At 40.7% G+C, this 132329-nt stretch overlaps 4 protein-coding genes across 9 annotated transcripts; 3 read left to right on the top strand and 1 right to left on the bottom strand.

Annotated features, from left to right (window-relative positions):
• Positions 1–14120: 14120 nt before the first annotated feature.
• Positions 14121–38996, top strand: commd2 (COMM domain containing 2). 4 transcript variants are annotated; one of them, XM_022213649.2, is made up of 6 exons: positions 14384–14611; positions 30680–30757; positions 32073–32155; positions 32844–32918; positions 33033–33131; positions 34320–38996. In XM_022213649.2, exons 1-6 carry the CDS (start codon positions 14545–14547, stop codon positions 34527–34529), a joined length of 612 nt encoding a protein of 203 aa, XP_022069341.1. In that variant the 5' UTR covers positions 14384–14544; the 3' UTR covers positions 34530–38996. The 4 variants fall into 4 exon arrangements, with proteins under 4 accessions (XP_051803282.1, XP_051803283.1, XP_051803284.1 ...); XM_051947324.1 differs by lacking the exons at positions 30680–30757; positions 32073–32155; positions 32844–32918; positions 33033–33131; positions 34320–38996 and adding exons at positions 17219–17396; positions 17606–18967 and having other exon boundaries at positions 14124–14611; XM_051947322.1 differs by lacking the exons at positions 30680–30757; positions 32073–32155; positions 32844–32918; positions 33033–33131; positions 34320–38996 and adding an exon at positions 17219–18967 and having other exon boundaries at positions 14121–14611.
• Positions 38997–40528: 1532 nt separating this feature from the next.
• trappc8 (trafficking protein particle complex subunit 8) lies at positions 40529–94066 on the top strand. Its single transcript, XM_022213646.2, is given in 34 exon segments — positions 40529–40858; positions 43088–43297; positions 46685–46774; positions 47214–47388; positions 47699–47852; positions 50864–50960; positions 53562–53824; positions 65256–65371; positions 65509–65536; positions 65538–65660; positions 66506–66606; positions 67162–67267; positions 67385–67397; positions 67400–67461; positions 67463–67516; positions 68569–68610; positions 68612–68692; positions 68694–68795; positions 69522–69627; positions 74817–75011; positions 75526–75707; positions 75812–75886; positions 76578–76683; positions 76922–77079; positions 78646–79079; positions 80444–80600; positions 80720–80816; positions 81707–81775; positions 81874–81932; positions 84436–84642; positions 86840–86941; positions 87962–88101; positions 89214–89303; positions 92844–94066. Coding segments are annotated over 34 exon segments (4419 nt in total). The 5' UTR covers positions 40529–40701; the 3' UTR covers positions 93112–94066.
• A 3612-nt stretch (positions 94067–97678) lies between these two features.
• ctns (cystinosin, lysosomal cystine transporter) lies at positions 97679–125915 on the bottom strand. 3 transcript variants are annotated; one of them, XM_022213642.2, is made up of 11 exons: positions 125375–125902; positions 122932–123027; positions 122671–122749; positions 119525–119615; positions 118884–118987; positions 117186–117323; positions 110630–110729; positions 109971–110090; positions 104432–104602; positions 100624–100741; positions 97679–98080 (listed from the first exon to the last, which is right to left on the bottom strand). In XM_022213642.2, the coding sequence occupies exons 1-11, from the start codon at positions 125436–125438 to the stop codon at positions 97932–97934; spliced, it is 1230 nt and encodes a 409-aa protein (XP_022069334.2). In that variant the 5' UTR covers positions 125439–125902; the 3' UTR covers positions 97679–97931. The 3 variants fall into 3 exon arrangements, with proteins under 3 accessions (XP_022069334.2, XP_051803287.1, XP_051803286.1); XM_051947326.1 differs by having other exon boundaries at positions 97861–98495; positions 125375–125914; XM_051947327.1 differs by lacking the exon at positions 100624–100741 and having other exon boundaries at positions 125375–125915.
• Positions 125916–125967: 52 nt separating this feature from the next.
• mrpl55 (mitochondrial ribosomal protein L55) lies at positions 125968–131031 on the top strand. The gene is made up of 3 exons (XM_022213643.2): positions 125968–126108; positions 126340–126580; positions 130766–131031. The coding sequence occupies exons 1-3, from the start codon at positions 126065–126067 to the stop codon at positions 130913–130915; spliced, it is 435 nt and encodes a 144-aa protein (XP_022069335.2). The 5' UTR covers positions 125968–126064; the 3' UTR covers positions 130916–131031.
• Positions 131032–132329: the final 1298 nt, after the last annotated feature.

Genomic DNA, 132329 nt, shown 5'->3' with positions numbered 1-132329 from the left:
CATTTTATTATACACACACACACACACACACACACACACACACACACATATATATACACACGTGGACAAAATTGTTGGTACCCCTCAGTTAAAGAAGGAAAAACCCACAATTCTCACTGAAATCACTTGAAACTCACAAAAGTAACAATAAATAAAAATTTATTGAAAATTAAATAATCAAAATCAGCCATCACTTTTGAATTGTTGATTAACATAATTATTTAAAAAAACAAACTAATGAAACAGGGCTGGACAAAAATGATGGTACCCATAACTTAATATTTTGTTGCACAACCTTTTGAGGCAATCACTGCAATTAAACGATTTCTGTATTTGTCAATGAGCGTTCTGCAGCTGTCAACAGGTATTTTGGCCCACTCCTCATGAGCAAACAGCTCCAGTTGTCTCAGGTTTGATGGGTGTCTTCTCCAAATGGCATGTTTCAGCTCCTTCCACATATGTTCAATGGGATTCAGATCTGGGCTCATAGAAGGCCACTTTAGAATAGTCCAACGCTTTTCTCTCAGCCATTCTTGGGTGTTTTTGGCTGTGTGTTTTGGATCGTTGTCCTGTTGGAAGACCCATGACCTGCGACTGAGACCAAGCTTTCTGACACTCGGCAGCACATTTCTCTCCAGAATGCCTTGATAGTCTTCAGATTTCATCGTACCTTGCACACTTTCAAGACACCCTGTGCCAGATGCAGCAAAGCAGCCCCAAAACATTACTGAGCCTCCTCCATGTTTCACCGTAGGGACAGTGTTCTTTTCTTCGTATGATTGGTTTTTGAGTCTATGAACATAGAGTTGATGTGCCTTACCAAAAAGCTCCAGTTTGGTCTCATCTGTCCAAAGGACATTCTCCCAGAAGCTTTGTGGCTTGTCAACATGCATTTTTGCAAATTCCAGTCTCGCTTTTTTATGAGTTTTTTTCAGCAGTGGTGTCCTCCTTGATCGTCTCCCATGAAGTCCACTTTGGCTCAAACAATGACGAATGGTGCGATCTGACACTGATGTACCTTGGCCTTGGAGTTCACCTTTAATTTCTTTGGAGGTTGCTCTGGGCTCTTTGGATACAATTCAAACCATCCGTCTCTTCAATTTGTCATCAATTTTCCTCTTGCGGCCACGTCCAGGGAGGTTGGCTACTGTCCCGTGGGTCTTGAACTTCTGAATAATATGAGCCACTGTTGTCACAGGAACTTCAAGCTGTTTAGAGATGGTCTTATAGCCTTTACCTTTAAGATGTTTGTCTATCATTTTTTTTCGGATGTCCTGGGACAATTCTCTCCTTCGCTTTCTGTTGTCCATGTTCAGTGTGGTACACACCTTTTCACCAAAAAACTTCCTTAAAATGATGATATGAGTTTGAAACCTGATCAATATAATATATGTGGTAAAGTTTTCAATTTTATAGGGACACTTTAGCCTGTTTCATTAGATTGTTTTTTAAATAATATGTTAATCAACATCAAGTATTGTTTTGATATTAATTTTCAAAATATTTTATTTACTTTTAGTTCAAGGATTTCAGTGAGAATTGGTTTCCTTCTTAACTGAGGGTACCAACAATTTGTCCACGGTATATATATATATATAATATATAGGGTTTCAAGAATGTTCAATAGATATCTTACTATTTGCAGCATCACATGCAATTTAATTACTTTTTTAACTTTTACCTGGCACTTTAACAGCTGTTGTTTTTGCACTTGGCGTCAGCTCTGTCTGCTCTCTCTTGGGCCTACTGAAGTTGATGTCGCTCAGCTTACTGGGTTCAACTTTCTTACGAGTCATGTCGTTCCACTTGCACAACATACAAAAAATAATGCTGCATCCGTACAAAATAAATGCTCTTTGGGAAAAAAAAAACAAAATTGTAGTCCCCCCCCCCCCCCCCCCTATTTAGACTGCAGTGCAAATAACATAAAATCTAAATAGACCTTTTTCCGAAACGTCATCATCGAACGTCACCGCCGGTCACCGGCCCTAGCAACGCGATTCCGCCATTTTAAGAGGGGTATGCTTTGCCTTGACAACCATTACTTTCCCACGTTTCCCTCCCGATTTGAACGACCAAAAGCAGATATGCCCAAAACCTGCGCTGTTTTTGGCTGGAGTTCTCAGTCATGGAGCAACAAGAACATTTCCTTTTGCAGGATTCCGACTGAAAAGGGACGGAAAAAGGAGTTTATGGCTCACAGCATTGAGGCGGATAAACAATAATGGAACCACATGGAGCCCACAGTCAAAATGGTCCTATGTTTGCAGTCAGCATTTCGTCAATGGTATGTTGTGTTTCATGAAATTATTACTCCTTAACTGATTTTCTGAAATTATTAATTAATAAGCTTAACCAGTTGCGCTTCAGTGTCCCGCCCGCGGTACACTTTGAAATCTGCATAAGCAATTTGCTAAATGTCTGAAACTGCAAACGCGATTATACAAACACTATACGCCGATGGAAAGCTTAGATTCTCATGAATCCGCCGATATAAACCACTTTCAGATGTGATTACCACAGCGGGTAATATAAACACATTTGTCCGACAAACAACGAATATCCATCCATCCGTTCTCTATACCCAGCTTCAACATACACAGCGTGACTCACATTTCCGGATTCATTATTACTCACAGATGAAAATATTCCACAAAAAACGGCCATAATCCAACCTTGGACATCCAGACGAAACAAGCCAGTAACATATTTTGTCCAAAACATAGCTTGAAGTCGGTATATAATCCACGAATAGGTCGTTTTCAAGGAAATGCACCTCGCAATGCGCGTCCAATATTCCCTGTATTTCTCGTCATATTTTTATTTACAAATAGAATATTAGCGATTTTTTTGTACTGAAAGTGGCTGGAATTGACTGCAGCTTATGATGTCTATAATTATCTGAAATGTTGAGGGCTAGCTACTTAGCTTAGGCTAGTGCTAGCTGTGCTTCCCACAAAAAGTCAGGGGTCTTTCTACTCACACTGCTATTTTTAAACCTTCTCTCCTCCCTTTCGTTCTGCTAACTACTATGCTGTAATCAGCAGCATTGTCCTCATTATTGTTAGCACCTCATACCCTTGGGCCTGGGTGGGTAGAGCTCATTTACAGGTATCTGACTCTTAGTTCTGATAATGCACATCTAACTAATATACATACACTACTTCCACTTGAAATTAAAAGGTGTAATGGCTCACCCCGTTAGCTTAACATTAGCTTAGCATAGCGGAGCTGGTGTAGCCATATCTTACAAGGCATTTATCATTCTGACATTGACCTGTATGCACAAAAACATATAAATATAAGCATACCTCAAAGAAAACGTATGAGTCCAGGCTTTTATAAGTCTTTATCTTCTCCATTGTGTGGATGCCTGGGCTGTTGATAAGGTACTCGTAAATGGAGTGCCAATGAAGATCCGGACACGTAGTAGGGTCGTTTTCCCATGATCCCAGTGCAATTTCGTACGGACATGACTGCAAACCAACCAGTTCTATTTTTTCTTTATACCGTAGCTTGGCTTTTGGCTCAAGATTTCCGAAATAATCACCAGACGTTTTTCTCCGGGTCAAAACCGCGTGGTTTCGGCGGTCAAATCACGGTTGCTAATGACTTTGTTGCCCCCTCTTAAAATGGCGGCGTGTGTTGCTAAGGAAGGTATGGTCACGTGTCCCAGACTCTGACGTCACTGCGAAAAGGTCTATAAAAAGTGCTTTGTTGTTGTAATAATCAGGATAACTACATTCTTTAATGAAAAGGAAAACAAATAGCAGTCCTAGGAGCTGCAGTCTAGACCTTTAAATGTCTGAACTGTTAACTAGTTGTACTCGCTGCAGTAGCGGCATATTTTGCACACGGTTTTTGTTTTATCCGCAATCTTCTCACCGTTCTCTCGTCGTCTACATAGGAAGCCAAAATAGGTCCACACAACCGATTTATTTGACGAAGGAGTATCAGCTAAGTCCTCAACCTTCCTCCGTTTTGAAGCGAGTGTTTTGCTACGGTAGGCGAGAAGGGTCAAAAATCATCAGTCTCAGTGGTGCGCGGCACCCTTTCGCGTTTTTTATTTTGTGTTTTTATTTCGTGCGTCTTTGAATTTTATTTCGTCATTTTTTGTTTCGCGAAATTTCGTTACACCCCGACCAGATACATATTAAAACTGTGTTATGTCCTGCAGTGTATATCCTTAAGTGTTTCAAAGCTTCTCTCTTTTAAATATGGTAAAGTCTTGACCTAACTGTGTTAAGTGCACTGATGGGACTTGTGTTATGAGATGGCATATCATCAAAAAAAATTGATAGAGAATACGTTATCTTTTCAGACCTCATTTCATATATTCTTGTCTCCTTCAACTATTGTTGTCACAAAGGAAGATAGAGTCTGAAGGTTAGGTTTGTCAAGGATTTATGTTGTGAATCCTAGACATGCAGCAAGACCTGATCAAGTTTCTCTAACAATTATGGTGCCAGTGACTAAAATGTATTACAAAAGGTTTAACAGATTACCATAACTGTTGGAGCTGTGTATCACAAAATCTGAACATATGAAATATTTTATATGAATACTTTCAAATGTGAGTGCAGAAATGTTTTGATGGCATGAATTCAAATATCTGAATGAATAAAAAAAAATCTGAACAAATATAATTTGAACTAGACAATTCCCGCTTGCGGAAATCACGGGAGGGGCTCGGGATGGGTGCATGTCCGGAGCTGGGCAGGAGAGGGGTATTTTTTGGTCCGTTGCAGGCTTTTATTTTGAAATTGTGCTGTGCTTTTATTTTGAAAGGCAGAGACAGGAAGATCTGACCTGGTCAACATTTGGATTGGAGTTACTGTAAAGGCTGTGTGAAGCTGAGAGGTTTAACTGGCGTTTCCAGTCCGTCACAGGCTTTTATTTTTGAAATTGTGCTGTGCTTTTATTTTGAAAGGGAAAGACAGGAAGATCTCACCTGGTCAACATTTGGATTGGAGTTACTCCAAAGCAGGGGTGTCAAACTCAGTTCCTGGAGGACCACTATCCTCTGTGTTCTAGATGTTTCCTTCTTACAACACACCTGATTCAAATGATCAGCTATCATTAAGCTCAGCAGAAGCCTGATAACGAGCCTGATCATTTGAATCAGGTGTGTTGGAACTGAGTTTGACACCCCTGCTCTAAAGGCTGTGTGAAGCTGAGAGGTTTAAGTGGTGTTTTCAGGACCATCGCAGGCTTTTATTTTGAAATTGTGCTGTGCTTTTATTTTGAAAGGGAAAGACAGGAAGATCTCACCTGGTCAAAATTTGGATTGGAGTTACTCTAAAGGCTGTGTGAAGCTGAGATGTTTAACTGGCATTTCCAGTCTGTCGCAGGCTTTTATTCTGAAATTGTGCTGTGCTTTTATTTTGAAAGGCAGAGACAGGAAGATCTCACCTAGTCAAAATTTGGATTGGAGTTATTGTAAAGGCTGTGTGAAGCTGAGAGGTTTAACTGGTGTTTTCAGGCCCATCGCAGGCTTTTATTTTGAAATTGTGCTGTGCTTTTATTTTGAAAGGCAGAGACAGGAAGATCTCACCTGGTCAAAATTTGGATTGGAGTTACTCTAAAGGCTGTGTGAAGCTGAGAGGTTTAACAGGCGTTTCCAGTACCTTGCAGGCTTTTATTTTGAAATTGTGCTGTGCTTTTAATTTGAAAGGCACAGACAGCAAGATCTCACCTGGTCAAAATTTGGATTGGAGTTACTGTAAAGGCTGTGTGAAGCTGAGAGGTTTAACTGGAGTTTCCAGTCTGTTGCAGGCTTTTATTTTGAAATTGTGCTGTGCTTTTATTTTGAAAGTCAAAGACAGGAAGATCTCACCTGGTCAACATTTGGATTGGAGTTACTCTAAAGCAGGGGTGTCAAACTCAGTTCCTGGAGGCCCACTATCCTCTTTGTTCTAGATGTTTCCATCTTACATCATAAAGCTCAGCAGAAGCCTGATAACGAGCCTGATCATTTGAATCAGGTGTGTTGGAACTGAGTTTGACACCCCTGCTCTAAAGGCTGTGTGAAGCTGAGAGGTTTAACTGATTTTCAGGCTGAAATGCAGCTCCTGTGGAGGTATTGGGTGTGAAGGTGGGTGTGGCACTCCAATGAGTCTGTGTGTGTGCGTGCGACCATGCCTGCGCGTGTGTAAGGGCGGTTGCTATGGGCCCCCATAGCAACGGTGCCTGCCACAGACAGCAGAAAAGTGCTTCTCAGCAGCAGCGCGCAACGTCTCGTTCTGGCGCTAATTGTGGGCGAACCGTTCATGGTAGCTGAAAACTAAAATCACCGTGAGCGAGAGGAAGGCTGTGGCTATTCATACATATGATTATTTTCCAAATATTGTGAGAAATAACCGAGTTACAGCGATTTAAAAAACACTGTCCCTCCATGAGCCTGATGATTCAGTTTACATTGGTTCTAATGGGGAGAACGGTGCGACTTTGGTCTAAACTGCTGCCTGCCATTTCCCTTCAGAAAGAGATAGGTCTTCAAACTTGGATTCATTTGAATCCCAGGAAAATTGTCTACAATCTGACCAAATTTCATTCCCCTAACATTTATCGTTGGCTGGAATGAAAGTGTTTTATTGTTGGGGGTGAATAGTGGCTCGGTGGGGGAAAACCAGGGTGCAGGAGCAGGGAGCGGCTGACGTAGTGGGGGGTTTTGGCCAGGTGGGTCTGGAGGCTCCGGGAGGTTGGGAGGGAAGCAGGTCGGGGGGTCCAGGCAGGAACAGGGGGGTCCAGTGAGGGGGGAAAACCGGTACCCAGTGGTCTGGGGAGAATCGGAGGGGAAGGAGGAGGGTGGGGATCCCGGACAGCTGAATCTGGGCGAGGAACAGGAGAAAGCAAAGTAAGATAAAGGTCGTGATGTTACGCTCGAGCCAGTTTGCTCGACACAGTGCCGAGCTTCTGAAGCCAAAGTGTTCCGAGACGGTGTTTCGATCCCTGCTTCAGCACACCCACAATCACGTAACGATCGAGAACGAGGCCTCGTTACGTCACATCGCGTGTCGCGGTGCTTCGAGCGAACTTTGAAGGGGTCGGACATTTCAATCTGTCCAGGTCTTAAAAGGCATAGGGGTCTGATTCACTCCTCAAATTGTGGGTTTTTGAGAGGAGATTACGCTAGTGCATTTGCCATTTGTCATTTTGAGAGAAGTTAGGGAGAGTATACATTTAGTTAGAATTTAGTTTAGATATATCTAGTTGCATTTCATACATTAAATAACACACAGATACATACGCATAGATTCACTCATACACAACACACATTCATTCATAGAAACACACTACACATATATGCACACAAACATACATATATAACGTTTTAAAACATTTATTGCAAGTACAAAGCAGTGTGAGACAAGCAGTCCTGAGGCTTTTTCATTTTTTCCACTTAGGTGCAGTTCTGACACAGGACCAGCAGATGTCACTCTTCTGATTGTGTCAAATGCTTCGAAGCAATGTGTCATTCTTGAAGCAGATGTGTCAAAGTGGTTCAATGCTTCATGAAGCTTCGATTTCACCATCATTAGAAAAAAGGCAAACTCAAACAGATCTTGACAGGAGGCGAGAGAGCGAACTGACTGTGGGGTCTTTGTTCAGCAATCTGGCAGGGAGTGGAAGGATGAGCCGGTTCTTATTGCTGAGGTGAGTAATCAGGGTGATGTCTGTCAGCTGTCCGGGAGCCGTAGAGGTGGTTGATTGCCTGAGTTGAGTCAGCTGGGAAGCTGAACTCCACTCAGGCGCCGAGCTGCAGAGGAGCGGATGGGAGACAGCGAGACAGACAGGGCAGAGGAGCGGATGGGAGACTGGAGCATGAGAGGGAGAGGAACAGGAGAAGGAGAAAGGAGCAGATGGGAAAGGCGGTATTTGGGGATGTCAGGTGGGAAGGACGGGGGTGAGGAGGGAGCCCTGACAGGTTTATACCGGCGGATTCATGAGAATCTAAGCTTTCCATGGGTGTCTCATGTTTCTATCATTGAGTTTGCAGCTTCGGTCAATTTAGCAAAATGCTTTTGCAGATCTCAAAACGGCCCAAATGCGGGCCGCTGAAGTTTGCATGACTCTACAATAAGGAAGACACTGAGTGAAAATGACATCATGGGAAACTTCCAAGGCGCAAACCACTACTGTCCAAGAAGAACAAAGGTTTGTCAAGCATTTGCAAAAAAAAAAATCTAGATGAGCCCTAAGACTTTTGGAATAACATCCTGTGGACTGATGAGTTAAAGGTAGAACTTTTTGGAGAACATGCGTCTGCAACATTTGGTGTAAAACTAATACTGCATTCCACAAGAAGAACATAATACGAACAGTGAACCATAGTGGTAATGTGATGGCTTGGGGCTGCTTTGCTTCCACAGGACCAGGGCAACTTCTCATAAGTGATGGAACCACGAATTCTGTTCTCCATCAGAAAATCCTCCAGGAGAATATCCACATTAGTTATTTGTCTAAATTTCAACACAAATGCAACATGACAATCACACAAACCAGTCTCCCTCTGAGCTGCTCAGAAAGAACCAAAGTGAGGTTTTGGAGCCGCCAAGCCAAGTGAAAGTCTGGCCTTGAATTCAATGGAGATGCTGTGGCGAGACCTTAAAATGGCAGTTTTAACTGCCATCGAATGTGACTGAATTACAACTATTCTACAGATGTATGGCAATGTAGAAGACTGATCACAACCTGTAACAAAAATTTAACTGCCAAGGAACCCACAAGTTATTAGGTTTCAGGGGCATTTACTTTTTCACGGTTGTGATGCAGTTTTTCTATAATTCATCAATAAATCTTCATTTAAAATCTGCATTTGACTGATTTCCATTGAACTTTGGGTTGTTAGGTTTCTCTGTACAAATTTGTTAGGTCTTCTCTTCACCTTACTACTGTGGTAGAAAAAAGTTTTCAGACACCCTTAAAATTCTACATAATCTCAAATATTACCATGAAATATTTGTAGAAAAATCTTTTTTGTTGTTCATTAGACATCCATCCATCCATTCTCTATACACCGCTTTATCCTCACTAGGGTCGTGGGGGGTGCTGGAGCATATCTCAGCTGACTCGGGTGAAGGCAGGGGACACCCTGGACAGGTCGCCATTCTGTCGCAGGGCTACATATACAGACAGACAATCACACTCGCATCCACACCTACGGGCAATTTAGAGTAACCAATTAACCTCAGCATATTTTTGGACTGTGGGAGGAAGCTGAAGTACCCAGAGAAAACCCACGCATGCACAGGGAGAACATGCAAACTCCATGCAGAAAGATCCCAGGCCCACCCCGGGATTCGAACCGGGATCTTCTTGCTGCAAGGTGAAAGTGCTAACCCCTACACACTGTGCAGCCCTGTTCATTAGACACAAATACAAATTATATATTTTTTGTTTATTGTTTACAAGAAAAACTGACAAAACTAAATTCTTGACAATTTTAATATATCAGTTCTCAACATTGTGTGTCTCAACAGATAACAGAGATTGTGTTCAAAACTGAACAAACAATAAATAAACCATCACATCATCAAATTAATATTTAGCAGTTGTCACGGCCACAGCTTAATGCTGCGAGTAGTGGCAATGCTCTCTCCTCCTACGGTCCTGTGTTTTTCTCTCTCCTCCAGGTGTACGCACTGGTGACAGCTGGGGCTGGTTGCCAATCAGCAGATTGAGTGCAGGTGGGAGCCAGCAGATTACCTACTCCAGCTCCAGTATAAGAACCAATGCCACAGATCATCTGATGCTGGACTGTTAGTGCTACAAGCTGAAACTGTCTGTGCTACTTACCTGGGCTTCTTAGTAACTCTGTTTCGCTGTGTGTTTAGAGGCCGACTCTCACCTGCTTTTGGTCACTGGGTTCTGCTGGTTTCTTCTTCTTCATCGTCGTCGTCAGTCTGGCTCCAGTTCCCCTGAGTATTTTGTTTGGCCAAGGAGATTTGCTTGCCACCAGCCTGTTTCTCCTGGAGGAGAATGCTGATTCTGCTCTTGATTGCATTTCACCTATCCAGACGTAGAACCTCCTACCTCGTGCTGGACACCGTTCACCACCCAGGCTGTTTCTACTAAGGACTTTGTTTGGGTGGAGAAGAATCGGATCTCCTCCCCTGTAATACTGCATTCCGTCTCGCCGGTGAGGTCGAGAGCCCTGGTGTCACCAGATAAACATTTGGTAATGCAACTTGTGTATTTCTGGAGTTTATTTTCTGTAGTAATTGATCTTGGGCTTACTTTAGTTACTGTAGCTTAGGTATCTGGTCACTTGGGATTAGTTTAGTTGTATTACCAGTCTCTGGTTTACTCATTTTATTTAATTTTCTGGTGTTTTTTGACCCAGAGCCTCTAGAGGCAGTCTATTCTGGGTTTTCCCCTTAGCGTAGGTTACTTTTCAGTTCCGGGTTTAGTACATGTTGTGATTTGTAGTTTTGTGACTACTTCGGCGTGTAAACTTGTTAAAATCACACTTGTCTGCTTTTTCATTTCCTGCATCTGAGCCTCCATATCTGCTGTAATGGCAATCCTGCAGTCGGCAGCAGTAGAACTCTAATCCTAGCTGCCAGGTCTCAACATTGGACAACACCAGCTAATGGCCAGCTCATGGCATTTAGTAAATTGCCATAAGCTGGATCCATGGCAGCTTATGGCAATTTACTAACTGCCATGAGCTGGCCATTAGCTGGTGTTGTCCAAACAAAATGGTGAATTATTATTTTTTTGTTCAGAGTGTGGGGTGCTGGGATATGTTTATCAGATCTTTTTCTATTACTGCTGTTGCACAGACACATATTTTTAAATGAAGATTTTTCATTTTTTGACTACTGCATTAAAAATGTGTGTAATACCACTGGGTGCTAAAAGTGGATTTGATCCATTGGCTATGTTTTTACAACAGCAGCAGAGATGTAGATGTTGTAGCTGAGAAAGTTTGGAGGCTGCCACTACTTGCATTCATAGGGGAGTCAGATATCAAGTGGCCCAGAGAAATCTGACTCCAGATTTTATTTCATATCCTATACAATCTGCAGTTAACTCAACTGCATATTTCTGTTAAAGTCCTAGTTTTGAAATGGTCTGTTTGTTCTTAATCTGCCATGCTGTCATCATTTAGCCCCTTATGTTATTATTCTGTTCTTATGGACAGCAATTTACTAGTGTTTATTTTATTTTATTTTTTTTGACTTGTGATTTGGTGTTGTAGCAAATAATTTCCCAGGTGTGGGATAAATAAAGAAATTCTATTATATTGTTAACTGGCCCAATAAAAATAACAAATGACTTTATATGTAAGAACTATATTTATATTAAAGATTTTATACATAAATGCCAACATTTTTTTTTAATGCCATATCTTGCATTCTTAGGGGAGTCTGATTAAGTAAGGAGATATGAAGTTTTCTCAGTGAACAACTATTTCATTGACATGTGTAGAACACTGATGGAATATGAACAATATCTGGTGATTACACCCTGTCCTGATGTCTTCATAGGAGTGAAGCTGAGAGTAGCATAGAATCTCCCCCCGATGCCATTTAGGGTGTGCCCATATGGATGAGGAGAAACATGTTACCTAATCATATTTAACAGGAAAGCATGTCTGCAGGTCGGTACTTAATCTCATTTAACCTGAAAACAACAGTAAAAACCGTAAACGTACAACACAAAACCCATCAAGTGGCCACAGAGTGACACTTAAGTCGCGTGCGTTCACGCGAAGGGGGAGTCAGATTTTTTTTTCCCTGAAGTGTGAAAATTGCACAACACCGGCTCCTACCAGCGGGAATTGGCTGACAGGTATGTGTTTCATATGAAGAACATGAGGTTACATTTGTTGTCTAAATCCTGTTTGGGTCTGATATACAGTTAAATGATGACTTTTAGGTCTGGGATATCACAACCATCCCTAAGTGCAATAATGCCGGCTGTTTTGGATGACATAAACATGACCAGTCAATACATCAGGCTTCCTTACACTGTGGGTGAACAGGCCAACATTAAACGGCAATGTCCGGGAAACCGGACATTGCCGGTATGCATGTAATCGGCGTAACTGACTGCACTCATGTTGCTGTAAGGGCTCCGAGTGAAAATGAATGTCTATGTGAATCGAAAAAATGTACATTCAATCAATGTACAAATTATTTGTACATCGGACATGATTATAACAAATTTAGTGGCAGGGTGGCCTGGGACAACACATGATTCATTCATCCTGACAGCAGTGTAGGGAAAAGACTGCAGGCCGGTACTGCGTAAAATGCCGTGGATCAGCAGCTTATTTATATGCAGATACATTCATGAGTTACTTTGCATTGACCATTCATGGTAAAATGTGGGTGTGTTGTGGGCGGGATGAGAGGCGGATCCACCTGCGCAATCTTACAGCTGGAGTGTGATTTATAAAGGGGAAATTGCGTGCCGCTGTGCGTACGCACAGTTTTATAAATCAGAATATTTTTTGGCGTACGCCTATTTCAGATTTTCGGCGTAGTCAAACTTTTAGTATGGATCCTACGCAATGTTTTATAAATGAGGCCCCAGATCTGTTTTGCGCTCATTGGTGATGCTTGCCCAGACTGTTGCACCTCCTCCGCCAAAGCCAACCCTGGGGACCATGTTGACCTTGGCGTATCACTCACCTTGCCTTCTCCAGCAATGCTGACGACCATCATTTCTGTGCAAGATGACCCGACGCTCATCGGTGAACAGGACGGTAGACCACTGCTGCATTGTCCAGGTCACATGGTCTTGTGCCCATTGCAAATGGTCATGATGGTGTGTCAGTGGAGTCACCTGTAACGGTCATCTGGCATTCAAGCCTAAGCGGTGAAGTCGGTTGCCAATGGATTATCTAGAAACCCTAGTACCCCTCACTTCTCGTAAACAGGCCTGCAGCTGTGTGGCAGTTGCATAGCGGTGTCTGAGTGCAAAGGTCCTTACCTATTGGTCATCATTGCAGTCCATCACTCATGAGGCTCCACTCCTGGGTCTGTCATGAACACTGCCAGTAGTTCTGTGTCTTGCTGCAAGTCTACTGATGACACTTTGAGACACACCAAGTTCACAAGCAACATCTGACTGCCTGCTACCGACCTGAAGGCATGCTATAGCTAGGTGGTACTGCTCGTTCGTTAAGTGGCGTCGTGGGTTCATGTCTGCTTGAATTGTGAGAATGACTTGCTGACAATACCAGCTTTTTATAGCCCCAGAATGTTGAAATTAATGCCCACATTGAAAAGGGTTGTCTTTTTGTATTTTTTGGTATTATCCCCAATATGTAAGATGCACTGTACACAGTGAGACCATTACGTGGAAAACACAAAATGAGGTGTGTTTAACACCCTAATACAATTGCCTCCCTATCCCCAAAATCACTGAAGTGAAACAAACACCTTATGTATGAAATCCACTGAGGACCTCACAACATCTCTACCTTATTGTGAGTAGTGTATTTATTTTCAAATACAATGTTTCATAAAGCAGGCTGTAAATGATGTGTGAACCAACTCCTAGTCAAAAACAGAATAAATGGGGGAAAAAAAAGAAAGTTTGGGGTATGTAAGTCTGACTAAAGGGGCAATTTCTGGATCAGAGTATGAGAAGAAAAAAAACAACTTTCTACAATTCCTGACATTGTTATTGGAAGTTACTATTTAAAGGTAAAAAAAGAGCAATAGATATCCTCGTAAAACATGTTCAGTTTAGAATTATTTGCATTTGTCTTCTGTTGCAGCATGCACAAACATGTAGCATGTTGTTTTGTACATGTTATTAGACAACAGTGTATCATGCTCTATCGTTAATCGGCTAATGTTTTTCTCACTAAATTGCCACGTTGGACTCTGATGAGCAGAATATAACTGTGAGTGAATGATGTCCTTTACATCATTGTACTTTCAGTCACAGAAACAAAAAATGAAAACAAACAAACAAAACTCCTAAAGCCACATAATAATAATAGTTATAATAATTATAGTTAATAATAATAAGAATGACTTTTATTTGTAATGCACTTTTTATTCAAGCAAAATCTCAAAGTGCTCGATTAAAGATATAAAGGGATAAAATCTAAATAATCCGACATGGGCTGTAGAGTGGAGGAGAATGTTGAGCATGTATTAATTTATTGCCCCAAGTTTCAGCAGCAGAGAAGAGTATTCAAGAGGAAAGTCTGTGATAGTAAAATTAAATTCGAGGTCAGGGAAATTTTGAGTAATTTATCTTTGAAACATGTTGCTAGAGCATTGCTTTTATTTATGGAAAGAACAGGTTTAAGAGAGAGGGTTTAAGGACTGCTGGGGCCTTCCTGCCCCACACTCCATTCCAGAAGGTGGCGGTAATGCACCTAAAGTTGCGTGCCAACTGCCATTAAACAAAAAGAAGAAGAAGAAGAATCCGACATGGACTGAACTTTGGATCCAGAGGAGGGCAGTAATGCGGTGAAAACAATGGCTGCAGAGAGACCTCAGAAAAGAAGAACTCCGCTGGTTTTCCGGGTTGACGTCTGTCTGCTCCTAAGAGGGAGTTCTGCTGTTCAGGATGCTGCTGGTTCTGTCTGAAGAACATAAATTACACCTGGCCTTCTTACCGAAGGTAGACACTAAAGGTAAGCACGTAGTCTGAGCCGTACAGTGGAGGATCAGCTGACTTTGCTCTACTGTTAACTGCTGATTGTCAGCTGATCCGTAGCTTCCTTCAGCCGAACTCTTAAGAATCAGACCGTGACCGTATTGCCAAGCCAGATAAGAACACCACGCAGTACTAGTAGTGCAGTAATACTGCTCTGTTCACTTACATTATGTGCATACGTGCATGTTTTAAGCAGAGAAGTATCAGAGGAAATATTTTCTAGTTATACTTGTCTTCCATTCACTAACAACGTTAAGTTCTTTAGAATTTACATTAGTGGAAAAATAAGTACGATATGTTAAACAAGTAAATATAAGTGGCAATACCGTCAAAAACGACCTCAAATTCAGGGTTTTCACGGTGCGTCATCGGACCGTAAGTCGCCATCTTGGCGGTATTCCGCATAGACATGTATACATAGATATATACAAACACCAGATGGCTCATGAGCGCTGTCAGCCTATGGGGAGCGACGTCGCCACATGGCGGCCATCTTGGGACAGGGCTGCTCGATCACTCATAACATTAAAGTCAATGGAGCATGGATTTTAAAATCACTGTAGATTGCTCAATTTTCAACCGATTTTAGAACAGCTTGGTTTGTTATAAACGTCAGAGATGTACTTCTTTTACTGCTTACATAAGAATAATTAAAACCATTGAATTCATATAATAATGAACACAGATATCATCTTTTTTCAGCATAAATTGATGTAAATGTAATTTTATTATTTAGCATTGCACTTCTTTATTACTATCAGCTTTCTAATGCACAGATAAAAACAAAGCTCAACCAAAATCAATGCACAACAAACAGAGATGTTGTCTTTTCTTTTCATGAACCTGGTGCCTACATTACCCACAATGCATTTCGGCTGCAGGCTAACTAATCCAGGCATAGATGTATACAAACAATAAGTCTAAGGTCTCAATCAAAGTCTCTTAACACGCAAATAAATACAACCACAACCACAAAGAATGTAATTTCACCTAAAGATTAGGTTCTCAAAAAACGTTGGTCTCAGGAAAACCTAATAATTGAAAATCAGATCGTGAGTAACACCATCTTCAATGTGAGTAGCCAGGCAGAAAAGACACACAACTATGCTGCATTTTTCAAAACGAAAAGCTGCGCTTCGGAATTGAGCCTGAATCATAGCCACGTTAATAAGGTTTGTAATAAACTAAACCGTTTGTAAATCAATCAAGAATTGAGCGAGTTATGAGTGTTAAAGTGAGGAAATCATCCACCTTACCATTGACTACGGTACAGTGCGCCAGAGCAGTCCCCTGTCCTAAGATGGCCGCCAAGTGACGACGCCGCCGACTCCGTCTTGAGACATCTAGTGTTTGTATATATCTATGCATATATACGTAGACGCCTCATTGACTGCGGCTGCCCACTCGAGCGATGTGCCTGCAGCGCCGCCATCTTGGACCGGGGCCAGCCGAGGCAGCGGTGCATAGACATCTATGGAGGAGAGAGGTACTGCTGAATCTAAAAGTGGAATTATTCACCGAATTTTGAACCGATTGCCAAACTGTTTGATTTTTAGAAACGTCACACGTGTAGCTACTATACAAGGTGCTCGGATATTTTTTTACAATGAAGGTTTTGCCATACTGCTATTATTACTACTGTTAATAATAATAATTATTATTATTACTACTCTTAATATTATATCAATTATTACTATTATTACTGCTATTATTACTATTAGTTTTATCATTATTATTACTGTTATTATTACTATTATATCACGTGTATAAATCACGTTCTTTGGGAAAGCTTAAACGTGAGAAAAGTAGCTAGAGATAAAGAATTGTCTACAACAAAAATAGTTCCATCATAAATCAGGGCTATTAGATCAATCAGATGCTGTATTCTAACCCACCAATTACTGCAGTAAGTTGCTAGGAACGCTAGATTCATAACATCGAATTTTAAACAAAAAAATTGTCTCAGATTAGTTATTTCACCGGTAAGCAGCTGTGTAATACACAGAATGATGCAGAGAGCTGGTTAGATCATGGGTAGTAGAAGCCAGACACGGAGCTGAGGGGTTCTATCCGTCTTCTCGGCGTTTATTTCACTCTAGCTATGACAACCTGGTAACAATATATTATTCCTTACTTACATCTTACATGTGAAAAGTAATCCCACATGCTCTTGTTCCCTTACAGCGCTCATTAGAGCATCCATAGGCTGAACAGAAGTCCGGCATCTAAGTGTTGAGTGGCAAAACCAGCATTGTAAAAAAATATCCGAGCACTTTGTATAGTAGCTACACATGTGACGTTTCTAAAAATCAAACAGTTTGGCAATCGGTTCAAAATTCGGCGAATAATTCCACTTTTAGATTCAGCAGTACCTCTCTCCTCCATAGACTTCTATGCACCGCTGCCTCGGCTGGCCCCGGTCCAAGATGGCGGCGCTGTAAGCACGTCTCTCGACAGCCTATGAGGTGTCTACCTATATATGTCTATGGTATTCCATACCACAACAAAGCAAGTCCTGGGAAGATCCCGATCGTCGTCTAAAGAAATGGTTAATTATTGCCGTTTCTTCGGTTGTACCAACCAGTCAGACCGAGAAAAACATTTGGAATTCTACAGACTTCCAAAAGTTTTAAAAAACCAGAGAGAGGAATGCCAAAAACTACCAGAGGAACGGAGGCGCTTGTGGTTAGCGAAGCTTAACCAAGATCTACGAGGGAAAAATCTGGACAACATCAGGCTTTGTTCGGCACATTTCTTGTCGGGTAAGTGTAACAGAGTGCATCAGTTCCAAACAACTTTTCTTATGTAATGATAATTATATTTTGATTCTAAATACTGTCAGGCACTTTGTCAGGACATTAGCTATTCTGATTGTAGTATATAAATGAAGCTGACGTTGATTCATTATAATTCATTTCAAGCTCATTAATGACTTTAGTTAAAATGTCTTGTATTTCTCATATTATTTCAGGTAAAAAGGCTGACCTTTACCTAAAGGATGACCCAGACTGGGTGCCATCTGTTGGACTGATAGGGCAGCAAGAAGGTTCTCCTGAGTCAACCGGAGAAACCAGGAACTCGCGCTACAAGTGTCGTATGGCTCGTACCCAGCAGAAACAGAAGACTGAAGCTGCTGCTGTTGCTGCTGGTGATGATGATGACGACGCTGATGTTAATGCTGCTACTACTGCTGCTGATGATGTTGATGATCAAACTAATGAAGACGCCTCAAGAAGTTATGGTGTGAGCAGTAATTTGTGCTGCATAGGGACTCAAACTGATTTGACTGGTGATGTCATTGAGGCTATGACTGCTGAACTTCAGAGTCTCAGAACTGAAAACATTAGGTTGAGCTCTGATGTTGCACATTTGTCCTCAACATATGACCGAAGTGCCTTTGTTGATAATGATGAAAAGGTTTTATTTTTCACTGGCCTACCCACCTACCAGATACTGTTGGCAATCTACACATTCCTTGGTCCCCACCTGCCTGTGAAGAAGTCACTTGACAAATTCCAGCAGTTGATTCTGACATTGATGCGCCTTAGACTTAATGTTTCCACCACCTTCCTGTCATATGCATTTAACGTGTCAATAGTTACTGCTTCAAGAGTGGTCAGTGATGTCATTGATGTCATGTTTATTCGCATGAAGCCACTTATTGTATGGCCAGAAAGAGAGCAATTACAAAAGACCATGCCAATGCAATTCAGGAAACATTTTGGAACAAAATGTGTTGTTATTATCGACTGTTTTGAGGTTTTCATAGAACGCCCGTCAAACCTTGTAGCTAGAGCAGAAACCTGGTCATCCTACAAGCACCTTAACACAATTAAATTCTTGATTGGTATTACACCTCAGGGCACAGTTTCCTACATTTCAAATGCATGGGGAGGAAGAGCAAATGACAAATACATTACAGAAAACTATGGCTTTCTGGAAAAAATACTTCCTGGTGATCTAATCCCAGCTGACCGTGGTTTTAATATTCAGACCGCTTTAGCTTGTAGGATGGCTCATGTAAAAATTCCAGCCTTCACGCGTGGAAAGTCACAGTTGGCTCATGTTGACTTAGAAACCACAAGGAAAATTGCCCACGTCAGGATTCATGTTGAACGTGTAATTGGCTGTGTGCGTCAGAAATATACTATTTTGGAGGGAGTATTACCGATTGACTTCTTGATGTGCAAAGACAGTGATGGTTATTGTACCATAGATAAGATTGGACTTGTTTGTGCTCTGGTGAACCTTTGTCCCTCTGTAGTTGACTATGACTAAAGTGTATTTTTATATTAACCTTGTCAATAAAAGCATCCAATAATGTCCATTTCAAGATTGTGTCTATACAAGCCTAAAGTTTCTAACCTAAAATTATCAATACATGATTGTTATTTTTACTGTCATTAAGTCATTGTTTTGGAAAAGAACACACAGAATATCACTGTCATCAGTGCACATATTTATTTAAGGAAAGAAAAGTTATCACACTTTTAAACATTAATGTGTGATAAACTGAAGTCACAGTAAAAATGGAAGAGGTTTACAAAAATCTAACTTTAAATCCAATATCAAAAATAGTACAGAACATGATACATTTACCAAAACAAATGTATAACTATATAATTACAAATAATTTAACATACAATGTTAGTTAGTCTGACGAGCAAAACTTCACAGCAGCTAACCAAAATGTATATATTTTTTCTGTTTTTTACTTTGGGGATTTCTTTGCTTTTTTGTAATAAACTGAGGTAGCTTTCGGCACAGAGGACAAAACCATTTTCCCTTTGGTGCAACCTTTAAATTGATGCAGGAATAGTGAAACCACTTAATGACATTTATCATTGTCACATAGAATCATTCTTCCAAACTCAATTTGGCCACAGAAACATCAAGTTTGATCTTGTGCAGTGGCACTTGCAGCACAATCAAAGTCATGTGAATTATCTGAAACAGATGTTCCAGGTTGTGCAGAGGCGTCGGCACAGGTTGAAGAAAGCCTTGTGTAAAACTTGCCAACCAACTCAGGCAAAATGGCTGTTTCAAAAATGTTCTTGCTCTTCTCACACATCATGCCCCAGAATTCTTCGTCAAAAAAAATTTGCTCAAAATGCAAGTCCTTCTCAGTCCAAACAACAAAATAAGCTGACTCCATTTTGCACACTCCAAGTTGAGTTTGCACTTGGTAGAAATACTGGTGGTTTCTGTTAAGAGTCAGTTTCCCTTCACTGTCCTTATCCAAATATATTAAGTTGTCTAACTTTGAGTCATTTCTCACACAGAATGGACATTTGACTTCTAGTACACTGACACCACAACAATCACAAGAAACAAAGCCATCTGGCGAAACACCCAAGAACGGCACACTTGGATTAATGAAAAAACCTGTGTCATGTACTTTCACATTTTCATGAGATTTCTTATACACATCTATGAACATGTCACGAGCAAATTTTTCATGATTACATCCCCAAGTAGTGGCTTTTGACGTGAACTTGTAGGACTCAGGATAGCACACACTTTTGACTAAGCTCTGTGCTGGTTGTTTTGGATCAGTGCAACATGCAGTTTTCATTTTAGATGCTGTAATTCGACTGGCACGAAATTGAAACCACAGTTTAGAGGAAGCTTGGCGCCTTGTTGCAGCCTCAACTGCCTTTGCTTGCTCCTCTGAGATTGTAATGTCAATGCCTTTGCACATGGCCAGTAGATCTTTATAGTCCATGAGAATTGCCTCATCCTTTCTCAGTTCAGTCAACACAGGAGGAATGTTTTCTCCAGTCACTTTGGGTACAAAACTGTCAGAATAAGGCTCAATCAGGGACAAAATAGCAGGCTTGGATCCACTGTTGTGAAGAGCAATAAAAAGGGATGAGATCTCATCACTTGTTGGCTGTTTTGTTTTCCTAACTGGAACACTTGAATGAACACTACAAGATTCTCCAAGTGACTGTCCATGAGTGGCACAATTCATATAGCCTACTCGTTTAAATGAGTCCTCTTCTTGACAGTGAAGTCAATTTTCTGGCATTCCTTATAGTCCACCTTTGACATTGCAGTAGGCCGCAACCAGTAAGCCTTTTCTTGTGTCACTGTCTTTGAGTCCCTTAACTTTACTGTTTCTTTGATAAGAAACAGTAATGCAGCAACATGCGAGCATGTCTCTCCAAGGCCTGCCATACATGTGCAGTGGGCTCCAAGTACACCTCCAGACTTCTCTGCAATGATCAAGGGTTCCAGTGGTTTCTCTTTGATTGATTGAGAATGGAGTACCTGACAACCTCACAAGGACGTTTATTAGTCAAAAACAACGCGTGTGTGACATGTAGCATAAAAGAATTTTGTTTAGCTTTTCTGCGCATGGGTAAGTGAATTAACTAAATTAAAACACTATGAAACGAACTCAGATGGTGTAGCCTACAGTGCGGATAGCAAACTGGGGGTCTTTAATATATATAAATAAAAAAAAGATTAACAGTCCCTAGACTGTACTTTGAATATCGTAATCATAGCATGTAGTTCAGGCTAGATTGATAACTAACAATGAAATAACGTTAACGTTACTTACCTTTGCTTTCACAACACAATGGTCGTTGATGACCTGGTACTGGGTCTCCCTCACCCATCCACACACCATCCGGTTGTAGGCCTAAAAACCTTTATAAGATTTTAGGTCTTCCGATATGTATGGACTCGGTGAAAAAACTAAGTAGTTGACTATATCGGGATACGTGATTGAAGGAAGAATGGCCGGGTCGTCGTGGGTCCAGGAGGAGGGAGCCAACTCGTGCGGATCTGCGCCACAAATAAACCGCAGCTTCTTGAAATATCAGGGTTTCTTGTGCGATCCAAGTCCTTCCCGATATTCCAATGCATCTTTGATGCGTTTTGCCGAGCTTTTGAGTCTTTTCGACATGGCATTACGCACTAAAAAACGTTTCCCAAAAAATACAAGTCGCCACTGCTTTCAGTGCTATTGTTTACAGTGAGTGGCGCAACGAGGGTCCCGCCCAAGTCGTGACGTCAGTGAAAACCCTCTATAGGCTTACAGCAGAAGATTGCCCAGTGTACTACATGGATCTGTGATATGAATACTCCTTTTTGAAGATCATGTATAAAGTCACTGGTAAAATAATTAAGTGGAGTGAAAAAGTGATTTAAACTTTGTAGAGATGCAGCACCTACTCGCTAAACAAAACAGCTGTATTTATTAGGGGTGAAATAAAAAAATGGCGAAATAAAATTCAAAGACGCACGAAATAAAAACACGAAATAAAAAATGCAAAGGGGCACCGTGCACCACTGAGACTGATGATTTTTGACCCTCCTCACCTACCGTAGCAAAAAACCCGCTTCAAAACACTGGTGTGAAGCAATCCAGCTCCACCGAGAAAGGTGTGAAATGAGAAAGCCTTCGTATTTAGGGGAGCCTGTGTATACTTGACATTACGGTAATATAGAACTGCGGGAAAACTCCTAGTTTCCACAGACTCATTCCACTTCAGTCTTGTACTAGACCACTCCAGGAAGACCCCTACTCAATTTGGGGTTAATCTGATGTGCCATTTCAAAATAAAATGCCTTTAAAATCTTCATACCTACAGTATATTATTGCAAAATTATGATTCATATTACAGGAAATCTGGTAGTTTCCACAGACTCATTCCACTTCAGTCTTGTAGTAGACCACTCCAGGAAGACCCCCACTCAATTTGGGGTCAATCTGATGTGCCATTTCAAAATAAAATGCCTTTAAAATCTTCATATCCAATATATCAAAGCAGTCAACACCACAGTTGAGTATTTCCACCTTGAAGCTGCGATGCACTTAGACTGTATATGAAGATGGATGAACAGCAATCTCAAAGCTCAGTGTGTTGGCACCATAGACTGTGTATAAATAATGCAAATAGCTACTGTGACATCGCTCACTGGTTTGTGGAATACCATTTTGGAGCCTTGAGCCTGGAATTTGGCAGTTGCCAAGTTGATCTTTTGAAAGTGAATGAGTGAGGTAGGATCAGAACAAAATAGTCATTTTTCTCATAGATTTCCATGCAATCTCATTTGACTTTTTTTCTTCAACCAAAGAGGCGCAGACTTCTAGCTGTTAGAAAGAATGCAGGCTTCAGTCATGTCTGCATCAGCTTCTTTTTTCAGACCTGGTCACTGCACCACAAAGCAAGATTTGGGATTAATGAGATTGCTTAAGTTAGACTTTACACTTTCACTGCTACCATGGTGGTTGAGTTCTTACTGGGTACATCACCACAGTAACAGTAGGCTGAACTCCTAACCTGCTGTGCAGTAGGTCGTTATGCAAATAACTGACTCCTCCTAACACGTGGCTAATCCAAGAATGAGCAAAAAGGTGAAGCACAAGTGAAAGCAGACCATGCAAGCGTTTCTCGGCCTTGGACTGTCCTGTGATGGTACCGAACTGTCACTCAAAGCAGCCATGCCCATAACATTTTTCAGTTACAATGTGCTTTATAAGGAACAGTGTAGGCTGGGGCACCGTCAATGACCCTGGGAGGTGGAGGGGGACGGACAGGGAGGGCCAGAGCGCTCTCCGACACAGGTTTCAACTGTGACACATGAAACATGGGATTTACTTTCATGGAAGAAGGTAAGTGCAAACGTACTGAGCTGGGGTTGATAACATGATCTACCTTGAAAGGTCCCATGTACCTCGGGGCCAGCTTCTTTGACTCCATGCGCAGCGAAATGTCCTTGGCCTTGAGCCAAACCTTCTGCCCCAGCTGGTACTTGGGAGCCAGCCTTCTGTGGCGGTTTGCTTGGACTTCCATCCTCCGGGAGGAGCAAAGGAGAGCCAATCGTGCCCACCGGCATGTAGTCCGCATATGATACAGCAACGACTGGACGGGGGGGATGTTGATGTCCAGTTCCTGAGAAGGAAATGGGGGGGCTGATAGCCTAGGGAGCATTGAAAAAGGGAGTGCCCGGAGGAGGCATTAGGTAGTGAGTTATGCGCATATTCAATCCATGGCAACTTGTTGCTCCAGGACATGGGATTCTCTGAGAACCTCCAGGGACTGGTTCGTGCGCTCAGTTTGCGAATTGGACTGTGGATGGAAACCAGATTTTAGACTAACCTTGGCTCCTGATGCATTTCAAAATGATTTCCATACTTCAGGGATGAACTGGGGTCCACGGTCCAACACGATGTCCATTGGAATTCCGTGGAGGCGGAACTCATGTTGGACCATCATCTCTGCAGTTTCCTTGGCTGTGGGAAGCTTAGGCATGGGGACAAAATGAGCGGCTTTTGAGAATCGATCAACGATGGTAAGGATTACTGTGTTACCTTGGGAGACCGGCAACCCGGTAACGAAGTCGACCACAATATGGGACCAAGGACATTTTGGGACCGGTAGAGGCTGGAGCAGACCAGGGTAGAGGTTTTATTCTGTGCACAGACATTGCAGGCCACAACATACTCCTTAACATCCGCTTCCATAGTTGACCACCAAAACTTTTGTCGGATTAGCTCCAGAGTCCGGCTGGTCCCAGGGTGACAGGCTATCCGGTAAGAATGTCCCCACTGCAGCACCTGTGCGTGAACAGAATTAGGAATGAACAGTTTCCCAGGAGGGCCGTTACCTGGGTCTGGTTCCTGTTGTTGGGCCTGGCGTATGTCTTCTACTTGCCAAGTCAGTGTGGCTACAAGGCAGGACTTTGGTAGGATGGTTCCTGGTTCTTCGGTTTCTTCTTTCCCTTTATACCATCGGGAAAGGGCATCAAGCTTGACATTCCTTGATCCTGGGCGATAGGAAAGAGAAAAGTTAAACCTACCGAAAAATAGAGCCCACCGAGCCTGGCGGGGGTTTAACCTTTTGGAAGACTTAACATATTCAAAATTTTTATGATCAGTCCACACAATAAATGGCTGCTCAGTCCCCTCCAGCCAATGCCGCCACTCTTCTAATGCTAACTTAACTGCGAGAAGTTCCCAATTGCCAACATCGTGGTTGCGCTCTGCTGGTGAAAGGCGTCGAGAGAAGAAGGCGCACGGGTGATGTTTTTAGTCTGCAGGGGAGCGCTGAGAGAGAACGGCCCCGACTCCAGTGTCTGAGGCGTCCACCTCTACAATAAACTGGAGAGAAGGGTCGGGTTGTGTGAGGATCGGGGCTGTTGTAAACCGGTGCTTGGTTTGCTTCTGTGGACCACTGAAACGATCTGAGTGAGGAGGTTAGTGCGGTGAGGGGGGCAGCAATCTTGCTGTAATTTCTGATAAACCTCCTGTAAAAGTTAGCAAACCCCAAGAAGCGTTGTAACTAGGGATGGGAATTTCGACTAATTTCCCCACCGACTAGTCTCAAATTTTATTTGCGACTAGTCGACTAGTCTATAAAGCCACATAATGACAGTGAAGAAACATTTTCATTTATATCCCGCTCCATAAGTCTGGATGGGATCTGTAGTGACTTTGCGCATGTGCGATTCATCTGCCGTCTGGCCGCGGAGTGATGTGTCCTCTAATCAGACACTGGGACTGCTGTGGGGTTACTGGACTGACAGCCTGTGCTTTGGGAGGGGGAGACGCTCACAGCAGCACCTGCTGCTCGTTGAGGACAGTAACTGTAGAATGATCCGAGTTTTCCTGTCAGAGTCTCCAAAACGGCAGAAAAAGTCACTAGATTTGTCGCTAGTCGCTTTTGACAAAAAAAAGTCGCTAGGGCGCTTTGGAAAGTCGCGAGATTTAGTGAGAAAGTCGCTAAGTTGGCAACACTGGTTTCTACTTACACAGCTGACAGGCGACCTTGTTGTCATCTGCTTGCCAAACGGTGCTGATTTTCTTACGCGGGAGCGTCACCATCTTCCCACTTTACCTTTCCAAACTTTCTTCCCCAAACTGTGTGGCCCTGCCCCTGCTACGTGTTCGTGTGAGGGGAGGAGGAGCAATTCTCTCCCTGGCTGCTCAGCCTGTTTACAAAGAAGCAGAGGCGCGAAGAACAAGGTGCATGATGCTTAATGCAGTGTTTAACCGACTGGTAAAATACTAAACGTTTAATAAATGAGTAGGCGGTTAAACGATTAAACAACTAGTTGCGCATATCCCTTGTTGTAACTGTTTGCAGTCCGCTGGGACTGGCTACTCCTGAACCGCCTTCAGTTTCCCCGGGTCCATCTGGATTTGACCTGGATATATTACATAGCCCAAAAAGGATATTGTGGTGGTGTGGAAACCACATTTTTCAGCCTTAACGTAAAGCCGGTTTTTCAGCAACCTTTCCAGCACACAGCGTACATGGCCCATGTGTTCCTCTAGAATTGGTGACTAAATCAGAATATCATCAAAGTACACAAAAACAAAAGGGTTAATCATGTCCCGCAAGACATAGTTGATGAGATTCTGAAAGACTGCTGGTGCATTGGTGAGGCCGAAAGGCATCACCAAATACTCGAAGTGCCCCAGAGGTGTGTTGAATGCGGTTTTCCACTCATCGCCAGCCCTTATTCACACCAGATGGTAAGCGTTTCATAGGTCTAGTTTGGTGAAGATCCTTGCCCCCTGCAGGTGAGTAAAAGCTGAGTCCATTAGTGGCAGAGAGTACGAATTCTTCTTAGTGATTTTATTTAGCCCACAAAAGTCAATGCATGGCCTAGGAGAGCCGTCTTTCTTTTCCACAAAGAAAAAACCGTCTCCTACAAGGGAGGATAAGGGTCTGATTATTCCTGAGGCAATAGAGCCTCGAATATAGTTCTCCATAGCTTTTGCTCGGGTTTGGACAGGCTATACAGTCGACTTGTGGGCAGAGTTGTGCCATCCAGAAGTTCTATAGAGCAGTCATATGGTCGATGAGGGGGAAGAGACAGGGCTTTTGTCTTACTAAAGGCAGGAGCAAGATCATGATACGGTGAAGGAACTAAATCTAAGTTAACTGGCTCAGCGGTGGTCGGTGCTGCTGGACATGGTGGGGTGAGTGTATATATTGTCGAAATTTGAGGTCTGTAGGAGTTGCGCCCCAGGAGGAGTTCGTTCTTAAAAATGACAGAAATCACCAAAAATTGTCCAATTAATTAAAAATGGTGGACTTCCTGGTGAGTTTAGGGTATGGATCGAAGAGGATTTTTTGTGCGTCTTGATGTCCTACACATCCCAACCAAATTTTGCGGACGTAGGTTAAATGTGCTGCGAGGGCTATTTGTTAAAAATATTGTAGGTGGTGCTATAGCAGGTACAGTACTGAGATGCTTACAGTGGGCTTCCTTTAGCCAATGGTAATGTGTGTGGTAATTTTGGTGAGCTTTTGAGCATTCCTAATCTGTAAAAAAGTGCTTTGTCACATCAACGATGCATTGCCACATAAACAGCATTGTGTAAAATGTCAAAATATTCACACGGGGGTGAAGACTCAGCTGACCAATTTCAAGAATGATATGACAAAGTTTGTGGCAATGGTACATACAAATGTAATAGATAGATACTTATTTAGTTCTGAAAGAAATTCAAGTGTTCAGCAGCTTACATACAGTAACATAATGCCTAAACTTCCTTCTGCCAATAGGTGGCGTTATGACTATGACTAAATTTTTGTGTGTATGTCTTCAGACTGGGCCTGGTATACAGCACATGAAGTTTGGGAGAGAGTGGATCAGGATTAGCGGAGATAGAAACACTTCACTAGTCATGGTGAGACAACGAAATTTGCCACGCCATAGAGATGCGCATTTTGATGACAAGTCACCATTTTCTATGTAGATTATCATCAACATATTTAGGCTTATGTCACCACATTTGATGCAAATCTGGCAAACAAGCTAAGAATAGTACATCAAAGTGTAAAATATGCCATTTCCTTTTGCCAGCAGGTGGTGCTATGACTGTGAATGGGTTTTGACAGATGGATGTGATCAGGGCAGGACTCTGATCATACATGTAAATTATGAGACAGATTGGAGCATGTTCAAGGCATTTACACAGCACTTGATGCTTCATGGCGAAGCATCAAGTGCCAGAGTTCACCACAGCCACTCCCTTAGACATTTGAGGAACATTTTGATAGCTTTTGATCATTAAGGCCTGCTATATGTACTGGCCGAATTTGAGGTGAATTGGAGTTATGCCCTAGGAGGAGTTCGCTCTAGAAAGTAATGAAAACTGGCCAAAATGTGAAAATCAACACAAAATAGCACACTTTCTGTTGAGATTAGAATATGGCTGTCACTAGGGTTGCAAAATTCCGGGAATTTTCAAAGTTGGAAACTTTCCATGGGAATTAACGGGAATATATGGGAATAAATGGGAATAAATAAGAAATTTACAAAATTGAAGGTTGGCCCTTAACAGGGAACTTAAATATAGTTGGGGGGAATATGTTGTAGCATAGTCTTGGCTAAAACAACCAGATTGAATGCAGATACACTCCTCAATCACATGCACACAGCACACTGCTTACTGCAGGGCTATTGAGGCCACGCCCCCTACATGCACTGTGCATTCCTCCATCACATGCACAGGTGATTTCTTGAAGCCTGGAGGCCACACTTTTGAGCTCAAAGCACAAGACTATTGAAGCCCCACATTTGAGCCCGTGGACTATATAAAGTCAAGTAAGTTTTGATAATATCATGGGGTAACTAGAGAAGCACTCGGAGAGCGCAGACCTCCGCCATGCCGTCTGTCTGTCTGTCTGTCTGTCTGTCTGTCTGTCTGTCTGTCTGTTTGTCTGTTAACAGCATAACCCAAAAAGTCATGGACGACCATCTCTCAATTGTCCTTCGACCTTCAAAAAAATCCTGGATCCAGACGGTGATCCTGATCACCTCCAAAATCTAATCGATTGTTGCTTTTGCTCTTCCGGACATCCTGTAAAAAATTTGGTGAAAATCCGTCCATGACTTTTTGAGTTATGCTGTTAACAGACAAACAGACACACACACACAGACAGACAGACAGGCAGACAAACAAACTCCGGTGATCACATAACCTCCTGGCGGAGGTAAATAGATTTACCCAAGCCCTGTTAAAGCTGCTGTCCGGAGTTTGAATCGCAGTGTCTCCCAAAACACTGTTGGTCCCACCCTCCCTCCCTCTGATTTCGCCCCTTTATTTGTGCACGCGCGCAGTACATGAGAGAAGTGCCCGGAGTGCTGCAGCATCTCGCCTGTTTTGCTGTTTTCCCCTCTTCTACATTTAGTACATTTAGTAAATAATAAAGGAATTACGTTAGAATGCTGTATTGAGTCTAACTTGTCCTAATACCAAAATAACATGAATCTGCTAGGACGAACTAGTAAAGTTTCAATATGTGATTACACTCGTGTATCCCTCTCGATGACGTTGTTTATCAAACTTAGTGCATTTACGCATGTATATGTGTTACATTGTTTATTTATTTCTATCTAGAGTTCAGAATTGCATGACTCCTCTGACGAAGAGTATGTCCCAGACGCCCCAACATCTTCCTCCAGAGGTCGGGCATCTAAACGAAGCCGTCAGCCGGGCTATGGAGGCCGTGGTCAGGGAGCGACGCGAGCACCCCGACCACGGCATCTAAACGAAGCCGTCAGCCGGGCTATGGAGGCCGTGGTCGGGGAGCGACGCGAGCACCCCGAGCCAAAAAACGTCCTGCAGTCTCTTGGCCTGACAAGCCGTGGGATTGGTAACTTTTCTGGAAGTTGCTGAGCCCTGATGCTCTCTCCTCCACAAGCAAAACAAATGTGCACACGGTTGCGTAGTGCGTAGCTCGCCCACCTCTGCATGGGCTTGCTTGCTGTGCGCGTAACCATTGATTGACAGCATGACAAAGCTGAAGCTCGAACTTGATTGGTCGGCAGCCACCGGCGCTTTTTGGAATAACATGGGGGTCTATGAGAGGAAGGCGGAGCTCAGGAATAAATTTTCATATCGCGTTATACTAACTTTATATTATAGTATCGAACTAGACTAACACATTTAAGCTTTGTTAAAAAATGATACATAAATTGAAAACAAACGGAAACTCCGGACAGCAGCTTTAACTTGCAAATATTAAATAAAAATGTATTAATACAGTAGCTAACTAGCTGGTAAGTTAGGTGCTAAATGAAAGCTATTTTTCATTTCATTGACCATTTAAGAGGCTAGCTAATTATGGTGGTAGCTACCTCAAATTTGATCATTTTACTTTTTGATTGGGTGGGGGAGGGGGTGAGTATTTACTCAACATTCATGTTTTGGTTGTTCATTAAAATAATTGTTCATACAAGAATAAAAACTAAAGTTCTACTGAAATAAATCTGTTGAAATGTTTTTGTATTATTTTGCATGGATATCTTCTTATGACAAAAAAATATTTACATTTATGTTTGGATATGATACAGTTTGTTTAAATACCCCCAATTTCCAGTTAATTCCCATAAATTCCCAATAATTCCCATAAATTCCCATAATTCCCATGGAAAGTTTCTAATATGGAATATTTCCAAAATTCCCCAGCTTAACTTCCCATGGAAAGTTTCTGGAAATTTACTGGAAATTTATCGGAAATTTTCCGCCCCTTTGCAACCCTAGCTGTCACTGACTTTTTTTGTTCAGTCTAACGTGCTGCACATGTGTACCACATTGTGTAGCTGTAGGTTAAACTTGTTGCCCATGGGAAAGTGTAGGGGGCGCTATGGAGTCATTTTGCCTTACACCTCCACAATTCCTACAAAATTTCAAATTTTTCGCCAGTTCAGGTGCATCTGGAAATTTTCACGCGAATTAGAGCATGTTTAGGCCCTCAAAAATGCACTTATTCCGTCAGACAAATAATAATAAACCTTTGCATTCCAATAGGGTCTTTGCACTGTTCAGTGCTCGGACCCTCACTATATCATTCCTTGTTAATAAAGACAGCTAACCATCTGTTGGTTTCATTGGGGAGAGAGAAAAGATGTTTGTGCTTCATGAAAATATTTAATTGTAAACATGTGAGAATAGTTCAGGAACATAGTGACATTAGTTTTGCCTGTATGTTACTGATCAGCTAAACACATAAAATTTGTTTGATGGCACTGATGTACTGTATATATATTGTCTTTTTTTGGTCCTTAGTGGTTGGAGAATTTGGTCGTATCACAATGGAGTTCCTACGGAGAGGAACTAGCCCTAAGATATATGAGGGAGCAGCCAGTAAGACTCTATCTGTCTATCTGTCTCTGTCTGTGTGTCTTGTATGTTTATACAGCATTTTGAAAGCTTGTAGTGCTGTAGCATTTTCACAGTTTCTGTTTTTTCAGGAATATATATTTAGTTAAAACAACCAACAATATGGCTCTGTATAGCCTCCGAAATTACCACAAAGTTGAATTACAACCCATCTAAAAGGAGATGAATAAAAATTACACATTAAAGCCAGGATGTATTGTTGAGCTGCTGTAAGCTGTATTATTTTTAGCAGCAGCATCAAAAGTGCTTCACTGAACCACTGTCATCCAATGTTTTGTTTTACATAATTATGTCAAGCACAAAAAGTTGCATTTAGATGTATTTTTTGTTGCTATTTTGTAAGTCTGGTGAACTATATAATATGTGTAACTGATCAGTACTATAATAGCTTTAATTTTAGATATTATTATTATTACACTGCTCACAAAAAGTTAGGGATATTTGGCTTTTGGATGAAATTTATGGAAAATGTAAAAAGTTCATGCTACAGTGGTATATCATAAAAGTAGCAACATGCAATGGGGCTTTCCTCATCCCAAATAATTTGTTAAAACAACAGCCAACAACAGTGGTGGTTTTACCACAACAAAAATGTCAATGTCTCAGTAACTTGTCATGTGCCTTTCAGCATCAATTACAGCTTGACAACGATGTCCCGTGCTGTTTACAAGTCGGCTTATTGTCTGCTGAGGCATGGCATCCCACTCTTCTTGAAGAGCGGTGCTCAGGTCATTGAGGTTCTTTAAATACCACTTCTAATTGAACCAGGACATTTATTGGTCGATTCATGGATCAAACAATTGTGAATTTTGCCATTAAACTCCTTGTTAACAAACAGCAAGTTGTGCAGAAAGTACTGAAACATTGAACTCTTAGACATGGGCATTCACAAGTTTAGAGAAAGTCACATTAAATTCACCTGTTAAGGTTATAGTGCATTTTAGCTTCATCCTAAAATTTCAAGCAAAAGTCGAATATCCCTAACTTTTTGTGAGTAGTGTAGTTATAGTAGTAGTAATAGTAGTAGCTTGAGATAAGTGTCAGACTCGGTGCAGCTCATTAGTACGTCATTAGTATCCACAAAAGAAAAAGCATAATGATTTTGAAATGGTTTGCCCCTGCTCTGTAGGTGAAACGGTTTCATTCATGTGTGTTCCATTATGTTAAGGACGGTTTAATTGCAATATTGCTATTGTTATGTAGAACTGGGCATATCATTTTTGTTATGTACCACCTGTGAGAACTTCGAAGTTAGTTCATAAAGCATTACTGCTTGCAGGAAAACTGTGTGTTCCAGTCGAAATAGTACAGCATGGAGTGGAAGGCCTGATGTTTCTGATGTTAGAGAGCTCCAAACACATGGTGAGTATCACAGTATCCGATACTTCTCTCTGCAAAATGACTGAGGTTCTAAGTTCCATTACTGAATTTGTACCGTTTTCATTGTGTACATGAAATACTTTATTTATTTACATATATTGTAAAATATGTAGCAAGAAGAAGGCTTATAAGTCAGCATTGATAAAGTTGAATGTGTGAATTACTGTGTCCTTGATTTCAAAACAGATGTACACTGGGGTTGTTTCTTCAGTATTTACCTGGACAGCTGACTTTGTGCCCTGGCATTACGAGAGAGCAGATGGAACAACATTAATATCTGATTTGTTGTGTTTAGTCCCTGTACATCTGATCATTGAACCTAAATGAACATTTTACCTGGAACCAGAATGCAATAAATATAATCATTACATCTGTCTGTTACATTTTGTGTACCTTTTTTTTTCCTGTGTTCCTTGTTGTGTCATCATGAATACTAAAACACCAAAAACAGGTGAGCCAGATATTCCACCTGTTTTTGGTGTTTTAGTATTCATGAGTGTCAAAATCAGAAAATGAAGGTGTGTGTGTGTGTGTGTGTGTGTGTGTGTGTGTGTGTGTGTGTGTGTGTGTGTGTGTGTGTGTGTGTGTGTGTGTGTGTGTGTGTGTGTGTGTGTGTGTGTGTGTGTGTGTGTGTGTGTGTGTGTGTGTGTGTGCGTGTGCACGTGCATAGCTCACTGAAGTGGATTTCTTGGACTCAGTCTTGGTGTTGGGGTTTGATGAAGAGCTTAACCAGATCCTCTTACAGGTGACTTATTCATTTATGTATTACAATGTTTTATTTATGTGAGGAAATAATCTGAGCAGTGAGTACTTTGTATTTATCAGTATGGTGGCGATTTCCTGCATTCTTTTGTCACAGCTCTACCTGAAGCACCGCAGTCAGATCCGCAGTATCCTGAGTCATCTGCCTTCCAGTCTGCCTTCCTATCACAACCTGGAATGGAGACTAGATGTACAGGTGTGTGGGTTTATGCATTTATGCTCAATGATTATTTTATTATCTAACTGCTGCTGTTGTGTTTGTTACTCTACCAAGGAATGCGGTAGAGTTGTGTGATGATTAGCGTATGTTTGTCTGTGAATCTGTCTGTCCGTGTGCAACATTACTCAAAAACGGACTAACGGATTTGGATGAAATTTTCAGTGAAGGTCAGAATTGACACAAGGACCGCCTCATTAAATTTTGGCAGTGATGCAGCTTATAGTCTGGATCCACGGATGTGCTAAGGATTTCCCATTGCAAGATATAGCGGTTGGCACGGCATAACCATAACAACAAGTGAATGCTGTGTCAGTTAACTGCATCAATTCACTCGACCCTCTACATATTTTGGTCACGCAATTCAGTATCTGTACATTACATGCGCATGCATAAAACATGCCTGTGCTTACGCAAGGTAATTTTTAATTTATTTACTTCATTTGTGGGTCAATCTATATTAAATGCCCAGATTCTATGTTGCCAGGATTTGTGAATACACAAATTGAGGAATGAACAGTCTTGGCGGAGCATTGCACTCTCTTGGTGCTTTTCTTGTTGTATTTTGCTACATGTAGAATATAAAATTGTTAACTGAGTAGTTGTTAAAGGTTCCCTTGAGTCATGCAAGTAGACACCCTGACCGAACCCTACTTGTAGAGCAGCTTGTCAACCAAGTATGAAGATAGTGCTGCTAACATCTTGGTGCTTGAAACCACAGTATGCCTTCAGAGGGCTGTGGAGTCCACACCTCAGTGAGTCACAGCTGTTTTGGTGGTGTAAAGGGGGACCTACACAATATTAGGGAGGCGATTTTTAACATTGTTGGTGATCAGTGTATAAGTAAAACACAGTTTTGAGTAGAATGGGATTCAGTGTTGATCAGTTACAAGTTCATAGCATCAGTCATTGAATTTATCTTCATCATCAGACTGCAATCATAAATGGAATCACCTAATATGACCCCAAAATGTAGCAGGTAGAGAATATGTAAAGGAGAAAGACATTCCACTCCCAAGACATTCCATTACAAATACAACAAAAAATGTGGCGTCCTTGGGACATGAAGCTTTAAAACTTTAATTTGTCATTATTCAGATTGTAACTTGATTGTCCCTTTTGTTTCTTTTCTTATTGTGTTTCCTTCTTCCTTCTCCTTTCTGCCAGTTGGCGAGTCGTTCGTGCTGTCAGCAGGTGATTCCTATGCTGACAATGCGTCTGCTCCTGACAAGAGGTTATGACAGCCACAGTGATTACAGCAGCAGAGTCCTTCAAACTGATCCCAGCACCCTCCTGTATCTCATCTCCACACTGGAAGAAGCTTTGGCTGCCATTAAAACAAGCCATGCTCGCCGCATATTGCGCAACATTAAATAATCCTCCCAGATTGTAATTTCCATGTGACATGTTCCTCCTGCCATCTGCAAAACCACACATTGCTGCCTTTATACATGGAAAGCACTTTTCTGTGTTTTTCAGTGTGGTGTGCAGTGCAGATTTTTTTTGTTTGTTTTTTTTCATTCTGTTCTGAATGTTAACATTTCTTATTATCTCGAGTCAGATTGTTTGCCAAATTGTATTGACTATTATATGCAGTGTTTCTGCAGTGATTTTGATATTGCATTAAAGTGTAACACTATAATAATTCCAATGCCATTTTTATGGTTTGTCAAAGCCATGCGAAGGCACAGATTCATGGGTTTGTAGATGACACCTGAAGTTTAGAACCTGCACTAACTATGGATGTGGAGCACAGGACTGCACTGTGGAAGGACCACTTCATTTTCTGATGCAGATGGGCTGGACTGTCTTTCACAGCATGCTAACACGATTTTTATCTGGGTTTTAAATATGTCACTATTGTCCTCCACCCCTAAATACATCCCAGCTTCCCCTATCAGATATCAGATACCGGTTTATACACCCCCCTGTCAAAAGTTGTAGGACACTTTCTCATTCAAATAAATTAGAACCTGTCCTAAAACTTTTGACAGGGGGTGTAAATAGAGAGGATGATTGTTCAGTGAACATAGTGGAAAGCATTCTTCGAACAACCACATTATTATAGTTTCTCTCCACCAGGGTGAAAATCCCATTTCATTTTTGGGAGGGACAATAAACAGTAAAATTTCAGAGAGTAATTCCTGGGGAGGACATGAAAAAATTGCTCTCTCTCTCTCCTGCTCCTTTGGAACTTGCCTTGCAGGGTTGAGCTCTCGGCATGTTATTAAAAGTAATAATAGCAGTTACAGCATTGTTCTGTTTTAGTGCATATTCTACCTGCATACGGGTTTTTCTATGTTCAACCAGCAAAATCAACAATGTTATTAGATGGAAGGTGGAAATGATACACTTTTATGACCACACTAAACTCAAATAAAGCTAATATGCATAATTATCCAAGATTTATTTCCCCAAAGAAGCTGAAAAAGTTTTGTGACAAGTTTTTTTAACAATCAAAACTGAACAATCTTTGACTTTAAAAGAAATCAGATATCTGTCAAACTGAACATCTAGTGATAAGTCATGGTGATAACTACTGGACTAACTACTAGCCTACAAAAAATAATAAAAATCTTCAAAATCTGAATATCTCTATAGAAACAAATCTAATGTCAGTAAAATATAAATTGGGCTTATATCTGACATTAATATCCTGACAGATGTTTTTGAAAATCCTCTTGTCTGTATTTTCTCCCCTCTTTTCGCTCATCTATTTTCCTAAATTTTGCTCCTTTGTCTTGTTTTTGCATTCTGAAGCTCTACTTTCAATATGGTTATAGTCCACCAGCGTGAAATGCGAATACTTGTAGTCTTTCCCCTGGTCTTAAGATTTTGTTCTGGAGTGTATTTGGTTAAATATCTCCTGCCCATTCTCGACTCAACTATGCAGTTTACGCGGCCGACCACAAGCTTCTTGTTGTATCTGTGACTATTCCTCTCGACAAAGTTGGTGACATAGACTTGTTTCTCCATTACGGTCCACATATTCTTATTGTAAGGACTTTGGGAAGGCTAGTCTAAAACCTTATTTCTAGCCTGATTAAGCCATTTCTTTACCACCTTGAATCATAGACATAGTTGGATCCGATGGCGGGGAAGACTGCCGGACAGACCTGGTAAACCCAAACGTGTAGTGCGGGTGAACTGGGAACAACTGGCGGAGGACCCTGTCCGTAGGGTTTTCAACTCCCATCTCCGGAAGAGTTTCTCCTGCATCCCGGGGGAGGTTGGGGACATGGATTCTGAGTGGTCCATGTTCAAAGCCTCCATTGCAGAAGCAGCTGTTAGGAGCTGTGGTCTGAAGGTCACTGGTGCCTGTCGCGGCAGCAATCCAAGGACCCGCTGGTGGACACCAGTGGTGAGGGAGGCCGTCAGGCTGAAAAAGGAGACTTTTCGAGCCTGGTTGGCTCGGGGGTCTCTTGAAGCAGCTGACAGGTACCGGCTGGCCAAAAGGGCGGCAGCTGCGGCAGTTGTGGAAGCTAAAACTCGGGTGTGGGAGGAGTTCGGGGAGGCCATGGAGAAGGACTTTCGGTCGACCTCGGAGGAAGTTCTGGCAAACCATTCGACGCCTCAGGAAGGGGAGGCAGGGCTTCGCTCAGGCTGTGTATGGTCGGGGTGGAGAACTGCTGACCCGTACTAGGGATATCGTCGGGCGGTGGAAAGAGCACTTCGAGGAACTCCTGAACCCGGTAAACATGTCCTCTATGGAGGAGGCAGAGCCTGAAGACTCGGGGGTATCTGCGTCCATATCCGTGGCAGAGGTCGCCGAGGTAGTTAAAAAGCTCCTCGGTGGCAAGGCGCCAGGTGTGGACGAGATTCGCCCTGAGATGCTGAAGGCTCTGGACATTGTTGGACTGTCTTGGTTGACACGTCTATACAATGTCGCGTGGGCATCGGGTACAGTACCTGGGGAGTGGCAGACCGGGGTGGTGGTCCCTATTTTTTAAAAAGGGGGATCGGAGAGTGTGTGCCAACTACCGTGGTATCACACTTCTCAGCCTCCCCGGGAAAGTTTACTCCAGGGTGCTGGAAGGGAGGATTCGGCCGATAGTCGAACTTCGGATTCAGGAGGAGCAATGCGGATTCCGTCCCGGTCGTGGAACAGCGGACCAGCTCTTTACCCTTGCGGAGCTGCTGAGGGGGTCATGGGAGTATGACCTGCCAGTCTACATGTGTTTCGTAGATCTGGAGAAGGCGTACGACCGTGTCCCCCGAGGGGCTTTGTGGGGGGCACTGCGGGAGTATGGGGTCCGAGGCTCGTTGTTACGGGCCGTTCGGTCCCTATACAACCAAAGTGAGAGCTGTGTCCACATACTCGGCATTAAGTCAGACACGTTTCCGGTGGGTGTTGGACTCCGCCAGGGCTGCCCCTTGTCTCTAATCCTGTTTGTGGTTTTCATGGACAGGATTTCAAGACGCAGTCGTGGTGGGGAGGGTTTTCGGTTTGGGAGCCTCAGGATCGCTTCTCTGCTTTTTGCGGATGATGTGGTTTTGTTGGCATCCTCAGACCGTGACCTCTGGCACGCACTGGAGCGGTTTGCAGCCGAGTGTGAAGCGGCAGGGATGCGGATCAGCACCTCCAAGTCCGAGGCCATGGTTCTCTGCTGGAAACCGGTGGAGTGCTTCCTCCGGGTTGGGGGGGAGTTGCTTCCCCAAGCGAAGGAGTTTAAGTATCTCGGGATCTTGTTCACGAGTGATGGGAAAATGGAGCGTGAGATGGACAGGCGGATTGGTGCGGCGTCAGCAGTAATGCGGGCGTTGTACCGAACCGTCGTGGTGAAGAGGGAGCTGAGCCGTAAGGCGAAGCTCTCGATTTACCAGTCCATCTATGTTCCAACCCTCACCTATGGTCATGAGCTTTGGGTAGTGACCGAAAGAACAAGATCGCGGATACAAGCGGCCGAAATGAGCTTCCTCCGTAGGGTGGCTGGGCTCAGCCTTAGAGATAGGGTGAGGAGCTCAGACATCCGGAGGGAGCTCGGAGTAGAGCCGCTGCTCCTTCGCATCGAAAGGAGCCAGTTGAGGTGGTTTGGCCACCTGATTCGGATGCCTCCAGGGAGACTTCCTCTGGAGGTTTTCCGAGCACGTCCGTCTGGGAGGAGACCCCGGGGCAGACCCAGAACTCGCTGGAGAGATTATATATCTCGTCTGGCCTGGGAACGCCTCGGGATCCCCCAGGAAGAGCTGGAAAGCGTCGCCGGGGGGAGGGACGTCTGGAACGACCTGCTTCGCCTGCTGCCCCCGCGACCTGGCCCCGGATAAGCGGAGGAAAATGGATGGATGGATGGATCATAGACATATTCAGTCTATGCTTTGAATGTGTATTCAGGGTTGTTGTCTTCTTTACATACCCAGCAGCATTCAAGACCAAACTGGATGATGATTTTAGGTTTTCCTGAAGGTTATGGAGACAATCCTCCTTCTTTATCATTCCATTTACTTTCTGTGAAACACCAGTTCCAGTGGCACCAGAATGTCCCTCAGCAGCAGGTGGTAGCTTGTGTCTTCTTCCTAAACATGGTTGTGACACACAGTACCGTGCACTTTATATTTACAAACAGTTGTTTTCACAGATGATTTAGGGATCTGTAGCTACTTTGAAATGGTTCCAAGTTACTTTTTCCGACTTGTTCCAGTCTGTGATTTGCTTTTTCGTATCTGTTTTGAGCTCCTCAGAGTCAGACTTTCTCATTGTAGTGCTCATAGGAAATCCAAAAGCAACTTTGAATTGTTGGGTTCTCTGGTATTTGTAATTGTTAAGGTCTGTACCCTACTATGTTGTGCTGTGAGATGACGTATGTTGTGAATCTGCGCTATGTAAATAAATCTGAATTGAAAGAGTGTTTGCAGCTGAATCTGATGAGTGTATTAAATGGGCCCTATTTAAATTAGGTCAGAGTAGTTAGCTGCTGTCCATTGTTTTCACTCATGAGAAGGTAAGAGGTCATGCTATTAATACATTTTCAGATGCCTATAAACCAGAGGATGAATGTTATAATGTGATAAATCTTATTTTTGTTCAGTCAGCTTGTATTTTGGACAAGCAGCATTGGAATTTTAGTTTTTAACACAACCTGGTGCCAACTGTAATATGTTAATTTGTTATTAAAAATAAGAAGTGTAGAATGAAAAGATATTCACAAAATATCACAATTTTAAACTTAGATTTGGCTAATTTTCCTGACAGAGCCAAAAGCCACACGATTGAGGAACTGTCAAAAGGTTAAAAATCCAACAACTATTCCGTCTTTATTAGTTTCTGAGTCTGATTACTGGTGTAATTGTGGCATTTTAAAAGCAAACAAAAAAACATGCATTTCAAACCTGCCTGTGGGTCTTGACCTTTGTAACTATATTACAACTTGATGTAATATAGTTACAAACCGAACTATATTACAACAAGTAATATAGGTAATTTTAGCCAATGTTGTGGGAAAATTTCGGTGGAAGCGTTGGCCAATCAGAGACCTCTGAGTATCTTTTTTAAAAAATTTTATTTGCACAATGCTGTATTCAAAATGGTTCAATAGTAGTCAGCAACAAACCACAACAGGTGAAGCACCACACTCGAGGCAAGGCAGGAAGAACATAAATAAATGAAAAATTTAAAGAATAAATAAAAAAAACCCACAAACCTATAGTTTAAATACATTACATAAGGCTTTAGTTTTCACAGCTTTAACATTTGTGTAAAATTCAAGAGTGTTCAAGTACGATTTTAAGTAGGTTTTAAAGACCACAAAGTTGGATTTCTCAGTGGCAAATTTGCTAGCATGAATATGAAATTTTGCCAATAATGAAATAAGATTAACAATAAACAATTTCTTAACAGGCAACTCATTAATAAAGAAACAGATAAAATATATTACATTTTAAAGTTCAGAGTAATATCCAATTTCTATTTAAAAAAGACTGATATCACACCAAAAATTTTGACTGAATGCACATTCCCAAAACAGATGAGTTAATGTTTCATCAGCATTGTGACAAAATGAACAAAAAGGATCAACACTGATCTTGTACTTAACCAGAGCTGAATTAACTAGATAACACCTGTGTAACAATTTCAGGGATACCTCTTGCACTTTATTCGAGATGAAAAACTTCCTAGGTAATAACCATACTTTATCCCAGTCCACATCAGAATATAATTTATTCCATAAAAAGGTAGAAGCCGGCTTACAAATGCCCTTTGAATCATTTCTCTAATGTATTAATTATTGTTTTTTTGTTTGTTTGTTTGTTTTTACTTAAAAAGGGATCTAAATTTCCTATGTATAATTCAGCAGCCTCTCTCTCTCTCTCTCAATGACGCTGCTGAAAGGAAGTGACGGACTGTCAGTCTATTGGTCCGTCCAGCCTTCGTGTCAGCTCAGCATCAGCTGAGCGCCTCCGTCTACACACAGGAAGAGGGTTAGCCAATCCAACATGGCTGCTGTCTGCTAATGTAGGCGGAATTGTCTTATGATATGTAATAGTCAGACTTTGTTAATTGTTGATAATTGACTTAGTTCAGTGTGTTAGCTGGTTTTGATGCTGCTCCGACATGGCCCAATGTGTTCAGTCGGTGCAAGAGTTTGTTCAGGACTCATTTGTCCCGATGGTGGCCGTCTTATGCAGTGAAGAAGCAGACAGAATAACTCGTAAGAACAACCTGAATTTTGCTGAGCTGCTGAGGCCTTTCTGCAGATTAACGTCCGAAGGTAGGAGAAACCATTTAGCATCCACCATCAGCCCCGACTGTCACTTTCAGAGCTGTCATGAGCTCCGAGCTTCAGTGAGGTAGCTAGCATCGTTAGCTTAAGATGGAATTGAGTTGACATTAGCTGTGTGCTAGCAGACTATTTGTGCTAGATTGGATCAGCTCTGGTACCTGATAGCCGTAGCGACCAATCCACAACCTGCTGTAACCTGACCCACCAATCACAGCAGAGCGGCCCTCCCACTGCGTCCCTCCACTTGATACAATCTAGCGTTGGCCCTAGCAGACTGGATTGTGACTAAGCAGCTGCACCTTGGTAAAGTCCAGACTTTACATCTGAGAGGCCAAAGTGACATCTGTTCATAACATTGCGAAAATTTGTCTCCAGGATAAATGTTCAGACAGTTAACAGTTATGTTGGTGTTGGATTATCAGACCGAACAAGCAATAGTTAAAGTAGTACCAAGCTAAGTCGCTAATAGGTTTTTGTGTAGTCCACGCATTAACTTAATTAATTTATGTGTATGCTGCAAGTAAAACCTTGCCAGCTGAGAGATGCAAGGCATACCACCTTGCAAGAAGATGTATTGCAGATGTCCATAATTTAATTCTTTCTAGTCAACATGAGTATTTCAGATAACCACAGTGACAGTCTGACTATACACAATTGTCCATACAATACACTGGTTGAGACGAGCTACTAGTATGACTTTAAATACAACCACACTCTTGTAATTATATGTGAGATGTACATATTTGCATTTATCATTGTCAAAATTGTATTCTTGCAGTTAGAAGGATAACTAAACATATGCACAATAACATTCTTAGTGTATGGCCAAGAAATGTAGAATTTTAATTGTACTTGTGAAAACTAAAGGTTTTATATCTACAAATCCATAAGAATTTTCAGTGGCCTTTCACCATTTCATAGAAAAGAAGAAGATGTATTGCAGATGTGCATAATTTAATTCTTTCTAGTCAACATGAGCATTTCAGATAACCACAGTGACAGTCTGACTATCTGCAATTGTTATTTCAGTGAGATCCCCAGTGTTATTCTTAAGGGAAACATTGGACCATTTGCCATTTTCATGTGTAGTGGGGTTTCTGTTTTAGGTTTCAACAACTGCATTTTTGATGATGAGAATTTTCCATATATCTGTGATGAAATGTTGATCATGAAAAAAGTTGAGTTATCCAACATAAGAATACATTCTAGAATCTGTAATACTAGTACAAAAGTTTAGCCAACTGTTTTATGTACTGTTTTAATAAACAAAAAACTCCCCGCTTGCCCCTGCAGGCAGTCTCCTTCAAGCTCAGGTCCTCCACCTGCATATGTGTGGATGCCCAGTATATACATGCATAATCTGACTTTGTACCTGTGCACATTCCAGGGTTGATGGTCAGATCATACATTGTGCAGCCTTATTGTGAGTCCAGTTTGTATCGGAAAATAGTGCACCATGCTGTTGTCATCTCCTCTGCAAAAGTCCACAGCACAAAAGCTGAGATGCTGTTTTGCCTAATTCTATTGTTACTTCCTTACCTTCCTTAACTTAATAGTTTTCCCGTGCACCCAGTCACAATCTCTAAAAGGCGCTTTGTTGTAATATATATGTTTTCTGACTTTGTTATGTGTGGTTTGTTAGTGTGACACATCATAATATCTTTTTTGGTGACCACACTAACCACACAGAAGTTTATGTGTGGGTACTGACTCAACAACTTTTGTGTTGTGAAAAATATTCCAGTCAGTGCACATGAAGCATCTTTTCACCGCCTCTATGCTGTCTTTTGACCACACACAATCTTATTCTTAATCTGTGATAAGAATATATGGTGATAGTGGGGAAAATACATCTATCCATTTTCTATACATTGCAGCAAAAGTCTTTTCAAATCAAGGCAGTCTCGTCATGTTCTTGAGAACGAGTAGCCTCTAACACTTCTTAATAGGAGAAACACAGATAAACATGGGATGGGTGAAGATACAGTAGCATTTCATGATGGATGATGAAAAGAAAGTAAAGAAGTGAATGTAAGCAGACCAGCAGCAGTGAAAACCATATCACAGTGGTTCAAAACCACACTGAGACATGATACTGACAATATTCAATATAATGATATTTTGTGACTGTTTTCTGATACTGTGTGAGTGCAATGCAGTGACTTACTGCCCCAGGTAATGGACTTAACAAAGTGTTCTTTTATTCTATTTTTCCAGGTCATATCAGGGATCCCAACAATCAGGTGCAGGTTGTGAAAAATCTTCGTATCTGTGTCAACAAAGTGGTGACAAGCGAAGGCACAACATCAGCTGCCCTCAACCCCGCCCAGCGCCTTCTGCTCAATGAGGTGGTGTTATCCTGCCAGCCACAAGAGGGTGCTGTGACCAATGCGATGACAACAGGTGACTACGAACTCAACTTCAGTGGTAAGAACTCGAGCTCACACCTCCAGAATAGTCCCATTTTGGCCCCAGTTGCCAAAGTCTGAACTGCTTTAATTCATTATAACCTTGTTAACAAAGACTTAGTCACACAGAACCATTGTGTTGGGAAAGTTGGTAGCAATAGTAGATGGTGTAATAACGTCAGCATTAATTCCATGTTTTAAAGTAGTTGCTGCCCAATTATTTGTGGAAAATTTACTACTGCTTTATCCAATGTAGACACTCATGTTGTGAACCATATGAATGGATTTTCCTGGATATTCCAAAAGATGCTGATGCTTTTAAGTTTTTGTGTATATTTTGCAAATACGTGTCATTAGGCAAAATGACTTTAGCAGAGGAAGTTCTAAGAACATGTTCAGTTGGTGAAAACTCAGTTGTAATTAATCTTGGCATAACCTGGATTACACCAAAAAAATTGAAATGGTGAAAACCAACTGTTTACATAAAAGACACGCATTGAGTATTGTTTATTATATATGTATGGTGTAAATTGTGAGCCATGGTTTCATTCATGGTGTCAATCATTGTATCAAGGACATTTTCTCTTGATATTATAAGCATAAAATACATTTAATTATACATGGATGTGATTGCTTGTGATACCACATTTCATAAAGTGGTACCATAAGCTGACACCTGATACCAAAATGACATCTAGCTGGCCAAGAAACATCAGGGTGGTCCTTGATGTCTCCTGAGTAAGGTTAGGTTTGCTGAGGTCCCATACAAACATTAAGAATAGTAAAGTAGAAACAAGTCTCCATTTAACTAACTTAGAAGGTTTGATTTAGAATTTATCTTTCGGACAATAGAACACAAGGTTACGCTGAGTTGTGAGCCAAGCGTAGACCAAAACTCGTCATCTGTAGCACACCTTGCATTTGCCCTAAAGCTGACTAATACTAGGTAATTCCTCTCTTCCTCTAATTGGTCGCCAGATGGCTGACAGTATTTAGTTTTCCATTACTTTGTCAAAATGTATTATTTGGATTCAGTGAATGTGTCACAGCAACTTTTGAGTTTGGTTTTAGTTTAATTATTGTTTTGACCAAATGATATGTGTGCTACCTAATATAAATTTACAAGGGGTAAGTCAAACTTTATTGGGCTAGTTACCAAACAGTACAAGTCATTTCAAACTGGATGTACTTATAAAAGCTGCTGAAAATTCAATAACATTTTATATATATAGCCCCATTTCACAGCATATGTCATCGCATAGCACTTCACATAGCACATACAAATCCAAATTTTAAACAGAGTAACCCGACAATTCCAAAATTTTGTTTGGATGGCCTATCAACAGCATTTGACCACAATGGAAAGGAACAAAAAGGACAAAAAGAGAGACTGAGAGAAATAGTGAGACAGTTTTTGTAGTGTATTGTTGAGTTTTCTTGCGTGCAAATTTCTAGCCAACATATTAGAGATGAGATGCACCATAAAGACTACAGTTGCAATCCAGATTCCCACTCTGTGGTTTGTACAAGGCTAGCAAATTGTTGACAATACTCTTATTACTGCCAAAGCCAATATCAGAAGTATCCTTTGAAGGCAAGAGAAAAAATATAGGAAGAAGATTAAATATTACCATATCTACAAACTATGCAGCTTTCTATTCTTGATCAAAATATACCAAGAAGTTGATTTGAACACTCATAGAAAAAAAATGCATCAGTCAATGAAATCTGTTTCGCAGTACAACAGAGGTAGAACCTCAGTGCCAGAAATGCAAGGCGTACTGTATATTTAACAAGAAGAACACCATCTCAACAATCAGATGTGGTGGTGGGTCTGTCCTGAGGTTGAAGTGTTTTGCTGCTGTTAGAATGGGAAAATTTTACTGCGTTATTGGTATCGTGGATTCTAGATCTGCACCTTCTGCCTGGAATATGTTGCAGAAGAACTGGAAATTTACGGAGTTAATTTCATTGAGTGCCTTTAAATCTAAACTGCAAGTTCTTGAGGCTTCCACAACATGCGCTTGTTTTTTTAATAACTTTCTTATAAGTATATTTATTGATAGATTTTTTTTAAATATTTTATTATTATGTATATTATGTTCGCATTTTAACTGTTTAATTTTATAACTGTGCTTTGTACTTGCTGCTGCCAATCTTGGCCAGGACTCCCTTGAAAAAGAGATTGTTAATCTCAGTGGGATCTCTCTTGGTTAAATAAAGATTAAATAAAAATAAATAGATCCCATTTTTTTGAAGAATGTGATTTCCCTCATTGCAAAAATTGACGCTAAAATGTCTTCCTAGTTATGGGGTTGGATAATTTGATTTTCAACTGTGTGCACTAAGTGAGTTGTTCATGTCAATTTTGATAATGCATATATCCAGTCCTGACAGATACGTACCACTGAATTGGCAACAGAAAGAAGCGAACTGTGATGAATACCAATTTAATCTTGAATCACTGTTCTCGTACTGAAACTGAAAATGACGAAGTTAGCATTTTCATTAGTTATACTTTAATTAATGTTCCTGTCAAATTTGATTGTAAGAGAACTAATTGCCCGCTGCCTGTGAAATCAGAAATATTTTTTTCCTTCATCTCTAAATTATTTTTTTTGGAGGGAAATGGGATGTTGCTAACACAAGCCCTTGCTTTCTGCTTCTACCTATCAGATGACTCTCTTAAAGCTAACCTCCCTTGGTACAGTGTCTGGAGAGATACACTGTTAGAAATCAACACATCCGAGTACTACACAGGTATCAGTGACTCCTAGCTTATGTATAGATAGCTGTAGACATTTAAGCGCTGTCACACTTACCCTGCTTCTTACACCCAATCCCCAGTGTCTTCATGGTGTCTTTCTGGTGGGTACTTTTTGGGCATACTGAAAATGACAGAAGTATGAAATATGAGTTATTTTGAGTTTGATGCCGGATGTATAAACACTGAATAAACCAAAAACCATACATGCATCATTTTCTACACAGAAACCGGTATTTGTGAAGGAAGAATGTGTGCTGAGAATTTGTACACTGCACATATATTCAGGCCATGTTTGTATAGCTGTGAGTAAACATATATTCATCAAGTTAATTTTATTAATTTAATGTAAATGCTTAGGAGAAAGGACTGTTATGATTATTTTTCATTTACATTTGGATTATCATATCCCTGGGAAAATGTTTTCAAACCAGTTTCAGCTTTGAAGCTGTTTGTAAAGTAGCCCTGATCACCTTTTTGATGTTTACTCGTTATGGTTGAGGTTTGCAACTATTGTACATGTGATAAATGATTAGTATGGGCACTACAAATCTCCACAGTAATGTGTATGGTAATGCTGTTGTGGTGCTCACTGATTGTTGTTTGTTGGATGAAACTCTGTATCTTATTTTGTCTTTGTAGCTACCACTCCCTGGTTTGAAACCTACAGGGAAAACTTCTTGCAGTCAATGCCTGCTGCTGACCATGAGTTCCTCAATCACTACCTTGCCTGTATCCTTTTGAAAGCTTACAAATCTGACTACAGGTCTACACAAAGTCAGCATGCTGTGGTCAGATTAAGCAATTTCCTAGTTCAGTAGTGTGATATGGCTAACGTGTCAGATACTGTTAAAAAGCAACAATTAATGTGTCCTATTTAATAACTTAGGCACAAACTGTACTTTTTTTTAAGTTTTAGCAAGATCTGAAAACCCCACAGTAGGGGAAGATAATGTGAAATTTAAAGAGGTTTTAAGACAGTGAAATTGTGAATGTGGGCACCTCCTGCACCTTCTTATACTTTGCCTTTTCTGCTTCTATTTCATCTTTCTTTTCTGTTTCTTGTTTTTATTTATAGCATTAGCAGGTTTTTCATTCTCGTAAGTACCACAATTTGTTTGATAGGCCCACACAGTTTATAATTCCATCCTTGACGTTCTGGTTCCGACAGGCCTGCTGGTGGTGTCCTCCACTGAGGCGGTACCTGTGGAGCAATTCCTCAAGCTTTCCCAGGAACAGCACAGAATTCAGCACAGTGGAGAATACACTAACCCCAAGTGGTTTATCCCAAACACACTCAAGTACTATGTTTTACTACATGACACAAGCGAAGGAGATGAACAGAGGTACTGAAAAAAGCTTGACTGTGTCCAGTTGCTCGTGAAATCATTAACCCCATTAATCTGCAAGACCTTCTCATTATGTGAATAAGATTTATTGAAAACGTACAATGAAAGCCTTGTAAACAGCAAAAAAAACTGTAATAATGCATGTGTGTCTGATTTCTCTGAGACTTTCTAATCAATTTTTGCCCACTTCGGAGGCAATAATGTCAAATATTGACAAACAGAACTATAGAACATGCTGTGTTATTAGTGAGGTTCTAGTAAGATTCAGCAGTTTTGTGTTTCTTCAGTGTCCCTTCTTTGTCTCCAGGGCAGATGCAGTTTATGAGGATATGAAACAGAGGTATGGTCCGCAGGGCTGCTATCTGTTGAAAATGAACTCACGTACCTTCTCAGCTGAAAAAGATGAACAGATTCCCGATCCTTGGAGTCAATACCTGCACAAGAATATTCTGCGTAACCAGGTAAGCAAAGTAACTTTATCCAAATGCACCAGAATACCACTGTCCAGTGATGTCAGCTATAGCAGCAACTTTTCAACAAAGTTTCAATTTTGATTGAAGAACAGGCAGCACCAGTGATGAGCCAGAAAGTCAACTTGGCCTGATAATGTGCTTCTTGTTTGCTGAATGCTGTTATTTTTGTGTCCTGCACAATTTTGTGTTGGACATCCATCCATTATCTATTGTTGAAGAAATTTCACTCTTAGTCATTCCAAGTTTGCTGTAGTAGGGTGTTTATTGGTATTCCAGTGTATGGTGGGCAGAGCATTATCAGAGTCCACAATTTATAAGGATGGTCAGAGGGTAGGGAGGAAGCCATATGTAAATACAAGGGCGAATAGTGGTTCATTTATCTATTGGTGCTAACAGTACCAGAGGATAAGACAACAAGGAACAGAAGGTACCTGAATCAAGAGATCTGGCAGACAATTGCAAATAGCAAAATGTGACAAAAAAAGGTAAGGTGGGGTGGGGGGTCCTGACACACTGTAACAAATAACAAAAGATAAAAGAATTGTGGATAACTGTGGGAAATAGAATGAAGAAGTGACACGTGGCACTAGAAGGTATCTATAGCAAAAGATGTGCTATTGTCTTCATCACTATACACCCCTTAATCCTCTGTAGGGTTGCAATATCCCAGCTGACTTGGGGCAAAAGCATGGGACTTCCTGGACAGGACAGATGCCAGTCTATCATAGGGCAACACAGAGAGGCAGTCAAACAAATACAATCACATTCACATCTATGAATTATTTGGTATCACCAATTAACCTCAGCATGCTTTTGAACTGGGCTACACAGTGGAGTGGTGGTTAGGACTATCGCCTTGCAGCTAGAACATCCCTGGTTTGCATCCCGACCTTCCTGGAATCTTTCTGCATTAAGTTTGCATGTTGTCTCTGTGCATGCGTGGGTTTTCTCCAGGTACTCTGGCTTCCTCCTACAGTCCAAAAACATGCTGAGGTTAATTGGTAACACTAAATTGTCTGTAGCTATGAATGCAAGTGTGAGTCTTCGTCTCTATATTTAGCCCTGTGATAAACTAGTGACCTGTTTAAGTTGTCCCTCGCCCTAAGTGAACTGGGATAGACTAGATAGACTGCAACTCTAATGAGGAGTAAGTGGTGGATGGATGGATGTTTGAATGTTTTTGAACTGTGGGAGGAAGCTGGAGTACCCACTGAGAAACCCACAGCAGGAGTAAGAGCATGCAAGTGCCATGCAGAAAGACCCCAAGCCGGGATGCAAGTCCAAGACCTTCTACCTGTGAGATGACAGTGCTAAGCACTGTAGCACCATGTCACCCTGTGTTTAAGAAGTTTTGTGTAATTATAATTGTTGGCAAGAGATACATCTTCTAGTACTACACAGAGCCCAAAGTCGATAGCTAGACTCTTCTCCTCTATGGTTCCTGGGTGGTGGAACAAGTTGCCAAACTGTTTTCAATCTGCAGTATCCCTCTCAGTTTTAAAGGAAAGACTAAAGAACCAGCTCTTTATTCAACACCTTTGCACTTGACAGACTGCAGAAAGCCAAAAAAAAAGTAAAAATAAATCCTGTTACCTCCCTTACCTATTAGTCAGTTCAATTCATTTTTATTTATAAAATACCAATTGCGCATGTACGTGTTTGTGTGTGTGTGTGTATGGGTGGGGGCTATAGGTGTATTATGTTGTCTGTGCTGTTTTTAATGGTGTTGTTGGCCCTCTGACTACTTTTACTGAAATGCCCAACCAGGGATGGGAGTTGAAAATTAGCTCGATGCTGTACACTCTATATGTAAAACATCAGATGTGTTCTATGGTAATCGCATGGTCCCTGATCAAATAAATAAATAAATAAATACAGTTCAGATTGTCTCAAGACACTTTACGGAACCCAAAACAGTGGCCAAAAAAACCTCCCTTTTAACAGAAAGAAACCTTGAGTAGAACCCAGCTCATATGGGGAGGACCCATCTGCCTGTTGGCCGGTGGGTTGAGAGGTACAAAGTCAGAAGAGGTGGAGGGTAACGGACAGGAGAAGAGGGGGAGTGGGGGACGAGGAAACACATAACACACATTGGCATACATGCAGGATAAATGTTACATAGATGATACATACAAAGTGATGCATATTGAAGACGTGCTGAGTGAATTACACAACACTGAAACTGAGTCATAGTTTTACTATCATGGTGTAAGGCTCTGGCATTAATTATACTACATATATAGTTGGTAAGTAAAATTCAAACAGTATGTACTGTAGATGAGCGTGTCAAGTACAGTAAGGACGATGTAGAGTAGAAAGGTGGAAATGAGCAGCTGGAAGCAGTGGACTGGAGGAAGGTCAGCAGCAGCATCCCCCAGTGGACATGGTGGAGACTAAGTCAGTTGGTGGGACAGCAATCACAGATCTGAAGCATCAGCTCTGGGACCAGGGACACTTGGAGAAAAGACACAGGAGGACACAAAGTGAATGCAATGCGATAATGGTGTATATATATATATATATATATATATATAGTAAATACATAGGTAATTAGAGAAGGGCTCAGTGCATCGAGAGAGGTCTCCCAGCAGGCCTATAGCAGCATAACTTAGGGGCATAGCTAAGGGACATCGAAGAACAAGCCTTTTGTGTCCCATACATGTGGACTCCAACTCGCCTCCTCCGGTCACACTTAAACTTGTTTTATGTTTCTTATCCAGGTAGTTTTCCCCTGACTAGATCCTCATTTGTGTTGTATCTACTCTCAAATGTATGTCACTTTGTGTCAAAGCATCTGCTAAATGAAACCGCAGAATTGTAGAACATGAACAAAGCAGAACATTATTCTTTTTCCCCAAAGTCTTGACATACAATTGTGTTTTCAGCTGTGAGCAAAAGTACACTCAGCTTAGCCTGGTCACAGAAGAACACATTCTTCAGTCTGATGATTATCAATGCCGTAATTGTGCCTTCTGTTAACACAGTCACTTTTATTGCAGGATACGTTTGATGATCAAGCTCCTACTGTGAATAGTGCTCCTGTTGAGAACAATGTCAGTGCGGCTGATGTGGACTGTGATTACTCCACAGAGAAAGGTCAGTCAGTTCAAATGGTCCAACCTTTATAAACCCTTGTTGTTTTTAGTCCTCTCAGCTGCTCATTGCTGGAGGGTTTGTTACTCAACTGTTAACTTTACAACACTTTAAATTTTTGTGTTTGCTGCTATGGATGGGTATTATAATGGTTTAATGGTACTACTACTATTACTGATACTGCAGACTACATATTATTATATGGTAGTCTTGTCGGTGCTATTTGTGATTTTTGAGATCGTCATTAACTACTCCCCTAAAGAGTTCATGATGTTGTGCATAGTAACAGAATAATCCTTTGTCATTGAAAGATATAAACAGGCATCACTTATGTGTTTTCATTTTTGGTTCAGGAGATACGACACAAAATGCATAATTTGGTTATGGTGTTAAGTTTAATGGCCACAATGGCTGCTGCAATGCGTTTGATGACTCCATTCTTGAAAATATTTAACGCCCTAAACAGTACAACTGTTTGGAGTGTCATGTCATGTTGAGCTTGACCCCTTTTTGAGAAACTGTGCATGCTGTAGTTGTTGGTGTTGTTTTTGATGTACAGTGCCTTGCGAAAGTATTTGGCCCCCTTGAACTTTTCAACCTTTCGCCACATTTCAGGCTTCAAACATAAAGATATAAAATTTTAATTTTTTGTCAAGAATCAACAACAATTCGGACACAATCGTGAAGTGGAATGAAATTTATTGGATATTTTATACTTTTTTAACAAATAAAAAACTGAAAAGTGGGGCGTGCAATATTATTCGGCTCCTTTCAGTGCAGCAAACTCACTCCAGAAGTTCAGTGAGGATCTCTGAATGATCCAATGTTGTCCTAAATGACTGATGATGATAAATAGAATCCACCTGTGTGTAATCAAGTCTCTGTATAAATGCACCTGTCTGTGATAGTCTCAGGGTTCTGTTTAAAGTGCAGAGAGCATCATGAAGACCAAGGAACACACCAGGCAGGTCTGAGATACTGTTGTCGAGAAGTTTAAAGCCGGATTTGGATACAAAAAGATTTCCCAAGCTTTAAACATCGCAAGGAGCACTGTGCAAGCAATCATATTGAAATGGAAGGAGTATCAGACCACTGCAAATCTACCAAGACCCGGCCGTCCCTCTAAACTTTCACCTCGAACAAGGAGAAGACTGATCAGAGATGCAGCCAAGAGGCCCATGATCACTCTGGATGAACTGCAGAGATCTACAGCTGAGGTGGGAGAGTCTGTCCATAGGACAACAATCAGTCGTACGCTGCACAAATCTGGCCTTTATGGAAGAGTGGCAAGAAGAAAGCCATTTCTCAAAGATATCCATAAAAAGTCTGGTTTGAAGTTTGCCACAAGCCACCTGGGAGACACACCAAACATGTGGAAGAAGGTGCTCTGGTCAGATGAAACCAAAATCGAACTTTTTGGCCACAATGCAAAACGATATGTTTGGCGTAAAAGCAACACAGCTCATCACCCTGAACACACCATCCCCACTGTCAAACATGGTGGTGGCAGCCTCATGGTTTGGGCCTGCTTTTCTTCAGCAGGGACAGGGAAGATGGTTAAAATTGATGGGAAGATGAATAGAGCCAAATACAGGAGCATTCTGGAAGAAAACCTGTTGGAGTCTGCAAAAGACCTGAGACTGGGACGGAGATTTATCTTCCAACAGGACAATGATCCAAAACATAAAGCCAAATCAACAATGGAATTGTTCACAAATAAACGTATCCAGGTGTTAGAATGGCCAAGTCAAAGTCCAGACCTGAATCCAATCGAGAATCTGTGGGCAGAGCTGAAGACTGCTGTTCACAAACGCTGTCCATCCAACCTCACTGAGCTCGAGCTGTTTTTTGCAAGGAAGAATGGGCAAGAATTTCAGTCTCTCGATGTGCAAAACTGATGCATACCCCAAGCGACTTGCAGCTGTAATTGCAGCAAAAGGTGGCGCTACAAAGTATTAATGCAAGGGGGCCGAATAATATTGCACGCCCCACTTTTCAGGTTTTTATTTGTTAAAAAAGTTTAAAATATCCAATAAATTTCGTTCCACTTCACGATTGTATCCCACTTGTTGTTGATTGTTGACAAAAAATTAGAATTTTTTATCTTTGTTTGAAGCCTGAAATGTGGCGAAAGGTTGAAAAGTTCAAGGGGGCCGAATACTTTCACAAGGCACTGTACCTCCCAATTTCACAATTTGTTTTTGTTACTCGTTAATGCAATTCCTTACTATATGGAGCCATGCTACATTAGATACAGCCCACATTGAAACTAAGAAAGCTGTGGTGTTTGCTGCTTCCTATGTAACCCTGTGCATGCAAGTATCCCTAATTTTCAGTTACATCCTTTATTCACTTTAATTGCTGTGGTCACAGATATACTTACTGTTTTTTCATTCATATTGTACTTTGAGCCCAGTATCAAAAACCTTACACTTGAACTCAAAAGTAATACAATTACAGTAAGATGATACAATTTTGAATTATTTAGCATATTTGTAATATTGCATAGTGGTATACTCAGTTTTGTTGTACACTGTATATAGTATACAGTATGCTGTATTTTGTGCTGTTTTTGAGCTTAGATTTTGCACTATTTCCTATCAGATGGAGTGTCTGGTAGCCTGGAAAATCACGCCCTCCTGCTGGACACAGCCAACAGCTCAGGGAGCTTGCACACCCTCAGTGCTGTGAACACTGACCTGAAGAAAGGCGCTAGAGATCCAGATGTCTTGGTGGTGGGAGCAGGGAGCCACGGGGCATGTCTCACCCTGAACGACCATGATCACATCAGACAGTTTGTCCAAGAATTCACCTTCAGAGGACTGCTGCCACACTTGGAGAAAAACATCAGACAGCTGAATGACCAGGTACAACCCCAAATCTTGACCTCCAACATATTTTAGCCATTTCTAATTCTGACAGATGAGATAAGGAATCAGTGATCAAATACTTAGTGTGGGTGACCCACAGACATAGACAACAGATAAAATAAATGAAAACAATACCTACAGAAAAAATTAATAGGTATGAATCTTGCTTCAATAAACTGAAAATCCTGTCTGAATATTCAGAGATGAGGCATTGATTCAACAGTGTAGTCACTGTTTGTGGTGCATTGTACAGAGAAGTGTTTCTTGTATTCTCTAGCCAGTCTCTTCTCCTCTGTTGTTCCCAAATGGTGGAACAAACTACCAAACTCTGTGCGTTCTGCTGAGTCCCTCTGCTGAGACAATTGAAGACTCAGTTGCTCAGAGAACACCTAGGCACTTAATCTGACTCTACCTTAGGGGTAGAATAAGTCAGATGGTCCAAAACCCAGCACTTATTTAACGCTGACAAAGTTGAACTCCCCCCCCCCCCCCCAAAAAAAAAGGGGGGGGGATTCTTATGCAACTTGATGGCAATACCTTTGACCAATCAAACTTGAAGCACTTTTACACTTACTACAGGTTTTTCCTTACGTCTGGATTCTTGCTTGTGTTGTACGTCGCTTTTGACAAAAGCGTCTGCTAAATGAAATTGTAGAATTGTATTCAGCCCACTGCTATATATGTAACTGAGTGAACAAAACAATATAAATATCTCTCAATATAATGCAGTACAGTGGTCCCTTGCCATATCGCGGTTCAGTTCTCGCAGTCTCACTATATTGGGGATTTTTAAACTACTTGTGGTATCGTGTATGTTTCACTATATCACAGAATTTTGCAGTGCAGATGTTTTTTCTCTATTTATTATTGTGGTGAGCTGCACTGAAAGGTGGCGCTGGAGAGCAGATATCTGCTTTTTATGCACTATGTAACTGCCAGACGCTTTTATTTTGACACAAAATCTCTGTAAAAAAAGTGGGAGGAAGTCATCAAACATACTACACTTCACACTCACTTCTTGACAACGTAGCACTTAAACTGATTAGGCTGACTAAACCACAAAAATACAAAAAAAACCCACAAACACTAATAGCACTAGAACACTAAAATAAACCACAGTAATGACATTTAAACCCACAACCCCCCGAACTCCCATGGCGCTTTGCGGCACCACAGCGACCAGCTCTGCTAGCATTTCCTAGCCTAAAAAAATAGAAAACAATGTAAAAAAAATAATTCATATGGTGTAGTGGCATTCAGCATCTGGCCTTGTCCATTTCACACAGATGTCTGATCACTGCATAGTGTTGCTCTGCGGAGATGTGCAGTATGTGGGGAGGGTTTATAAATAGACCCTCCAGAAAAAACGCGAACAAAAATCTTTGACTATGCGGGCTAAAATCCTTGATTATGCGAATAAATATGCGGGCTTTTTATGCCATTTTATGTGGGGAAATTGCGGAAAGTTGCAAAGTATGTGAATAGTTGTGAAATATGCAAAAATATGCGCGATTCACCTGCCGTCTGGCTGCGGAGGGATGTGTCCTCTAATCAGACACTGGGACTGTTGCGGGGTTACTGGACTGACAGCCTGTGCTTTGGGAGGGGGAGAAGCTCACAGCAGCACCTGCTGCTTGTTGAGGACAGTAGCTGCAGAATGATCCGAGTTTTCCTGTCAGTCTCCAAAACGGCATAAAAAGTCGTTAGATTTGTGGCTAGTCGCTTTAGACAAAAAAAGTCGCTAGGATGCTTTGGAAAGTCGCTAGATTTAGCGAGAAAGTCGCTAAGTTGGCAACACTGGCACCACCCTCCGCATCAGCTCGTGCTTCTAGTGTGTGTGTGAATGCGCAAACTGATGACGTCAGGCCGGGCGTCACATAAAAACTCGCTCACAACTCCATTTATATTGGTTATAGTTTTCTCATTTTATGCGGAAATTGTGAAATCAAGCAGGACCCGCATATTTCTCTTTTTTTCGTGGAAATGTGAGATTCTTGCGGGAATTATGCGCTGTTTTGCGGGATTATGCGGCCTTTTGGGAAACAATTGACCCCCGCATAATCAGCGGCATTTTGGTGATTAATGCGGGAATTCATGCGATCGCATAATCGCGTTTTTCTGGAGGGTCTATTTAAAGCCTTAAAATGTGTATCAATAGGAAAAGCACTCACAGAGTGCAGCACTCCGAGAAATGGTAAATGGTTGTATTTATATAGCGCTTTTATCCAGAGCGCTTTACATGATACATCACATTCATCCATTCACACACACATTCACACACTGATGGCTGGAGCTGCCATGCAAGGCGCTAACCACGACCCCCCAGGAGCAATTAGGGGTTAGGTGTCTTGCTCAGGGACACCTCAACATGAGCACAACGGACCGGGGGATCGAACCGCAACCCTCCGGTTGTGAGACAGCCACTCTACCCACTGTTCATTCTCTGACCTGGCGCTGAACACAGGCATGTGTTCAGGGCTCCAGACTAACTTTTTTTCCTAGGAGCGCAGTGGCCCCTAACTTAAAATTTTGGAAGCGCAACCAGAAAATTTAGGGGTGCACACCCAAATCGACTTGCAAAGTAAATATTCACATTCCCTTTCATTTTCACTGTATTACTGATAAATACTTGTACAATAAATACAGAAACTATGTTTTCAATTCACATTTTATTGTGCAGCAGTTGACACAACATACCAAGAAAAGCATTCTAGGGCTGCAACTAACGATGATTTTAATAATCGATTAATCGACCGATTATTTTTTCGATTAATCGATGAATCGGATAAAAAAAAAACATTTTTAATTTCCGCCTCTTTATTCAGAAATAGAAGATTTGGAATGACAGAAAAAATAAGATCATTATAGTGATGCCTTCATCTTCAACCATCAGAGGCCTCACGTCAGTGACGTTCATGTTGAGGATGCTCTCAGTGAGACAGCTGCTTGCTGTGGTGTATATGATGTCTTTCTCATCATAAAGCCTATCAATGCAATTCATCCTGCCTCACTCCAACACAGACCAGTGTCTTCACTCAGATGTCAGAAAATTAAAACTTGACTCTTAATCTTGAAATTATTACCACTATAGTGTGCAAGTTACGTTTATTTGTAATGCATATTCAAACCCTGCTTTAGCTGATGAAAGTGAAATAAAACGTATCTCTCACACACGCCCTATCTCTGTCATTAATCAGTTAATAAGCAAACCCTAGCATCAGACAAGCTACCAGTGAGACTGATATCACGTTTCCTCACTTTAAAATGAAACAAACTAGCATAATACAGTGACTTACGGTGCGTGTCCACTAGATGCGACACATCGCATGTGGCATGCTAGTCCGGTTGGTGCGTTTCCAGCTGCAATCCGGTGTGTTTAACTGCAGCTCATTTGCATAAAGTAGACTCGACTTCTACTGTCCTTAAACATCTAAACTAGCCGTCGGTGAACTAAAACCAGGACAGGTTCCGCTGCTGCACAGATTATTTCTTGCCTCAAATGCTTTAGAAATACTTTTGCCTGAAGTGTTGAAAGTAGATGAAACATTTACTCACACTCGCTCAAATTTTGGTCGCAAAATGCGACCATTTAGTCGCAGTGTGGAGCCCTGATGTTGTGTTGTGTGTGTGTGTATGTGTGAGAATCGCCTGACCTAAATATGTAGCGACGAGAGCTGGGTATCGCCACTGACCTTCCAATACGATTCCGATACACTAGGTCCCAAGACGATACAATTTCCGATACAATTCGATATCGATATTTTAGTTATAGCACCAATTTTGCTTTGGTATTTGAAGAGATTCTCAAAGAACTAATGCTGTAAATTCAATTGTAAAGGTAACCCCCTAACCTGGTGCATATTTAAATATTAATATTTACATTAAGAGAGAACTGACCACTGAACAAATAGTTATACAACATCTTGTACTTTTTATTGAAATAGCTATTCAATGTTAACAATAATAATAAATGTCAACAACAGACCACAAAAATACTGTAGTGTCCCTTATGAAAACATTCTGTGCATTTTGAAGAGAAATTGCAAAAACCCACCTCTGAACTAAAGTGCATTTTAAAAGAAACTCGATTGTCTAAAAATTCTGGACAATCTAAACCCAGTTGTAAAGTACATGACACTAAGGCCCATTCTTCATGACTGCTTAATCACTACTTGCTGGGTACTGTAAGATTTCTCTGCAGGAACAGCAGCTGATCAACATGTTTTGGAGTGAGGCAGCTCCTTTTTGCTGTAATAATGTCACCAACAGTTGAAAATACCCTCTTGAAGGGACACTGGTTCCAGGCATACAAAGATAACGCTTCGCTTGGCGAGCTAAAAAGAGGGGAGCTCTCCTCATGCTTCATCCACCAGCTCAGTGGATTTGCAGAGAGTGGGAGAGGCTCTACTTCTCTGTATCCTTTTACTTCATCCTTTGTCTTCTCAGCTGCACTTCTCACTGGTACAGCTGGTTCTTTTGGCTTGTAGGCTGGACCCAGGAGAGACATGAGCGCAGAAGAAGGCTCCTTGGACCTCTTTGTTGGGGGAGGATCAGCAGCAAGGGAGTTGTCTTCCCGCTGTGCAGAAACAGCAGCTCCATCAGCTTGTGGCTATGTAAAGATAAATATTCATGATCAGGATAATAAATTAATTGTGCATACGTGCCTGTGTGTGTGTGTGTGTGTGTGTGTGTGTGTGTATACAAATACTGTAGTAACGTACATTACAACTCATTAACTTACACCAGATGCCTCCACTTGCTCCAGATGGGCAGCTTCCGTCAAGATTGTAGTCAGCCTGGCGAAGGTGTCATCACAGGCCTCTTGAGATAAGAAGGGCAGAGTCTTGAAGCGAGGATCAAGAGCTGATGCTTCATAAAGTGTCTCTTTTCGTGCCTCGTATCTTAAAGAGATTTCATAATAACGTATAGCATCTTTGAGTCATTTCATTGGCTTTGCATACATACAGGTAAGCAGTGTGTATACAGTGCACTTACATGCACAGACACACCCCAGTGTATTTTAACTAAGCATACCTTGAACTCAAGTTGACGTGCACAGCAGTCTTGAGCTCCTTAATCACGGGTGAGTCGTCGGGGACACTGGTCATCTGATCCAATAGCCGAGCGTGCATGGGTGCAATGACGGAGAGTGTTGGAGTCATCTCTTCGGACATGACCAGTGTGACTGTCTTCAGTAATATTAAAATGATAATACATTATATTTGTGTGTAGCACTATCTGAAACAGATCTCAAGTGCTGCAGTAAAGTATGAGCTAAGACAAGACAAATGACAAAAGAAACAAAAATGAGAATATACACAACATTAATAAAACGAGTGATACCTTCAGTGGTTGGAGAGCTTTCACAATATCTTCTGCTACTGTCACGTCAGCCTCTGTTAGGGTGCAGAGGTCTCGTTCATTCCTGCGCACTTCAGGTGAGAGCAGCGTTGCTGTGATAAGATAAGAAAAACTTTATTGTCCAATTAGTATACATTAAATTGAAATTCATCTTTGCCACAGGCACATAGTCTTTGTCTGTCTGTCTTTCTGAGCGGACATGAGGCCGACACCCTGCGGTCACACACACCGCCCACCTAGGGTCAGCACAGAATGAACTGTATGAATTAAGTTTGTTTATATAGCTCCTTTCTAGTCATAATGCTTCACAGTGATCAAAATACAACTTGAGAACAAACAAGTTTTTAAAACAGACAAAGACAAAGATTGGTCATGGTATATTCACCTGTGATTGCTGGTCGTTGCTCCAAAAAGCGCTCCAGCATGTCCAGGGAGCTGTTCCAGCGGGTCACCACGTCGATCACCAACTTGTGTTGACACAGGTTCAGAAGCTTTTGCTTTTCTTTAAGCATGTGACTCGCCGTTGTGCTGTGATGGAAGAAGGCTGCAATTCGCCTCACTCGGCCCATCAGTCGGGCAACAGAGGGTATTTTGAGTGCTGCTTGGGAGGCTAAGTTGAGCGTGTAGGCGAAACAGCCCACATGCAACAGCCCCATTGAGGCCACTGCCCGGACTATGTTGGCCACGTTGTCGGTAACGGCAGCCGGGACTTGTCCGTGAGCTCTCACTCTCGAAGCGCCTCGGTCAGCAGCTCAGCAAGATGAGTCGCAGTGTGGCTGGCTTCAATCGCCCGTGTTTGTAAGACATGGGACACAAGGTACCAGTTACCGTCGATGTAGTGACAAGTGATGGTTAGATAAGAATCCGTAGCTCTGCTTGTCCAGCTGTCGCAAGTGACAGCAACTCTCTCTGCTGATTTCAGTGCAGTTGCGATGTTGTTTTTAACATCAGTATACATCTTCGGGATTGTGACTTGACTCAGTTGTTTATGTGTCGGTATCACATAACGGGGTTCCAGGGTATGGACAAAATGTCTGAAGCCTATAATTTCCACCACGCTATATGGTCTGAGATCCTTGCAGATAAAACTTGCCAGAGCCGACGTGATTTTCTCTGCACGCAGAGATGTGGATGGAAACTTCGTCCCAAATGCTTTCTCCAGCGTTGGTTGCGTCAATGCCAGTGACCTGTTGGCGTAACCTGGTTGTTGTGCATGCTCCGGATGGTGCCTGATTAAATGCCTCCGGAGATTAGTTGTGTTGCCACTGTACTTCACCTCCACTTTGCATATTTTGCACACAGTGTTGTTCTTGTCCAGTTCCTTGCTACCTTCTCTTTTCTTGAACCCAAAATGCCGCCAGACATCGGCTTTTAAATATTCAGGTGTCACAAGTTCTTCTTCCTTCTCTGCCATTGTTGTTCTCTCTGACGCGGATGGCCTGGATCTCACGAGATCTGACTGCGTTAATGGTGCGGGAAGCACGAAACCACACGAGACTAAAGGGGTTAGCCAAACAAAAACACCTAACGGGTAAAATCTATTGCATTTTAAAATATCGATAGTGGGATTTATGTATCGATTATGATTTCTACACGTGTATCGATGCAATATCGAAATATCGATATTTTTAACCCACCCCTAGTTGCGGCCGACGGGAATTGATGGGACTCAGAAGCACCCCCACAATTAAATCAGTCAATCAATTGTTCCTTGTATCATTTCCGACAGGCAACAGTGGATTTGTAGAAGGATCCATAGACTGTTTATGGTAGGATCACATGATAGTCAGGAGGGAACTGACACAGTGTTCACTTGTTGTCATGGTTACAGTGATCCCGTGCCAGCAGCTATATCTTGCAATGGGAAATCCATGGCTCCAGACTATAAACTACATCACTGCCAAAATCTAATAACTTGGTCCTTGTGTCATTTCTGACCTTCCCTGAAAATTTCATCCAAATCCGTTGGTCCGTTTTTGAGTAATGTTGCACAGGACAGACCGATTCACAGAGAAAAATACGCTGATCTTCACATAACTCCTCTGTGTTCCTTGGCGGAGTAGTAACAAAATAAATATTGTAGCATCAGATTTGTGTATGATTGTGTTCATTTGCATTTACTTTACCTTGTTGTGCCTTGGATCTTGTTTCATTGATTATTTGGTCAGATATTTTATTGTTTTGTGTTTGCTTATTACCTTGCTCAGTGTCCCAGATGTTGGTTCCGCATTCTTACTGTTTTTGATGCAGCTGATTTAATTGTGGTACAGCGGGAGAACCCGTAAGAGCTCAGTCCTTGTTTCTGCTGCTGACCGGTGAATAAAACCTGCAGAAAAGTGTCCTGTCCTGCTGGAGATGTGGAATAGATATGGATAAAAACGCAAAATAATTGTAACCCACCTGACCCACAGCCCTGGAGCAATTGAGTCGACCAATATTTAAGGGTTACAATATGGTCGCTACTTCGCAGATTTTCATCCATCGCGGGAGGGTCTGGAACGTAACTCCAACAATATATGAGGAACCACTGTACAGCAATATGCAGTCAACTGCAGCTTCAGTTGAACACAGTAACAATTCTAACCTACATGGTTGTTTGATTTGTAGCAGGACTTTTGTATGGGTCTACATTAGTTTTAGCTAGGCGTACCTTATACATTGGCAGCCATTATAACTGTTGAACAGTTTTAGTAAATCTTGAAATGGTATATTACCTTTTTTAACCCTTCTGTTCCTTTTGTTTCTTTCTTGAAAGGATAGCATGAATGTGAAGCCTAAATCCGTGTATGGTTCACTCATTCGTTTTTCCATTTCAAAATAAAATCTAAAAAAACCCCAATAAAAACGCGTTGTTTTTTTTCAGGTTTTCAGTTCTTTAGACCTAAACGTAGAACTGTATTATTTAACTAATGAAAAAAACACAGTGTTGAATTTTTGCACTAGCTTTTTAAAACCGAAATACAAAATGGGGCTGTTGTTTTATTTTGTTGCAACATTGGAAGTGCCAGAATTCGCCAAGGATGAACAATTTTGCTTGCTTGCTTGTGTTGTACGTCGCTTTGGACAAAAGCGTCTGCTAAATGAAATTGTAGAATTGTAGAATTTGAGCTGGTCTGGACCATGAACACATCTTGAACTGTACTACTTTACTCAAGCCCTTTTCCAATTGAATTCTCTTCGAGAGTGGCAAAACCCACGCAGAAATCGTCAGTTCCATGTTGTTCTATATTATAGAGTTTATGATTATATTATATAGTCTGTAATGAGTGTCAGGAGATTCTGCATGGAGAACAATTTAAGAAGACGCAATCATTTGTCCGATGCTGATTTGGAGAGAGCTGTAATTTGCTCTGTTAACCACACGTTATTTTCAGTGCCATACTTTAACTGTAGAATGTTATGTTGACTTTTGTGTTTACAGTCAGGTCCGACATAAGGACCAAAGTTTATAATGGTATACTGGTCAGGTATTGGTGCCACTGTTCCAGTTTAAGTAATGATCAGGTTAACTGACGATAGTTTATATCTCCACGTTTCGTCGCAGATTCGACCAGACCTGGCTGTGTGTGAAATAGAGATACTAGATAAAGAAGTCCTGCCAAAAAACATCCACATAAAATCTATATCCATGTAAATATCACTTAGACAGTAAAAAGAAATGTGCTGGCCAAAATAAAAATCACATATTTTTATGAACGGCGAGAGGAAACGATGGAATCCAGAGATAAAATTAGAGACCACAGTCTGACTCAGCATGCCACCGATCAGTAGGCACTGTTGTCAACTCCTCAGTAAGGAAAGTCACTGTTGGCTGTCCAAAAAGTCGCTAGAAGTCGCTAAATGACGTCATCGCCTAATTTGCATATTCCCTGTTTGCATGTAATTGTAGTCAACATTGTAGGAGAGAGGAATAATGTGGAAGAGACCAAAAAGTGAGTATAAAACACCCAAAATGTTTTTTTACTAGAGGCTAAATGCTGTAGTTTATTTTAGCATGACCGTGAAGAAACATTTCATTTATATCCTGCTCCGTAAGTCTGGATGGGATCTGTAGTGGCTGCGCATGCGCGATTCATCTGCCGTCTGGCCGCAGAGTGATGTGTCCTCTAATCAGACACTGGGACTGCTGCGGGGTTACTGGACTGACAGCCTGTGCTTTGAGGAGCTCACAGCAGTACCTGCTGCTCATTGAAAACAGTAACTCCAGAATGATCCGAGTTTTCCTTTCAGAGTCTACAAAATGGCAGAAAAAGTTGCTAGATTTGTCGCTAGTCGCTTTTGACCCAAAAAAGTCGCTAGAGCTTTGAAAAGTCGCTAGATTTAGTGAGAAAGTCGCTAAGTTGGCAACACTGTCAGTAGGGCTGGCCCGAATAGTGGTTTCTGGTCTCCGGATATTCGGGCCCTATTAAAGACGAATATCCGAATATTTGTTCCGCCCCATAACGTCTGATTGGGGGGGGGCGCGGCGGCGGCGGGGGGGGGGGGGGGGCGGAGACGGCCCGAATATTCGGATCCATTCGTCTGGTCTCCCGGACGCACATTTTGCACACTGCCTTCGTTTTGTCTTCAGTTAAACTGAAGAATTCCCAAACAGCGGAGGTCTTCGGCATCTTGTCTTGTGTTTATGCAATGAAGTGAAGCGTGACGTCAGAGTCGGCAGCCACCCGGCCATTCGAGTGGTGGTAACAAACATGAACGGATGAGCCGAACATGGCGGGATGAAGCCGAAGTGGGCCGAAGGCGAAGGGAAGAGACGAGCTCCGAATATTCCTATTTTTGTCTGGGGGGAGGAGGGGGTGATCACATAGACATATGTGTATATGTTTATAGGATCGCGCGACGGGATGAGCCGATGTGGGCCGAAGGCGGAGGGAAGACAGTAACGCGGAATATTCGTTCCGCCCGATAACATCTGACCAGGGGGGACCCGAATATTCGGATACCAAATTAATATCCGGATACCGCGGTAGCGAACGAATATTCGGATATTCGGGATATTCGGGTCCAGCCCTACCGATCAGTCCGATAACATCTTCACAAGGATATAATAAAAGGATTACAAAGATATAACACAAACTACCTGTGTAGTATAATCACTCAGACTGTACAGTACTGGAAGTATTCTAGTCTTCCTCTGCGACATCTTTGAAAGTGTGATTTGCCATTTCTCAACCAGCCAGGGTTTTTGGGAAGACACACTCACACAAATATACTGTTTGTTTTTGACCAGATTGTATCGTTTAGTTCCATTTTTATTTAATATTGTCAGCAGTTAAGATGACGGTTAGGACAGAGGACTGAACGTGTTCTCATTGTTTTCTGAGTGACTAGTTTGCACAACGTAGTCTCAATTTGTTCTGATGTATTTTATCAGATCCAGCTAAATGTTCTGCTGCCTGTTGTTCTGATAGGAGGCTGCTGAGGTCTGAGTGTTTCTGAGAACAAACCCGAGTAAAACCTGAAGTTCTGCTCTGGACTATGCGTGGACTCCCTCTAAATATGCCAACATGTCTTTGCTGTTCAAAGTACTTGGTACGGAGTTTGGGACAGAGAAGTCAAGTCAAGTCACTGCGAGTTCTCACTTTAATTTCCAGTTCTGCCTATAGATTCCAAATGGAAAAATGCTTTTTTTTTTTTTTTGTTTAAACTTAAAATTGGTAAAAAACGCAGCATTTTTTCTTTCCTCTATTTTTTGATTTTCAACTTTTAATTTTTAAAACGAAAACAAGACGATTATTTGTTTTGTTCTCATTTTATTTTGAAACGGAAAAACAAATGAGCGAACCGTACACGGATTGGCCAGGCATCAAGAAATGCATGATTCTTTTTTTTTGTTTGTGTTTGTGACTTAGAACCAGTGGTACCATCATGTGGCATTTTACTAAACTTCAAATTTTGCCCCAGAAAACTGAACCCAAAGATGATGTCAAGAAGACAGTTATCGTCAGTGACTTATGAGAGGAATTCTTTCTGTTGGAGTCAACAGTTCTGAACTGGTGTTATTTTGCTTGACACCCCTTATCATCTTCCAAGCACTTAGACACATGTTGTAACTCTCTGTCCACAGCTGGTGTCCAGAAAAGGTCTGAGCCGATCTCTGTTCACTGCTACCAAAAAGTGGTTTGGTGGTGGAAAAGTTCCCGAGAAGAACATTAGTGAACCGAAGAGTACATGTGGCCTTTTGTAAGCTCCCCTGCACCACGCATCTATCACACTACATATGAAGCTTCAGCAAGGTTCCCATACATAAACCCCATGCATCACCATAAATGCACACACCCACACAGTGCTGATCTGACCTTTCCTTTCTGTGATGTCAGGTATCCCCCAGAAGCCCCTGAGCTGCAGAATCAGGAAGATGGCTGACCTGTGCTTCCTGGTTCAACACTATGAGCTAGCCTACAGCTGCTACCACACTGCCAAGAAAGACTTTCTGTCAGACCAGGCCATGCTGTATGCTGCAGGGGCGCTGGTGAGAACGCATACCCTCTCAGACACCATTTTATATGTTCAGATAAAGATCATGAGATTAATAGCTTTAATCCACACCCGGATCACTGTATCTAGCAAAGGAGGTCTGCTCTAGGTCTTTTTAACGGGAAGTCCAAATTCAGATGCAATTTGTGACCATGCTCTGTTAGAGTTCAAAATTCATCAACAAACACTGAAGCAGCATGGTCTGCAGTCAGCTGTCAGACAGAAGTGAAAGGTACATTTCTTAAATAGATTATTAGCTTACAGCATGTTTAGTACAGTCGTTACCATTTCACCAAGCTTTAGCACCACTTATTTCCAAGATGCAGAAAAGAGTTTGGATGAGCCTCTTTCAGGTTTGAATATTAACTTCTGTATCTCCTTGTCATCACCTGTAGCATAACAGAAACAGCTGCCAGTGTCCAATGTCTACAAGAGATTCACATTATGTAAAATTAGAGATGTTTTGCATGTTTCACTTGGGATACACCCTTACAGGTTGTGGCCATAAGTGTAACATTGCAACAATAAGGAAGAGTCATTTTAATTGATACGCAGACTCAGTCCATGTCAAGTTTACATTGAAAAGGGCTGTTGAGCATAGTAGATCAAGTAGGGCTGAAGGCTGTGACAGTAAAAACCTTTGTCTGGATTGAAAATGTGTGTGCTTGTTTATCAATTTAACTTTTCAGTTGTGATTGCAAATAATATATTCTTTCTTGTTTCAAAAGTCACATAATGTAACTTCTCCATATTAGTGACAATGTCTTTTCCTCATCACTGTTGTCTCCCATTCCTTTTTCCATTACATTTCCTGTCCCATTCATTTATACTCTTCTGTAGGAAATGGCCGCAGTGTCAGCTTTTCTACAATGTGGAGCCCCCAGACCTTATCCAGCACACTACATGGACACAGCAATACAGACTTACAAAGATGTGTGCAAGTATGACAAAGGCCTAAAATAATTATATCATCTCGTTCTGTCAGCTGTTTAAATTTTGGATCCGTTTTTGCAGAGCAATTATTGTGCATTTGCAGGCTCTTGGGAACAATCAAATCCCCTATTGTCATCTTACTACTTGCTAATGTAAATAGTTCTTGTTTTGATTCACAGGATGGTTTGGTTTTATCTAGGGTTGTCTTCAGTGCTGTTTACTGTTGCTACTAGGCAAGGCATTCTCAACGTTAGTTGTTAACTACAGTCATTCTTGCACATACTGTATACTGACCTCTCACCTGACACAAAGTTTCCTTAAGTGGGACCTTCAGAGTTTAGCTTGACACTAAATTACTCTAAGTTATCATGCACCATACAAACTGATGAATGTTTTTTGTTTATTGGGAGTGCATTACGTAATACACGAGTTGGCTCCAAACTCATTTTTGACAAACATGTAGGCTGCCAGGATAGCGAGTTAAAATTTAAATGTTCTTATCTAGTTTTAGTTGTTGTAGTGTGAGGACAATTTTCTTCTGACACATTCTCTGTCCTTTACAGGAACATGGTCCTAGCTGAACGGTGTGCTTTACTTAGCGCTGAGATACTCAAGAGTCAGGGAAAATACTCAGATGCTGCAACACTTCTCATTAAGATGACCAGCGAGGTAAGGAAACCTGTATCGTTTTCAGTCTTGCGCATGTCTGGTCCCAGGTGGACTGCATACTTAACACTTATTCAGTGGATTCATTCTGACTATACTTTTCTTTCATTTTTTGTCCAGGACTCTGACTTGCGAGTGCTCTGCTACTGGAACAAGCCGCACATTGCTTTATTAATATGCGTAACCCTATGGTGCGTAAAATTTGCATTCCATATGATCCTAGCTGGTCACCGTTTCAGCAAAGCAGGACAGGTGAGCCTTCCAGTCATGACTGATTTTTGCAGTTTAACATAACACTGGTGCTCCTGTTAGAGCTGCAGTGACAGCTTGATTATTTGCCATTCTATTTATGTTCATGACCTTACTATATAAGTCAATTTTTTAACTGTGATAAACCAGCTATTTTTAGCAATGGGCTAATGTTTTAAAGGGGGGGAAAAAAGCCTTTTTTTGATTCTATCCACTTAAATTTGAGTATCTTTCTGGTTTCCTTATTGATTTAATTTCCTGACACCTCTGTGTCCAGTTAACTGAATATCTTTGAATTGTGGACAAAGCAACATGTTTTAGAGTGTTTTATTGACTTTGGGAAATTTTTCTGATCAAATAGACCAAACAATAGTTGATTAAGTGAGAAAATACTCAACAGATTAATTGACAATGAAATATATCATTGCTTATGAAGGGGAATAAACGTGCGGTCCATGTAAACCTTAATTCGGTATTAATATTTCATGTAAACGCAAAAGCACAGCACTTTAATTCCGAATTAATAATTCCGATTTAAAAAACTTCATGTAACCGTGGCCATTGTGGTGTGTGGTCTTTAAAGTGAAGAGAAAAAGGTTTTCAGCGAAGTGCCAGCTTTAATGAGAATTGGAGGATAACAAATCTGACTCGTTAAAAAATTAGAACATATGGGCTTTTTTGCTTAGACTGCAACCTCTGTGACCGGATTCAAACAAGTGGCAGTCAATGATTAGATAATAATAATGAGATGTTTTGGGTGGATTATTCTGGTCAGATTACTTTTATATGAGTTAACTTTTCATCTTTTTGGTGATACCTCTGCAGTCTGTCTTCTGTCAGCACCTAAGTCACTTTGGTCAAGATTAACCCACTCTGTTGAACTTATTTGTAGTGTCAGAGAAAATAACATAATGTGAGAGGAATGCTAGAGTTTTGAAGCACAACATAATGAACACTTAGCTCAGGACACCACTTTTTAGCTTTAAGCTTGTCATTATGCTCATAACCTGTTCTTCCTTTCTGTTTCTCACCCTCTGTATTCTTTCTTGTTGTAGAGGAGGCACGCACTGCGATGTTACTGCCAAGCCATGCAAGTTGTACAAGGAGAGGGGCTGGTCTTTGGCAGAGGATCATATCAACTTTACAATTGGCCGTCAGTCCTTCACACTTCGCCAAACCAGAGAACGCTGTCATAGCCTTTAGACAGATCCTGATCAATGACAGCAGGCAGACAGCCACACAGCAGGGCGCATTTCTCAGAGAGTACCTCTATGTTTACAAGGTAACATCAATAGCTTTACCTCTATTTTCATTTTGCTCTTTTTATACCTCATTTATTTATCGATTTGGCCAGAACTAATTCTTCATGACAAGTAATGAAAATAAAATATCTTCCGTCATGCATACATGCAGGTATGCATGACAAAAGATATTTTACTTTTATTTTGCTTTTGCTAATAAATCGAAAGGAGTTGTGAAAAGAGAGCTAAATTCTTGGGTTCTTTACACAGATCTTTATAAAATGGCCTTTATAAAATTATTGAAGAAGTGGTGATAGATACTTGGATTGTTGGGATATTTCAAGCAGAATTTGTCTTGTTTTAAAGTGTCTTTCCATCTTATAATCTGCCATTCAGCAATTGGATGGAATGTAACACTCAATCCTGTTTTTTTTAAACTAATGCGCTACACTAAATATGGACAAGAAAAAAACAAAAGAGAAGAAGGTTGTCATGGTCAGAGTAAAGAATACATGACAATCTTTCAAGCAGACTAATGTTCTGTTCGCATAGTTTGTGAATATTTATTAGAATGTTCAAGGTCCATTTTTTATGACAGATACCAAGTCATTAAGTAAGGATGACATAATAAAAAACTTGGAAGAACCAATAGCAACTTATACATTGATCATTGTACAAGGAATAGACACATTTGAAATTGATTTAAATCCCAATAAAAACTATGTTGGCACTCATCTGAGGTAAAATTTTGTTTTGTGTTTTTATAGAGTGTGATTGGGGCAAATGACATCAGCCTCCCCCAGCTACCCCTGCCCTGTATCAATAGCTCAGCCACAAGAGTTTACTTTGGACATGAACGCCGCCTTGCAGAAGGTAACACGCTAATTAGTGAAATGGCATCTCCTCTGAACTTTACTACATCTAAACAAAAGAGTTATAGTCTGACTTTGTCACCTCTGAACACTTGCTTTTGGTACACACCAGGGTTTTCATGTAGCGCACGCACGCACGCACGCACGCACGCACGCACGCACGCATAGTTAAGACAGTACAAGTTAAGAGTCACAGTCACGAAGCTTTAGCATGTTGCTCTTATGTCTGAATAAGCATCTTGGTCACTTTTACATTAAAAAAGCACAGTACAAGTTTAACCTGAATGCCATTAGATTGGCATAAAGGCTACAGCAGCACAAGATGGAACGTGTTGAGAAAAGACTTTGTAAATGCATGTCTTGTAGTGTTGCCACCTTCTAAGATCTCTGTGACATTCACTGTCTCAAGAATCATCTGTTTTGTAAGAAAAAAAACATTTAAATAAATGAGAGAGCACTGTTAAGGAGCCAGTTTTGTAATGTTAATGAAATGTTTCACATATTTAATTCTGTGAAATCTGTTCTTGTTCTGTGGTTTAAGGACTGTTGAATACATGTATTTATATATATATATATATATATATATATATATATATATGTGATGTCTTCTATTTTTCTATCTTCTATCTTAAATGTAATCATTAAGCAGCAGCAGCAGCAGCATCATCATATTTACAGTGCTGAACAAATTTATTAGACCTCCACCGCCTAAATTAATAATATTGCTGATTACCAAAATATATTTTATGTTTCTGTTATGGTTAATCCACCAATATGTGCAAGTTCTTTAATCAAAGTGATACATTTAATGCCAAAATATAATAATTGTTGTTATCCATGAATTTTCGAATTAACTGTTTTACAAAAGAGCAGAAAAATTAGTAAAGCACATTATTTTTTGATTGAGATGCAAATTACAGTACAGTGCATTTCTGAACAGAAACATTTGTTTTAGTGGTTGTATGCTATTCTTGATTCATTTCTGACTCAGAGAATTCCAGTGTGCTTCCTCAAGTTTAGGCATTAAAACATTCAGTCTGAAATTCCTCACTCCTGTTCAAAATGGTGAAGCGTAGGAACTCACTGAGAAAGACAGAGTCTGAATTAAAGCACTTCATCATGCCTGGATCATCTTTGAGACAAATGGGACAAAACATAGAGTGTTTCTCACAGTGTGGTCAATTATGCCTTATACTCGATTGCAGACTGGTACTTACAAAATGCGCAAAGGAAGAGGCCAAAAACAAAGCACATGTCAGGCAACTCAACATTTGAAGTACTCGAGATGGAAGGAAGACCACTGCTGATCATTCTGGCAAAGATTAATGCTTCTAGATCAGAATCTAAGAAAGTCTCCAGAATGACCTTAAGCAGACAACTGAAGGAACAAGGCTTAAAGGGAATAGCTGCCGCTAAGAAGCCATTATCGAGGTTTGCAAACATCCAAAAATGCATAAAATTTGCCAGGGAGCACAAATGCTGCAATGTAGATGACTGGAAGACAGCACTCTATATGAACGTGTCCAAGTTTGAAATCTTTGGTCAACATTGTCATGTTTGCAGAAAACCTGGAGATGCTAGATGCATTGCACCCACAGTGAAATACGATGAAGATTCCATTAAGGTATAGGTTTCCATTTGTGGTAGCGGTGCGGGCAAATTAGTTAAAATCCATGGTATCTTGAAGAAGAAGGTCGACCACAACATGTCAAGTCCAGACTTGAATCCTATTGAACAGATCTGGGATTTACTGAATTCAGAAATAGATGGCACAAAAGTTTCATTCAAAGCAAGTTTCTGACAACAGCTAGAAACTATTTGGAACTCAGTAACTAAAGAGACTGTGGAAAAATGCATAAAAACAATGGCAGCAAGAATGCAAGCTGTTGTCAGGGTCAAAGGAGGGCATAAAAAATATTAAGATGCAGTGCCTTGTGAAAGTATTCTGCCCCCTTGAACTTTTCAACCTTTCGCCACATTTCAGGCTTCAAACATAAAGATATAAAATTTTAATTTTTTGTCAAGAATCAACAAGTGGGACACAATCGTGAAGTGGAACGAAATTTATTGGATATTTTAAACTTTTTTAACAAATAAAAACCTGAAAAGTGGGGTGTGCAATATTATTCGGCCCCCTTGCATTAATACTTTGTAGCGCCACCTTTTGCTGCAATTACAGCTGCAAGTCGCTTGGGGTATGTCTCTATCAGTTTTGCACATCGAGAGACTGAAATTCTTGCCCATTCTTCCTTGCAAAACAGCTGGAGCTCAGTGAGGTTGGATGGACAGCGTTTGTGAACAGCAGTCTTCAGCTCTGCCCACAGATTCTCGATTGGATTCAGGTCTGGACTTTGACTTGGCCATTCTAACACCTGGATACGTTTATTTGTGAGCCATTCCATTGTAGATTTGGCTTTATGTTTTGGATCATTGTCCTGTTGGAAGATAAATCTCCGTCCCAGTCTCAGGTCTTTGCAGACTCCAACAGGTTTCTTCCAGAATGGTCCTGTATTTGACTCTATTCATCTTCCCATCAATTTTAACCATCTTCCCTGTCCCTGCTGAAGAAAAGCAGGCCCAAACCATGAGACTGCCACCACCATGTTTGACAGTGGGGATGGTGTGTTCAGGGTGATGAGCTGTGTTGCTTTTATGCCAAACATATCGTTTGCATTGTGGCCAAAAAGTTCGATTTTGGTTTCATCTGACCAGAGCACCTTCTTCCACATGTTTGGTGTGTCTCCCAGGTGGCTTGTGGCAAACTTCAAACAAGACTTTTTATGGATATCTTTGAGAAATGGCTTTCTTCTTGCCACTCTTCCATAAAGGCCAGATTTGTGCAGTGTACGACTGATTGTTGTCCTATGGACAGACTCTCCCACCTCAGCTGTAGATCTCTGCAGTTCATCCAGAGTGATCATGGGCCTCTTGGCTGCATCTCTGATCAGTCTTCTCCTTGTTCGAGGTGAAAGTTTAGAGGGACGGCCGGTTCTTGGTAGATTTGCAGTGGTCTGATACTCCTTCCATTTCAATATGATTGCTTGCACAGTGCTCCTTGAGATGTTTAAAGCTTGGGAAATCTTTTGTATCCAAATCCGGCTTTAAACTTCTCCACAACAGTATCTCGGACCTGCCTGGTGTGTTCCTTGGTCTTCATGATGCTCTCTGCACTTTAAACAGAACCCTGAGACTATGACAGAGCAAGTGCATTTATACAGAGACTTGATTACATACAGGGGAATTCTATTTATCATCATCAGTCATTTAGGACAACATTGGATCATTCAGAGATCCTCACTGAACTTCTGGAGTGAGTTTGCTGCACTGAAAGTAAAGGGGCCGAATAATATTGCACACCCCACTTTTCAGTTTTTTATTTGTTAAAAAAGTATAAAATATCCAATAAATTTCATTCCACTTCACGATTGTGTCCCAATTGTTGTTGATTCTTGACAAAATTTAAAATTTTATATCTTTATGTTTGAAGCCTGAAATGTGGCGAAAGGTTGAAAAGGTTAAGGGGGCCGAATATTTTCGCAAGGCACTGTATGTGGTTAATATATGTGAATAAGAACTGTTATTTTTCTTAGTAGTGTGTTTTTTCCTTATGTATTCAGGGATGGGAATTTTCCGCGGAGTTCCGCGGATTTCATGTCAAGGATCCGCGGATTTCATTTCAAGTTTGAACACTTTATTGTCGCCGATACTCCCGCAAGATGGTAATGACGTTAACGATAGCTTGTTAATGATGTTAACAAGCTGTAAACGGCCGATTGGAAGTCGCGGCCCGCACCCCCCCCCCCCCCCCCCCCGTCAACAACTTTCCGCTAGAATCAGAACTTGCTGTTCCCATCCCTGTGTATTGCAGTGCAGCTGCTTTTTGCCTTTGTCCAAGACAAATTTCTCCCATGGGACACAATAAATGTGAACTTGATCTTGATTTGCCTAATAACAGTACAATACAAAACAATAACAATGCAATTTTCAGTTTGAAACAAGTTTGACACATTTCTAAAATATTTATGTTTTCTTATTTTATGACAGGTGGTCTAATAGATTTGTTCAACACTGTATATGTATTTAATATTAGAAAGAGATAACCCACAAAACACAAAATGCAATTTTTAAATAATTTATTGAAGAATCATTGAAAACCTATATCACCACTGTGAAAAAGTAACTGCCCCCTGGACCTAATAACTGGTTGGTCTCTTTTGACTTGGTCACTCCAAAACCTCAATCTTGTTGTTTTTGAGCCTCTCAGAGGGGGACAGGCTTGTGTGCTTTGGGTCATTGTCATACTGCACAACCCATTTGTTTTGATCTTTGTCATGAATCAATGGGTGGATATTTTCCTGGAGGATTTTCTGAGAGAGAGCAGAATTCAAGACAATTATGACAAGTTGTCCAGGTCCTCAGGCCATCACACTGCCACCATCATGTTTGACTGTTGGTATCATGTTCTTCTTGTGGAATGCAGTAATAGCTTTACACCAGATGTAACAGACCCATATCTTCCAAAAATTTCCACCTTGTTATTCCAAAATTCTTAGGGCTCATCTCGATATTTTTTTGCAAATGATTGACGAATATTCGCGTTCTTTTTGGACAGTAGTGATTTGCACCTTGCAACTCTCCTATAAAGCCATTTATACACAGTGTCTTCCTTATTGTGGAGTCATACAGACGGACCTTAACTGTGGCCAGTGAGGTCTGCAGATCTTTTGATGTTCGTCTGGGTTCTTTTGTGATCTCTTTGATTAGATGTCAGTCCACTCTTGGAGAAATGTTGGTCGTTGGTACACTCCTGGGAAGGTTCACCACTGTTCCATGTTTTCTCCATTTGTGGATAATGTCTCTCACTGTGGTTCTCTGGAGTCCGAGCGTTTTAGCAATGACCTTGTAACCCTGTACACTGATAAATATCAATTACTTTATTTTGCATCTGTTCTTGAGCCTCTTTAGAATGTTGCATGATCTGCTGCTTTTTGAGACCTTTTAGCTACTTCACAATGCTACACAAATTCTTCTTCTTACTTTTTCACAGTACTGTAGTCTAAGCCATTTTAAGGCAGGATAAATTTAACCACATGAAAACCTTTTTAAACAGGTATTTTGAATACACAGATATGAGTTTTATAAGGGTTTAGTCACTGATTAGAAGGCACTTTATTTATCTAATATGTGTAGGGGAAAAGCAGGCAGCCACTCATGTGTCCTTGGACCAAGAGTATGACCAGGATTCGTCAGCCATGTGGTGCCATCTTGAGGAGCAGCTTGTAGCTTCTGTTAACCGGGGAATTGTTCCAGCAAACTTCCAGCCCACCCAGTGCTGCCTGAACAACCAAACAGACAACCTCTGTCACCCATTGGCTGTGGTCGAAGGTAACATTTCCTCAGCAGACACAGTGGAACTGCATTTAACTTGTTGTTTAGACTACTACATTACCAGTCAAAAGTTTGGACACGCCTTCTCGTTTAATGTTGTTTTCTTTTTTTCATGACTATTTACATGCTTTCAGTAGATGCTCACTGAAGGCATCAAAACTATGAATGAACACATATGGAATTATGTTGAAAACAAAAAAGTGCAAATAAGTCAAAGCATGTTTCATATTTTAGATTCTTTAAAATAGTCATGAAAATAAAGAAAAAACATTAAATGACATAGTGTGTCCAAACTTTTGACTGGTAGTGTACGTGGTACTCGGCTGCACTGAAGAATGATTTAAATTTGCTGAAATACAATTTTAATGGGTGCTTCTCAGCCAATGAGAAATTGTTACTTTGTATTGCCATAGTACAAAGAAATTTTAAATAAGCCATTCCATCACTAATTAATCAGTAATGAATTGGGCCAGATAAATATAAACTCTTTTCTATGTTGCTGTCTCCACAGAGCCAATCATAGTGGAGATAACTTTCAAGAACCCTTTGAAGGTTTCACTGGCTCTGTCCAACCTCTCACTCCTCTGGAAGTTTAGCTCTGATGGTACATCTTCATCAAAGGAGACAAAGACTGAAGACTTAACTGAAGAGACCATTACCAATGAGGAGACCACAGCTGTAGGGCTGGGCAATGTGGGCAAAATTCTTTTACTTATTGAGAGTTTATTGGAGTTTGATGTCAAAATGAAATACCTGAGATTTTTTATTGACCGTTCAATATCTGCTTCTGCTTGCAGATGAGACAGATAGATGACTGTGTCACCACTGAGATCATACAGGAGTTTCATATGGGTCCAGAGGAGACTAAAATGGTAAGTTGCTCTCTGAAGGCACATTGTTGAGCATTTGACCACAGGTGATGTTGATGTTGTGATCTACCAGCAGACTCCAAAGACAGCAATGCATGTGTGTGATAGAATGAAGAGTGTTTAGTTTATGTGCCTGACTTCCAGATTTGTTAGTACTGGTGGAGTAGGGCTCATCATCTTTATGAAGTCTCTAACTTCTAGAAAAACATGCTTGAAGCTTCTTATCAGTTGCTAACTAACCCTTCAGTTTGGATAACCTCTTATGCTGTTCCATAAAACTGGGCATGTCTAAAAATCTTTGACTTTACAGAGTAAAGATATGCCAGATTTCCCCATGCACACAGGAAAGTAGGTTACTCAGTCCAATCATCATTTATGGGAAATTGCACATTTCTGCTGCATTTGCATGCAGCAGAAATGAATAAATGATGGCAGTAATCATAGCTGAGCTTCCTTATTTTGCTTGTTTTGCTTGTAGTGGAACAATGTCATGCCTGTGAAGCCCTGCTGTGTTGTCACAACACTGGCTTGGATAAATAAGTCCCCTGTTTGCAATGGCAATAAAAATGTACGAAGAGCAGTAACATTGTTGAAAATGTTCAAAAGTATTTAAATCTCCACCAAAAAGTAATAGCTACTTTGACTCATGAAATACTTCAGGATGTGCTGTTAATAGTCAATCCTTTCATCTTAGGCACGACTCAGGCTGCTGCCACACAGAACTGGTCAGCTGAACATTGTGGGTGTTGTGTACAACCTGGCTGCAGCCTCCATTGGTGATACGGCTCTTAGCACTGAAGGTAATTCGATACAGATATTTTTAGCTCGTATTTGCTTCCATTACTGTTGTCTGCTCTCGTGTCAGGTTCACATACAGATTTACGTGCTGTTGACTTTTATTTTTCACTGAATTGTAGTGCATTGTCTGCATCTTTTAGGAATAACAATTATAAAGCAAAATATACATATACCAGTAACATTAAAGATATTTTATGTTGTACTGCCTGAGACACGGTGTGGATTTCTTTCTATCTATAGGTCATCAGACATTGGATTTGATGGTGGTTCGCGGCAGACAAAATCTGAAGATCTTGGGCCCACGACTTAACCTGACCAAAGAAGACAAGATGTTGATTCGGCATGGTCCAGATCGACGTCTGGATCCCATCATAACACCACCTATGCCCCTGATGGAGGTAGCACTGACTCTACAGAAACCTGTCCTATGTCCACTACTAACACAGTATGGCAAAGCTAAATCTAATACAGTTTAATGATGAATTAATAAGTAAATAAATGAAATACAGTCCCTCCAGGATTTCGCGGGCGTTTTTTGTGATTGTTGCGGCTGAAAATGCCTGAATTCGCGGCAGCTTTTCTAAAAAATTGCGATAAAAGTTGCAATGTTGTAAGCTTATTTGTTGTGATAAAATTGCGGGAGACAGTGACAATTGCTAAAAAGCTGCATTTTTTCCCAGCTTGTAGAACATGTTTCAATGCTGTAATTGACAATATTTATTCTGAAATTAATTATTTAACGTTCCAACCCATTTCCACAAAAGCTGGCGCACCATGGTGGGAAATTAGCAGCAGCCAGATACTGGTTTAATATGACGTGACCTAACTATGCAGGAGGCGGCAGGAATTGATGGGACTCAGAAACACCCCCACAATTTAATCAGTTGTTCCTTGTGTCATTTTCGATACGTCCACAGTGGTAGATTTGTTGGCGGATCACAATCACGTCAGCAGGCCGCTAAGGTAGCGTTCACTTGTTGCCATGGTTACCGTGCCGCTATCAGACACTGTGCCGCTACCTCAATGGGAAATCCTTAACAAATCCGTTGATCCAAACTTTAAGCTGTACCACAGCCGAAGTCTAATCATTTGGTCCTTGTGGCATTTCTGACTGACCCTGAAAACTTCATTTAAATCCCTGAGTCTGTTTTTGAGTGATGTTGGTAACAGAGGAAGGATTCACACACACTGATCGTCACATGACTCCGCCGTGTTCTTTGGTGGAATAATTAATCTAATTTACCTTCATTCTTTCAGTGCTCTAACGGATCTGGATGCAACAGCTTCCATCATGGTGATTTGTCTGGTCTGTTGTCCGCTCATTTCAGCCATTCTAATATGTTTCATGTTCATAAAAAGTGTGTATCCATCGATTTTTTTTTTTTTTTGTATTCCACCACAATATTGCACGGTTATAAAACAGTTTAGCTCCGCTTTGGTGAAGAACATCAATGAATTAATTGTTTATCACGGTCTTCAGCAGTAGTTTTTGTTGTTGAATGAGAGACATTAGTATCACACACGTCTGCATCTTCAAACCATAAATAAGGAAGTGAATTCGGTGACGTACGAGCATTACGTTTGCGCTGGGAGCTGCTATGATTGGTTGAACTCACGGGAGGCGGGCCAAAATTGCGGGAAAGTTGCGGTGATTGGATAAAATTGCAAGGCCGCGCAAAATTCGCGGCGATTGGTTGATTTCGCCCGATCGCAACATTGCGAATTCCTGGAGGGACTGGAAATAAACACTACACTAAGGCAAGTCTAAATGAGTCTCTATTGAGCTTGTTTTATAAGGTGTCAACAGTGACCACAAGTCCAGTGAGAGAGTTCAGTTTAGGAGCAAATACTTCAAAGTATTTGCAAGTGTCTGCATAATGCACAGCTCATGTTTATGCTACCTGTCTGTCTGTCTGTCTGTCTGTCTGTCTGTCTCTCTCTCTCTTTCTCTCTGTCTGATTCAGGTCTTCTTCCTGCAGTTTCCCACTGCTCTGCTGTGTGGTGAGATCAGAAAGGCCTATGTTGAATTCTGCAATGTCAGTGGCGTTGCTTTGTGTGGGCTGCGAGTGGCATCAACACACCCAGATTTCTTCACCTTTGGCAGCCAGGCCACAACACCCCTCACACCCATCAGCCCGAACTCTGCTGAAAACTGCTCTGCCTATAAAACCTTAGCCACAGCCCTCCAGCCAGGCTCAGTAGCATCTGAGGTGTTGGTTTCAGCAGATGATTTCAGCCAGCCATCCGGTGTAATAGAAATCCCAATTGACGGCAGTACACTGCAATCAGGGGAGTCCACTCAGTTGCCCCTTTGGCTCAGAGGACCAGATCAAGAGGGAGTCCATGAAATTAACTTCCTGTTCTACTATGAGAGTACAGAGAAGGGACTCAAAATCAGGTAAACGTTTAAAGTATACTGAAGGTAGGTGAACTGATCTGAAGGCATGCATCACGTAATTGCAAGTGTAAACTAGAAAAGCACTCCGAGATTGCAGACCTCCGCCAAGGATAGAGAGGAAAACAGGAAACCCATGCAGTAAAGGATCATGAGCTGGAATCGAACCTGCGTCTCTGACACAGTTCTGTTTACGGATCACCTTCTTAACCAGCTGAGCTATCAGGACACCTTGCTCCAACTTGTTGGACGACATACTAACCTATGATGTTTTTGTCATATTTTAGTCCACATACTACGACAGGGGTCGGCAGTTAGATGTGGCTTCGGGCCAAAATTTGTGTAAACAATCGAACAGCGGGCCAACCTGGGGGGGTGTGGGTGGGGGGGTGTTTCCGCGAGCCGCGCAGCTTCTACAGCTGATCGCTGCTGCTTGGGACACACGTCTCAATTCTGATCACAGATGTATTAAAAATGACTCCCGAGACACACACATGTTTTGCACACACTGTTGCTCAGTGAAATCTGGCTGGTACAACCGTGTCCGACCAGTAGCGCGAACGTGGAAATGCCCGACAGCAGCCGACCATGAGAGTTTCGTGTTGCGGTGACGGACTGGCTTGGCTCCGTGCCAGTGGAAACGCAAACTGGTTTTTAGCTCCTGGAGCCAGCGGGTGGAAACACGATATATGGGTACCATCGATTCTTCATTTTTAATAATCTCAAACATTGAAAAAAAATAAATAAAATTTTCAAAATCATCTGGCGGGCCAGATATTATTCCTGACGGGTCAGTTTTGGCCTGCGGGCCGCAAATTGCCAACCACTGTACTACAACATACTAAAAAATTCAAAGTAATCCAGGATCCTTTCCAGATTGCCACCAAAATTAAATCAGCTCTTCCTCTTACCATAGTCTACATCCCCTCAAAATTTCATGTGACTCTGCCTAGGCGTTTTTGAGTTATCTTGCTAACAGACGGACAGACGGACGGACACACAAACGCCAGGTGTCACATAACCTCCTTGGCGGAGGTAATAAGTGATCTAAGCATTAACATGATGAGAAATGCTTATCCAAACAGCTTCACTGCCCTGAGTCCCCAGCTATTCAAATGCAGTTTCTCAGTGAGTTTCCAGGAAAACAAGCTGTTAGCATTTGACATCCAGTAAGATTTCAATTGACAGCTGAAGTATTATATATAGTTATACAGTATAAATATACAGTATAATATTTACTTTATTAATATGGATTGGTTGCAAGCTGAGCTATGTTTAATGACTTGAGTGAGTGTAACTGCTGGTGCTTATAATACGTAGACCTTCTCCATGACCTCATATACTCTTTCTTCTCTCTTTATGCAAAGTCACAGGGTCTTGCGTCACACAGTGTTTATATGTGCCAGTCGGTCTTTGAGTGTGCAGGCATCGACCTGCCGCAGCAGTGTTCCTCCACATCACTGTCAGGATGACAAAGGAAGTGGTGGAACACTTGTGTTTGTTGATGTGGAGAATATCAATACGGTGAGATACACGGTTTTGCACATTTCTCTAACCCATGCTTAGAGAATGCAGCGTTTAACTTTAACTTTCATGTTATCGCTGCTCAAACTTTATTTGAATTCCCTCCTCTTGGCTCTTAGAGTGAAGGTGGCGTGCGTGAGTTCCACATTGTTCAAGTTTCCAGCAGCAGTCAACATTGGCGCCTTCATAAGTACATCAACCCGGACAAGGACAAAGGTGTGTCTGGCATAATGGGTCATCTACGCTTCATTTCTTTCATGGTTTATTTCAATTTCCAAATATTCTCTATTGTGTACAGCAGCTCTATGTACCATCTTGAGTTATGAACACAGTTGTTGTCTTTATTTTAACAAAACCTATCAAAATACGGAGTGACTTTTCTATCTTTAATCAAGAGATTGCTGTCCAGAGAGAGAGAGAGAGAGAGAGAGACAGAGAATTATGTTCCTAAATGGAAAGATCACACTACAGATTAAAGATAGGAAGGTAACTCCATATTGCATTTCCCAAGGAATATCAGAAGCAAACAGGTGTTTCCAGTATCCTGATGTCTGTGCACAACATACAAAAAAAGATACAAGGAGCCAGTAATAAAAGCATAGAATGCCTAGTTGTCAAAACTCCCGTAGCATGTTTTTAAAAAAATAATGGTACATAGTAATGTGTCTGCTTTAGCTTTTGAAAACTGAATAAAAATTTTGACAAGAATGTAATGCCAAAATAGTCGGAATGTATGTAAGCTTTACCCAACAAGCAAGATGGGGAAGTGGATTGTTCACTAGTTGGTTTAATCCCCATCCTTTCATGACTTTCCTGCGAAAGGACCACAATGAATTTCATAATGCATTTGTATTATTTCAACCCCACTGATAATTAAACACGAGCTATCTGTTAACTTTGAGGCACACCTCTTGGTCTTTGTCAGTGGAACTGGCTCTCATGTTGTTATTCAACTTTGGTGATGTGGTAAAAAGTGGAAACATTTGATCTTTCTAACGCACTGAAAAACATATCTAAACAGATTCTACACGTGATTGTGGACAACACACACCTGTTTGATGTTTTTATCAACCAAAACTTGTCTCTGTCTTCCCTTTCGCTTCCAGACTGTAAACTCGGCAGCAGAGAGAGAGCCAAGCTGTGTTTTAGAGCCACACGATGCAAACCTCACCAAGGTACTTAATACAGAAAAAACTAAACATATCACTTGGCTTTGATTAGGTTTACAATTGTGAACGAGCACTGATTTGACCGTTTCATCTGTTGTTTTTAGCTACCTTGGATGCTGTCGAGAAATACACCTTTGCAGACCTAAATCTTGGAAATGAACGGGTATTTAAAAAGCACACATTAGTATTTGAATAAGAAGAGTTGCAAGCAGTGCGCAGGATATCTACATTTTCATTTTACTGCCTTGTGATTTTTGAAATTTGTCTTCAGATCCTTTGGAGCACAGTCATAAGATGTACCCTGGATTTCACTCTATGTTGATAATTACACACGTGGACAAAATTGTTGGTACCCCTCAGTTAAAGAAGGAAAAACCCACAATTCTCACTGAAATCACTTGAAACTCACAAAAGTAACAATAAATAAAAATTTATTGAAAATTAAATAATCAAAATCAGCCATCACTTTTGAATTGTTGATTAACATAATTATTTAAAAAAACAAACTAATGAAATAGGGCTGGACAAAAATGATGGTACCCATAACTTAATATTTTGTTGCACAACCTTTTGAGGCAATCACTGCAATTGAACGATTTCTGTATTTGTCAATGAGCGTTCTGCAGCTGTCAACAGGTATTTTGGCCCACTCCTCATGAGCAAACAGCTCCAGTTGTCTCAGGTTTGATGGGTGTCTTCTCCAAATGGCATGTTTCAGCTCCTTCCACATATGTTCAATGGGATTGAGATCTGGGCTCATAGAAGGCCACTTTAGAATAGTCCAACGCTTTTCTCTCAGCCATTCTTGGGTGTTTTTGGCTGTGTGTTTTGGATGGTTGTCCTGTTGGAAGACCCATGACCTGCGACTGAGACCAAGCTTTCTGACACTAGGCAGCACATTTCTCTCCAGAATGCCTTGATAGTCTTCAGATTTCATCGTACCTTGCACACTTTCAAGACACCCTGTGCCAGATGCAGCAAAGCAGCCCCAAAACATTACTGAGCCTCCTCCATGTTTCACCGTAGGGACAGTGTTCTTTTCTTCGTATGCTTGGTTTTTGAGTCTATGAACATAGAGTTGATGTGCCTTACCAAAAAGCTCCAGTTTGGTCTCATCTGTCCAAAGGACATTCTCCCAGAAGCTTTGTGGCTTGTCAACATGCATTTTTGCAAATTCCAGTCTGGCTTTTTTATGAGTTTTTTTCAGCAGTGGTGTCCTCCTTGGTCGTCTCCCATGAAGTCCGCTTTGGCTCAAACAACGACGAATGGTGCGATCTGACACTGATGTACCTTGGCCTTGGAGTTCACCTTTAATTTCTTTGGAGGTTGCTCTGGGCTCTTTGGATACAATTCCAACGATCCGTCTCTTCAATTTGTCATCAATTTTCCTCTTGCGGCCACGTCCAGGGAGGTTGGCTACTGTCCCGTGGGTCTTGAACTTCTGAATAATATGAGCCACTGTTGTCACAGGAACTTCAAGCTGTTTAGAGATGGTCTTATAGCCTTTACCTTTAAGATGTTTGTCTATAATTTTTTTTCGGATGTCCTGGGACAATTCTCTCCTTCGCTTTCTGTTGTCCATGTTCAGTGTGGTACACACCTTTTCACCAAACAGCAGGGTGACTACTTGTCTCCCTTTAAATAGGCAGACTGACTGATTATGAGTTTGGAAACACCTGTGATGTCAATTAAATGACACACCTGAGTTAATCATGTCACTCTGGTCAAGTAGTTTTCAATCTTTTATAGAGGTACCATCATTTTTGTCCAGGCCTGTTTCATTAGTTTGTTTTTTTAAATAATTATGTTAATCAACAATTCAAAAGTAATGGCTGTTTTTGATTATTTAATTTTCAATAAATTTTTATTTATTATTACTTTTGTGAGTTTCAAGTGATTTCAGTGAGAATTGTGGGTTTTTCCTTCTTTAACTGAGGGGTACCAACAATTTTGTCCACGTGTGTATAAGCTTGAAGACCCAAAGAACAGTTGACTGTAAACACATTAACCAGATATTGAATAGCATTAGCATTCGTTCTGTCCTCATGTCAACCCAGTGACTCTATGCCTTATATTGACAGTCTTTTTGAAGAAGAATAGTATAGGTCTTTATTGTCACTGTTACAGAAAGCAATGAAAATCAGTTTAGCCCTCTCCATATCACAGCATTACAATATGAACACACACTAAAAATATATACCACCAAAATATAAGAGCAAAGTATACAGTGTGGAAACGATTTATGGTTCGAGACCTGCTCTTCATCTAATTATTGCACATGGTATGAATCACACTTAAACATGAATAATGCACTTGTAGACATGTGATATTGTCATTCAAGGGGGAAGGAGCAGACATTTAACAGCTTGGGGATAAAAACTGTTTTTGCATCTGTTGGTTGTGGCTCAGACTGCCTCTTTTACTTCTGTGTTTTCCAAATTCTAAGGAGTTTGCTTTTTAGCTGTTAAAAATGTTTACCAGATACTCTCAATACCAGATACAGACCACCACAGGAATGTGGGTGTCGGGGGTCTGGATCCTTCAGCATGTGTCAAATGACTCTCCCTCCCTCTATGGCACTCCACTTGACCAGGGGGAGAGAAATGGCGTATTTATGGGAACATGGACTTTTGCCTTCCACTGACCTTGCTGCCGTTTCTGTTTAGATTATCAGTTCGTCTACACCCTGTGGGGATTTCTTCTTCCGCTGCTGTCAGATCTCTAACTCTCAGCAAGCGGATGGAGCATCATCTAGGACGTCATCCATTGGCAAGAGTCAGGCCTCTTTACCCACTGAGGATAGAGGCTCTGACATTACCAATATTGTCAAGAAGTGTAATGACCTGGACCTGAACATAATCATCATCTGGAAGGTACACATAACACACTCATGCTTTGGAAGGCAGAAAAGTCAGAAAGAGCTTGACTTTGACTCAGATCTTGACATAGAGACAGTGGTGTGAACCAAAGACAAGACACAGTTGTTAAATATAGCTAATGACCAAATAAAAAATAATCGAAGTTCAACAGAGGAGTGCAAAGTACAGCGTAGTTCTCAGTGATTCATGATGCTTTCGTTCAAACTGAAAAAAACAAATTTTTGTTCTGACTTAAGTTATTCACCAGCTCTAGTATATATTACGGTGAATATTTTTCTGCCCTTATGAGCTTATGGCAGTCCCTGTCCTCATATTCTGCTTGGTTATGGAACAGCATCACCTAATTGATGCCAAGACATTTGTAATAATTTTCAGTTGATCATAAGCATACACATGCTTATGATCTGTGAGAAATACACTGCTCAAAAAAATTAAAGGAACACCTTTTAATCTAAGTATTGCATCAAATCAGTGAAACATTGGGATACTGATCTGGTCAAGTAAGTAACTGAGGGGCTTTTTAGTCAGTTTCAGCTGCTTTGGTGTTCATAAAATTAACAACAGATGCACTAGAGGGGTAACAATGAGACAACCACCAAAACAAGAATGAGTTTACAGGTGAAGGCCACTGACATTTTTTTCCTTCCTAATGTTTTCTGACTGTTTTTCACTAGTTTTGCATTTGACTAGGGTCAGAGTCACTTCTGGTAGCATGAGGCGATACCTGGACCCTACAGAGGTTGCACAGAGAGTCCAACTCCTCCAGGATGGCACATCAGTGTGTGCCATTGCCAGAAGGTTTGCTGTGTCTCCCAGCACATTCTCAACAACATGGAGGAGATTCCAGGAGACAGGCAGTTGGTCTAATAGAGCTGGACAGGACCGTAGAAGGTCCTCAACCCATCAGCAGGACAGGTATCTGCTCCTTTGGGCAAGGAGGAACAGGATGAGCACTGCAATAGCTCTACAAAATGACCTCCAGCAGACCACTGGTGTGAATGTCTCTGATCAAACAATCAGAAAGAGATGTAATGAGAGTGGTCTGAGGGCCCAGCGTCCTCTAGTGGGCCCTGTGCTCGCTGATCTGCACCGTGGAGCTCGGTTGACTTTTGCCATAGAACACAGGAATTGGCAGGTCCACCACTGGTGCCCTGTGCTTTTCACAGATCAGAGCAGGTTCACCCTGAGCACATGTGACAGACATGAAAGGGTCTGGAGAAGCCGTGGAGAACGTTATGCTGCCTGTAACATTGTTCAGCATGACTGGTTTGGTGGTGGGTCAGTGATGGTGTGGGGAGGCATATCCATAGAGGGACGCACAGACCTCTACAGGCTGGACAATGGCACTCTGACTGCCATTAGATATCAGGATGAAGTCCTTTGACCCATTGTCAGACTCTACATTGGTACAGTGGTTCTGGATTCCTTCTGGTGCACGACAATGCCCGGCCTTATGTGGTAGGAGAACTCATGCAGTTCCTGGAGGATGAAGGAACTGATACCATTAGCTGGCCCCCACGGCCGCCTGACCTGAATCCAATAGAACACCTTTGGAACACTATGTTTTGTTCCATCCGACACCATCAGGTTGCTCCTCAGACTGTCCAGGAGCTCAGCGATGCCCTGGTCCAGTTCTGGGAGGAGATACCCCAGGACACCATCTGTCATCTCACACGGAGCTTGTCCCGGCATCGTCAGTCATGCATACAAGCACATGGAGGCCATACAAACTACTGAATACCATTTTGAGTTGCTGCCAAGGAATTTCAGCAAGATGGACTAGCCTGCCACATCAGTTTTTCACTTTGATTTTGGGGTGTCTTGAATTTAGCCATCCTGGGGGGTTGATAATTTTCATTTCCATCAAACAATGTGGGACTTTTCATTCCTAACACATTATCCCGTCCATATCAATGAAAATATCCAGTTTTTTCCCCACATTGAAATGTGATGTGTTTTCAAAGTCTTCCTTTAATTTTTTGAGCAGTGTATATTAAAATCTTGCATTAATTTGAGAAAAAAGGCTTCCTTGAAAGTCCATCCACTCAATGTGTGGCTTTGTCCCCTGCGACTTACTTTTTCTCACATCGGTTAGATATGCAGTATTCCATTCACAGCTAAAAGTGTCATAACTTTAATTAAACTCTACAGTCAGTGCTTAAGTTTCCAGTTTGAATATGTGTCTGTACAGGCTTATGTGGTGGAGGACAACAAACAGCTGATCCTAGAGGGCCAGCTCCATGTTGCACTGCAGACCATTGGAAAAGAGGCCAGTTCTCTGACTCCCAAAGAGGTACAGCAAGCACACACACACTCACCGTCCTCTGTCAGTCAAAGAACATGCTGTAATGCTGAGATACCATGGTTTTATTAAATTGAAATCCAAAATGTAGACCAACATATGCATGCATTTCCCCAAAAACATAAGTAGAAAAATTTAAAGTAGTTCATCTTAAAAGATTCTGCTTCATGTGAAGAAAATGTCTTTCACTGCAGTCTATGATCAATTATCAAGTCATACTTTCAGCATTTACATAATCAGTTATATATTGACTGCAAATGAAGAGCACAAGAAATGGATTTGCTTTCATGTGCTTCTCTATGCCAAATTCTAAACTGATTATTTTCAAACACTTCAGTAAGCCTCTGCAACAGCAACAGCCACGGCCTTAGACATTATATTTTATGGTTGTCTGTATGTGTGTAAGTGTGAATGAATAGATTTTAGTGACCAGTGCGTGCTGTGACCTCACCAAACACATTTTGGGCATTAATTTGTGAACATGACACATTGTGGCAGTTTCTTGATTTTAGCAGAAATGTTATCCAGAATCAAGCATGAACTGATTAGAATTACATGGTTGTAGGTAATTAAAATGTCACAAGACACATTTTTAGTTATAAATCAACAATTCATTTGCAAATAGTGACAAAATGTAACATATATATTTATGATAAAATGATTAAGTGCTGCATTTTTCTATACAAGGGAGTAAAGAAACTGTTGGTTACTCTACCTTTTACTGGTAAACACATGAACTGACAGATTATTTGTTGCTGGCACAAACACTTTAGCACAACCCAAACTACAAAAGACATTAATCTTGTCATAACTAAAATTCCAAGACTCCATTCCTTCAAAGCATTACAATTATGGAATTAGAAGCTTATATGCAAAAACTGATGTAATGCTTCATATCTAAGTAAGATTTTAATTTTTTATTGTATTTGTTTAATATGTGAAGCCATAAAAAAGAAGGTGATGTGAAAGCAAGCGTTCTGTAACTTTATGTGTACATTTGTGTGTTTTCAGGAAGCTCAGGAGATGGTGCTGCTCAAGTTTAAATCAGAGCTGCCTCCACCAGTTGTTCTTCCCTGTGCAGAGCTTTCCCAACTCATTAAAACTAATCTTCACTACCCTGAAACCTACACACATCCATTTGTCCAGGACAGGTGAGACACCTGTCACAGATTTACTGGTTCTGGCCTCTCTGCAACAGTGTTTCACTGCACAGTAAATGTCTTGTTCACACTGCACATTGCTGGCAGCTTTATCGAAATGGATTTCGTATATGTTTATCTAAAAAGAGGTTTGCGTGTATCAAATTTTGTGCACCTCTTTCACACACAAACATCCTGTGGGTTACTCTGAAAGCACGAGCACAGTGGAAGAGGTGAAGATATGATAGCAAGACTTATGCACTAGAGGATGATGATTCTGTCTTTTGACTATTGTGCACTCTAGTTTTCAGTGATGCATCAGTTCCCACTGTTGTATGTGACCCGGGAGGATGTGTATGAACTGTAGGGTCTGTATGAGCTGCTGGGTGTCAAAGATAGACACAAGTTGATGCATCAGTCTCAGGTGTAATTAGAGTAGCAGGTAAATCTGGAACCATCTATTTTTTTCTCAGTTTTCTACAACATAGAATAGGGATGGGCACTGAGGGCCCTGACTATATGAGCCCAGGGGCGAAATGATTAAAACCAGAGGATCAATAAGCTCCAATGTTAACGGTTTTGCTATCAGTACTTTGGGAAGTAAGAACAACGTTGTAGTCCTCATTCTATGTCATCATTGGAGGACGTGTCTGATGTGTATGTGTCTATGATGCACTTTTGCTTTCCAAATCAAAAATGGTGTTTGTGTTCTGTCTGTTGGAGCTACAGGCTCTACTGGTGTGTGTACTGGCAGAGCAGCTGTGTGCAGCATACACATGATGAACATCTAAAAGTATGATTAAACTTCACTCCAGTTGATGCAGAAATTGAGGTGTTTGTTGCCACAAGAGTTGTTTGCATGTCAGAGCAGAAACGCATGCAATCTGTCGAAACGTTTAGTAACAGTTTCTGCTGAAAAACCAGCAAAGGAACTTTTTTCTGAAGAGTGCTCCAACGTAAATTATCTGTATGTGGCAGATATTGATGCCACATACAGATAATATTTCAAATATTTTCAGTGTCAGTGCTAAGTGGATCTTAGCAAACCGCTGTCAGTGTTTTTGGTTAAATGAAGTAAAGATAACCTCAGTAGTTGGTGAAGCTGATTTTCTTTCTGTCCTCAGTCTCTGTTTGGTGCCAGTTACTCTGACTCTGTCCAACTGCTCCTTGGCTCAAGTGGATGTCATCATTGACTTAAAACACAAAAGCAGCAGGTAAGTTATTGAATAGATGATGTGAATCCTTTCTAGTATGAAGCACTGTAAGAGACTGGGTCAAAAGCCTTTGGATACCAAAATTAATATCCGGATACCGCCTTAGCAAACGAATATTCGGATATTCGGGTCCAGCCCTCTGTGCTCAGTCGTCCATTTTGAGACATTCTTCCAAATCAAAAAAATTTAAGTCTCATTTACGAAAGTATTCAGACCTTCTTTTGCAGGTCAAACTGTGGTCAGATGCATTATGCTTTAATAATTCTTGAGATGTAACTTGACAGGGTGATTTGAATTTACCTGAGGCAAACTGAATGAGTTGGACTGTTTAGAAAGGCACACGCCTGTGCATACAAGATCCCACAGTCCTCACTGCATGTCAGGATAACCACCAAGCCACGATGTCTCCACTGAAATTGAAATTAAGCATAGATCATCACAAAGAGTGTAAGACCAGTGTCTGTGTGCAGACCTCTACTAATGCCAATTCCCCTAGGTCCACAAATATGGCGGCAATTGATGTTGAACTGTGCTTGAGCCTAGTAATCTAATAGTAGTTGATTTGGGAAAATCGGACTCATGGTTACAAGGCATGTGCTTAAATGCACCTCTGACTTCGCCTTCACTATAATTGTTATGCTAACTTACATACTGTTTGAATTTTACTGCTAGCTATATATGGAGTATGTTTAATGTCAGAGCCATACATCATAAGAGTAAACTATGAGTCAGTTTTCAATGTTAGTTTATACTTTGAGTCAGTGGTGTAGTGGTCCCTGGAGAAGTGGGTATACTCTTAATTTTCACCTTTTTTTTAATTAGTCCAGAAAAACGCCGTTTTAGAAACAGTGACATAGAAGACTACTCTATTCAATTTATTCAGTCATTTCTACTTGCCTACTGTTATAAAATTATCATGACTTGATTAGGAGCAGTTTGTAGTTATTACTGGTCACACAAGCAAACTGGATTAATGTAACATGTATTTATCATGAGGCAAACATGGTGTTTCAGTTACTTTTGAACATTTATTTAAATAAAATACTTCAAATATGAAGTTGACAGTGCATCCTTGTTCATATTTCATCATGAATAAAACCTCAATATTGTTTTAGGTCGAATCTTAAACTACCTGTCCCCATTCTTGTGTTCTTACTTACTTTAAAATCAACTACCAGCCTAGAGGTTTTCCCACATTATCCCAATCTAGCTAGCTTCAGACTTACGTTAGAATAACGTTAGCCTTTCAAAACGTTAGTCAGACTCGGCCCGACACTCAGTTTAACCCGTTGCGCTTCAGTTGCGCTTCAGTGTCCCGCCCGCGGTACACTTTGAGATCTGCATAAGCAATTTGCTAAATGTCTGAAACTGCAAACGCGATTATACAAACACTATACGCCGATGGAAAGCTTAGATTCTCAGGAATCCGCCGGTATAAACCACTTTCAGATGTGATTACCACAGCGGGTAATATAAACACATTTGTCCGACAAACAACGAATATCCATCCATCCGTTCTCTATACACGGCTTCAACGTACACAGCGCGACTCGCATTTCCGGGTTCATTATTACACACAGATGAAAATATTCCACAAAAAATGGCCATAATCCAACCTTGGACATCCAGACAACACAAGCCAGTAAACTATTTTGTCCAAAACATGTCTTGAAGATGGAACATGATCCACGAATAGGTCGTTTTCGAGGAAATGCACCTCGCGATGCGCGTCCAATATTCCCTGTATTTCTCGTCATATTTTTATTTACAAATAGAATATTAGCGATTTTTTTTGTACTGAAAATGGCTGGAATTGACTGCAGCTTTAACCACTGGCGACAAAATATCCTCTCCTTGAAATGTGCACTCATGTTGCCAGTAGTTTAAAACAATGATTCATTTGGAAACCACCTTAAAACTTACCTGAGAATGATATCGTCCATGAAAGTAGGTTCGCTCGATACGTGTCACTCACTTGAAAGGTGTTTATTCTGACTTTCTCGCATTTCCGCGCATCTTTCAAGCAGACCTGTCAATCAACTGGAGTGCCACAGAGGTGTTAGCAAAATTTTCCTCTGTATGACCCGCCCTACTCTGCCTCTGATTGGCTCATCCCTAAAGTTGACCAATCGAATCAGTGAAGGTAGCATGTACCAGCCAATTACAGGCAGAGGAGGGTTGTTCATGGCTTCATCAACCTTAAGGAAAAGAGGGCTACCTGGCACACAGATATTACTGAATGATGCGCACCAGGGAGCATTAGAAGTGGGTATACGCAATGCTAACTGAAAAATAAGTGGGTATACGCCGTATACCGCAGTATACCCTGGACTACACCACTGGTTTGAGTCACATATCCTGTCATGCATGTATCCAAGTGTGTGTTGTGTTTTCCTTGCTTTCCCACCCCTCCCTCTTCTCCCATCCCTCCCCCTTGCCCTCCTCTGTCCCTCTCAACCCGCCCGGCCAGCAGGCAGATGGGTCCCCCCTATATAGAGCCGGGTTCTGCTTGAGGTTTCTTCCCTGTTAAAAGGGTGTTTTCCTTGCCACTGTCGCCTTTGGGCTTGCTCTGGGGGTCAGGCATATGGGTACTGTAAAGCGTCTTGAGACAATTTGACTGTAATTGACGCTATATAAATAAAATTGAATTGAATTGAATTGAACTTTGACCCCTTGGAGGCTCGACAGTGCTTGAGGTGCAGACACCAAAACTTAACGGGTTCCTACTTTGCCCATGTTCCACCTTTCCACCAACTTGAAAATCACTATGAAAATCATCCCATAGTTATGGCGCAATCCTGTTAAAAAAATTTAACTGAAAACATGAAGTCCTTGATGGAGATACAGATTTTATTGCCTAATGAGTCAAAAACTGAACTATTTGGCCAGAGGGGTGTATGAAGACTCAAGTTTGACATAACCAGGCTCTTGTGTTTGCCAACTCAACAAATAATGCTATCACAACGGTGGCTGTCAATGTTCAGGTGCACAGGTTGTTATAATAAAGAGCTATAAGGACTGGAGAAATTAATTAGGGTAGAAAAGAGCTCCTACTGCAAATGATGCAAGATTGGAATGCTGGTAAAAAAAAAAAAAAAAAGATTAATTGTGTGTTATTTCATTGATTTTACTGATCAATGCACCTGCTTATTTCTAACACAACAGCTGCACAGCAGAGATGTTACACTTGAAATTTTGTACATTTAAACACAATATTTTTTTAAGAAAATTTAGGTCTGACATTGTCCTGTAACCAGTATCACTTCAATTTGTGGAAATCAAAGTGAAATTAATGTGATTAATTAAACATTCACTGTGCTAAATAAATGATAAATGGTTTGCATTTATATAGCACCTAACACTAACCTTAGTGGTTCTCAAAGCACTTGTACAGTACACTGTGTTTCTCATTCACCCACCAATGGTGACAGAGCCGCCTGCCATAATTTTGAACACTTGTGCAAGACAGTTGTGTTTTCAGTAATTTTCACTGCAGTGAACATACTGTCTAAGCTCTCTTTCCATTCATATGTTTTCTAGTCCAGAGTCCCTCGAGGTCCACAGCTCATTCGCTTGGGTGGGCCAGACCCAGTACAACCTGCAGCTGAAGCCTCAGGAGGTGCTGGGCCTATCTCTTCAAGCCTGTTTTCTTCGGGCAGGAGTCTACAACCTGAACACGCCGCAGGTGTTTGCTAAACCATCTGAGCAGAGTGCCATGCGTGAGACAAGTCAGCAGACAGCTAGTCCTGCTCTCATTATCATTAACAACACCTGCAAAGCATGTTGGCCTGCAGACAGGAGGACCTAGACACAGAACCACTTAGCAGAGTCCACCAGCTACTGTATATCCCTCTAATTAATACTGGAGAGCAAGAAAACACATATTTTTTGTAACAATAAGTAAAATAGAGAAAGTTTATTGAAGCCTTTTACTCAAAATAGGCATTGTTGAGCCGATCATAGAAAATGAGTGGTCAGACAGTTTGTGGACTTTCATTTCATCAGCCAAGCATTAAACAGTTTAGCTTTTTTCTGTACTAAGCCATCTCAGAGTTTCCCTTCTTCCATCCAGCTCTCTGTACCCCTATCTCCACCCGCCCTGTTTTGCCTATCTCACCTGTGTCTCAATAACTACCAGGGTTTGGTATGGCTTTTTATTATATTAAATTCCTGTGTCAGAGACATGCTGGCGTTGGACAAGATTGCTAACTCTGATCAAAACCAGAAAGCAGTCAGAGATAAACTGCTGTACTCATTTTAACCACATTCACGTCATTACTATCCATGATGCTATACTATACTACATTCACACATGTCCAGTGCAGCTGGACTGGCATTTATTACTTCCACACTCTGTGAACTGATGCCACCTGCTGGCTGTTTTGACAATTTTAGCCTGCAAACTGGGCAGTGGTTTTGTCAGTTTTTGTGGCATTGTAACAAAAGCTGTTTCTGAATATTGTACACTGCACTGTCTGCTGTCTTTTTGCTTGGTCTGCAGCTTTTTTGCAGGCAGAATGGATGCTTGATGAGTGAAGTTTGCTGATCATGTTCTCTGAATTTAAATTTGGTGGTACAAAGACATATTCTTGTGCACACATTTTCTCTCAAGACCAGTCAATCAGTGTGTGCTTTACTTCACCAAATTGTAAGTTAGCTCTTGTATGCACTTGACTTGATGTTTTTTTTTTTTCTGAAAATTGTGTATTATATTTATATATAACAAACTGGATGTAAATACAAATAAAAATGTAACTAATGAAGCTGGGGAAAGACTGACTGTTCTGATGTAATTGAATTTGTTGTAGTCGTGTTCTGTATTTTCTCAGCAAATTTTAGAGATTTGAATATTAACGTACAAGGAGAATCTGTTTGACAGCCTCTTTTCTAAATTCTGAATATTGAATAACCCTGTAAATACTCCCCACAAAACTCAGCAATTCTTGTCAAGTTACACGCAAGAAAACTTTAAAGTTATACAAGTAGAAGAAAAAGGGAAATGAAATTTGCAGAAAATGTTACTATATTTGTATTTTACTATAAAACTCATTGCATAACAGATAGGAACCCTTAGCATTCTTTAGATCAATAAAAATACTAATTTAAACTTAATAAATCTCATAAAATCTAGTATCTGCCATTTTGCAATTACAAAAAATTATTTTAAGGCTGGCAGTTCTTGCATAGTGTATCTTGAATAATGGGAGCTTTCAAAAACATTTCTTTTCAGTGTACACACAATACCCACATGCCCCTGTTCCTCAGAATGAGGCACGTATATTTCACCTGATACTTTTAATGAGTTAGCCTTTTACAATCTCTTGTTTAGGTTGATCTCTACAATTATTAACACTGTATGGTCTCAGCTTTATTATGCATTGTTATCAGGTAAAATAACGTTATATTTAAAAAAATGTAGGGTTTAAATTATTACTGTGTAAATTACTAGGGTAATTTTGCATCATAAATACACCTGTAGAGTTGTAACTCAAATACTTACACCCATGAGGTTAATTTGTAATGCTAATCTTATTCATGTGGTAAGCTTTGCATGTGACGGGTGAGGAGATGATAAGTCAACTAAGAAACGGTTCCACTCAACCACTCTGAAAGGGCACCACTTACATATTCCAATAATGCTAACTCCTAAACCAAGCTTTGATTGGATGTCTCATTGAACTGTGACTGACTATTGAAGTGCCTGGATATACTTCCAGCTGGACTAAATTTATCTGACGACTTTACCTTAAGATCTAGATATGACACAAAATAATTTACCATGCTGTTAAAATACAAGAGATGTCATGTCAGAGTGAGCAAACCAGGAGTTCTACTTGAAATTACATTTAGCTGGTAATACTTTAGTATATTTACATTAGGATTTTTAGAATATGGATTTTTCATGCAAGATTTTAACCTGTGGTTGGCATGGTGAGGCAGCGGTTAGTACTGTCACCTCACAGCTCAAAGGTCCTGAGTTTGATTCCTGGCCTGGGGTCTTGAGTCTGCATGTTCACCCTGTGCTTGTGTGAGTTTTCCAGCTTCTTCTCACAGTCCAAAAGCATGCTGAGGATAATTAGTGATTCTAAATTGTAAGTGTGAGTGTGATTGTTTGTCTCTATATATAGCTCTGCGATATATTGGTGACCTGTCCAGGGTGTCCCCTACCTTCACCCTAAGCCAGCTGGGATAGACTCCAGCCTTCCTGCAGCATTAATGAGGATTAAGCGGTGTATAGATGAAGCGAGAACTTTTTTTTGGAATAGAATATTTTTCCATTCCACAGAAGCATGGTGTAATAAAGAGTGTAGCCTGTGTCTGTTATCACAGAGGCTGGGGTTATTGGCTTGTACTGCCATTGCTACTGGGACATACACAGTGCCGTTAAAAAATATTTGCCCCCCTCCTGTTGCATTCTCTTTTTGCGTATTTCTTACACTGAAATGTTCCAGATAATCAAACTAATATTTGCATTTATAATAATATTGACAATTATAACCCACAATATGCTAGGCAGGTTTTGAGGTCATCTATGGTCTATTACACACGTGGACAAAATTGTTGGTACCCCTCAGTTAAAGAAGGAAAAACCCACAATTCTCACTGAAATCACTTGAAACTCACAAAAGTAACAATAAATAAAAATTTATTGAAAATTAAATAATCAAAAACAGCCATTACTTTTGAATTGTTGATTAACATAATTATTTAAAAAAACAAACTAATGAAACAGGCCTGGACAAAAATGGTGGTACCTCTATAAAAGATTGAAAACTATTTGACCAGAGTGACATGATTAACTCAGGTGTGTCATTTAATTGACATCACAGGTGTTTCCAAACTCATAATCAGTCAGTCTGCCTATTTAAAGGGAGACAAGTAGTCACCCTGCTGTTTGGTGAAAAGGTGTGTACCACACTGAACATGGACAACAGAAAGCGAAGGAGAGAATTGTCCCAGGACATCCGAAAAAAAATTATAGACAAACATCTTAAAGGTAAAGGCTATAAGACCATCTCTAAACAGCTTGAAGTTCCTGTGACAACAGTGGCTCATATTATTCAGAAGTTCAAGACCCACGGGACAGTAGCCAACCTCCCTGGACGTGGCCGCAAGAGGAAAATTGATGACAAATTGAAGAGACGGATCGTTGGAATTGTATCCAAAGAGCCCAGAGCAACCTCCAAAGAAATTAAAGGTGAACTCCAAGGCCAAGGTACATCAGTGTCAGATCGCACCATTCGTCGTTGTTTGAGCCAAAGCGGACTTCATGGGAGACGACCAAGGAGGACACCACTGCTGAAAAAAACTCATAAAAAAGCCAGACTGGAATTTGCAAAAATGCATGTTGACAAGCCACAAAGCTTCTGGGAGAATGTCCTTTGGACAGATGAGACCAAACTGGAGCTTTTTGGTAAGGCACATCAACTCTATGTTCATAGACTCAAAAACCAAGCATACGAAGAAAAGAACACTGTCCCTACGGTGAAACATGGAGGAGGCTCAGTAATGTTTTGGGGCTGCTTTGCTGCATCTGGCACAGGGTGTCTTGAAAGTGTGCAAGGTACGATGAAATCTGAAGACTATCAAGGCATTCTGGAGAGAAATGTGCTGCCTAGTGTCAGAAAGCTTGGTCTCAGTCGCAGGTCATGGGTCTTCCAACAGGACAACCATCCAAAACACACAGCCAAAAACACCCAAGAATGGCTGAGAGAAAAGCGTTGGACTATTCTAAAGTGGCCTTCTATGAGCCCAGATCTGAATCCCATTGAACATATGTGGAAGGAGCTGAAACATGCCATTTGGAGAAGACACCCATCAAACCTGAGACAACTGGAGCTGTTTGCTCATGAGGAGTGGGCCAAAATACCTGTTGACAGCTGCAGAACGCTCATTGACAAATACAGAAATCGTTTAATTGCAGTGATTGCCTCAAAAGGTTGTGCAACAAAATATTAAGTTATGGGTACCATCATTTTTGTCCAGCCCTATTTCATTAGTTTGTTTTTTTAAATAATTATGTTAATCAACAATTCAAAAGTGATGGCTGATTTTGATTATTTAATTTTCAATAAATTTTTATTTATTGTTACTTTTGTGAGTTTCAAGTGATTTCAGTGAGAATTGTGGGTTTTTCCTTCTTTAACTGAGGGGTACCAACAATTTTGTCCACGTGTGTAAATGGCGTCCATCTTATTGCATCCCTCCTTCAGAACAGAGCCAGTACAGAACACTGCAGCATGAGCCTGCATGGTCTTCTGCATATTGAGCCTTATCTCAGAGGTTCTAAGACTTCAGTTGGCAAACCTCGGCTATTCCAGGTTGGCCACAGACTCCTCTCCTCAAAAGGGCATGCTAGCTACATTACTTTGCAGTCTTTTTTTAAATCAAGTTTTATTATTTTTTTTTACAAGCACTCAGTTTTTCTTGCCCAATACCAAACAAAGTATTCATACAATTACTCAAAAAAGACAGGTGCTGATTCTGAGATAATTTACAAAAAGGATAATTAGCTGCTGCATCAAAATCAGACACGGAAATCCTGCTCTGGACAACCTTTCTTCAGTAGCTTCAGTCCTTTTATTATTTGAGAAGACGTGTTCCCTTGTATCAGACAATGAGTCAGCATCAGTCTTCTTGTTGCTCTGCAACAGCCTCATACTGAGAGGGGCACCTATACAGACAATAGTGCTGAATCATGAAGAGGATGTCAAATGCCACAGAGAAGAGACCCAGACCAAACTTTGTAGGATCACCAAACACCAGCCTCCACTCATCTGAGGAACAACACACATCACAGTTAGTACAAAGATCATGCTCCAGCAAAAATAATTTTGTGGTAAATATTAGTGCATTACCACTTACTTTTTTCCTCATTTTCCACATGTACACACATTTGTTCATTTTAGCCACGCAAGTCAGTACATAACACACAATTTACATAATTTAACAAACAGATCAGTCAAATGATAAAATTACATGTCTCACACCTTCAAATACATCAAATTAGAATCAGGGGTTTCAGATTAGGTGTGAATGATTATAGCCTACTTACGGAGTCACACATGGAACCTGGTTTATTTAAAGTTCTGACATCTAGGTTTGTTGTTCTCTTTGCCCGTGAAGTATGAGGAGACATCATGGCAAGATGTAAAGGGCTCTGTAAGGCCTTCAAAAAAAGCTTCTGTATGCCTGAGTTTAGTAGAGGGTTATAAAAGATCTTCAAATGACAGGAAATCATTACTGCAGTGTGAGGAAGCTCATGTACAAAAGATCAAGCAAAGAGCAGGTCCTTTGGAATAATGTGTTCTGGATATGTATCTATATCTATATATATATATATATATATATATATATATACATACATACAGTGGGTACGGAAATTATTCAGACCCCTTGAAATTTTTCACTCTGTGTCATTGCAGTCATTTGCCAAAATCAAAAAAAAGTTCATTTTATTTCTCATTAATGTACACTCAGCACCCCATCTTGACAGAAAAAAACAGAAATATAGAAATTTTTGCAAATTTATTAAAAAAAGAAATGCATACACACACACACATATATATATATATATATATACACATATACATATACATACAGTGCCTTGCGAAAGTATTCGGCCCCCTTGAACTTTTCAACCTTTCGCCACATTTCAGGCTTCAAACATAAAGATATAAAATTTTAAATTTTTGTCAAGAATCAACAACAATTGGGACACAATCGTGAAGTGGAATGAAATTTATTGGATATTTTATACTTTTTTAACAAATAAAAAACTGAAAAGTGGGGTGTGCAATATTATTCGGCCCCTTTACTTTCAGTGCAGCAAACTCACTCCAGAAGTTCAGTGAGGATCTCTGAATGATCCAATGTTGTCCTAAATGACTGATGATGATAAATAGAATCCACCTGTGTGTAATCAAGTCTCCGTATAAATGCACTTGCTCTGTCATAGTCTCAGGGTTCTGTTTAAAGTGCAGAGAGCATCATGAAGACCAAGGAACACACCAGGCAGGTCCGAGATACTGTTGTGGAGAAGTTTAAAGCCGGATTTGGATACAAAAAGATTTCCCAAGCTTTAAACATCTCAAGGAGCACTGTGCAAGCAATCATATTGAAATGGAAGGAGTATCAGACCACTGCAAATCTACCAAGAACCGGCCGTCCCTCTAAACTTTCACCTCGAACAAGGAGAAGACTGATCAGAGATGCAGCCAAGAGGCCCATGATCACTCTGGATGAACTGCAGAGATCTACAGCTGAGGTGGGAGAGTCTGTCCATAGGACAACAATCAGTCGTACACTGCACAAATCTGGCCTTTATGGAAGAGTGGCAAGAAGAAAGCCATTTCTCAAAGATATCCATAAAAAGTCTTGTTTGAAGTTTGCCACAAGCCACCTGGGAGACACACCAAACATGTGGAAGAAGGTGCTCTGGTCAGATGAAACCAAAATCGAACTTTTTGGCCACAATGCAAAACGATATGTTTGGCATAAAAGCAACACAGCTCATCACCCTGAACACACCATCCCCACTGTCAAACATGGTGGTGGCAGTCTCATGGTTTGGGCCTGCTTTTCTTCAGCAGGGACAGGGAAGATGGTTAAAATTGATGGGAAGATGAATGGAGCCAAATACAGGACCATTCTGGAAGAAAACCTGTTGGAGTCTGCAAAAGACCTGAGACTGGGACGGAGATTTATCTTCCAACAGGACAATGATCCAAAACATAAAGCCAAATCTACAATGGAATGGTTCACAAATAAACGTATCCAGGTGTTAGAATGGCCAAGTCAAAGTCCAGACCTGAATCCAATCGAGAATCTGTGGGCAGAGCTGAAGACTGCTGTTCACAAACGCTGTCCATCCAACCTCACTGAGCTCCAGCTGTTTTGCAAGGAAGAATGGGCAAGAATTTCAGTCTCTCGATGTGCAAAACTGATAGAGACATACCCCAAGCGACTTGCAGCTGTAATTGCAGCAAAAGGTGGCGCTACAAAGTATCAATCCAAGGGGGCCGAATAATATTGCACGCCCCACTTTTCAGGTTTTTATTTGTTAAAAAAGTTTAAAATATCCAATAAATTTCGTTCCACTTCACGATTCTGTCCCACTTGTTGTTGATTCTTGACAAAAAATTAAAATTTTATATCTTTATGTTTGAAGCCTGAAATGTGGCGAAAGGTTGAAAAGTTCAAGGGGGCCGAATACTTTCACAAGGCACTGTGTGTGTGTGTGTGTGTGTGTGTGTGTGTGTGTGTGTGTGTGTGTGTGTGTGTGTGTGTGTGTGTGTGTGTTTATGACTACAGTAATTACCATTGTTGTAAGACTGTAAGATCATCTGTAGAATACTGAGGGTTCCACCAGTGAAGTCCAGCAACACATTACCAATACTCCATCCCTTGGTACTCTGTCTACGGTAGTTCATGTATGCCTAGAAACACAGCCAGAAAACCACCAGCTGTCAATGACAATGTATCCGATTGGCAATGGAAAACAAACACTAGATGATACTTCACAAAATTTTGTAGAATAGCATTCAACAGACTATCATACACACGTGGACAAAATTGTTGGTACCCCTCAGTTAAAGAAGGAAAAACCCACAATTCTCACTGAAATCACTTGAAACTCACAAAAGTAACAATAAATAAAAATTTATTGAAAATGAAATAATCAAAAACAGCCATTACTTTTGAATTGTTGATTAACATAATTATTTAAAAAAACAAACTAATGAAACAGGCCTGGACAAAAATGATGGTACCTCTATAAAAGATTGAAAACTATTTGACCAGAGTGACATGATTAACTCAGGTGTGTCATTTAATTGACATCACAGGTGTTTCCAAACTCATAATCAGTCAGTCTGCCTATTTAAAGGGAGACAAGTAGTCACCCTGCTGTTTGGTGAAAAGGTGTGTACCACACTGAACATGGACAACAGAAAGCGAAGGAGAGAATTGTCCCAGGACATCCGAAAAAAATTATAGACAAACATCTTAAAGGTAAAGGCTATAAGACCATCTCTAAACAGCTTGAAGTTCCTGTGACAACAGTGGCTCATATTATTCAGAAGTTCAAGACCCACGGGACAGTAGCCAACCTCCCTGGACGTGGCCGCAAGAGGAAAATTGATGACAAATTGAAGAGACGGATCGTTGGAATTGTATCCAAAGAGCCCAGAGCAACCTCCAAAGAAATTAAAGGTGAACTCCAAGGCCAAGGTACATCAGTGTCAGATCGCACCATTCGTCGTTGTTTGAGCCAAAGTGGACTTCATGGGAGACGACCAAGGAGGACACCACTGCTGAAAAAAACTCATAAAAAAGCCAGACTGGAATTTGCAAAAATGCATGTTGACAAGCCACAAAGCTTCTGGGAGAATGTCCTTTGGACAGATGAGACCAAACTGGAGCTTTTTGGTAAGGCACATCAACTCTATGTTCATAGACTCAAAAACCAAGCATACGAAGAAAAGAACACTGTCACTACGGTGAAACATGGAGGAGGCTCAGTAATGTTTTGGGGCTGCTTTGCTGCATCTGGCACAGGGTGTCTTGAAAGTGTGCAAGGTACGATGAAATCTGAAGACTATCAAGGCATTCTGGAGAGAAATGTGCTGCCTAGTGTCAGAAAGCTTGGTCTCAGTCGCAGGTCATGGGTCTTCCAACAGGACAACCATCCAAAACACACAGCCAAAAACACCCAAGAATGGCTGAGAGAAAAGCGTTGGACTATTCTAAAGTGGCCTTCTATGAGCCCAGATCTCAATCCCATTGAACATATGTGGAAGGAGCTGAAACATGCCATTTGGAGAAGACACCCATCAAACCTGAGACAACTGGAGCTGTTTGCTCATGAGGAGTGGGCCAAAATACCTGTTGACAGCTGCAGAACGCTCATTGACAAATACAGAAATCGTTTAATTGCAGTGATTGCCTCAAAAGGTTGTGCAACAAAATATTAAGTTATGGGTACCATCATTTTTGTCCAGGCCTGTTTCATTAGTTTGTTTTTTTAAATAATTATGTTAATCAACAATTCAAAAGTGATGGCTGATTTTGATTATTTAATTTTCAATAAATTTTTATTTATTGTTACTTTTGTGAGTTTCAAGTGATTTCAGTGACAATTGTGGGTTTTTCCTTCTTTAACTGAGGGGTACCAACAATTTTGTCCACGTGTGTATATGCTGTATTGATGAAGTTTGCAGCAAACATAGAATGAGTGAAAATATATTGCATGCTTTTCTATCAGTGAGAGGAGTAAAACACAAATGTGTACAGAATCAAATTACGTACTGCTGTTTGTTGAAAACATAAAATAGAGGTAATCCTACCAGTTTTTGTGTAACATACAGTGCCTTGTGAAAGTATTCGGCCCCCTTGAACTTTTCAACCTTTCGCCACATTTCAGGCTTCAAACATAAAGATATAAAATTTTAAATTTTTGTCAAGAATCAACAACAATTGGGACACAATCGTGAAGTGGAATGAAATTTATTGAATATTTTATACTTTTTTAACAAATAAAAAACTGAAAAGTGGGGTGTGCAATATTATTCGGCCCCTTTACTTTCAGTGCAGCAAACTCACTCCAGAAGTTCAGTGAGGATTTCTGAATGATCCAATGTTGTCCTAAATGACTGATGATGATAAATAGAATCCACCTGTGTGTAATCAAGTCTCCGTATAAATGCACCTGCTCTGTGATAGTCTCAGGGTTCTGTTTAAAGTGCAGAGAGCATAATGAAGACCAAGGAACACACCAGGCAGGTCCGAGATACTGTTGTGGAGAAGTTTAAAGCCGGATTTGGATACAAAAAGATTTCCCAAGCTTTAAACATCTCAAGGAGCTCTGTGCAAGCAATCATATTGAAATGGAAGGAGTATCAGACCACTGCAAATCTACCAAGACCCGGCCATCCCTCTAAACTTTCACCTCGAACAAGGAGAAGACTGATCAGAGATGCAGCCAAGAGGCCCATGATCACTCTGGATGAACTGCAGAGATCTACAGCTGAGGTGGGAGAGTCTGTCCATAGGACAACAATCAGTCGTACACTGCACAAATCTGGCCTTTATGGAAGAGTGGCAAGAAGAAAGCCATTTCTCAAAGATATCCATAAAAAGTCTCGTTTGAAGCTTGCCACAAGCCACCTGGGAGACACACCAAACATGTGCAAGAAGGTGCTCTGGTCAGATGAAACCAAAATGGAACTTTTTGGCCACAATGCAAAACGATATGTTTGGCGTAAAAGCAACACAGCTCATCACCCTGAACACACCATCCCCACTGTCAAACATGGTGGTGGCAGCCTCATGGTTTGGGCCTGCTTTTCTTCAGCAGGGACAGGGAAGATGGTTAAAATTGATGGGAAGATGAATGGAGCCAAATACAGGACCATTCTGGAAGAAAACCTGTTGGAGTCTGCAAAAGACCTGAGACTGGAATGGAGATTTATCTTCCAACAGGACAATGATCCAAAACATAAAGCCAAATCTACAATGGAATGGTTCACAAATAAACGCATCCAGGTGTTAGAATGGCCAAGTCAAAGTCCACACCTGAATCCAATCGAGAATCTGTGGGCAGAGCTGAAGACTGCTGTTCACAAACGCTCTCCATCCAACCTCACTGAGCTCGAGCTGTTTTGCAAGGAAGAATGGGCAAGAATTTCAGTCTCTCGATGTGCAAAACTGATAGAGACATACCCCAAGCAACTTGCAGCTGTAATTGCAGCAAAAGGTGGCGCTACAAAGTATTAATGCAAGGGGGCCGAATAATATTGCATGCCCCACTTTTCAGGTTTTTATTTGTTAAAAAAGTTTAAAATATCCAATAAATTTCGTTCCACTTCATGATTGTGTCCCACTTGTTGATTCTTGACAAAAAATTAGAATTTTATATCTTTACGTTTGAAGCCTGAAATGTGGCGAAAGGTTGAAAAGTTCAAGGGGGCCGAATACCTTCACAAGGCACTGTATTTTCATCTCAAGCACACAAAATAAAGTGAACATATAACAAAGATAGTTCTGACTACTTTTCTAATGTAATTCTGCTATTATTCAACTGAACATTTTTGGTCTTTCAGTGTAGACATGTCACTACATTAGCTTACCTGTGGCACATATTTGATCAGAGTGACTGCTAGTTTAATATAGGAGAAATAGTACAGGTAGTCCAACCAGGTGATTTGTTTGGCTACAGCAAGAAATAGGCTGATCAAAGCAAATGTCCAGCCAATCAGCAACAAAAACAAGGCCATCCATGAGACTCTCTGATTCCCCCTCTGTAATAAAGAAGACACAGAGAATTTAACTCCAAACAGTACAGGATATGCTGTCAGACGAACTGCCAGGACAGAATGAAAGAACCTAACAGTTTAAGAAGTTCTGAAAATGTTTCTAAAAACTGAAAAACAACTTTTCTGCACCATGATTACCCCAATGGTAAAGTTATTAGTAAAATAGAGTCATGCCATCCTCACTACCATAAATACTAAACTGTCTTCCATTGACTGATTAATTCAAATAGTTTCTACTACTTTGTTGGTAAGGGCTGTTCAATGACTGAAGATTTTTCTCTGTTCTTGTGCCCAAATCAACATGCTCCTCCAGGACAGTAAATTGTCAAAAAAAATGGACTGATACAGCAGTGGATCAGTGGAGTACACTGTCATTAAACTCTCTGTAATGCTTGTTTCACTGTCTACTCCGATAAAAATTGTCAAGCCAGACTACATCGCACAAAGTTGAGAAGTCAGTGAAACTGTTGTCAGCTTCTCAAATACTGTTAACGTGTTTGTAACCATGAGTGACAACACTTTGCTAATAAGAGAACAGGCTTAGTTTGGCACATAGCTGCATTATCTACAAAGGAACTTCTCTATGGCTCCTCCTTTGAGGGGTTTAAATGCCCATTGGAAGAAGTCCTGCCCTTCAGACACAGATCGTATACCTTGCTGTCGTGTAACTTTTTGTATTTTACAGCAGCTCATTTGGACATTTTAGCTCATCATACACACAACAGAAATCTCCTGAATTAGGAGAAGTGGCAACAAAAACTAGTTACAAAAGTTTTATACTTTTTTACAAAAACAAAAAACGGTTTAGTTTTGCATTTGTCGCAGCCATATCCAGCAGTGAGTGAGAACAGACACAAAAGTGCCAAAAAGTACAAAGCATCATTAGTCAGTTAAGAAAGAACCACCACCCACAGTCTATTCAGTTATAAGCCGTGATCTGAACATTCTGTTCCTGGAACTTGAGCTATGTTGAAGCTTTCAAAATTATTTTAAAAGCTAATTCATGATTGTCTATTGCAAATGTCATAACTGAAAAAAAATCATGTAGCCAGAATCCTGAAAAGTTGCAGGCTTACAAATATGTCCATATGTATGTCTTTAATGGCACAACCTTGCTTTAATAGAATAATACAAAGCAATTACATGACGGTGTAAATGCGGTCCAAAAATTTCCATGTTTTTTTGTACTTCGATAAAACCACTATTTGTCACCACAAGAGACTGATTTTTTTTATCCTGTGATTAACACCAATAGGAACTTTAAAATGTAGACTATGGTGCCAGTCAGAGGCATACTTGATGAGAAAAAATAAATTAAAATTAAAGATGCAACCATCGTTGAATGGGTTCTCGCACGCCCACGCATGTCTGGATGTGGCGCACATCAAGGTGTTGTTCATGTTGGTCTGTGACAGAAATGTCAAGGCGTTGAGACTAAGTGGACCCATTTCAAGGAATATATCAAGTTTGTAGCAATGGTACAGGCAAATATAGAGCAGTTTTCAGAGTTACAATGCTTTATAGTGCTTTATAAGGATGTAAAAAGAAACAAGTCTTAGACAAAGACAAAAAAAAATAATTACATTGGTGTTTACAAAGAGGATAAAATACATTGAGTCTAGTACAAAGAGGCTGAACCATACTGGGAGTCAGTTTAAAGACAATAAAACACCGTAGGAACCAATATAAAGAGAACAAAACATACAAAAAGCCAATATAAAGAGAATAAAATATACAAAGAGCCAATATAAAGAGACTAAAACTAAATGGGAACCAATTTAAGAGACTGAAAAATACTTGGAGCCAGTGTAAAGAGGTTGAAACAGACAAGGAACCACTGTGATGAGGCTGAAACCTACTGCGAGTCAATTAAAAGAGGCTAATATATACTGGGAGCCAATATAAAGAGGATGAAAGAATAATTAAAGCTGCAAGCAGTGTTTGCATGGGTCCTCGCGCACACACACATGCCGGGATGTGACACACGTCAAGGTTTGCCGTACATTGGGTGTGACACAAAAGTGAAGGTGGCGAGATGTAGCTGACCAATTTCATGGATAATATCACAAACTTTGTAGAAACGGCACACGCAAACATAGAGCATTTTGCAGAGCAACAATGGGCTTCATTAGAAGGCAAAATAACACAGACAAGTCTCAGAGAAATGCTTCAAAGTTCAAATTGGTGTTTAAAAAAAGAGGATAAAATATATTGAAGCCAGTGTAAAAAGCTTGAAACATACATACTGCTTGCCAGTATAGAGAGGATAAAACATACCAGGAACCAGTTTGACCAAGTTGAAACACACTGGGAGTCAATATAAAGAGACAGAAATAACTGGAGGCCAGTGGAAAGAGGATGAAAGAAAAATGGACATGAATATGGGCAACCGGCTAACAATGATACATCAAAGTGTAAAAAACGTCATTTCCACTCAAGCAGGTGGCACGATGACTGAATGGATATTGGCAAATGAATGTCATCAGGGCAGGACTGTGATAAACTTGAATATACTGTCCAAATATCGTGGAGTTACCCCTTGTGAGGAGTTAACCACTGAAAACGACCAAAAACACCAAAAATTTCAACTTGATGTTCTCCACTCTCTCCACTGTGCAGCCACTGGAAGTCGATAATCATCTCCTTCATTTTGTCCACATTGAGCAGCTGGTTGTTCTCTCGGCACCAGCTCTCTTGGTATTTCACTTCATTCCTTTACATTGATTCCTCATTCCCACGAATGAGTCCCATCACCGTGGTGTCAATGGCAAACTTTATGATCTGGATCCGCTCTTGTGTGGCTGCACAGTTGTGTGTTTGCAGTGTAAACAACAGTGGACTGAACACACAGTCTTGAGGAGACCCAGTGCTCAGCTTGATGGATCAGACCCGGACAGACTGGGGTCCGGGACTTTCTGACCACGAATACATCTGCCAGCTTGCCAGCGCAGAATCTGAGCACACGTCCTGGGATGTTGTCCGGACCTGCTGCTTTCGTGGGTGAACCCTGGTTAGGGTCCTCCGTGTGTTTGCTGCATTGATGGTGAAAGCTGGACCGACAGATAGAGGAGAAGGACCAACCCTCTCTGGTTGTCAGGTTTGATGTTTCAAAGCATGCAAAGAAGTTGTTGAGCCTGTCTAGAAGAGAAGCGTCGCAGTTGACCCCTTGCCTGCTCTTGTAGTTCGTCAGCATTTAGACTCCCTGCCACATCTGTCCGGTGTTTCCTGTGTTGCTGGATTTTCTCTGCGTATGTGCGTTTTGCAGCCTTGATCCCTTTAGAGAGTGCAGACCTGGCTGAGCTAAGAGCAGTCCTATCTCCTACCCTGAAGGCTGAATCTCAGACTGTCAGCAGCAGGTGCACCTCTGTAGTCATCCAACGTTTTGGGTTGCCACATGTGAAGGTCTTAATTACAGTGTAATCTTCTGTACACTTTGCGATGTAACTGCCTCAGCATACTCCTCAACATCAATCTGATAACCCTGGGAGGCTGCTGTCTTGAAAACCTCCCAATCAGTGTTCATAAAACAGTCTTGAAGAGCTGAGGATGCATCCACTCTCTGTGGGTTTCTCCCAGCAAACATAGCTTGTCCAGCTTGTCATCGAGGGAGTGGACACTGGAGAGTAGGAGAGACGGTACTGCTGGTTTGGAGGAGTTAGCCTTTAGCCTAGCATGGATCCTGGCTCTCTTTCCCCTCTTTTGTTTACGTTCAAATCGCTTTGCTTCCTCCTATGTCGGTTAGCTGCTGGCATAGTCTTCGATAGTACTCCGTGCTAACCAAGACTCTCAACTTTAGCAATATTAACTGCTCTGATGTTCAGTCAAGTCTAGGATAGGCAAGACACTCAAAACTTTCACTCTCGCCGTCTCCTAGAATGGCCGCTTCATCCATGCGCACCACCGTCTTGTTTTTACTGCCCGGCAAAACAGTATTTTCTGGAAGGTATTGTTTTCAACTGCATGGTCTTGCTTGCTTGTTTGTCTGTAACAATTTGGTTTCCGCGATAACTCGATAAAATATTGATGTAGCCTCACCATATTTGGTACACAGGTGTACCATAATAAGACACAGGTTAAGTTCGCATTTGGTGACCTTGACCTCATTTTCAAGGTCACAGGGGTCATCTTTGTCGCCGGGCGGTCCAAGTTTGGTAAAACGTCTTGGTTTTTTTTGTTTGTTTTTTTTCTTATGTCACCACATTTGAGCTAAATGTGGGCAATGGACTAGGAATAATAAATGTATGTGTCAAGCATGCCATTTCCTGTTGCCAGCAGGTGGTGCTATGAGTGTGAATGGATATTGGCATATGGATGTGATCAAGGCAGGACTCTGATCAAACATGTAAAGTTTGAGGCAGATTGGAACATGTAAAGGATAGTTGGACAGCACTTGATGTTTCATGGCAAAGCATCAAAATTGCAGAGACCACCACGGCCACACCCTTAGACTTTTGTGGAAGATTTTGATAACTTTTAGTCATTATGGTCTGTTGTGCGTCATGGCAAAATTTGAGTGTTTTTGGAGTTACCTACTAGGAGGAAAATCAGCAAAAATGCCCAAAAATCATCAAATTTCCCACAGTTAATGAAAATTAGCAGACTTCCTGTTGGGTTTAGAATATGGGCACCATTGACTTTTTTGTTCAGCCTGACGTGCTGTATATGCTAGCAAATTTGGTAAATGTAGGTGAGACGTCCTGCCCGTGAGACATGTCACAAATTTTGCAGGGGGTGCTATGGAGCCATTTTCACACATCCACAATTTCCATAAAATATTATTTTTTTTGCTGCCAAATTTTCTGGAATTTTTGAGCATGTTTTGGCCCTCAAAAACACATTTAAAATGTTGGAAAAATAATAAAAACTCTTTGCTTCCAATAGGACCCTAATAAATATGAATGTGGACGGTGAAAAGGACCCAAAAAAAACTAATAATAAACTAGAAGTTTTGCCAAACTTGGACCACCCGGCAAGCAAGATGACCCCTGTGACCTTGAAAATGAGGCCGCGGTCGCCAAATGCGAACTTGACCTGTGTCTTATTATGGTACACCTGTGTACCAAATATGGTGAGGCTACATCAATATTTTATGGAGTTATCGCGCGGAAACCAAAGTGTTACAGACAAACACGCAAGCAAGCAAGCAAGACCATGCAGGTGAAAACAATACCTTCCGGCAAACGCAGTTTTGCCGGGCGGTAAAAATTAAAATAGGGAGGGGGAAAAAAAAAACCTCAGACAGAAGTACAGGAAAGGTGGCCATCTGTCTCAACTGGCTGGGGTGACCGTGGGCATGAGGGGGGTGGGGATAGCAGGAGAGCTTCACAATATTCTTTGAATTACAGGCACTTACCTCATAAATAACAGCTTGGCTTATGTAAACCAAACACAGCAGGACAGCATGGAGACTGAAGAAAACATCATTAGCATTGACAGGGTTGATTCCATTTGGGTTCCTCTTCAGAAACTCTTCCTGTAGGGTAGGCACACTGCAGATTAGTAGAAAATAGATACTACATACTGGACATGCACTCAAAACCTACTGCAGCTCCAAAGAAGTGAGACGTGTAACAGTTAAGCAATTGTATGTTCCACTCTAGGCATAAAACATACTATATTTACACATGAACAAGAAATACCCCAAATTGTCTTTTGTTACATTGTGTTGCATTAATTAATCTATAGACGAGCTGTTTCTAAAACTTTGTCTGGTATTAACATACTTTACTGTGAATCGACTAGGAGAAAACTTAAGTAGACAGCAATTTCTAGAAACTTCAGTAGACAGCAACTTATTTTTTAGGTTCTTGAAGACATATTACCTCTCATCCTATAAGCTGTAAGGCTCATGGAAGACTCATGCTCTAGCTGTCCACTGAAGTATAATTGATTGCAGTCCTGTGATTGGGCATTACAATTCTAAAAATTGTTTCCAGGCTAAATGGCACGAACTGCCAGCCTGACTTGCATGTGTATGAACAGTGGAGGTGCTCTTTTATGGGATGAAGTTACCTTTATATAAGGTACCCAGAACAGCCCTATGTTAAAGACACTGTAAGCAATGAATCCTGTCAGGTTGAGAGCGAGGAAGTCAAAGTTGAGACCTACAACACTGAAGACAAACACATTTGTACATTTCTGAAGACCAAATTTCAAATCTTAAATCCAGTCTACCTAAACATATCAGAAAGACAACTTGATGGAAAGACGTCATGTTATTGAAGTCTACCCCTTGCGGAGAAATTTCACCAGCCATTTCTAAACAATTAAGCAGCTGAATAAAAATTTTAAGAACTCCTTGTTGCTGGGATCATTAACTTGCTATGGGATGAAGGGCTGACCACTGAGATTGGAAGCATGTTGGCGAACCTGATCAGGGATGTTTCTTGATTCAAGATGTTTCTAAACATCCAGTGTTTCGTCTAAATTCATTTAGGAGTGACATTCATTCCTGATAGAATGTGTTCTATATTGCATATCAGCACTATAATGCCATGCATTGCAATGTTTGGATGCTTATAAGTATTGACTTGCTGCATTATCTTTGGATTCATTTTTGATCACTTTTCATTCTGTTTGTTGTTCTTGTTACTTTAAGCCATGTTCTGGCTGAGTTAAAGATGTTTTAAAGGCTTTTCAGTAAAGAATGAGGGTCCATCATGGGTAAGATCAGTAAATTTCACCAGTTTTCAGATTTTACCACAGGAGTGACAAAAATCAATGTGCATAGCAATGTAAAAAATATTTGTTTGAGCATGAACATTTTTGACTGTATCAATTTTTTTTGGTTAATTATATTTATATTTCAGCTTCTGTTCTGCATCCAAATTTGAATTTATTGTTCACTAGTTAAGTGCTAACAACACGTAATCTTCTATTTACACATGGATCAATAATATGCTTCCATGTTAATGTTTTTCTTTAATATCTTTTCAGATACCAATGGAGTTGCGTAGGCTATTCTGCTGATAGAGCAAAATTTCAGGAGACTTGTTCTTTTAATTAAACAACCATCAAAATTGGTACACACACTCCTTGGAGGTTGCTCTTTTGACAAAACCCAATATCCACCTAAAAATTCAAGATGGCGGCCATTTTTCAAAATGGCCACCATTGAATTTACAGAAATATTGCTTTTCACAATAAAATCGCAGAGACTTGTTCTATTTGAATGATCTTGGTGCCAAATCATACATTCTTGACCATGCAGAATCTTAACTTGGAACCATGTACCTACTCACTGACTTCCTGGTACCATAACGTCAGTCCTGGAATCCTAATTTGGGCAAAAAGTGTGCATATCATAGGTATCACCAATCCTTTATGTTATTGGATGCACATGTAGGGGCAATAGGCTTTTACTCTCTGTCATTTGTTGTATTGCTGCCTGGATGAGTATACTACAATGCTTCTAAACCTCGCATCTGCAACTGCAGTGTCGTGCAGGTCAGACCAAAGCAGTAGCATTTACATTGACTGCAGCACTCAGAGTTGAATCCACACTTGGTCAGCTGCTGGCAACTTTCTGCAATGGGTGGGAGCTCTGTCCAAGCGATCTGCCATAGATCTCCTTTCATGGCAGGAGTGAGCGTTTCTGGTTGACGTACTGTTCACTGACTCCAGATGCAGCCTGTCTGGTAGGCAGCATGCTTCACATGCTGCTTCAGCGCTGCTGAGGTTGGAGGAATGGCTTGGTATGATATTATATTGTTTGATCTAGTTTCAGCTTTTAGACTTGATGGGCAGTAGCTATCAAACACAGTGTCTGCTGTGCTGTACTTGCTAGAGTATGCTTGTATTGTAGGAAGGACATCCAGCATTGCATACTCTTCGATCGTCTTTGAACTCCGCTGGGGCAGACTGTTCACCAACGTTGCACCATCAATGATGATGGTGTCGGCATCTGGCTCTGCCTCAGGGGTTGCAACTTGGCTCTCAAGAATGGTAATGAGGGGTAATTTCTGACAGGTGCGGAGCTTTCCACCATCACTGAGGGCAGCAGGATGTGACTGGTTCTCATGACGGAAGAACTCCATGTCCCATTCTCTGTTCTGGCACGATATGAACAGCTTGGAGAACAGTTGACAGTCTTCCTTCAGCACTTCTTGCTTTGAAAAGTCAACAGATGCTGGTAACTGTTGGAAAAAGTCAACCCTGTTCTTCTTGACAGGTTTGTAGATGGTGGATTCTTCTTCCCCTGCCAGTCCTTCATGAACTTCTGGAAACAGACCTTGCCTTTCTCAAGGTATATGCCAGTCAGCTTGGTGGCATTGTGTGAGCGATATCCTTTGTATCAAGTGAAAGCAGATCCTGACTCTTCTCCTGGAAAGGATTGTCCATATCTTTCATGGCTTCTGATAGCTTTTCTAATTACTCAAGGACCACTCTTTGTGCTCGTTCTGTCTCCTCATAGTGGCTCAGTACCCTCTTTGGTCCCACATGCTGCCTCATACTGTGCAACCAAATGGCTGACTTCAGGACCAGTTATTATCCATCTTCTCAGTGCTGATGGGTCTTCTGTCACGTCAATGGATGGATGGATGGATGGATGGATGGATGTATTAAACCTTTATTGATCCCGCAGCGGGGAAATTTACGGTGTTACAGCAACAGAAACAGTAAAAAAAAAAAAGTGCAACCCACAATGCACACAGTGCACAGACATAAATAAGTACTTTCTCATCATAGAAGAAATATGATTGTTTCCAGAAAAAAAACTGTGAAATTGTCCTTAATAACATTTATTGCAGTTAGTTAGTGGGTGAACTGAACTACTGGGAGCAGTCTTGATTGTTCAGTCTCACTGCAGCAGGAAGGAAGGACCTGCAGTATCTCTCCTTTAGACACCGTGGGTGAAGCAGTCTGTCACTGAAGGACCTCCCACTGATGTTACAGTTTCCTGCAGGGGGTGGGAGGTATCCTCTATGATAGACAACAGCTTTGTCATCATCCTCCTGTCTCCCACAACCTCCACAAGATCAAGGGGCAGACCAGGACAGAACTTGATTTCATCACCAATTTGTTTAGTCTCTTCCTATCTGCAGCTGTGATACTGCTGCTGGAGCAGCAGCATCACAACTTCATACAGGATGGCTGATGTCACCACAGAATCATTAAAGGTCATCTGAAGTGCTCCCTGCACCCCAAAAGACCTCAGTTTCCTGAGCAGGTGGATTCTACTCCGACCTTTCTTGAAGAGTGCATTGGTGTTATCAGTCCAGTCCAGTTTATTGTTTAAGTGAACAACTAGGTACCTGTAGGAGTCCACAATCTCAATGTCTGTTCCCTAGATGTTGACTGGTGTAGCAGAAGTGTGTCTGTGTCTGCCCCTGCTGAAATCCACCACCAGTTCCTTGGTTTTCACCTTGCTGATCTGGAGACAGTTCAGCAGGCACCAGTCCAAAAAGTCCCGGTTGAAGTCTCTGTACTCCTCATGTACGGCTGCACCCCTGTCTACCTTGATGACAGCATTGGGCTGCTCGTGAGCTTGGTCAATAGCCATTGCTAAGAACTGTCAGCTCCATTTGTGTATAACAAAGTTTCCACTCTGAAACTCCTGAGCCACCTGAGGATGATTCTGTTCAAGGGTCACCATGTCTCTGTTGTGGATCAGAACCCACCATGCATAGTTTACACTGCTGTTGGAAAAGAAGTACGGTATCAGCTCAGCCAGTGACTGACAGTACAGGAAGAAGTTGGCTTCCATGAATGACTGGATCAACAAGAGGATTACCAGTTCTATTACAGCCCCTTATACCAGAAATGAAACTGGGGACATTGCAGTTTACGATGCTCACACCAGGCTTTGGAGCTAGGAACCTCTTCGAGTTGTTCACCTGTCTCTTTCAAGTAGTCCATGTGATCTGCCTTGAGAAGCTTGTACAGGTTGCATGCAGTTGCATTGTAGATCTGGTGCATCTGCTGTGTCCTAGTGATGCTCAGAACTGTCAGAAATAAATCTGCTGTCCCAGGAGATGCAATTCCTGCTTCCACAAGGGCTCCTGTCCAGCTACTCTCCGGCTGACACTGAACCCCATGCTGAGTTTCACAGCAGTGGTGCCACCAGCATGCTCTGTTCACTGAGATCCGCTCTGTTGAGCCACCACTCTACACACGTCTCTCAACATCTCCCACCATATCGTGTCATGTCCAGTTTGAAAACCTTGTACAGGAAGATGCTCCACATACTAAACCTCTGACACTATTATATACACTACCACGCGTTTTAGCAGAGTCATACATGAACATGAACCTTTAATTTAGCAGAATATTAGGATTCTGAGACTGAGAGGGTGGTACCAGGAAACCAGTGAGCAGGTGCATGGTTTCAAATTCGGACTCATAGTCAAGAATGCATGATTTGACACCAGGATCATTCAAATAGGACAAGTCTCTGCAAATTTATTGTGAAAAGCAATATTTTTATATATTTAATGGTGGCCATCTTGAAAAATGGCCACCCTCTTGAATTTTTAGGGGGCTAATAGGTTTTGTCAAAAGAGCAACCCCCAAGTCGTATGTGTGTCAATTTTGGTGGTTGTTTAATTGAAAGAATGAGTCTCCTGAAATTTGCAGTTATGTGCTCTACTATCAGCAGAATAGCCTATGCAACTCCATTGGTATCTGAAAGGATATTAAAGAAAAACATTAACACAGAAGCATATTATTGTTCCATGTGTAAATACCAGATTACGTGTTGTTAGTACTTAACTAATGAACAATAAATTCAAATTTGAATATACAACAGAAGCTGAAATGTAAATATAATATAATTAACCAAAAATTTTGATACGGTCAAAAAATGCTCAAACAAATATTTTTTATGTTGCTATATACATTGTTTTTGCCACTCCTGGGGTAAAATCTGAAAACTGGTGAAATTTACCCATCTTACCCATAATGGGCCCTCATCCTTTACTGAAAAGCCTTTAAAACATCTTTAACTCAGCCAGAACATGGCTTAAAGAAGAACAACAACAACAAACGGAATGAAGTGATCAAAAATGAATCCAAAGATAACGCAGCAAGTCAATACTTATAAGCATCCAAATATTGCAATGCATGGCATTATAGTGCAGATATGCAATATAGAACACATTCTATCAGGAATATACTATATATATATATATATATATATATATATATATATATATGAGTTGCTAATATTAAACATTTCTGTGAAAAAGTGAACTCTGACACATGCTGTAATTGTATCATATATCATGATATATATGTGATTATATTTGTAAACTACAGATTCCAGGCTTTTATATGATATATAACATGATGTGATTGTCACGGGTGAAATGGCAACAATAGCTATGTTAATTTTCAGTAAAAACGAGAAATTAACGGTGCACGGTAGACTATCTGGGACTATTATTTATTTTTTTTATTATTTATTGTCGCAAATACACCACCACCGCATGTATTTAACTTTCACAGCAGAGTCCTACACTGTGTTGGGTACTCGCGAGTACCAAGATAAACTACAGATAACTGTCTTGCTCAGTGTCTACTCTGGCACATCGGGTTAATACGATGTCAATTACTCGCAAGAGTGCGGCCTTCAAAGTGACATCACGTCAAGCGCCCAGGCACCAAGGCAGAGAATCAGAGGAGTGTCATCTTGGAAAATAGGGCACTGACTTACCGGACAAAAGTTATTAGCTTAAGATTACTCACAATAGATTTTATAAGTTGAGTAGACTTTCGCAAAATATTGATGGCCAGCTACATATCGGTAGCTTAAGTTAATTGGGCCCGGTGTCAACTCAGTATCGGTAACGCGAGTAAATGAATTGATAGCATGAAGCTAATATCTACACGCCATGATGTAAATGCTGACTGCATTTTGAGATGAGCTTGTTAAAAGTTTTTTTATTTTTACATTCTGCCTTTAAAAAGCTATTTTCAACTGGCCATTCAATAAATGGGTTGCACAAGTAAAATCTGCAGTCTAGTGTCATTTGTTTACCCCTCCAAGGCTCTCCAGAAAGCCTGCCACTGCTGCTGAAAAAAATCCTTGAGGAAACACAGTAAACACCTCAGCATTTATTCACCTGTTGATATCACTTGTATCATCCCAGCTATCCTCTCATGGTTCATTCTCTTCTCTTCACATCCCAGAGATACACTATATTGCCAAAAGTATTAGCTCACTCTAAATTGCCCGTAGGTTTGAATGCGAGTGTGATTGTCTGTCTGTATATGTAGCCCTGCGACACAGTGGCGACCTGTCCAGGGTGTCCCCTGCCTTTGCCCGAGTCAGCAGTGACCCCCCCCCTAATGAGGGTAAAGCGGTGTATAGAGAATGGATGGATCGATGGATGGATGATTCCTGTGGACAGCTTGAAAGAGATGTTTCACAAGCCCAATTCCAACTATCTAGATTTTTCTTTACCTCATCTGTTTGAGGAGTGTATTTGAGTGCTTGCATGTTCAGATAGTATTTCATGAAAGATAATGACAAGATTACTTGATAATATTAAACAGTTCAAAACTTCACAAAGAAAGTGTTACAAAGAACCTAAAGTTAAAGAAAGCAGGAGGACAGATAGAAAACCACCTTTTTCTTCTCCAGTTTTCCCAAGCTTGTGGATAGAAAGACACCGACCAGGCCAGAAAATAAATCCACCCAATCACTTGACTGAATATAGACAGAATGTTGCTGTGGACGACTATGAAGCGGATCCTGACAGGCAAACTACAAGAGAGACAATCAGGCTTACAAACACAAAGAAACTGTACAGTGGATCAGTACACAAAATTAGATTTTCACACACTGTATACACTAAGTTTTCACAAAGAGAGAAAAGGACACAGAAGTCAAAAACTGTTGCAGCAGTAATCAGTAAGTACAAATTATCCATAGCACCACTACTCAAGCCTGTACTAGCTGTCCTCTTGATGTAGCAGACAGTGAGTTGCTTGCACAATCTAATCTTGACTTGACACAAGAGTTATCACTGAAAATTACATTTCAATATCATTTCTGTCAGTGTGAAAGACAGTTCTCAACATCAATCTCTATGGACAGTGTCCAAGAAGAAAAATCTTGCTGTTTCTTCAGCACAAGCCTGCAAGATGAAGCTCTGCTAAAGACGAGAAAAAGAAGCCTGATGGATGTTTGGAGCACATTCTTTGGTCATGTGAGACCAAGATAAATGTTTTCAGGTCAGATAAGATCTAGTATATTTATTAAATAATAAAAGTAGACATAAGTACTGACAATAAAAGACATGAATCGAATGCAAGTTGTGTTGATTTTAGCATTTGAATTTCTACTGTGGGACCTGTGTTTTATTGTAGTTTTAGTATAGTGCGTTTAAAATGTTTCGTTTTGAATATGAGCAAATACCTTACTGTTCAACTCAGTAACTAGAAAAACACTTAGAGAGCGCAGTACTCCACCAAGTCTAATCATCCCCCCATATGGCATTGTCAGAAATGCAGCATTTTTTATTTTATTTATTTATTTTTTTACAAATGCAGCATTTGCTTATTTAGTTAATAATGATCAGAAATCACGGCAACATAGAATGTGGCCATTTAATATAGATGTACCCACAAACAAAATAACCTTGTGCTGAGCACAGGTGTGTGTTATGCATGTGTATGGGTTATCAATCAATCAATCTTTATTTATAAAGCCCTTTTCATGCCAGGGAGCAGCTCAAAGTGCTCAAAGTGGTTATGTACAGATACCGAATCGTGTCACCTAAATATGTAGCAGGCGGTGGGGAATGATGAGACTAGGAAACACCCCCACAATTTAATCCACTGTTCCTTGTATGATTTCCGATGGATATGTCCTGATAAGTTCGCAGCAGTTGATTTGTAGTGGGATCATAATCACGTGATCATCAGTAGGCAGCTGACGTAGTGTTCACTTGTCATAGTTACAGTGAGGTCATGTCGCTATCTGGCAATGATATATAAATCTTTAACAAATCTGTGGATGCAGATTATAAGCCACTGCCAAAATCTAATTACTTGGTCCTTGTGTCATTTCTGAGCTTCCCTGAAAATTTCATATAAATCTGTTCATCTGTTTGTGAGTAATGTTGCTAACAGAGAGACAGACAAACCAACGCCAATTGTCACATAACCGCTATAAGGAACGTGGTGGAGTAATAATGGAATTACTGTAAGGTGATGAAATTTTGAATCAACGGGCATTTTACTGATACTAAAAACAGATACAGCCACTTCTGTTGTGTACAAAAATGTTGTCAGTGCATGCTACGTCAGCACAGATACTCACCTGTTGAGTTCTGTGTTGTTGGTAAGTAGGTATGTGGTCACCTGACCGACAACATGAGCTGTCACATTGAAACTGACTGAGGTAGTCTCTGCTGGCAGCAACACCTAGACCAAAACAATACAAAACAGATTGTACCTTGTCTGATAAGTAATATTTATTTCCTGCTTTCTGCTCACATTTCAGTTTCATATAGTTCAAGCCTAGAGTCAATGCCTCATTATTGTTTCGTACAACAATGGATCTCTTCATGAGAGAGGAATAAGCAAGAACAGGCCTTGGCTACAAAGACTGTCTTTCTCTGCAGAATAAAATCATGGTTGATTCTTTTCCTTGAAGGTATAAATTCTGAAAAATTCTGTATTTACAGTACATTACAATGCATATTTTTAGTGCCATTTAGTTTCATATTATGATGAAGCCAGGTGGGTAAAGTGGGGTACTGAAAACACTAGGACTGATCCGCACAGTTACTGCTTGGACTGAAGTGCAGAACCAAGTCTGCATTGTAATCCTTTCAAGTAGCGCAAAGTTTAGTGACAAATAAATACAAGCTTATAGCCAGACTTGCACAAAAGCCTAGCTTGAAATTATGTTCCCCTGCTTGCATGCATCCTGATTCACAAAAAAATTCCATGTATTACCTGCTCAGGCACTGTGATTATAGATGAGTAGTTCTGCTTGGAGCTGTAGGTTACATTTATTGCAATCACAGCTGACTGGTTGACAGCTGAACTAGAGAAAAATATAAAAAACAAAAAAACACAGTCAATCTCCATCTTGACAGCTGCTTCTACAAATTGCAGTACTATTAACAACCACCAGAATATAGAATGTAAATTTAACTTGTTAAGTATTTTCATTCTCTATGTTTTTCCCCAACTCTGTATTCACACTATTGTTGCTGCAGTACATACGCAGCTTTAGTACAGTTTGGACTAGACTGAGTCTGATGATGTAACCAAGATCTGATTCAGAAAAAAGAAATGTAAACCCACTGATGAATTGACTCATTTTGTTTCGCCAACATCAGTCCTGATCAATACCACCAAATATACATCTACTATTTTAGATGAAAAAAAAAGAAAAAAATAGCTATTTTCTATACAGTAAGTGCTAAAGGGAAAACATTGTTTTGATTATTACAGGCTGGCATGTGTCATTGATTAGCACTAACATTGATTCTGATGCGTTACACACGTGGACAAAATTGTTGGTACCCCTCAGTTAAAGAAGGAAAAACCCACAATTGTCACTGAAATCACTTGAAACTCACAAAAGTAACAATAAATAAAAATTTATTGAAAATTAAATAATCAAAATCAGCCATCACTTTTGAATTGTTGATTAACATAATTATTTAAAAAAACAAACTAATGAAATAGGGCTGGACAAAAATGATGGTACCCATAACTTAATATTTTGTTGCACAACCTTTTGAGGCAATCACTGCAATTAAACGATTTCTGTATTTGTCAATGAGCGTTCTGCAGCTGTCAACAGGTATTTTGGCCCACTCCTCATGAGCAAACAGCTCCAGTTGTCTCAGGTTTGATGGGTGTCTTCTCCAAATGGCATGTTTCAGCTCCTTCCACATATGTTCAATGGGATTCAGATCTGGGCTCATAGAAGGCCACTTTAGAATAGTCCAACGCTTTTCCCTCAGCCATTCTTGGGTGTTTTTGGCTGTGTGTTTTGGATGGTTGTCCTGTTGGAAGACCCATGACCTGCGACTGAGACCAAGCTTTCTGACACTAGGCAGCACATTTCTCTCCAGAATGCCTTGATAGTCTTCAGATTTCATCGTACCTTGCACACTTTCAAGACACCCTGTGCCAGATGCAGCAAAGCAGCCCCAAAACATTACTGAGCCTCCTCCATGTTTCACCGTAGGGACAGTGTTCTTTTCTTCGTATGCTTGGTTTTTGAGTCTATGAACATAGAGTTGATGTGCCTTACCAAAAAGCTCCAGTTTGGTCTCATCTGTCCAAAGGACATTCTCCCAGAAGCTTTGTGGCTTGTCAACATGCATTTTTGCAAATTCCAGTCTCGCTTTTTTATGAGTTTTTTTCAGCAAGGGTGTCCTCCTTGGTCTTCTCCCATGAAGTCCACTTTGGCTCAAACAACGACGAATGGGGCGATCTGACACTGATGTACCTTGGCCTTGGAGTTCACCTTTAATTTCTTTGGAGGTTGCTCTGGGCTCTTTGGATACAATTCAAACGATCCGTCTCTTCAATTTGTCATCAATTTTCCTCTTGCGGCCACGTCCAGGGAGGTTGGCTACTGTCCCGTGGGTCTTGAACTTCTGAATAATATGAGCCACTGTTGTCACAGGAACTTCAAGCTGTTTAGAGATGGTCTTATAGCCTTTACCTTTAAGATGTTTGTCTATAATTTTTTTTCGGATGTCCTGGGACAATTCTCTCCTTCGCTTTCTGTTGTCCATGTTCAGCGTGGTACACACCTTTTCACCAAACAGCAGGGTGACTACTTGTCTCCCTTTAAATAGGCAGACTGATTGATTATGAGTTTGGAAACACCTGTGATGTCAATTAAATGACACACCTGAGTTAATCATGTCACTCTGGTCAAATAGTTTTCAATCTTTTATAGAGGTATCATCATTTTTGTCCAGGCCTGTTTCATTAGTTTGTTTTTTTTAAATAATTATGTTAATCAACAATTCAAAAGTGATGGCTGCTTTTGATGATTTAATTTTCAATAAATTTTTATTTATTGTTACTTTTGTGAGTTTCAAGTGATTTCAGTGAGAATTGTGGGTTTTTCCTTCTTTAACTGAGGGGTACCAACAATTTTGTCCACGTGTGTATTTTTATGCAATGTCAGAAAATAAAAAACAGCTAACAAACTCACATTTAGGACCCAAAAAAAAAATGATGTCCTTATCAAAAAAATGTGCCATAAAAATGTTGTACATTAACATTATTTTTCACTTTCGTTTATTTTAATCAGGATCATTTCTGGTCAAAACAACCCTATATTAACAAGGTTTGGCGATTTTAACACTTTAAATGCCAATTTATGTACATGAGGCCATGGCTGTTTTATGAAAAACAACACAAAAGTTTTACTATTTTCTATATAATAAGTGCTAAATAGAAAACACATTTTTAAACTAGTTATTGCTGTTATTTTGCTTGCATAAATGCATGCTCCGTCTTTGGAGACGCCCAAATGGAACCTGCTGCTGTCTTAAATTGCCCCCACAAGACTAGTAAAGTTTTTTGTATTGTATGATGCATTAGGTATTTAATGTACTCATAGGAAAAATGCCACAAACAGTTATTCTCACATTACAGTCTGTCTTCATCACAATAAAGTTTTGTTTTTATGAACATTTTCATTTAGTGAATGATGTGACATTGCTGAGCAAAATAAATGACAAATTAAAACATGACAAAATGACATAAAAACTTTATCTTTTGCTGTCTGCGAGGTTTTGGAACCATGATTAGTACAAAAATGCTGAGACCTTTCCCAGATTGGTTCACACAACTCAAAATTCTGTTGCCTGTCCACTACCATCTAATAATGCAACAGCAAGTTTTGCAGAAAATTGAGCTGGGTGCTCATTCAGACTCAGATTTTGTTCATTAACAGAAAAGAGTGCTTGTCCAAAGGGGCTTGATGTTTCCCATAGTGTTCCCTTCTAAAACAAAGAATAAGTATTCAAACAAAGCACTACATTAAGTGCAAGAACCTTTTTCAGCTACATTGTGAATAAGACTTTCGGAAAATCTGATGTAGACTCTATTTGCATGGTTACCTGGAAGTAATAGTGATGTTGGCTTCAGAGTTTTTCTTCAGTGTGACAACATCAGGAGCAAACAAGCAGACTCTTGACTCTGGAGGACAGAAGAAAAAATGAAAATATTTGTTTTAATCCATTTTTAAATTAAACAGGTTCAATGTCAAAATACAGGTAGGTTTGACTCCGTGTTGAGCTTGTAGCTTCACTGAAACACATTTTTCAGAGTGGACCTGGGGACATCACTTTAAATAGCCAAGAGTCATAACAGTCAGTCACCAGAGATGTTGGTCATAATCCACAGGACCAACAGTTGAGCAGGTAGCCATCTCTTTGCTGTGCTTAGACCAGCCATCTCTGCCAAATGAGCTAACCCTAAAAGACACAAGGCACACAAAGCATGTTGGTCAACAAAGTAATCCAGTTCACAATTATATTGCAAAACTATGGGATTCAACTGCCACTTCAGATGAAATGCAGTGTACATGAAACTACTACCAAGTGCATAAGGTAGGCTGCAATTCTAAAGTACTTTTCATAGATGGAGTGCAAATGTCATTTACAGTCAATTAAACAATTTAAATTTCTATAAATAACCTGTCTAGGGTGTCCCCTGCCTTCACCCTAGTCAGCTGAGATAGGCTCCAGCACCCCCGCGATCCTAGTGAGGATAAAGCGGTGTATAGAGAATGGATGGATGGATGGGAATTTCTATAAATTCGGGCTGCTGCAGCTCACATGGTAGACAGGGTCTTCTACTGATTGTAAAGTTGACAGCTGAAGTGTCCTTAGGTAAGACACTAAACTCCAAATTGTTCCCGATGACAGGCAGGCACCTTGCATGGCAGCTCTAACGCCATTGGCGTGTGAATGGGAGACACTGTAAAGCACTCTGAGTACCACTAAGGTAGAAAGGCACGAGATAAGTGCAGACCATTCACAATATATAATAGAATGGAAAACGGTCCACACTTAGATACTGAGTAAGGTTGAGCAAAATTTAACAGCAAAACCAAATAAAATTTTAAAATAAAAGAAAGATGACCTGAGAAAACATGAACTACATACGCTTCAAATGATTATTGTATATACTTAGACATTCAGAAATGACTGGAATGGATTTACGTGGAAGAAAACTGCAACTATAAAATGAAGACATCAAGTCAAAAGCATTTATATATTGTGGAAACTTGCTAATGGTAAATTATTCATTGTGTTGCTGGCAGACTACCTAATTTAGGAAATATGTCATGTGTCAAAGGATCTTGAGTTGCATAGAAAAGTCATATATGTTAATCATTTCAGAGTTTCTGACTAAGCACAAGTTTTGTTTTCCCTACAAAACAAATATTTTCTTAACAGACTTAGAGAAAAGAAAATCTGCGTCGTCAGTTCAGAATCTATCAGCCTGCAAACATCTTCAGCTTTGCTTACTAAAATTTTATTTTATTAAGTCAATTTTTTCTGGATCAACATGTTCAGTTTTGTCTGAGGTATTTGATGATAGACTCCTAGTCCTTCTCAGTTATTTAATATAAAGTAGTGTGTAAGTCAAGTGTGGATTGATGACATGTCAACAGATGTACTACAATATCTTTACATATAACTTTCAATTTCAATTTTACTCAATTGTATATATAATATTTAGAAGAATCTTTCTCTAAAAATGCCATGTGGTGTTTGGTTATAGGCAGTCATGTTGATTAAAGGCCTGAAAACAGCAAAACTGTCAACTCTGATACCTGTTAACTATGATGCAATTATATATCGACCCATATACTTGTATGCATGTATACTGTTTATTGTAAAACTCTCTAAAACAGAAGTAATCTCTGTTTAATATTAACACATTTTAATAATGCTTTGTATCTCAATAAGTTGAGTTTTATTCACCTCTTTTCATAAGCGTCCTTCTTGATTTCACTAAATTCAGGTTTTTACATTGTCATATATCATTAGTGTTTCTCCCACCATGACAAGTCCAACTACCTGCTTTGCAAAGGTCTACTCCTCCTCAGAAAGCTTTTGATTAGTGTTGTCTGCTAAATGTGCATTTGCTCATATACAAATGCATCTCAAAAAGTTAGTAAAAGAAGTGGACTGTTGTCCATTGGTCTAAAATCCTCTTTTCAAGTTAAAGTAAATTTTGCATTTCATTTGGAAATCAAGTTCCTTGAGTCTGGAGGAAGAGTGGAAAGCACAGAATCCAGGCTGTTTCAGGTTCAGTGTGAAGTTTCCAAAGTCGGTAAGGATTTCGGGTGTCACGTCCTCTGCTGCTCCTAGTCCATGTTTTAATCAAGTCCAAAGTCAACAAGGGCAATAACAGGAGAGCACTTGATGATGAGATGCGAAACACCGACCCAAAAGTACAGATGAGCTGGAGGCAACTATCAAAGCCACCTGGGCTTCAGGAACACCTCGACAGTGCTACAGATTGATCACCTCCATGCAAATCTGTATTAATGCAGTAGTATGTGGAAATACAAACTATGATCACCAAAAGATTTCCTCTGTACATTTTCCGTCCAGAAAGCCAAATTCAATTTAAGTTTCCAAATCCTCAGCCTAACGTTTGAGCAGAAGACCTGAGCCCATCAAGTTTACAGAACTACATCAACACAGTAATTCGCTCACAAAACAGCGTCAGCCTGCAAATAGCTCGATTTTAGAAAGCATTTGCTTAATCTGAACCAGTGACAAAGATAATGAAATACAACCTCACCTGAGTTGTGCTGTTTCGACAACTGACGTAACAGATCACGGGACGATTTATTCGTCTTCTTCATTGAATGAGGCAGACAGACGCATCATCGGCGTATTGCTGCCAACTACTGGATGTTACTCATAGTCCATAGAGATGCCTGGAAATTTTCTTATACAGTTCTGTGGTTATGAGAAAGTTCAGAAGTTTCTTCGTATTTGTCCATGTCAAGTAGAGAGCAAAGATTAAAAACAGTTAGTCCGCTCCTAGGTCTCTGTACAGTCTCCTTCGTCGGTATGAGTAGAACTCGCACTTAAGAAGAACATGACTCACAGTTTCTAATTCGACGAGTTTTTCTTCTTCATTTTAAGGTTTATTTGCGTTTGGCAACCATCGTATTGGTGTATTATCGCCGCCGACTGGTGTAGCTGTCACGTATTGCATTCGTTAAGAAATCCTCATATCCACACTTATAACACATTTTAGTTGAGTTCTCTTGCAGAATATCGAAGATATGCAATCGTAATTTTACATTTTTTCCCAATTCATTTACTTTTAGGCCAATGTATGCAACGAAATTTGTCGGAACGAATCTGAGTTTCACACTGTTTCAGTAGAGCCTTTACTGATGACACACTTGTGTTCGACCTTTCAGTTGTGCTTCCGGTCAGGGCGTAGCAGCATTCGGCTGGAGCGCCATTATCTAACGACATGTTTTTATTGGCACACTGCGCGCCTTCTGGTTTGTTATTACGGTAAGACCCGTAAAGTAATGTTTGAAAATGCTCCCTAAGAATATTTAGGTCTTCAAATTAATTGAGGAGAAAGTTCAGTGACTGAATCGAGTTAAATACTAAGTTCCATGATGACAAAAAATGTGCTCCTCTAGCATGAATGAAACTAGAGCCCCTGAAACTGATTTGGCAGTGGTACATTAGACACTTAAATTATGTTTTGTTTGTGTGTGTGTGTGTGTGTACGGGCAGGTCTGTTTGCCCTGTGTTTACCTGCACAGGTTCCCAGTTAGTGTTGGCACTCGGTGCACATTCTGCACGACTCGGCCAGACTTCGCTGCTCCACACTCAGACTGCTCAGCTGAACTCCAACAGGACGTCGGTGGTTCGCTGTGGTCGACTCCGATATGAGAGGCTGTACCCCGTGACTCTGGTTCGTCCTGATGGAGCTACAATCAACATCAGATACAAAGAGCCCAGACGCATAGTCATGGTAAGTACATCAGCTCTGTTAATAAAATAAACATTAATTTGTGAGAAAATAGACATGAATTACAAATGGCTCAAGCTCTGATTCTGCCTTGGCTTCTAAGTTGCAGGAATTTTTTTAGGTTTTCTTTCTTTTGCAGCAACTATTTGTCTATGGATTAGGCGGTATCTGGATCATGGTTGACCATGAAGGAGGAAATAAGCCAAACCGAAATTTTGTAGGCTTGTAGTACCATGATGGAAGATATTTTATACAAATTTATAGATCTCTACCTCCTGTGCCACATTGCCTTTTGGCCTCACCAAAATTGGTCACTTTTTGTGGGGTCCATACTTCAGCAGCTCATATCTATATCATACCCCCAGAAGTCTCCAACTTTGCAAGTTATCATACAATTTTGTTTAGAATAGGACCGAGTGGTCCTTGGGTCAACATTTATAACATTTCTAGTAATTTTAGACCTCTAAAACCTACTCACGAGTGTGTTTTTCTTAATTTTTAGCATTTTTAGAAGGCTCTTGTGGTCTGTAGACAGTAGCTAGAAGGCTGTGAGGCTACCTATGATGTCAGATGGTTGCTGTGAGCTTGTCTGCCAAATTTCAGCCATCAATTATGTCTAGAAGCTGAGAAATAAGCAGTTAAATAGTACAAAATCCTAGGCGAGGATTTAGGGGGTGGGTTTAAGCCCAAATTCTAAACCATTCTAAACAACATGAAATGACCCTTTTGAATGAGTAATTTCCCTTAAATAAAGTAAAACTACTATTTATACTGTTTAATATAATTATGTTTTGACACACTGTATGCGATTGTATTTGAAATGGAAACAAAGGTATGCATACTATAGTCTAATACTGTTGAGTTGCAGTCATAAAATCATTCTTTCTAGCTGCAGAGCATAAGCTTGGATGTGGCTGCTCCTCAAGGTGTAGTCTTAATGAGTTTCAGTCTGTGTCATACACGCTTCAATGTCAAACAGCAGAAACAGAAAATGTGATACATAAGAGCACGTTTATTTGTTAAAATACAGCACGTGAGCACAGAGAAGAGTAGAGATGCAAACAGATGTTAGTTTTCTCTTCACGTGCTTGTTGTGCTGCTGTGCTTTCAGTCCAAACTCTGCAGTGTACAAACCACCTTTTTGTTCTGTAATAATTGGAAATACTCCCAGACTGTGGAAGCCTTCAGTCTTTGGCAAATTTCACACTGAACCAAGTCAAGCTTTGCTGATTTCTCCATTTTCTAAAACTGTAGTGCAGCTGAAACAATGACTGGAGATAAAAACAAGTGACATTGTGGTTGGGAATGGGTACTGAGATCCAGTACAAAACAAGCTGAGGTGAAACTAGAGAAACATTTTTGAAGTACTGCAGGACAAGCTCCAACTTAAACGGTTCTGTTAACAGTATTTTAGAAAGTAAGAAGGTCATTGTGTTGCACATTTTATGTCATCACCATCAATCAATTAATCAAAATTTATTTAACAGTCCAAAGGCTGACCAAAGTGCGTCACAGTGAACAACAAGAAAATAACTTAAAAACAATACAGTAACTGAAAACAGGGCTAACAATCACACTCGCACTCACGCCTATGGGCAAATTTAGAATAATCAATTAACCTCAGCATATTTTTGGACTGTGGGAGGAAACCGGAGTACCCAGAGGAAACCCACGCATGCACAGGGAGAACATGCAAACTCCATGCAGAAAGATCCCAGGAAGGCTGGGGGATGTGAACCAGGGATCTTCTAGCTGCAAGGCGAGAAGTGCTAACCACCATGCCACTGTGCATCCTGTACAATATACAATATAACAGTAAAATAAACAGCAATAAAACTGGAAGGTTTTTGAGTTGCAATTTAAAAAGACCCATGTCTGTGATAGTGCACATGTCTGGTAGGGCTGGACCCGAATATCCCGAATATTCGTTTGCTACGGTGGTATCTGGATATTAATTTTGGTATCCGAATATTTGCCCCTCCCGGTCGGACGTTACCGGGCGGAACGAATATTCGGCGTTACTGTCTTCCCTCCGCCTTTGGCCCACATTGGCTCATATCGACTCATCCCGTCGTGTGATCACATAGACATATACAAATATGTCTATGTGATCACCCCCTCCTCCCCCCAGACGAAAATAGGAATATTCGGAGCTCGTCTCTTCCCTTCGCCTTCGGCCCACTTTGGCTCATCCATTCGTGTTTGTTACTACCAGCTGAATGGCCGGGTGGCTGCCGACTCTGACGTCACGCTTCACTTCATTGCATAAACACAAGACAAGATGCCGAAGACCTCTGCTGTTTGGGAATTCTTCAGTTTAACTGAAGACAAAACAAAGGCAGCGTGCAAAATTTGCGTCCAGGAGACCAGATGAATGGATCTGAATATTCGGGCCGTCTCCGCCACATCCCCCCCTCCGTCGGACGTTACGGGGCGGAACGAATATTCTGATATTCGTCTTTAATAGGGCCTGAATATCCGGAGACTAGTAGAAACCACTATTCGGGCCAGCCCTAATGTCTGTGGGGAGCTTGTTCCAGAGCCTGGTTGCAGCTACAGAGAACGCCCGGTCACCCCAGTCACTGATTGGATGACCTCAAAGTCCTGTAAAGTTAAATGGTCTGATAAATAAAGGGGAGCATGACCGGCAAGAGCTTTAAAAAAAAACAGTAAAAGTTTAAAAAGAATTCTTGACCAGACTGGAAGCCAGTGGAGAGCATAAAGGACTGACCATAAGACGCGTGTCTGATGTGTATGTGTCTATGACATACTTCTACTTTCCAAATCCAGTGTCAGGAGTTCTGTCTGTCGGAGTCTGTAGCTTCAACAGACAGAACACCAGATGGGTGAGGAGTGTAGCAGCTCTATCACTCACCTGCAGCTCTGTGTTGCAAGAACAGGTGTCAAACGTTTAGTACTATGATTAAACTTCACTACAGCTGATGCAGAAAATGTGTATTGTGTAACAAGTTGTTTGCGTGTCAGAGCAGAAACACAATCAGTCTGTCGAAAGATTCAGTAAAACTTCATTACATACAGACTAACGCACAGTTAGACTGCCGAGTTCACAGTTCATCCTTCACTAACCAGGCATGATATGTTTGCAGGTAGCCCAAATACAGAGTTAATTAAATTACACGAACATCGGCTAATGATTAAAATTATGCATTTGCCAGTCATTTGTTTAACTGTGGCTGAGTTCATAAGTATGGTGTGAAATCCTGAGTATCATCTGAACTGTCATTAAGAATGTTAGTTTCACTTTGAGAGCACTGGTAGCAGGATTTAGTGATTTTGAGACTGCAGATAAACTGTCTTCATTAAACAAACAACAAACAAAGTCACACAATAAACATACTGTAAACATCCTGCATTTGTTTTATACTCAGAAGTGAAGAGTGAAGCAGGTTTATATCAGCACAATGTACTGACGCTTACTTAATATCTATTCAAGGTTGAGCTTTAACTTCGGATATAACAATGGAGAGTTTAATGGCAACAATGTATATTTTATTCCGAGCAAGACCTGTGACACTGTCCACAGTGCTCTGATCATTCCTTAAACACAACGCTGGTGTCTGTATAAATTATAATAGGGTGTCACAGAGCAAAGATTAGCAATGTTGCTGAAGCATGCTTTAGTTAAAAAAAAAATTGACATAACTTTGTCATTTATGCAGAATATTCACAACAGCCATGTTGTGTTGTTGGTCACTAAAAATTCAGAGAAATTTTTAGGTTGTTTTGTAGCCACAGCATGTTGAGTAATAAACAGTGAGAAACATATTCAGTGATATTTATGTCAGGGAAATGTGTGGACCATTTCAAGCACATCACCTGAATGTGTTTGTTGAATGTGTGGTAGAAGCCAAAGCTGAGAAAATATTGATGATGATATCAGCTTCTTTGTCAGACCTGACAAACCTTGTCTGATAGAGGACATAAAACACCCCATGATGAACACACTTGCATATATTTATGTTTTAAAACATAAGCCGTTCTACAACAATCTTTTTTACAACCATGACCAAACCCACTTAATGATGACAAAACACAGATGTGGCATCCCTATCATCAGATAGCCTTGATCTGATAAAGTACACATCTTTTGAATATAAGTCAATGAGTGCCTCAATTTTGTTTTTCATATTTGCAAATTAATTTATGTTTCTTCATGTGTTTTGAAAGATGCCAGTCAATATGTCCACTCTATCTGAAGAGGAACGTCGAGCTCGACAGAAAAAGAGAGAAGTGAAGATGTCCAAAAAGCAGACAGCGGTCCACTATGAAGATGACTTCAAAGCAGACAAATACAGACACTTATGGAAGAAGAAATAACTTCTTTATACACAAATGTTTGTTAGGTAATTATGTTGTAGCTCTGTGTTCGAGAAATAACTCCCTTGCCACAGATTTGTTGCTGTGTCCTGATTAAAATAAATTGAATTGAGACATTTTGTTGCAAGTTCTCGAGATTCTGCTGTTGGCTATTTAGTCAGCTACACATGATCTGCTTACAAAAAGATGGTGGCAGTTTGCCACTGATGAACTACTACACCTTGTAGATCACAGTAAGTGACCCTTCCATTCAAAAACATTCTTTTTTTGTTTAGGGTGGAATCTAATTCTGGAATTATTCCTTGATACTGTTGATACCTAAGCGTAGTCATCATATTTAATAAATGGCATGTATCATAGTTACATCCGTCTTGCTCCCCCAGCCCGACCCACTGTCTTCTATACCAGCTCAGTCGTTTACAGGACACTCTGGAATAGTGTTACATCTGGTGACTTAAGCCACTTTATTTTGTGTACACTAAAAAGTTTGAAAAACATTGGTTACAAATGTGCTATAGGTACAACAGTAAAATTTAGAAAATACGAAAAGTATGTTGGTTACAGAAGTGGAGAACCATCCATTCAAAGTGGAAAAATGCATTTACACCACGGACTGTATATAAAGATACACTATATTGCCAAAAGCATTTGCTCACCTGCCTTGACTTGCATGTGAACGTAAGTAACATCCCATTCCTAATCCACAGTGGCGTCATTAGGCCCATTTTAGGGGGGCTTCAGCACTTTTTTTTTTTTACAAAAAAGTGCCCAAAAATTCAACATAATGTGGCCAGAATATGAGTTTAAATAAATAATCACATAACATGTCATTATTAACTTAAATATGATCATAAATCTTAGTTTCCCTTCACTTCATGGTGGAAGGTAGAGTCCGAGTCAGTACATCATTATCCAGTCTATTCCACTTGTTCATATGGAGCACGCCCACATTACTGAAATCCAGTCCACGTTTTCCCTGCAACCTAGGTTGTATTCGGTACCTGCAGCATGTGTTTACCGGGAGGAGCACACAGAACCGCTAGAGCAGTGTGAGAAGAAGAACGTGAACAAGAATGGATATACGAAATGTTTTCAGGAGAGTAAGTATTCATCACTACTGATAGTAACAGTAAGTTAGCTCCAGCCCCCCAGCTAACAGCAGAAAGTCCTATGTAATTAAGAACCAAATGTTTCCTGTTTGACAAATAAAAACCTGGCTTGTTCACTCTGTAGGAGAGAGTCCCTGTACAGGAGGCAGCGTGAGATGCTGCTGTATCTCTGTGCACGTCTTACCTTTGTTGTTCTGTGGTCAAAAGTTACATTTCAGCTCTAAAAGAACGCTGCTACTTAGCTAGCTAGTTAGTCTGAAATGCACTGTGAAGGTTGTGGTTGTTTATAGAGTTAGGTGTGCACT

The sequence above is a fragment of the Acanthochromis polyacanthus genome, chromosome 4 (genome assembly GCF_021347895.1).
Source record: "Acanthochromis polyacanthus isolate Apoly-LR-REF ecotype Palm Island chromosome 4, KAUST_Apoly_ChrSc, whole genome shotgun sequence".
Lineage (NCBI taxonomy): Eukaryota > Metazoa > Chordata > Actinopteri > Pomacentridae > Acanthochromis > Acanthochromis polyacanthus.
Note: the sequence above shows the minus strand (reverse complement) of the source record. Positions and strands in the feature narration are given on the sequence as shown.

What these genes read in the sequence shown, in the direction of transcription:
- commd2 (XM_051947322.1), top strand. Translation starts at nt 17,563, where the DNA reads ATGACTTTAGTTAAAATGTCTTGTATTTCTCATATTATTTCAGGTAAA.
- ctns (XM_051947326.1), bottom strand. Translation starts at nt 125,438, where the DNA reads ATGAAGAAGACGAATAAATCGTCCCGTGATCTGTTACGTCAGTTGTCG. An exon ending in TGATCAAATATGTGCCACAG is followed by an intron (nt 100,742 to 104,431) that starts GTAAGCTAATGT and finishes CTGTGTTTCTAG; the next exon opens with GCATACATGAACTACCGTAG. An exon ending in CTTACAGTCTTACAACAATG is followed by an intron (nt 98,496 to 100,623) that starts GTAATTACTGTA and finishes TACTAAACTCAG; the next exon opens with GCATACAGAAGCTTTTTTTG.
- mrpl55 (XM_022213643.2), top strand. Translation starts at nt 126,065, where the DNA reads ATGTTTTTATTGGCACACTGCGCGCCTTCTGGTTTGTTATTACG. An exon ending in CCTTCTGGTTTGTTATTACG is followed by an intron (nt 126,109 to 126,339) that starts GTAAGACCCGTA and finishes GTGTACGGGCAG; the next exon opens with GTCTGTTTGCCCTGTGTTTA. An exon ending in AGCCCAGACGCATAGTCATG is followed by an intron (nt 126,581 to 130,765) that starts GTAAGTACATCA and finishes GTGTTTTGAAAG; the next exon opens with ATGCCAGTCAATATGTCCAC.